Below are 144,179 nucleotides of genomic sequence, written 5' to 3'. Positions count from 1 at the left end.
TCCCCTCTGATATTCCTATTGTGATCATTTTCAATTGATTCTTTATGAGTCATTTCAGAGCTAATGACTTGTAAGCAGCATGTTGAAGAGAGGACCTTTGGGAGAAGGTACGCAGACTGACACGAGATAAGTCTCATCCATAGCGAGACCAAGGGGGCAAAGGCAGAACAAAGTGATCAACAATCTGCTGAAATTTGTGTATAAAAGACCGCAATCACACAGCTCTCGTCCGTGATTATATTCTAAAGTGCCAATTATGTCGCATCAGAAAACTACAGCGAGAGGTTGACACTCTACAATAAAGCAAATAATTTCCAGTTGAAGGAACAGAAAAAACGTTAATATGAGGGGTGGAAGATAGGGTGAGGAGGATCTCAGTTAAAGGAAGTAGCTAATAAGGTTTAATGGTGCGTGTCAGGAAGCCACAGTATGCAAGGGAAACACAGCTGGCTTCATTTTGTAAACTATTTGATATACACATCTATCCCGCTCACAATTATCAGCTGCTCTCAGGCCACTAGGGACAGTTTAGCAACTCCAATCAGGAACATTTTCTCACTGCTGTTCAACTGTAAAGAAAATCATCGCTGCACTAATATAAGGTGCATCGCTGCTGTACCAGTGGCCTGTTTGGGCTGCACTCAGTGGTCCTATAGATATAATGTCCAAAACCAGTAAGAAAATATAGTCAAAGATTACTAGATGAGCGAAATTATGGATGTGCAAAAAAAGGGGCCAACGTGAAAAACAGGATTATGGGAAGGACTGTTTTTAGGCAGATGAGGTTAGATGGAATTTCACAGTCCAGATGTTTGACATCACCACAAATGAAGTCGTACAACAAGCAGCTAATGCATTTTAATAACCATTAGAAAAACAAATCAGTGGCCTTTACGTGAGTACGAGTATTAACACTCTGTGGCAAATTAAAAATCCTGCAGTGAATACGTTACCTAATTAAAAGTATGAGGTTAATACAATGTTTGGCAGTCATATTCTAACATTTAAGAAGTTACAGTCGTGACGCTGTCAGTTACAAATAGTGCAGTGAAAAGTATAATATTTGACCACGAAATGTAAAGTGGCATGGAAATACAGTACAGCACTGATGTTAACATACGTAGTTACAGTCCACCACTGCCAATAAGTAACTGATTGTCAGTGCTCACTTTAGCCAGTCAGGCAGACAGACTCCTAACAAAATTTGTTTAACAACAGATAAATGCAGTCTAGGCTCCTTGACAAACAGAGAAAAGTATTGGTGTTTGCTGGCTGTACTGCTAGAATGAGCAGCAAAGCTCATCAAAGAGATTTCAAATGCAAGCCAAGCGTGACCACAAGAAATCCCCTCCCTGAGCTTCAAATCTTACACTGGGTTGGAAAAAAATGATTACAAAAAAACCAAAGTTACAAAGTAAAGTGCAACTTTAATAAACTCCTGTTTTTAACTTTCAGGGAAAAAAACATAAGCATTATTGTTGATATTCTTCAGAAGTATTTTCCATATACACACATTCTGTAAATAAACACAACGGAAATTAACCACTTAGCTTTAAATTCAACTAAATCGAACGTTAACGTCATTACAGCTAAATTACACAATTACAGCTAAATGGAAAATGTGAAGATGATAAAAAAATACATTTCATTATAGTTCAAAAGTAGAACGTGATACTCCTGTCATGCAAAATTACAAAATAGCAATGTGTGAACGCCTAAAACGTCTTTAAACACTTTTTTTGGTTGTTGCTTTTCTTTATGACTGTCTGGACATGTGCTTCAAACTCGTAACTGCTTTGTCTCCAAACTCCAGAATCTTTGAGGTTTTAGTTGTTGAGTGCTTAACTTCCTCACAAGGGTCAAAATAATTGTCAATGTCACTATCAGATTTAGTAACTGAATCACTGGAGGATAAACCACTAGAGGGGACACAGCTATATTCTCTGGCTGGGAGGATTTACACTGTACTGCAAGCAAGGATAAGCCCATCATTAAATCATTATGATTGCAACCCTTGACTGCTAGGGTTCGTTTCCCCCCCCCCCCCCCCCCCCTTTTTATGTAACCCACCACAGCATGTGAAAAGAGTATACTGAACTTTAAAAATTGGATGTTGTCTAACAAGCCTCTTTCATTTGATGGGTTTAATTTAAACTATTATCTTGTGGTTTCCTGATCCTATTATAAATATTTGAAGGGAAGTATTTATCATTGAGATACTGTATATCAGCACAAATGGATTTCCTGTGCAAGCAAAGGTCAGTGATTTAGATGCATAAACATGGAAATGGGAAACCTTCAGTGCCTTGACCTGTGAATCAAAGCAGTAATAACAAAGTGGTGATGTGGCAATATTAGTGGTAAACCCCCCCCCCCCCCCCCCCCCCCCCATCTTGTTAGATATACTTGCCCGTATGTTGTACAAATACGCTCTCAGCTGTACTCTTGACAGCAGCTGAGAGTATACAGGTATACACTCAGGTGCTGTTCTTGGAGATTTGTGAAAAGGCACATCATACTTCAGTCAAGCCCTTGCATGTTGCCTTGCCTTTTTTTCTTTCTTTCCTTTTCTGCCAGCTCTCTACCCCACCAGCTCTGGGGAGGCCTAAACAGGCGTTGTGGTCTGGAGCTGTTCAATGGTAACACCAAGTGTTTATCGCCCCGTGCAATGTGCAGGTGACAGTAATTATCAGCAGATGACAGTGGCAGTCCCCAATGTGGACCAGATGGTGATACAAGGGTCACGCAAGTATAGCCACAGGGGTGAGGGCGGGCAAGAAAAAAGGATAGAAAAGGCCAAGATAAAGGTGGAAGAATGCAAAAGCAAAGGCACATTAGGCAACATGCTCCCTGTGTGTCAGGATAATACCACGAAACGGAAGCCTGATTTTGAAGCAGCTTGAAAGCAAAAGAACCTACAGGTGACTTTTGGATCAGTGTGATGTACTGAGAGAGGTTACATTATAAAATAGCCAGCTTCCTGTTGAGGACATTTGCCCTGCATGCCACGTTAGCTTTCAAAGCCTGTGCATGCAGTGTGTAAACTTTATTCTTTGGGTAAACGCTGGCATATACAAACATATATCAAAGCCCAGTGCAGCCATAATCATAGACACTTAGGCAGATGTGTGATCAAAACTACACAAAGCAGCGGTTGCTGTTTGAAGTCGGTGAGGGGTGCATGTAAAATGGAAGGAACAACAACAACAGATGCTGATAATATACTACTGCAGGTAGCTGGATGCGGACTGACCCTGCTTTTTGTGTGGAGATTGTCTGTTTGCTCTTGGCTGCGGGTTGACACTTAATCTTCATAAATATAAACTTGAATGTTTGGTACATATTTGTTGGGTCGGTGAACAACACTGTATTTTACTAAGCTAAAAGGTGCTGAAGCATGTTAAAGAATATTTGCACCCATACAGAGAAATAAAAAAAATCATATTTCTTTTAGTGGAGATGCATCGATTGACTGGCCAGGGATTGGATTTTCCAGCATTCTTGACCCTGAGTGATGACCGGTGACTTATGTAGGTGAGTCTTATTGTCCTATTACATTAATTACATTACTATTACGGTTCTTTAATGTCCAGTTACAAGCCAGTTCACTTTATGCATGTACCCTAACATACAGGCAAACAGACACGCTACCTTGTTACTATCAATGGAATGCTTCACTATAAGTAAAAACAAAAAGTTTGTCAAAGTAAAACTATAGGCGGGACTACCACAAAGAAATGTGCATAACGACAAACCCAGTCAGACACTTGGGTCACACCTCCGTCCAGCTGGATGCTTTAAAGAAGCTAACAAATACAAAATGGCTAAAGCTAGCCATAGCCACAAGCTAGCCACCTAAATATGAGCAAAGGATCAAAGCAGATACGAAGAAAGTTACAGAGATTGCTGAAAAAGAGAAAATGTTTGATGTTAACTGTTTAATTTCTAACCATAATAGAAAATGATCTAAGCACTTCACATTTGCTTTGTTCTATAAATCTGCAAATGCTTGTGTTTGGTAAGCTAACATACATTAGGTAAAGGTTGGATTGCAGCAACTCATTTTCAGTTATATATTTGATTTCATTCCAGTAGTAGAGCACTTTATTTTAAGTTGTATCAATAAGGGAAAACGTACTGCACTTTGTGAGAAATTGTGACGTATCAGAATTCATTTTATTATGTAAAATTTTGCATTAAATACAATTATTACTCAACATGATTATTGTTAGAAAGAAAAATCAGAATTCAGTTTTATCATGATTCCAACACTCAAGATGAGTCATCTGATATAAGATGATGTAATATCAAATATCACAACACCAGTACTATAGTTGTGCTTGTTGGTGTCCTTCCCCACATAAGTTAGATAAACAACTAGCAACCATGTAAATTAGAGCACCTGTTGATAGAGTGGAAGTTGTCACGTGTCTTAAGTGAAAAATGGTTATTCAACCAAGGCAATCAGGGCATTTTCCAAGCCCTAACCGAATGCCTAAACCCAACCAAACAGTGAAGCAAAGAGAAAGCTGTTAGATTTGTATTGTTGATTGTCATTTATGCTTAGAAATATTTACTTATATATGCTTAGAGTTTTGTAATTAGTTGTAGATTGGTAGAGGTTTTGATCCTTGATAGTCTGCAAACTTTGTGTGTATTAGACAGCACTTTGGGAGCATGAGAGGTCATACCGTGTCTTATTGTTTTATGGTAGGATTAACGTAGTTGCGTCTGTTCTAGTCTAAGTGCTCTTTGTTTAGATGAACTGCAGGACTTCCTCACCGTGTTATCTAGGATGAACCATCTAGGGGGAGGGGGAGGCTACCCTCTTCCTGACCAAGGATGTTTGACCCTTTGATCAGCAGTCCACACACACACACACACACACACACACACACACACACACACACACACACACACACACACACACACACACAGAGGCAAGGTACTCTTTGTGTGTATGTAGACGTCATATGTTAATGAACTTATGCATATTCATGTAACCTCAATAAAAGAACAGTGGTACGGGAGAACGGACGAGAGCAACTGGGGTCAAGCGAAGGAACGGTGCCTGTCCGGTTCTCTCCCGTGCACGAGAAACATGAAGAAGCTTGCCTACTTGTGTCTTGCTTTGCAGTGTAATTATATTGCCTTCAACGTTCCAGCGGATGGGTTCAAGCTACAAACCTATCAAAAGCCTTGTATGATGACTTGATAAAATAATAAAAAAATAACAATTTTGTTAGAGGGCTTGTTCACATATCATGTTCTACTTTTCAAGAGTGTCAGTTTACCAAGGATAGGAGACAGAGCAACACTCTGACCAAGTCTCACTTTGAACTAACCACACTGCTCACACCTTAACTTTGTGTCACACAGTGAAACTGATCAGATGGTACAACCTAGGCACTAATGACCAAGATATAATCTAGTGCCCGTTCTATACCATGAGTCTAACCTAGGACACAATAGAGCTATTGTTATAACACTGAAGTGTTAATATTATTATACTGCCTAAAATTTTATCATTGCAAATGTCCAACACCTGCATGTCTGCCATCACTGTGCATGAGAACTGTACACCAAATAAAAAATGTGATACTGTCCCTGTTCTTTCCAAGAGATTAGGTGTCTCGTTAAATGCCACTCGAAAACCGCCATTAGTTCATTTCCCTCTTGGTTAATTAACATCTACTCCTGACCTTTCCAATGGATAGGTGCAACTTTATCTTGAAAGTCAAGGTTACAAAACTATATATCAAAGCAGATTGATTACTGATCACCAGTCTGAAGGGGAGAGACTTTGGCTAACTGCTCAGGCTCCAGTGACCCAGCCGGGGGTCAGATGTATATGACATAACTAATCAGGAAGATACAAGACGGAAATAACTATACTTGTTGCGTTGTATGTCCATTTGAAAATGCAGTTTTTAAAAACCAAAAGACAAAATATTCTAAATCAAACTGCTAAAAATGTCTGTGTTAGTCTCAATCTGAATTATATGCAGTTTTATTCACAGTATACAGAGGTATAATCATTAAAAACAAAATAGGCACATCATGAGGCAACACTGGTTGCACCCTAGGGTACTCTTGGTCCTGTAGAATGGACTTCTACTTTTGTGCCATTATACAACCATTACGATGTAGAAGGACACTCATCAGACTTAATGAACACCAGCACATTACATTACATATCCATTTCCATGCTGAACGCTGACCAACATTTGGTTGCTCAAAGACGCACTCTACTGATTTTAGACACAGAGATCAGATTACTTGTTATGACAAGTGCCAGTGACATAATGCCTTCTGTAGCACTCCAAGAGCCTTTTTTCTCAAGTCTGCGAGGTTACCTCGGATTAGACGTGAAGCTTCATAGTTTTCGATAAAATCAGTGACATAGATAGGTGTTCTAAGACAACATTAGTTATCCACGCCCCACATTAGTTTTGTGATCACAGATTTGGAGCAACTCCTTTAAATGTAAACAGTAAGGGAGGCCTCGCAGACATTTTATTAACATTCTGACAATATTTCAAGTAGTTCTTTTCACAAAGTGGAAAAAAGTCAGAGCATGGATGATGACTCTCATGCTTGTAATTATAGTGTCATTCATTTAACGGGAATATGGTCAGCTAAAACATCCAATCAAATTGGAATAATAGAAAGTGTAGCATGGGAGAGCCATGGCCCATTCTGGGGATTAAGTTACAATATCTTTGCTTTTACTGGACAAGTTTTTGTTTACTTATTTCCAGCCATCATTTCTAGGAATTTCTAGAGTAACCCATTATTGTTGTTTCAGAAACTTACTTACTTTAAAAAGGACTCACTTATGTTGATTTAAATCTATCTATCTATCTATCTATCTATCTATCTATCTATCTATCTATCTATCTATCTATCTATCTATCTATCTATCTATCTATCTATCTATCTATCTATCTATCTATCTATCTATATTATATATATCTACATCTATATTTTACCTCAGTAACAGGTTTTCTACCAGATGCCATGGTTCTCAGCAGTGTCGGAAATTTGCCCGTTCTATTTATTGTTTTGCCATGTTTCCCCCTTTAAAATTATGTTAATTATATTTCATTTCACTGCTATAACAGTCAGCAAAACAGCTTCCTACATCTTTCTCTGTCCTGGACTAGCCCTCCCCACCGCACCCTCGACATGAGAATAACCAGTGATGTATGAAGCATGCCGTGTCTCCATCATCTACACAAGTCGTCCTTAAACCAAGACTCTGATCCCTATTCATTACGTCAAAGTGTGGAAGAGACATTTCTATTACCACACCAGATGTCCAAATCAACCATGTTGTTTCAGCGCTTACTGTGCTCAGCCTCCCTCGTCCCACCGTTTATTTACGTAGGGGAGCTCTGGCCGCCGGGGGGGAGTCCTGGCTAATTGTGAGCAGCTGTAATATCACAGGGCCATCATTAAGAGGGCAACGGCTTTGCACATGCATTCATAATCCACACTGAAATGCAATAGCAGCAGCGTTCGCCGACCGCTACTGAATTACCAGATTGTTCATGTGGTCCAATTTTTACGCTGTGTTTACGAAGACTAAACCACTGGACATGATTAGCACCCACAACCGTGTGATATTTCTCTGGAGAGTCAGTCGTGGGCAGGTTAGAGGCCCGATCTGCAACATACGAGGGATGTGCGAGCCATTTGTGTGCGGAGTGGAGAAGGGTTTGCAGCACTCAAACTGTGTAGAGACTGAATGTAATCGCTCGGTAGTGTTGATGGAGGTTTCAACAGGTGGATCTAAAAACAAACTTAATTATTATTTAATCTTTTTCCAAAATCCTGAAATCATGCTTGCTCAATCCTAAAATGTCCATGTCGTAGAAAAGTAGAAATGTGATTCTGCTGCTGTTGGTGGTGTACTGTGCAGGATCAAGAAGAGACTAGAATAACCCGAAATCCCCCACCTAGACTCACTCCCTGGAATTCCAGCTGTTTATAGAGCAAACCTGAAAATAGAATGATGAAATATAGACAGAAAGTGTCACAATAACCTTCAATTAATTTACTAATGCTGTTTACACGAACATTGGCAGAGTGCTTTTGGGTGCCCTTTTTTGTCATATCTCCTTGTTGATGTTTGAATTTGTCAGTGCATGTCAATGTTTTCATAATCTGGTTTTATTATAAGCAACACTGGCCAATGTTGAAAAATGAAGTCAAAAAGACAACAACGCGGCCACCGTGGCCATCCGCTCGGCAGATCGGACCGAAGTGGACCACACACAGTGCTTCAGTAAAGCTTTGCATAAAAGAGTTATTAGAATGCAAGAAAACTGCAAACAAGTCCCGTCCCACCACTCTGTGCACTCTCTGTGCACGTTTTGATTTTTCTAAACAACGGCGTCATTGCAATAGCATGATTGCAAATGCTTCTTCTGAATTTTTTTTTTTTTTTTTTACTTTTTGGTATTGCATGTAGACAAAAACAAACTTTGGCTATTGGAACATCAGAAGATTCACATCCTGTATTTCAAAGTGTGTTTTGTGAGTGCTGTCTGTTTGCTGCGTCTATGTGTATGCATGAGACACAGAGGGAAAGAGACAGTGAAGCAGGGACATAAAGGGGTTCAAATTCATACGATAAATATTTACAGACAGCTATTTAAATTTGTTTGATACCTGGTAAATATTATATCAGTACAGTTAATTCACTCTGATATTTTACTTTTAAATACATGTGAAAATCTGGGATGTTTTTTTGTGTCCATATTTCGAGCAATGCCAAATCACCCCTGAGTCGGTGCGATACTGAAGAATCAACTCACCAGTGACATTTAAGATATCAGCCTGTTTTCTGTTCAAGCGACCAGACATACAGGGTTATTTCAAGTGGGCCCTTCTCTATTTTCACGAGAGAGCGTATGCAGATTATCGTCTCTATCAGCATCCTGATCTCAAATCAGCCCTTTCATTACCCGAGCTTAGCTAAGAAGAGACAGCATCAATATTAGATGTCAATGATGGGAAGAGGTGGCAGGCAACTCATAAGGTTATAGGCACGTTGTTCACGACAGGGCCAAGATCCCCGCAACATGAGAACGTATGAGTCATGGTGGATGACCTGTCATGGCAATACAGGGACCATAGATACTTCAATCACCAACAGTGTTTTATACTCCGGATGTGTGTTCATTTCCCTTAATAATACGTTCAACCATGTCTCCTAACAACATAATGAGGCAACATTTATATTGAAGGTATTTGATAATATTCACTGGCACACAAAACATTTATAATCAAGTTCTTGGCAAAATATCTCCAAGACAGTACACAGAACACAACAGTAACAGTTTGTTTGTATCTCATGTACCTATCATTCATTTAACTAAGTGTAAATCAAGTTATGTTCAGTTTACCTGTGTCTTTTAAAACTTTCTTCAGTAAGAAATCATCGAGGTTTTCCTCATATTTGCAATCATTTACCTTCTTTTATTTCCACTGAGCATCAGAGTGTTTTTTGTTCCTCCTATAGCCATCTACAGAATACATCATACAGGCATGTTTATGACTTTGACATCAATTTGTCCCCCTTCTTACTCTCATTTCATGAGAGTTGTTACGCTTCAGTCCGTGTGCTCGGAATGCAACTGCAAAGTGTTCCAGCTGGGCTCTCCAGAGGCAAAGCAAGGTCACGACAGGAGTTGCAGGGGCAGTGGGACAGGGCTATGTGTGTGTTTGTGTGTGCGCGAGTCGGGGCTGGGGGAGGTAGACGGTGAGAGGGATGCCTCAGGACCCTGACGGCTCCGGTTGCCTGAGCCATGACCGCCGGGGTGGGGGAGGCCAGCCGCAGATCGATTGTCGCGGAGCTGGATTCCTGCAATAGGGGGGCGATTGGATGCAGCGCGCTGGGACTGAATGACATAAACCCAGACGTCTAAGTGTCCCATTAGCAAGACAGCCGCCCATGTCATGGTCCCTCCCGCCCTCATGCTGCTGGCATCATATGGAAAACAGCTCAGGTGTTCCCCTCAATTGCTTGAGGACAACTGCAACACAGAGGACAGCGGTTGACACGGGTCTCTGCATGGGGCACTTCTGATCCTCCATATGTAACCATAGCAATTATATCTTTATGGCTTAAAACGAAAAAAAAAAAAAATCAGCAGAGGAAGCGGCAAACCACAGTGCATGTGTGTGTGTGTGTGTTTACATACATGTGTATCTTTGTATTTGTGTGTTTGCATATGTTCAAATCTAAATGGAGCAGGAGGAACCTGGGTCACAAGTGTACTTTCTCCACATTCAGCTCACAAGATAACACACTGTGGTCAGATTGTTGTGGACAATTCCTAAACACATAAGAAATGATGACAAAACAAGGAGGCCACACACAGAGATGCTGCTGCGACACACCGCCTGCCGGGCCCAAACACAGAGGCACAGCCAAGCTTAATGAGGCTCTGGTGAAGGAACAGCCCGCATGTTTTATTACTCTTTCACTCTCGACAAATGAGCATATTTAGATGTCCTCAAAATGAGCTTCAGCTCTGGGATCGCCTACCCACAGTGTCCATCAAACTCTTTGGCAGACACTGATTATAACATAGTCACCAATATTGCGTCAAGTAAGGGATTTGTAAGTAGTAATATTCTCTGTCATAAACATAAAAAGCTGTGTAGTTTCATGAAAATAGAAGGATTTTAGCTGAGGAGCCCATGAAAAAATAAGTTGCATGAAATGACCCTGGGCAGACCAAGTAGGTGCTAAAATATAATCCTTTCTTGTGTGTAAATTTTCACAGAATTGTTAGAAAATTATTTTGCTACTTTGATCACTTTTACAATTAATTTCATCTAGTTTTAAAACGCTTTACTTACAAGTACACATTATGAGTTCATCCCCCACACACAAACAGACACACACACACACCCTCAAATAGGAGACCACACATTCAAAGTGTGGTCTAAAGTTCAACTTGTGCTGAATATTGAAAAATACTTCCAAACACAGTGAGATTTATAAATGGGTGCTATCTGATTTCACTGTAAACTAAGATAAGCTAAATGACTCAAATCTACATTTTGACGCAGGGCTCTTTTACAAGACGGAGGCCCAGCGTGATTTAGGTGATACTGTTGTTATGGGTATGTGTCACTGCTGCTCTTTGTGTACTGGTTTACAGGTTCATGATGATGCAAAGGTCTGCCTTAAGTTTTTTTTTTTATCATATGAGGGTGAATGTGAGGTTTTATGTAGACCATTCACATGCTTCTGTTTCCTTTGACTACAATAATATTAACTTTGTTGGGAATAATTCCACAGACAAAAATGCTGACAAGCCAAACATTATGCTAGGGATACAGTGCATCTGGAAAGTATACACAGCGCGTCACTTGTTCCCCTTTTTGTCATGTTACTTCTTTGTTCTAAAATGGATTCAATTCATTTTCCACCACAATACCCCAAAAATGGCAAAGTTAAAAAAGGTTGTTTAAAATGTTTTGTAAATGCATGAAAAATTTAAATACAAGAACACAATATTGTATACTGCAGCTCATGTGGAGTTGAGTGTGGACCCAAATGCAAATGACACGGAAACACAGGAACGAGTTAACATAAAATGATTTAGGCTGAACATGAGAGTACAAAAAGAAATACCAAAATGCAACAGTTAACCTAAACTGGGAAACATGGAACTAGCGAGCCATAAGGACAGATGAGAAGAGACTCTGACAAAGGACAAGGAGAGACTGTGACAATATACACTAAGGGGTGATTAGGGAACTGGAAACGCATGGGAACACAGCAGGAACAGACATAATGAGACAAAAACTAAACACAATGCACACGAGACAAGGCCTAACAAAGTAAAACAGGAAGTAGCATGGACACAACATATAGAGGGAAAGAGACAAACGGGGGAACGTTAAGGAACAGAAGACTACAACTGTCATGGTCCTGGGCCATGTGGGCCCAGTATTCTTAGTTTTCATGTATTTTTGTATTTTGTTCTTTATTTAGGCCATGTTTTCTGAGTTGCCCTGTTGTGTTGTTCCCTAAGTGTTTTCCCTTCATGGCTTTTACCCCCTGTGTGCCCCTCTGTGTATCTGTGAGCCCTCGTCTCTCCTTATGTCTTATTCCATGTTTCCCCTGCCCATTATGTCTAAGTTCTCCCCGTGCTCTCTCTCCCCCCTGTGTGCCCTCTATGTATTTATGAGCCCTCGTCTCCCTTTGTGGTTGTTTCATGTTTCCCCAGCCCGTTATGTCTGTGTTTCCCCGTGCTCTCTCTCCTCCTGTCTGAACCTCTGTGCCTGTACATGTCATGTTCAGTTCACCCCGCCCTGTCTCGTTATGATTATCAGTGTCACCTGTGTTCCCCGTGTGTGCCCACTTTCCTCGTTTACCCTCTGTGTATTTCTGTCTGAGTCTCCCTCTGTTCGGCGTCGCGTTCTCCTTCATGCTGTGTGTGATTCCCCCGTGTTTCCTGGTGAGCTTTACGTTAGTTTTTCCCAGTTTAGTTTTGTATCTCCTATTATCTTTTGTCAGCAATAAAGCTGCTTTTTGAGTTCATCCCCGTGTGTGTGAGTTTTGCATTTTGGGTCCTCCTCCTGCCTGCCACACAGCCGAGCCATGACTACAACTGGTGGAACATGACAACGAGACTGACTTAGTAAGAAAGATAATAAAACAAAGAAAGGACTGAGGGACAAGAGAAAAACAGAAGAGTAAACTAAACAACCTGAAGTAATCAGAATTACCCAAGAGGCAAATAATAAGAGAAAATTCACAAACACAAGGAAATTATTATCCCAACAGTGATAAGTAAACAAGGATTCAAAAGTCCAAAAACAAAACACTGGGTGAAAGACAAAGAATGATGACAAACATGTACAAACACACAGTCTTTGCTCAATAGTTTGTTGAAGCACCTCTAGCAGCAATTACAGCCTCAAGTCTGTGCTCTGGCACAAGGATATTCACAGAGTGGTCCTGAAGCCACTCTCTTGGCTGTGTGCTTAGGATTGTTGGCTTGTTGGATGACGAACCTCCAGTTTGAAATCCAGAGCACTCAGGAGCAAGTTATCATCCAGAATGTCTCTGGGCATTCATCTTCATTCATTCATTCATTCATTCATCTTTCCCTCTACTCTGACTAGTCTTCCAGTTACTGCGCCCAAAAAACATCCCCAAAGCATGATGATGCCACCACCATTCTTTACTGTAGAGATAGTATTGGCCAGGTGATGAGCGCTTCCTGATTTCTGACCATGGAGTTGAAACTTTGTTCCATCAGATTTTATTTCTCATGCTCTGAAAGATCTTCACGTGACTTTTGGTAAACTCCAGGTGCCCTTTACTGAGGAGTGGCTTTCCTCTGGCCACTCTACCATACATACCTGATTAGTGGAGTGCTGGAGAAATGGTTGTCTTTCTGGAAGATTGTCATCTCTCTACAGAGCAACGCTGGAGCTCTGTCACATTGACCATCCAGTTCTCAGTGAGGTCACCTCCTTGACTGATGCCCTTCTACGCCAATCGCTTAGTGACTAGGTGGCCAGCTCTAGGAAGAGTCCTGGTGGTTCCAAAGTCTTCCATGTATGGGAGCTCACTGAGCTCATTGGGACATTCAGTGCTCTAGAATTTTTTGCTATACCCTTTCCCAGATCTGTACTTTAATACAATCCTGTCTTTGAGGTCTTTGACTTTATGCCTTGCCTTGAAATCTGACATGTATCATCAAATATGGAACCTTATATATATATACAGCTGTCTGCCTTTCTAAATCACATCCAATCAAATTAATTTACCACAAGTGGACTTTAATCAAGTCGTAGAAACAACTGCTTTATGATCAGTGGAAACAGGATATACCTGAGCTCAGTTGTGAGTCTCATTGCAAAAGCTGTGAATACCAATGTACATGTTATATATTAGTTTGTTTTTTATTTAATCAATTTGCAAGAATTTCAGACTTTTTTCACTTTATCATTGTGGAATATTGTGAGTATTTTGATGAGAAAAATTTATCTAGGTAATCCATTTTGGAATACAGCTGTAAAACGTTGAACAAGTGAACCACTCTGTGAATACTTTCCAGATGCACTGTATTTCAAATTTCTATCGATTGCTTGTTTTGAACAATTTCAAGGCACAGCTACTGAACGATAAATAGAGGAATGCGGTGAACTCTTTAAACTTCACTCGACTCCACTTTAAAACCCCTGGGAAAACCAGTGCGTTACCATGGCTACACATTGGTGTTGACTTTAAGCTCTCTAGTGATCGAATTCTCTCCCCCACAGAGGCAGTGTCAGCCTTCAGGTGGAAACAAATTGTAACAGGTTGACAATACCGTCTAATATCAGGATACTTGGGGACAGGACCAGGTTTACTTTTCAGAAAGTGTTCCGTGCTGCTTGGTACTCGTGATTAATACAGTAACTGGTGTGACTACATTAATGTGGGAACATGAGAATGCCAGTAAAAAATAATGGAAGCATGCAGCCACAGGCGTATTTGATTTCTTTTGTTAACAGAGATGTGACTTACACAAATGATGGAGTGGAGAATGAATCAGTACAGGAAATGCTCTCTTGCTAAGCCCTGCGTGTGGCCAAGAGAGACGACCATAAACAAAGTTCCTCTTTGTTTCTCCCCTCCACTCGCTCACTCTCTACTGCTCTATCTCTCTGTCTCTTTCAAACACACGGACACTTACATGCACATCTGACATCTGTCCGGTCTTAGAAGTTCCCCCACGTATCCTAACCATTTTACATCACTAAAATTTATAATAAATTGCATTAAAATAACTTGGGCAAAAAGTCCCCAAAAAGCCACTTATATCAAGCAGTCACATTGAAGGGAACCACGTGCCTGCATAGATATGTGGGACATTTGAGAAAGCAACGTGAAAATAAATACTGTCTGTATCTGAATTATGTAAATAATAAATACACCAAGGAGCATGAACTCCAAAATCTCTGAGCAACTGCAAACACCAAAATAGTCTGAGAGAGCTCTGATCTTGGGAGCAGATGTTCAGGAAGTTACTCTTTTAGCCTTTTGGAAATTACCTATTACTATACAGACAAATCGTTTTTGCAAAGCTGCATACAGTAGGCCCGACTGTATGAAGGCAGATGAGCATCAAATGCATTTTAAAGTAAAATAAGATTCTGAAAGTAAAGCTGCAATAATTTGCTTGAAGAAAAATAATTTTAATAAAAGTGAATGTAATCGTAAGATCACAACGAATAGTACTAAGTATATACTGAGGTTATGCTGTCATCCCATTATGAAACTGGGTTATAGGTAAAGTCATGTTTGAGCATCAGTTTAATTTCAGTCTTGTAAAGGTGGCTGTCAGATAAATGCATCAGAATATATATTAGTTAGTGAGGTGGTTATGATATACAGCTCTACAGTATTTTTAGAAAACTTTAATAGACTGATATTTTGCATATATATTTACTTATTTGAAATTAGGACGTCTTGTTTGGCCCTACCATTTGCTTTCTTTCTAGTTTAATTTTGCATCTCAAGGAACTGCAGTGATCTTATCATTTTTTCTGCCCTTAATTGACTGATAAAAGGCTATGGAGCGTTGAGTCAGTGCAGGTATTCCTAAAAATCAAGGGCACAAGGAGAGAAAAAACAGTAAGTTGAGAGCCAAATAGATAATATTGACTTGATCCTCTTCCTCTAACACTGGCATAATGCATTCTCCCCCTCACTCACTGTAATTGCAATACAATGATGTCAGCATGACAGGTGAGACTGAACGCGAGACAGCGTTGAATAAGCTGCCACCACAGTATCAAGAGCACAAAACGTATCTGAGACACTCTATGGGGTGTCAATTTAATCATGCTTAAACCAGGTATCACCTTCCTCCATGAATCTGCCATTGACAAAGAATCCAGCATACTGCGTTGCACTGAGCAGAACTAGGGCCTCAAGCTTGATAAGGTATCTGTGACTGACACTCCCACGTACACACAACACTTCCCAGCAAGCAATTGACAGATTGTGACATGGTGGATGCAGCCAAGCTCTATGTCAGCAAAATCATCCCATGAAAATACCAGAATAATTCTTCCCAAAAAGTTGATTCTGTTACGTCCAGGTCAAGAGTATCAAGTTTTTGGATTTTCCTTACTTAGATGGTTGAGCATGCATAATTACAAGAATAATTCATGTTAAAACCGCTCTAAATTGTTAATCAGATGCAACTAAACAAATGAATTAATTAATAAAAACAACCAATACAGCTTTTAAATAATTCAGTGATGAGTGTAAAGTCACCAATGTGACTCATAAAAGTAATCTTAGCTATGCTTTGCGCTCCGCTGGCTCTATAATACCTGTAAAGTCACCTGAGTCATAGTCATAGCACCACCAAGTTACCTTCGACCCATCCCTAGCCCCCATAGACAGTAGTCCAGGCAAACAAGAAATAATTCATACAGCTTCCCACACAAGAGTGGGTGTCCTGTATCTGCCTGTTCGCTCCACTGCCTGTCTGTTATCACCTGCAATTGAAGTAATCCACAGGACTATTATACTCCAGCTTATTGTACAGGGGAATATAGCTGCTGCACTACCTCCAGTGTCACCACCTCCCAAGTCACAGCTGAATCATACCTGTGGAAAGCTGACACCTACATGACCAATACACTGTTGGCATGCATTGGCTCCAGGCTATTGCACATGTATTGTGTGCTTTATGCATATACAGATATATTTATAAGTATTAAAGTACCCATCGCATAGCAGTGTGATTATTATTATTATTTCAGAGTCAGTCCTCTATTATTTCACATGTGCAAATAGGCACATGAAAAAGGAATATACTATTAATAATTATAATTGTGATTAATTATGACATAAATATTATATGTATTATTATTATTTATTATATTTACAATTATTATCAAACCTGGAAGTATTTTGGTATAAGGTGTCAAAAAACAACAACATACAGAACTTTTGTCCTCACAAAACTTTGGTGTTGTAGAGAGCCGTAAAAATGGTGAAAAATGACAAACTAAAGTCTTCCCATGAGTTATGCTTCGTGAACCACAGTTTTAACATTTGAGATTCAATACAGCACAAATTTACACCATTTTTATTGCACTAGTACTTTTGCCCATCCTACAGTATTATTTTGTCTGTGATTTTAGTCCATCCTTAGGTGGTTGCTAGGCAACACGATGTTAGATTATATTATGCATGACAAAAGTTTGGTGGATATAATTTACATGTTATTGCTGGGACGTTAAAATATTTTTTTATAACGTGTTACAGGTGAATAAACACAACAAATGGGTCATTTGCTAGGCAACATGATAACGTCACAATATCTGATATAGATAGGAAACTTCAGGTGATGTATCAGAGTAAAAACAAACAAACATTTATAAGATATTATATAGCCCATAAACTACAGACCTGACTGTAAAAAATATATTGTTTTCTTATGATCTCGATAAGTTTTGTAGCTTTATGTAAAGTGTTAAAAATCACAAGGTTTTCATTTGAAATATAACCAGTATAGACAACAAGGTCCTAGAATATGTAGCACAGCTACATGTGACTTTGATTGACTATTTAAAGTATGAAAATGTACAGATGTTTCAATTCTATGTGTAAACAGTAGTCTAGTTAGGATGCATTTCTCTGTTAGATGAACTAGAACTAGATAACTATTTTCCCAATAGTTTCCTATATCTTTAAAAATCCCTTTAGCCTGGACGCACAAAAAAATGACATGTTCTCACTCTCCAATAAAACAGCATTTAAGGGGTTTAATTATTCAACACACTAAGTTGCAAACTCACACATATCCATGCTCACACTGCCTCTCATGTTGCCACAGGGCCAGAAATGCATTGTACTGGGAATTGTCAACATTCCCATGATGAGCCTGTAGGCCCTGTGGTCCGGGGAGGTGTCGAGATGAGGTGGGGCCAGAATTGATTGTAAATGCTGAATTATTCAACCGAGCCCTTCGCCATTTGAGGGAGTTTCTTCGGTTACGTTCAGAAGAGCTTTCATAGCAAAACAGGAGAATATTATCTTCCCCAGGCCTCCGTGGAGGCCCTGAACGCCGCTCATTAATGAGACAAAGCATCTAGAGCCCAGACACTGACACAAATTTACAAACGCACACAGGGAGAAATTCTGACACACGCATGCTAACATGCATGCCGAAAGTGCTGCTGACACTGATATCTCACGGCTGTACTTCTATATTGGCCAACTTCCAAAGTATGCAAACCCACTGCATAGGATTATAAAGAAGAGGGGGAAATAAATGAGCGTGAAACTGCTAAATTATCCAATTTTTTGAGCTGTTTATGAGCATTACAAGTCTCTCTACACTAATCCCTTGAAATACATAAAAAGCTCATCAAAGTGTCGCTACTTTGATATGCTCCATTCATTCAAGTGTAACTGAGAAGCCTCTTGCTCACTTGAACAGCAGATAAATTTTCAAAGAACAAAAAAAAAAGAAGAAAAAAAAGGAAAAGCAGAGATGCCAGCTAATCCTTGGCCTTAAGCTGTTAAAATATCCTCAAAAGCATTGCTGTAATGTCTGTATTTACATATTTACAAGACTCCCGCCATCTCTTTTAATACAAAGACGTGAAACAGAGATATCACAAACCCAATCTGTCGGTTCAAGGACAGCTTTTGTGGTTTTTATTTGAATACCATTATAATCTGCACTCAGTGACAGGAGTGTTTTATTACAAGTAAAATGAAGAGGGGCTCAATAAAAGTAATTAAATGTAAATGTTTCTGCTTTACACTGTTGTAGGACCTGACTCCAGTTACAGAAAATCCCGATGACCTCATGGCCCATAATAAATCTATCTGATCACATTCAATAGTGAAACTTGCGAAGCATTCACGGGCGCTGTAATGTACTCGGCGAACAAAATGAGAGGGCTTTGGGTGCCAGAGATATGACTGCAGAACAGGAAACTCTAGCTTGGCTTTGCTTGCCTTTGGCCTGGGCTGTCATTAAACGACTCGCTGAAATTTTAATTCTCTGATCACATTAAGTGCTTGGGGAAGACAACAAACTCTGCGACACAGATCTTGGTGGTGTCATCTGTTCGCAAAGTGGAATATAAAGGTCCTTTGGTATAAGGGCAGTCATTCTGGGTTTTTTTCTTTTCTTTTTTTAGTGCTGGTGTACTATGAAGGTTTTGGTTACACCTTTGCATAAGATGACAGCTTATTTCACCACCCAGACATCCTCACTGTCCTTGCCATCTTTCAGCAGCATGAAATCAAACAGACGACAGGTTGCACACACACACACACACACACACACACACACACACACACACACACACACACACACACACACACACACACACACACACACCCTTTTAGACACACGTTATATATAATAAATGTAAGTAATCTGTAGACTAATTCAAAGACATCTTCATGTTTGCATTGTAATTATAGGCTCTATTGTGCCACGTCATAAAACTTTGATGCTAACTCAGCTCTCAAGATGCAGCAATTTGTGATTGTAATAAACATATAAGCACAAAAAATATGAAGATCTTTCCCAAATGTAAGATTTATGAAGCACTTCAGTGATTTCTTTTTTGTTTGTTTGTTTGTTTTTGCTTAGTGTTTTAGTTTTACAACCCTCAACCGTCTCACCTTTCCCATCAAATCAGCTTGCAGCTGCTTCAGGTACCAACAAGTGCTTTTAAACCCACTTCAGTGAACTAGAAAAAACTGGATCCACACTCACCAGGTGGCTAGAAACCAGAAGCTGTTAGTGAGCGGCAGTGTTGTTGTAACTGGCTTTTATTTGCTTACATATTTGGCATACAACTTTAGGAAATTATGTTAAGAGGTGTTGTTTTTTTTAATAGCTTGTCCGAGTGTCCCCAAAAAGTCAAACACATTAGTTCACATTGTTGTTATTCTTTGCGATACACTGAATTACTGGTCAGGCCACACTTTCCTTTTGCCATCTGCACTGACCTCATCAGTAATTACAGGTCAAGCATTATTGAAACTGGCTTTGTGTGTTTTAAAAAAGGTCAATTTATCTGTCCATATTTTCTACGTTTTATCATTCAAGGTCTTTCAGTAGCTCTCCATCCTCATTCCAGCAAACTAGTTTAATAAATAGGGAAGATAACTTGTCATTGTCCCCATATTCTCCTCACAACAAATGATGCTTGGCAACTGCTGCCAATTCAAACATAAACAAAGCAGAGACCTCTGCACCCTCTGGCAACCTGATGAAAGCGAGACCCACTGAGGTCTCAAGGTTTTTGGATACATCGCTTGTAGGGGGAGTTTTTTTTTCTTGACCTAATTGATACTAGTTTTATCCTGTTTCAACCCACTGGGAAGCCAAAGGTGATGTTTCCATAAGAAGATCATGTAAATAAAGCCTACACAAGGAGAGGACCCCTACCAGCAGAGCATCATGGGAAGGGGCTACAAGCAGAGCCCACACAAGATGCTGATCGTGCCACTAAAAGGTTAAATATGGACATTGTGTTTCTGCTTGACTTCCCCCTGACCATCTTACTATTTGTTAATTATGGAAAGCATGGTGCTCTAATCTCTTCTGACAAGCAATCAAATGAGTTTGATATTACAGTATAAATGTTCTATATGCAATATTTTTGAATTTTCTTTGGTTACTCTTGTATAGTGAGATAAAGATGATTACGTATCTTCAAAGCAGATGGAGAAAGGCAGTCAGATGCAGGAATGGCATCGAGAATCCAATCAGTTTCCAATAAAAGACCTATTTCTGAAATAATCCAATTGTGATCTGAAGCTGTGTAATGGACAAAACAAAACTGCATCAGAGACACATGTGCAGTATTCCTGGGGTTACACACAACAGTGATTTAGGCTATAGGTTGTGTTCACCAAATTGAGTTTGCCAGTAGGTAACGTATTACAAATTAATAGATAAATAAATAAAAACAGGCTGATGGGAGTGTGAAATCGGTGAAATACAAATGATATCCATTCATCCTTTCCAGCTGTCGTGATTCCTTAGAGAAGTCAACATCACGAGCAAACTAACTGAGAAAAACAGCCTTTCTGTCCAATCATCAATGCTTGTATTTAGAAGAAGAGATAATAATAAGAAAAAGCATCTTCCAAGATTATAACACTCTATAAATATGTGACTATGCGCAATTTAAAACAAACGTTCTATTTTCAAAGTTGGAAAAGAAAATTTCAAAGTACACTTATGACTCTTGTGGTTGTTTTTTTGTAAAAGGTGACAGAAATCTGAAGCTAAAGCTTGCAGTGCTTTTGACCTCTCAGTGGTATTATCTGATTACATTGCTGGCAGCCGAACAATACTACACCACAGAGGAGCCAGGACAGAAGCTAGACATACTGTACACACATTCACTAAGTTCAGCTGGCGAATGCCTCTCAGCTCAGTGGAAAACAGTATGGGTGGTAGAATACAAACTGGAAAACCCTGTGTGCAGAAACTGGTATAGAAGTACTGTATGAAGAAACAATATGTGCTCTTAATTTATAATTACTTTCAAGGAGTGCAGTACATGACACTCTAAATACATTTGCATGTTTACTTTGCTAGTTATTTCATCAGTTCTTGGCAAGTCTGGCAGGTCTCATTGATTTGGAATGCAATGGCCCTCAGCACCTGGCTTCTGTTGTTTGAACTGTGACAAAATAGATTTGTTCATATATGAGGACATAATTAGCTTTTTTTTTTTACAATTAATTTATTTCCTTCCAGGTCAAGTTTACTTTCAAGTTTATTCATTTATGTAGCACTTTTAAAAACAACAGTTGTTGACCAAAGTACTTTACAATAACACAGTCAAAGCAGAGGACATACCAATTCAAATAGAATATAGATTAAGAGAAAATAGAATCATGGAAAGAACAATCGAAACAGACTCATCTCGATTTAAAAGCTGAGTCAGAGCTGAGTCATCTTCAAATGGGACTCGGTTAATGAGCAACATAGAAAACTGAGCTTTAATCTCTTAGGCTGTAGTCGTTTGACTTCTACCACATTATTGCCTCCTGATGTAGACCGTGTTGGTCTTTCAAAGTGAAAGCATTACAATTTGTGTCCATATAACTAAGCAAAAATATAAAGTTTTGTAACCGTTTCATGACCTGCTGTCAGATGCTTACTGCTTCTTTTGTATGGCTGTACTAACCAATAGTACAAAAATGAATGTCCATGAACTGAGACATGGACATTCAACTACATAAAAGCGGTGGCTTTGGTTAACTTGACAAATATATAAACTACTATCAGATGTTTTCTGAAATAACAAATTTCTGATGACTAAACGATGCACTCATAAATTTGATATGTGGGATTTGCACACTGGACTGTACACACACGTAACTTTGTAGAAACAACTGAGTAATAGTTTTGAACTTTTTAACATGCAGTTACATTTGTGCAGTCACATGACTGATTCTCTTTTCAGTCATTAATAATTTAAATATACCTTATAGGACAAAAAAAAATGTATTTCCCTCCATGTATTTCACTTTTTTTCCCAAATCCCCCTTCATTCAAACATATAGTTTGGCTGGAATATTTGGTCACTTGAAAATAAGTAAATTTACATGCAAAACGCATATTCTTCTTCAGTCTTAACAACTCTGTATTACATTATTCTTAGAGATTTTAGCACAGTCCCTGAACTGTGCTTGTTCAGTATTACCAAAGCAACATATGATATTTAATGAACAATAAAAAACTGTTTTTGGAAATATAATTACTCATGTCTCCTAGATTATTTTTGATTTATAGTTGTTGTTGAGCGTCAACCTCAGTATGATATGTGCCTGCATCACCTGTCATAACTGTAATAATGACATGCCCCTGAAAAGAATACTGCTTTTGTCTCTCCTTTTCATCTTGCGAATAAGCTAATTATCTCTGTTGGCAGCTGAATAACATTGCTGAGTTCAATCGGACCACAGCGAGATGTTAGATTTGTCAGAACTCCGCTGGGTGGGGGATAGCCTTCTCTTGTGGCATTGGAGAACAAACATAAATCTTCTTCAACAATCTATTTTCCATCATACTTATTCACAGGGGACATCTCAAAGTGGTCTTTACCCTTTCTGTCAATTGCTGCCCTCATCCATCAATTTCATAGAGAATTATACCTCAGATCGATGTAGTTCATGACCGCTGAGCATTTGTCGAGGGGTAGTGGGGGCGGCTGGGGCGGGGGGTGGCCGTGTGCAGAGGGCCGGGCGTTTGCGCTGCAGCTTGCTCTCAGAGCTCTGATGGCTACTTCATGTCGGACGCACGCTCATGCCCAGATAATTCACACGGCGGAGTGCGAACAAAACAGTGTTTAAGCGCCTATTTTTCTCACAATTGAGAATTAGAAGTGATGCAAAGAGACTAAGCAAACGCAGAAACACTCTCAAATAAATGGAAATGACTGACTGAATGAATAGAGCCATTCTAGCAAAAATGTTTTAATTTTCGTCACAAGGAATTATGTGCAGGAGTTTATTTTTAATTAGATTAAAAACACTTTGGCTGCCATTATTCCATTATGTGCAAATTAAAACTCTATGTGAAATGGATGCATTCGCACTACAGCTCATACACCAGCAAACAGAAGCCACATCAAACAAGGCTTTTAGTTTGGCAAATGGCTTTTTTTTTCTTAATATGAAACAACAGATCAGAAAAAAATACAAATTCAAGCTTTAAAAAAAAACACCCCAGCTTTGGAGTGGAGACTAACCCCTGAAACTTTAGTCGTGTCCATGTTATCTGCTATTGTCACAAGCTATTATTCAAAAAAGCAGTTAAATTTAGGGAGAAGGACACACTAATAATAGGTGTGAGGGACAAGGCCCCGTCTAGCCATTATGGAATATTTAGCAATACCATTACACACCCTCTGACAAAGATATTGAGGCTGGATAATGGAGCTATGAAGAGCTGTAGCACAATGCATAATTGCTCCTTCTGAAACATTGATGAATGAAATTAGAGGGTGGGTGGGATCAAATTCATAAATCAAATTACAGTACCTTTGCTTCTGCATGCTTAAACAGTTGAGGACTCTTCAGAACTCACTTTCAAATTTCAGGGGGGGGGGGGCTAAAGTAAATCAAGTAGATGTAATTATGTCCATCTTCTCACTCCGGCATTGTCTTCAATTAATTTTTTACAAAGGCAACCATTAGCTACAAACTAATACCAGTTAAGCCTGAACAAAGCTGAATTATTAAATCTGTCAGCCTATATCCTGTTACGGCCTACTTATGAATAGTTGATTTAATTGACAAGGCTTATCGTACAGTGAGGCCTTCTGTGGCAGCTTGGGTTTTGAGATGCAGCGATATGTATAGTCCTGCGGTACAAAAGACCTGCTCACATCAGGTTCATTTAATGCGGGTCGCTGATTTGCTTAAATGAGGGATCTTATGACTGTCATAACTGCTTTATGGAACAGTAGAATATCAGCCATCATGGGGGCATACTCTGCTGCTGACCACGATTGAATGCCCAAAAGAAGAAATTAATCAAAATTCTTATGTGGAAAATATAAAATCAAAGAGAACACAAATGTAGCAGAGCTGGAATATCAAAAACATTTAACTTCAGTTGTTTATGCAGTTTTGGCAGATACAAACTACAAGCTTAGCTAAACGCAATAAAGTAAATAAGTTCACACAAATATGTAGCTCTATTTTAATTCCTTACATTCCTTTCCATTATGCAAATTCCTCTCTCTCTTACACACACACGCACACACACACGCACACACACACTTAAGACATTAAGTCCTCAACCTGGACCAGGCTTGTGAAGGATATTGGCATGTACACGAGATTGATGAAAATTACTTCCAGAGCATTTATTTCTTCTAATACCACTGAAAGAAGAGTGTGCACTCAGGAGATATTTGATCTGAATTAGGGAAACTGATGAAGCAATTGATTAATTGGAATTTAAGCCATCAGTCACTGGAGCCATCAGCAGCATCATTTACATTCCAAACAATCAGCTGATGGCCCAATAGGACACTAAGTATTAATACACAGCAGTCAATGTGATACTGCCACGCTGCCACCGGCCCTTATTGACAAGCACAATGACACTTTTAATCCCCACTTGATCAAGTTGCATACATTTTGGGATTTTCGCTCCAATTCAATATATTGTATAAATTTTTAATCTGGTAGGAGGAGAAGGGGTTTTAGGCAATCTTATCCATTCTCTGTGGCCAAAACCACTGAGACAGGGGAAGAGAGGAAGCATCTGTCTTCCTTTTACTTGATGTCAGATATTTTGCATCATTAACTGTTTTGACTTGCTTATGAAATGCAGCCAGGCCACATGAAGCACAAGTACAGCTTCAGACATTCTGACTTGAACTGAGCTGAAATGCACTAAAGTGACAATATTTAGTCAGTTTGTACATGGCAGTTAAATTCTTTTTCACTACAATACATACAATATATCTGTAATGGCAGAAACTGGACATTTGAACCACATACTGTGTCTTTAGCTACGTGAAATCACTACCATTTTCCATCACCTCTCTAACGGTTCACCTAAACAATTTTACTGTTTTGTGTGTTTCTATTTCAAATATTATCTGTTACTTTTGGTCACAACTCCAACTGGTTAGTATGGCTGGCTATTTATGCTATTGCTAATCTCAAGAGTTTCACTTCCTGGTTAAATAAATGCTGTACCCCTGAGAGGTCAAACGCACTGCAAAACACCAGCAAATAGGAAAATACTCCAAAAGCAGGTGAAACAATAAGGTGACGGAGCAGCTGCAAAAGTGACAAGCTAACAGTAAACAGCTATAACAAGCATGTATCTACAGTATTATGTGGACCATGTGATTTAAAGCGCACACCTGCATCTTTCTCTGCCTTATAACACTGATGAATCCTCCGCTTCCTTTAAGCGTGCAATCCTTTGCATGTTTTTGTTTCTGTCACTTCCGCAGCTGTTCTGTCAGATTAGCATCTCATTAAAATGCTTCCGTTGTGTTTTGTGATATTTGTGTTTTATTCAGTTTCCCTTGTGTTTTGCATTCCTTTGCAGCATTTTCCTATTTGCTGGCGTTTTCTTAAGTTGCATTGCAATTGACCTCTCAGGGCGACCATAAAGAAAGGATTAAAAGAAATAAATAAATCAATAAACACCTACAATCTACCAACAGCTGAAGCAGTTTTGTTGTTTATTTCCAAAATATGAACTTTTACCACAGAAAGAGTAAGATTAACACTTCTATTGTTAGATCAGCACTGACCTATCATTATTTCCAGGCAAGCCTACAGGTAGTGGTTATTTTTAATAGCCACCAGGACAGGCTCATAATGTTCCCAATATAATATATTACATTACTGTAAATACACATGAAGTGCTTCCCAGGGTGGGCCTGCAACAACATATTTGACAGTAAAACAACAAAGTCATGTAACAGGAAATTCTTTGCATAAAAATAGAGAGTCTGAAAGGAAGCCAAAAAAAATGAAACATTAGTACCACAATACATGGAGATCTGCCGTGAGTCATGCTATGAGCCACGATGCTGCGGCTCATAAAAGGACGTGCATAACCTTTAGCTTAGTTTCCTCAGACTACAAATAGTTTTTGTTCTCATGCTTTGGCACAAATTCACAGACGCAAACATGAATTACATGCCGGGCTATATGATTCACAGAAGGCACTGATTGTTCTTTCAAAGTGCCCATTACAGAGGCCTATCATTGCAACATCAAGCCCTCCTTCCCATTGACAGTGCTGACGTTTTCCCACTTGGCCTGAGCCCCCTACTGACAGCAACACCAGCAATGCTCCCTCCCTCCCTCCCTCACTTCTTTCTCCTTCCCTCTCTCCTTCCCTCTCTCTGCTGCTTCCACATCGTTAGATTTTGCTGAAGAAGTTAGTCATTAGTTGAAACAGCAGAGTGTTGTAATGAAATCTGCCGGCCACATCAATAGTGTTTACTGTTGCCAGTTTGCTTTGCTCCATGCTTTTTTTTTAAAATTAATGTATTTGTTTGCTGTGCAGCAGTACAGCATCACTGTAATGACATCTACCCCTGTGGACGTGTGGAGCTGAGCGCGCTGCAATATCTGGCTGCACGTGGATCACATGTAGGTAATATTTAATAAGGTACTTATCATCTACCCTTTTGGTTAATCATTTATCATCACTTCATCAGATCTCACTGATAGATTGTTTTCAATAAAAGCACCTCTCTGTGGTTGGTTAGCCACATGGCTGACTGACTAGCTGAAACACTCTTCTCTGACTGGATACTCTTTTTTTTTTCTCCCCCTAACCTAAAGCGCTAATTAAGTAGCCAGGGTGCTAAGTTACAGGGAAACAGCCAGCGGGAACCACAGTAGACAGACTGCACTGCTACAGCAGCGGCAGCAGCAGGCCCACTCACTGCAATCGTTTCCTCAGACGGGTGTCAAAACACCCCCAGTCTGCCTCCCGTCAAGTCCCCTGCGCAGAAATAGGAAGTGAGCTTCTGAAAGGAGAGATCAAAGTTTTCTGGAAGCACTGCTGGCAGCTGCACATGCCCTAAAGATAAACTTTATCCGACCACATGTGCAAAACTTTGCCGGAGCCATTTGTCATCTTCCAAAGTAATACATTTCCAAGTGGCTTGGATTTTAGACAAGAACATGAGACTGGCCACCGCAAAGTGGTCTGCTAGTGGTCCACTGTTTTGATGCGGAGGGGAGAAATCTAAATTCTACCACATGTTTTCAAGAAATGAAATTGCCCTTGTGCACCTTGTTATGCTTTTCTGATTTTTAAGCTTTCTATCCCATCATTTCATTTTTAAATCGTAAACACATCTTTTAATAAGAATCTTGTCAATAAGAGTGCTCCACGATGGATTTATGAAACACGTTTTCACTCAGTAAACACCACAGGCACATAAGTTGGTGTGTGTTATAGCAAGTAGCTATTTAATGTTTCTCAATGTAAAAAAAAAAAAGAGTAAAAAGACTTTAACTGCCATTTTGGTCAGTGTATGTAGTTGTATTAGTGAAACTGAAATAACTGCCTTAATAAATATTAAGGCAATGAAAATAATGACTGTAAGAGAGCATCAGTATTCAGCATGTCCATAACAACTTTAATGAAAATGTAAAAAAAATATACTGATGACATTTTTTTAATTTTTTTAAGTAAATAAAAAGTAAACTTTACATAACAATCTATCTAGAACTGATAGCTTGATTTGAGAACATAAATTGGGCCTGTTGTACCACTGCATAGCAGAGATCTATGGTTGTTCTCCGAAATGACAACTGCCATCTGAAAATGCTTAGGAGACAGAGAAATAAAAAACTCACAAAAGTTCACTAATTCACTAATGAAATGCAGACTTACAGTTTGAAGTTTGCAAAAGAAATAGCTTATTTTATTGAACTATAATAAAGTTTTATTTTCAAGTATTTTCTGTACACGAATGACAGATGCTGGTCCTGATTTTGGTTCCAGTAAATCTGCATTAGCAGAGAAATAAGCCTTGTTGATCCACCAGCTGTGGAAATCTGTCCAGTTTTAAAAGAGTGGCAGTGCCTACATTAGAGGCTGGATGGGTGACACTAGCATCACTCACAAGTTTTCAGCCAGGACATCGTGACAGTGTCCTCTTTAGAAGCTTTGTGTTTGTATATTCACTTGATTCTTTTTTTCATTTCAATTATTTTCCTTTTTCGCTCCCTTTTTATTTTTACTTGCCAGATGGGCTTGGGCACCAAAAACTACTTGGTTAAGAGAAAGAAAAATTGTGGCTTGGGATAAAATGTACTGCTGCAAACATTAAACCCGCATGTTAAAAAATGATGCCTACAGCACCCTACTGTGTTTACTTATACACCAAGAGGTCCTTAAGAAGTGCCCATATGTGTTGAGTTGGAGGTTTTACTAATTTCATAAACTGGTACTCTACAGCATTAATGCCAAAGGACAGTCTGTCAGATTTCTTGCGTCAAATACTGACAGCGTGGCAGCTTTTGACGCAAAAACAGGCCGGTTCAGACTGAAAACTAAATTCTAGCTCAGAAAAACTGATGTAGTCGCCAGAAACTAAGAATCTGTTTGTAGGTGTTGCTTAAAAAAAAATAATAAAATCTTCATCCGACCTACTCTTGTGAGGCCTTGTGTGTGTGGCTTTATATAAGTAAAATTTAAAGATATGTATCAAAATGAGCAAATGCAATGATTTGCTGTTTTCACCCACTAAACCTTCCCTGGCACACACACACAAATGAACGTACATATACACATCCTTCCAGTCTAAGCCCTTGTGCCAGCTAGCCATCTGGTCAGAACATGATCATCATATGCAATCTGCCCACCCAGGCTGGCACTGATTCACCAGACCAACACTCCAATTACCCTCATCATGCCAACAGTACAGCAGAAAACCAAACAGCACACACATGCCACAATGGGACCCACCTGTGCAGGGGTGGAGCGGTTGCCAGATAGACTTGTAAAGGAAGGTCAGTGTCAGAGAAATCGAAACGCTAAACTCTACAATTATATAGTGTAATATATTATATGGTACATGGCGCAATTAGCATTTGTATTGTGAAACTGAAAACTCAAATTATACTGTATGTCTTAAAGATGGATTCACCTTGCTTTAAATCATTTGTCTGTATCATCACAATGAATTAGGGCTGTAAGGTCATGACCTTTGAGCGATCAATAGCAAAACATAGCCTGTGCCCACCCATGATGCATATGTGGTTGCTGATGCAAACATAAATGAAGAGAAAGCTCATTCATGCATCCAAGCATAAGAAGCTGAGGAAGCTTTTAGTGCGAAATTGAGAGCAGAAGTTTCTAAACGATGGATTTTGCCTCATCGGTGAAGCCTGACCATTACCTCTGTGGCCGACATCAGCTGATAAGCCCAGTGGCTCAACAGTGATCCATCTCTCGGAGCGTCTCCCTTTTCTTAATTTTAATTTTCCCATTTCTAACCAATGCTAATTCACCCCCTCTGCTGTATGATCCATAGACCAGGGGCCTCAGCAGTGCAGAGTGCCAGGAAGGGTCACTGTCAATTATATCCATTTAATACCCACTTATGTCTCCAACGACGTCTTCTTCCCGAGGTCATGCAGACTTCGCCCTGCACTTTATCCAATAATCTCACAGAATATAGGCTTGGATATTCCAAAAGATCAATGTCATTAACAAGGAGCCACAGCACGCATTTGATTATGGATGTAATTAGTACAGGCTTGAGGGGGCTTGCTCCCATGCACAAAGAGGCAAAATCCATTTAGTATCAAAATTGCCTTAAAAATGGACACCACTCTGAGATCATTTTTGCAACTGATGACCACTATGATGCAATTAGTATCACTAATGACAGGGAATTAGGGCTCATATACATAATACTGAAATCTAACTTTGACAGATAGAAAAGAGTATTAAGAGTGGCTGGGCGCAAGTCGTGTTCCTAGTTGCAGTGAGAGGCTTCAGTTTACAATCACTAGTCTCTGCCGGTAATGCTGAATTGGGTGCTTGTTTATTCAGTGCCATTTTACATGTGGGGAAAAAAAGGGCAGTCCTGTTGTGCAAGTGTCTCAGACCTGTGAAAGGTGACACTGTGGATGCTGCATTAAGAGGATGAGCTTTTAATAATTCTGTCACAGGGCCGGGAAATATCAGACCTGGATCACTTTACAGCCCTGCTGAAGAGAACATGTAGCCTTTTCTCCATTGAGAGGCAGGCTTCATTAAAACTCTGTGCCCTGCTGACTTTATCTCTGCACATCAGATCACTCTCCACTCCTTTTCTTTTTTTCTTTCTTTTTTTTGGCTCCAGCACGATCTCAGTCAGCTTTTTGACATCACAGACACACCTAGAGGTGTTGCTGTCCATCGGTAATGCACTGGTGTCAAGCAACTAGGTCAGCTGCAAACAAACCATCACTTATTGGTACCATGTCATTTATAAAACATCCTTATTCTGTTTTTGAATTAACTGCAATACACGGGTTTCCCTTTAAAATACATGTCAAGTTTACTATTTGAGTTCCTTTCAGTAACAATAATGGCTGCAGCTTTCTGCTAATGTAGGTAAAGCAGCAACACATACCTCTTTACTGAGAGCAATCTTGGCCTTCGGTGGAAACCTGTTGCAAGGGATGTGAAAGGGAACAGACAAAATGACAGCACTGAGGAGAGTTACCGTGGCATGTATAGGATTGCATTGCCCTGAAACTCAAGCCTGTGTGGTAACAGGGTCAGCCACTTAAGATGGCAAGATAACCATGATGATGGACAGTTTAATTTTTTATATAATATCATCAACGGGTCATACTTCTCAGAGGCAGAGAGGGGAGCGAGAGGAGAGACAGAGTTTGCGCTCTTATGTGTCAAACAGTCTATAAAATGGAAAATAAATATACTCGCGGAACGATGTATTTTCTTTTTCTAGTTGAATTTAATGTCAGTCGCTAGGTAACTAACGATCTCTCCAGCACGCCGGGTATAAATGATGTAGTAACACACTGTAAAATGTTAATTATAGGCATTAACAACCGATAACATGTGTAAATGCCATGCACACGTGTGCTTTGTATGTTAACAAAACCTCCCATACTTCATCAAACATTTCATGATGCTCAATTATAGGTCTGTATATTTCTTTCTGGATTAGAGGACCTCTTCAAACAATGGTAAAAGCAGGAGGAAGACAGCTGTATAATGTCTAGCTGAATTTTCTTTATAGCCGACTACCGAACCACCGTAAACGCACACATGCTAAAACCCTTCTCTGTTTTCCATCAAGTTACTGTGTAGTGGTTATGTTAAATGTAGGTGGTAAGCTCATATATCTAATTATACAATAGCCAAACATTTTTTGTTAATGAAATGGAAGGAGTGTAATTGAAAACTTCAGCATAATTATTGCTTGGCAAGTGGCTGGCTTCGGAAAATTGCACGTGTAGGAAGAGGTCTCAGCAGGGGTACTTATGAATCAAGCCATTTCAAAAATCCTTACAGAGGGCCACATGCACACTCGCATGCACACAGCCTCACACTTTATTATCATTATTATAACTGTAAAAATTGCAGCCAAAAACAGCAACGTTACTTACAGAGTACAAGAAAGAAAGAGACTATACAAACATTCATGCTTTCTGTTCTTTATAATATGTTAGTTGCACCTTACTTCCTTAAAAAGACAAAGCAAATTCTCACAATTATATTTAAATGGTCCTTAAAACTGTAACTATTGCGGGTTAAAGAGTGTAAGGATGTGAGCAGCTCAGGACATCACCTCATAGGTCCAGAGGAGCCAAGACATATATAGCCAGGTCTGGATGGTTTGGCAGTCATGCTAACAATGTTTGTCACAACTGCCCTCTTTCCAGCTCAACCTCAAATGAGAGAAGTCAGAGAAATATGGGATTACCATGAGTTATTTATGATGCTGAAACCCAAGAGCCCTCTTTATGAAATCATCTCCGTTGATTGGGCTGCTCTGTCAGAGGGCAGCATCTGATATGATTTCAAATGGTTTAACATCAAAGTGGCTTGTGTAAAGTATGAGTAGTTTTGCACACGTTCAATCAAAATACAGATCTTTATCGGCATCACGCTGATTGACACGAGCGGACTGTTGTGAAACAGATACCGCGGCTGTCATAGTCATTATGGATTTTTCTGTCTAAAGATACAGTTAGTGGGGAAAAAAAGCATGCGGCCTCCAAACTAAAACGCTCGTCAGCCAGCCAACATGCGCTGGACTCAGAAACCTCAAACTTTTGTGAAGTCGTATCCTAGATCAAGGTCTAACTGCTGCAGTTTAATTTCAAGAAGGTATTTTAAATTTACATGTTATAGTAAAGTTAAAATTTGACATTATATATATATATATATATATATATATATATATATATATATATATATATATATGTGTGTGTGTGTGTGTGTGTGTGTGTGTGTGTGTGTGTGTGTGTGTGTGTGTGTGTGTGTGTGTGTGTGTGTGTTAGAAGTAACCCATATGGAAAAGAAATAGTAAAAACTTATATGTGATTACTCATGAAAGTGGCCACTTTCTCATTACTTTCATACATTGTTTTAGTAAGTATCCAAAACATACAAGTTTCATTATATAATTTTTCAAGGGATCTTATATCTGTTTTCACTCTTATATGCTTTTCATACAAGTTTCACACAAGACAGATACAAACTTTATAAGATTTATATTTATCTTTTCCATATGGGAACAGGCTATAGATGAGGAGAGTGGAAGTCTGTCCTTAAGTTGTGCCTACTCAATGAAGGGGATAGAAAACCAAGAAGAGAAACACACAATGATACAATCAATGGCAGTCCATAGTTAATGAACTTTGTGACCTTTAGGAAAATGTACACTGCTCAACCAGATTCTGAGTATTTAATAATTCAGTTAGAGAGTAAGAGAGCCAAACAGAGGAGCATCTCTCACCCCATATAGTCAAGAATATCACTTTGTCCTGAGACAAAGCTTGACGTTTTATTGCTCTGACCAAGAAAACAAAAAGAAAAAAAAATCATTATGGAGACATTTGTGGTGGTTTTAATAAAAAGGCAGAATGAATGGACTAATGGGATAATCTATGCTAAAAACTAAACCCCCAAATGAGAGTCTATGACATTTGAAGCCATTAGTGTGGAGATTGTGGTCAGCGGCATGAATTTACATGTATGGGCATTAAAGAAAGTATGTGCTAGAAGTGGAGAGTGAGGAGGAGGAGATACAAGAGTAGCTTGATCTGCCATTGAGATCTTCTGAATGGGAGATCATAGGTGCATTATTGATGAGTCTCAGTTTGAGTTTCAGCTCCAGAGGAAATGATAAGATGTAATGCAATGGTCTACTGTGATCATGGACGCCATTGTCCTGCAGACTCCATTGCAGGCTGCTAAGTTTCCAACCTGCTGCCAAAGCATATCTCGTTTTACTCAACACAGCCTAGCTTTATTTATATAGCTTTTATCATGCACATGCGCTGCTCAAAGTGCTCCACGGGGGAAAAAAAGAAGATATTCATGCATGTAATTTTGCAAAACATACCTCTTTTAAATTACTTTTAAAGTACTTGCTTAGGCCGCTATATCTTTTACTACCTGGGTCTCGGCTGTGTGGATCTTTCACAAAAAGAGAAGAGTTGTCTCTTCACTTAATTTGAGATACAGTAAACTAAAGGGGAACGTAAAGGATTAAAATTGCTATTTAGTCTACTAATCCTCTTCTCCAGGAGTTAAAAGTTTCTAAATAACTCTGGTCAATGGTTTACATTCAACACATAGGCTAACTTTTAGAATTAAATTGTCAGAACTACATGATTTTTGGAGACAATGAACTCATGTTAATTTGACATCAAATTTTCATTTAGTTTTAGTCACAGTCTTTTGACTAAAAAGTCATTTAGTTATCATTTAGGCATCTAAATTCTTTTATTTTAAGTTGACTAACTATCAAAAGGTTTTACTAGACTAAATCTATAGGTTGACTAAAATATAAAGTGTATAAGTTTGATGTGATTTTATTGATGAGAGTTGCTCCACATGGTTTACTAAGAGTCTTATTTTTGTTGACATCAAATGTGAAATGTGTCCATATGTCTGCTCCACTCTTCCTCCCAAGCGTTGACATTTTGTTGTGTTTTCATGAGTAACACGGAGCTAGTTGTACCGTTTCCTGGTGCAGATCAAAAGTGTGTGTCTAATGTTACAGCACAAGGAGATTACTTCTAATTGGATAATCTGTTGGAAAATCAAGTTTCATCATACTTTTTGTCCGTGGGTGTTAGTTTTTATTTAGTTATTGTCATGTTTTTGTCAGAAAAAAATGTTGTTGACAAAAACTATGATAAAAAAATTATTGGTCAACTAATTTAACACTGCATTGAACACCATCTGTAAACATGACCACGGTAACATATAAGTACTTATTTAAAATAATCTTGGATGCAAGCAAAAAGCTATGAAAATATTATAGCCTGAACCTGATTTATTGAAAACATGAAGGGCATCTATGTAACACAGATTTTTTTTAATGATAACACATGGTTAGCACTGTCACCTCACACCAAGTATGTCCTGAGTTCGTATCCACTGGCCACCTGGGGTCTTTCTGTGTGGTGTTTGCAAGTTTTCCCATGCATGCATGGAAAAACATGCAACCTATGCATGCAAGGGCTTTCACCAAGTGTTTCGGCTTCCTCCCACAATCCAAAGACAGGTATGCTGGCCACTTGCAGATTGCTACAGTTTGCATAGTAAACACTGACTTGCCTGCAAACACCCTCCAACTACTCTGGTTTTTCACTTACAAGTTTTGCATCTTCCATTAAAGAGTACAACCTGCTAGCAACCAAAATAATCTCACCAATGTTACCGAGCCACTGTCAGCAATCTCCTGGAATACTACCAATAATAATACCAACTGGTTGCCGCACACATTTTTTCCTTCAACACCTGTGGCTGTGTGACGGAGAACTAAAATAGTGTGAATGTGAGGGTGAATAGGTATCTGTTTCTATTCTTTAGCCCTTTGATAGACCTACAACCTGTGAGAGCTGAGATTGTGTTCAACCTCCCATTGACCTTGAAATGGATAAGTGTGAGAAAATAGATGGACGGATTGCTATAAAAATAGAAAATGAACTATGTTTTTGAGCAGAGCTTAGGTTTTTCTTATACTTCTTAGTGCACCATCGATTTCTTTTGCAACTGTCCTTACAATAACGCTAGATTACATTTTTTTCAAATTCCACTACAACTTACTGCTATGGTTTCATAAGGTTGGAAAGTTCTTCAAATTTAAAAGCATTCTGGATTCTAAAGTGGTACCAATTTGGTCAAGTGACTAACTAACTATGGAGTGTAAATGCAATGGAAATTTAAAACAAATACCAAAGACAAAAACAAGGGGAAGAAATCTGACCCCTCAGCTAACTTGATTATTATTGCAGTGCTTACAGTGTTTTCTGTGCCTGCACATATAATCAATACCACTAGGCAATTTTAAGCGTGATCAGTTTGGATGGATTATTGCTTGGCAGGAAGGCTTTAACATTGATCCTCTCATCATGTCAATCACCAACAGAGACAACTCTGAAATCTTCAAGTTCCATACATCAGCAAGAACTGTTCACGATCAGGACACATCAAAAACATTCTGAGTCATGACAGTTTTAAAGGATCTGCTGAGGCCGGGGTTTTTATTACCCATATTGTAAGGTTTTTTTAGGGACTTGTGCAGTTTCTATGCTCTGCATCTATTTGTTTTCAGTATAGATCCGCTATCACTCTTTTAGGAGACAATTTCCAGCAACGGTGTGAAAAGACAGACTATGCAGCAATGTACTACCAAGAGAAAATACAGTTAAATTGTAATAATAATAATAATAATAAATTTTATTTATGAGCGCCTTTCAAGTCACCCAAGGACACTTTACAATAGGATAAAACACTTAGTAAAACAATGGCAGAATAAGAACAATAAAATAAAGCACAAGATAAAATGAACAAACAGTGGATTCACAGTGAATATGCAGATTTGAACAGATGAGTTTTGAGTTGGGATTTAAACTGGGGGAGAGAACCAATATTTCTTATTTCAGGGGGCAGAAAGTTCCACAGCCTGGGAGCAGAGCAGCTGAAAGCTCTGCTTCCCATGGTGGTGAGGCGGAAGGAAGGTACAGTAAGCTGGACAGAAGAAGAAGAACGAAGTGAACGGGCAGAACAAGTGGTGGTTAACAGGTCAGAAAGGTAAGAAGGAGCCTTGAAGGTGAGCAGAAGAAGTTTGAAAATTATCCGGAATTTCACATATGTAAATGGTCGAGAAACCTGTAAAGAGAATGTTCTGTAATTCTGTGAAGTCAGAATTTGTTTATTGTATTCTTAAAGGGTTAGCAGTGTCATGAGCTGTTAAACTAACATGCATGTCCCCCTTTTGGTAGTGAGAGTAATTACACAAAGGATGTTGACTGGTACTTAGTATAGCCTTGCAATGAAAACAAGTGCTATCATTTATTTATTTTTATCTCTATTCTCAATATGTCCCAGAAACATGTTTTGGCTACATTGTTGTTGCTGTTGCTTCCTTAGTCTGAGCAGATTTAGCTTTCGGTTGCTCTCTTTAGCTCTAGCCAACCAATTGAGCCTGGTTGACCTAGAACACATCACTACAGGTGGGCCGGCCTGGAAATGTTGGAACAGACATCAGATTTATAACAGAGATTTACCCAGCGCTGATAGTTGTAAGGGCTAGAATGTGATTGTTGTTTGATTTCAGTTGGAATCAAACAAGTGCCCTCTCTGCTATATTTGTCCAACTGCTGGAGCTAGTTCCTTCATTCATTCCTGCTGCTACGGGGGCTGAAATCCCATCTAATGAACAGCAGATAGCAGAGACTGGCTCAAATCAGTGTTGGGAAACTGGGACTGGCTGGTGAAACGCAGAGTGAGTTGTAATATCCTACTTTTCTCCCAGCTGGAGCAGGCTTGAAGCATGTAACTGATCGTGTCCGCATGCATATTTTACACTACAGCTCAGGTGTAGTGTTTCAGCACTTGCAAAGAACTGAACAGATTTGATAAATATAGACTACAAGACCCATAAGAAAATAAACATATATGGACCAAGCTTGCTACTGTTTTTGCTTCATCATTTAAGGAAACAGTATGATCGCATTACACTGTACTTGCTAGTTATTCTTTCAATGGATCATACTTTTACCATTCATAACCCTAATGCTACATGTCCTGCAGGTATCACAGGTCGCCCTATAAAAGCCCTTATTTCCACAAATTTACTTTTTCTTACTTTATGTTTGATTCCCTTTTACATCTTTAGTGGGTTTTTTGCAGGTAAAACGCTGAAACACTCAGTACTACACTTTTGCAAGTGGGATTGTCAGCTGTGTATATACTGCATAACAGGCAATAAACATAAGATGTCAACTCTATATACACACTACATCAAAATCTTACCCAACATTTTCTGTCTTAAAAAGCAATAATTCATAAGTCAAACATTACATCAGAGTATGTGTATGCCTCATTTGGCTTCACAAAAGAATGAGAGATTAGGTCGGAGGAGTGGATCACGATGCACATACTAACAACACTACTGTGGCGGGGTGTGGCTTGTGGCTCAGCTGCGGGGGAGGTGAGAAGCAGTGGGTTCAGGATGTGGTGTCAGGGGAGGCTGACCCACTCAGCTGTTCTCCATCACCTGGTCATGCCTTCCCTGTTTCAGCAGGATGAGCGGGAGAGCGGTGTTCTGTAAGGGGACAAGGCAACTGGAAAGCTGCACAAGAAAAGAAAATATTGTAAATGGAAGCATCCACATGCCTACAGCGCTGTGGGTCCTTCATACCACAACTACAATTACTGGCAACTCTACAGGCCCCATACACCAATAACACAGTTAAACCAGCCGATTAAAACCGAAATAAGTCAATATTTATCATTGCATAACTCAATTGCAAAACTCCATTTTCTCATAATGGCCTCTGATAATGAGGAAGCTCTTCTTTGTCATGTGACTGAAATGGAGCCGAATCATTGGATTGTTACAGTAAGTCATGACAGTTTATTGGCATGGAATTCCATAATGGCACAAATCAATAGGAACCCTGGAGGCTTTCCCCTCAGCCGGATTTGACACATTTGAATAAGTGCCGCTGAGGGGGCGCAGGCTTGTATTGAGAGGATTCAATCGCTCAGCAAACAGTGTCATGTTAACCAGAGTGATCTTCATCTTCCAAGGAATAATCCCCAGATGAGGCAAACTGCGGCAGCAGGTACAAAAACAAAAACCATCAAAACTTTCCTGCTGGAGGACAAAGCTGGTCATCAAAAGCCATGAAAATCGTTTGAACAAATAATGCTTATGCGTTCTGAGAATAAAAGATACAATCAGGCCCGTGCCCTTCTCACCCCTCCTCCTCCTTTGAGATCTCTGTGTTGGGAATAATATAAGGCTTGAGGGAGCGGGTTGTGAGATAAAAGGCCACATCACGATGATGATCTCTATCGATCGGCAACCTTGGGCACACAGAGGAGGTCCGGCATTTGTCACGTCGAAGCTGAACCCAATAGCTGATCCACACCGCTCTCTGATGAATTGGCCCTGTTCACCAAGTTTGTTTAATTGATGACGTGTTCACTTTCAGGTGCACCACCACTATGTTCCACGCACTCATTGATTTTCCAAAAAACACCCCCACCGTTCCTCGTACTTCTTTTCCTTGTTTTCTGTAGGCACCTTACTGCACACTATAATCGCACCTTGGCTAGCCCTCAGTAGCATTACAAGGGGGATATCCTTTAGCCTGCATTTCACCGCTCACGTAGTTTTTAAGAAATGGATATGTAAAAGTGAAGGCAAGTTTGCCCACTCTGGAGGCGTTTTGCAAAATTACACCCACACAAAAATCCACAAAACCGTTTTTTTTTGTTTGTTTTTTTTTGTTTGTTTTTTTTTGTTAACACACTTGACCGTGAATGTCGAGCCTATTAGTGCAATAATTCCCATTAAAAGTCATTTTTTAAAACTGAAATTAATTGTGATGTTTCTCACTTTTCTGAAACTTTCTGTTGCACTCTGTGGTAGGTGGTGCTAAATGGAGGGTATAATAACCACTGACTACAGTCAGTAGAGTGCATTAAAAATAATTCTGATGTTAATTTAGGACTACAAGCATCTATGTTGGTGAAATAGCCAATTCTTCATTGCAGCAAACTGTTAATGCCCACCAGGCTAAAGTGTACCATGCTTCATCAGCTCTTAACAATCCATACAGGAAAGAATTTGAGGTAACCACACAGTCCTATTCCAGGGGATCTGGGCTGCGTAACTTTGTCATCTTGAGAGCCTGCATGAAAACTAACACTTGCTGGAGCAGCCAAGCAACCAGTCAAGCGCTAGGTAGGCAGCTTTTGGCCATCACAGGGAAATTCCAGCCTAATGGGGGTTTCTGAGTTTCCAGTGTGTCCCTCTGCCATCCACAGAAAACACTGATTACCTGAGGTGTGCTATCACACACACACACACTCACACAGGCGCGCACACACACACACACACAGCTTTCACACTCTCTTAACTTTGGAGTTTTTACTTCAGGTGGATGCACATGCTTTAGACGAGCAAAAACAGGAGAAGTGTGGGCGTGAATTTGACACTGAAATGAGCACAAAGCTAAATTTGTGGCATCATTATAGGACTTGGAATTTAAGCAAATATAAAGGATAGGAGATGAAGCACCTCAGCAGGCCACCGACCAACTCTCGAGCTGAGATATGGAAGTTTTAAAAAAACCCCCACAAAAGACACAGCATCAACACAGGCAGAGAAATTGTGCAAAAAGGCACACTTTTGGATTTAAAGCACCTATCTCAGATCCCAGAGCCTTGAGAATGGGATTGGATTACTGTCGGCTAGATTTACTCCTGTGGCTCTTCGCCACTACATCATCGTAGGGCCCCCTGCCTCTGGATCAATGGGGATATTTACTGCGCCTGTTTCAGGGAGACTTTCACAGTAGGCAGGGCATTAAACAAACAGCCGACAGCCCCGTCCCAATGATGGCCTGTCTGTTCACACTGTGCCATGCCCAAATGTCACACATTTTCACTTCAAACAGGTAGCACACAAACATGAGTCAAGTGTAGATGAAACAAAAGGGGGCAGGCAATTTGCTCTGTGTGCTGAACAAAGAGGGGAAAGTGCCACATTTCACAAAAAGAAAACAAACTAAAGAAACAGAAAGGCAAGTCATGTTTACTTAGATAATTAGCCTTGTAACCCGCTCTAAAATTATACTTGTTAAAAATCTCTTAAATGGACACACCTCAAATAATGCCTTGTCTGCATTCCCCTGGTTTCTCATAAATGTTCTCTTTTTAACAGTAAAATAAAATTGCACTTCACATGTTGAGCATTCCATTGTATTGTATTGCTTAATGGAAAAAAAAAGGACAGAACTGCAACAAAATATCTAATTCTCAGAGGGGGTGGGAAAGCAACCCTACAGTGTGGTAATTTATAACCTCATATAACCCTCTAACTGCCCTCCTTTACAGCGCATCACTGTGAGCAGCAGCAGCCTGTTGAGCTATACACTTGAGAAGAAGAATCCCCGTTCAGGGCCTGAAACAAGCGTCTTTACATGCATCTATTCTGGTTCTTTGCAAAACGCGAGCGCATGATTGCAGGCACGAGCGGAATGTCATTCGTTTTCCTTCAAATATGGGCGAAATGAGCGCGTTCACAGAGGGAAACAGTCAGTATGAAATTTCTTCATTACTCCACAATTCCACTGACTAAGCCTGTGCGATCAGCTGACAGTGAAATGTCAAACAATGGGCTCGCAAACGGCAGCACGCATTACTGAAACGGAGAGAGAGAGCCCCCGAGGTCAGCCTCGGCTCACGTCCGTCAACGTGAAAAGTAATATGCGTGTAAAAGTCAAGGAGGAAAAAATAACAGAAAAATAAACATCTATGGCTCAGCGGTGAAAGCTCACCAGATGAGTTGTCACTTAGATGCATTGGATAACGTGTTGGCTCCCTTACTGATTTCGCTAAAGAACCAAAATAATACATTTCTCCGCATATCTATTATTAAATATTAACTGTTTTGAGTTTCCAGGCATAATAATTATATCTATGAGATCTATGGTTGTAACTTAAATGTATTTGCTGCTCATTTGGTAGAAACTTTTCATGTAGCCTTTTAGTCTAAATGAATGTGTCCACACAGCAAATTGTAAAGTTACATCTTTAGATTTGCTGATTTTGAGTGACTTCATTTGTTTTTTGTTTTGTTTTTTTCCCTTAGAGAATGATTTATTGTCCAGCTCTCCAAACCGATATGAGAGTGCCTTTAAAGCTATGGTTATCTTACTTTATATAGGGAGGAATTCAAGATCAAGGTTATAGTCACATCTGCCAGCCAAGTTGCCAAAGATAAGCATTAAGAAAAAAGTCTTTTGTTCCAAGTGATTAAAGTTAGCCTTAACTTTCATCTTGCACCTGATGCGGCTTAATGTTGTTCACAGCAGGAATATTTTCTTTTCTCCCCCATCGCTAAGAATATTTGGTGTAATTCAGTCTTGTCTTTTTTATGTTGGAGAAAGTGAGAACACAGGTTTTTATGTGGGAGTGTGAAGCTGTGTGAAGCGTATGTGTGTGTGTGTTCGCACACATGTGGACCATGTGTCAAATGTCCTGCAGCAAGAAGGCTGCCATCATTTTACGGCTCTCACACAAACACACACGCACGCACACACACACATAATAAGTTCGCTGATTCCCTCTCAGATGCAGCGCTGTCTCCTGGCAGACTGCAGCAGGAAGAGAAGAGGCTTTTAGGTATAAAGTGAACATTGTTTTACACATTAACACGTGATTCTTTCATTTAAATTACACAACAGTTATGGTTTGTTTATTTCTGTTATGTTATTATGTTATGGTTCATCATGGGTTTTGCATGTGCTTAGCTAAAGTCTTGACCCGCAGTCACAAATTATTTGTAGTGTTCTGATATAACAATTCAAACTGAGATGATCTAAAATATACAAATACAAGGACATTTGCTTAACTGTGTGTGCGTGTGTGTGCGTGTGTGTGTGTGTGTGTGCGTGTGTGTGTGTGTGTGTGTGTGTGTGTGTACGTGTGCATGTTTACCTTCAAATGACAAAGGAAAACAAGGATTGCAGCTTTAACAACCTTCTCTTTGCATTACAGACAATGAGATCATTTTAAAATTGTGTGCATTATTACAAATTGCTGCATCTTTTTTCCTTTTTTTATTTATAAATAATTATAAATGTGCCTTTTTCTGCACGTGCAGAATAGTGGATCTCCAGCAGCCGCATGCGTGTGTGTGGACAGAAGAGCACACACATACACACACATAAGTAAAATAAGTAAAAATATGCAGACAATTCAGTAATATTTTTTCTTGTAAATTGAAAAGCTCATTGCTAAGTAAAAACATAAACAAAATATTAATGAATGAATTTTTTTCTTGAAGAGCCTCTTTGAAGAAAACGCTTCCCAGACCATTATAAAGCATCTGGAAATGATTCCTTGTTTCCACCCATTTTTTATGACCCAAAAGAGGAAACATATCTTTGCTGAAAATCATTTTAGGCTCATCCAAAAAGCACCAGTTTGTTTTGGCAGATAAGATAATAAGCAATTTCTTACTAACATATCTGCTATATGTGTGGTGGAATTTCAAAAGCAAAGTTGTTGTTTTTGCAGATGTTTAAATAGCAATGGATTTAAAAGCTGTTTTCCACACTCACATGGTGGCTCACACTGCAAGACCAAATTTCAATGGTAATAATTAGGATGACTAAAAAACAAAAAAAAAAAAACAAAGAGAAGGAGAAAGCGTATTAAAGATAAGGAGACCACTGCAACACACACACCTGTTTTCGTTTTATTTTATTTAAGAAGGTTGATTGAGTGATGAGTTTGTACTCTGACGAGTAGCACAGATGCAATGACAGAGAACTGACTCTACCAATTGTAGGAGTGGTATGCTGAAAACAATGAAAACAGCACGTGATAGATAGCTCAGTCAAAAGGTTAACGGTAACTCACAGACAAAACGTCTTGTTTTTAAAAAGTGCATTCACAAACATGACAAATACTCTCAACTCATGATGTCTATTTTTTTAAGTGATACAAAATATGCATACCTGTTTCAGATTTGTCTTTATTTCTATACATAGATATTTATTCAAAAGGGTCACTTTTTTTTCTTTTTTACAAAGGTTAAAAGCAGGGTTGTGGTCATAGCAGCTTCGGATATCTCTAGCTTCTTCACTGTGTAATGAGATAATCATAGTCTCAACCGATATCCAAATAAAACCTACTGTTTTTCTCTGTTGTTCAACTCAAATGACATATTGTCTTCATTGAAAGAGATTTTCATGAGTGAAGCCTGCAGTTTAGAAAAAAAGATCAATAAAATGCTTGGGCCATTAAATATATTTTTGTATACCCGCTTTTTTTTGTCAATATCATAAATACTAAAGACACACGACAATAATATAAGACAATGCTGGGAGACTAAATGTAAAGATTAAAATAGTTCAAACATTATTTTTTTCAAGTTTTCTAGATCATGAAAAAAAAAATCAGGCGAACACAGAACGTTATACTTCAGTCTTTTCTTCAGTCTATCCATGGCCCTTTATATTTAAAATAGCAACCATAAACGAGGTTGGCAGACATTGTTCAGACTGACTTTGAGCTAAAACTCTGTCCTTTTTGTGTTTTAGTCCTGTCCAGATAAGATGCTTGCTAATCATAACTGAGGCAGGATCCTGGTTTTCAAAGGAATTCATAAAAGCAGTCAAACGTACTGATAAAAACCAATAAGTACCATGCAAATCTTGCAAGACGACATATTCTCAAACAAGAGACAAAGTATTCTTCGTATAGGCGAAATATCAAGTGAGCAGGGAATGGGTGAAAGGCAAAAACCTCTAATCAATACTAAATACTATGTTTCCAAAAACAAACAAAAAATATTTAATCTGTACATAATATAGTACGCATGAGTTCAGACTGGATCAGCAGTTTCTTTCCTCATAAACAGCCTTGTAGTCTTTGCCTACCTGGAATTATACAGAAAAGTCTCTTTAATTGATCCCAATTTCTTTGTTCTCCTCCATAAATCTGGAGAAGGGACGGTTAGCTGTGACATCCAGACCAGTCTTTTCCATACCCGTCATGGGAGGGCTGCTGCCTGTGTGAACGCGGTCCATCCCTCCAGGCATTGCTCCCAATGAAGTGATTCCTGCGCCACCAAGGCTGACGGGCAGCTGGGGGATGCCTCCATTCTGGATCACAGAGATTTCATTGTTCTTCATGGCCAGGCCATTGGTGATGGCGGCTGCGTACTGGTTCCAAAAGCCCGGGTCAACGTTCATGGCCCGAGCAGCAAGATCTTTCTGAAACATCTCGCTGAACTTCATGGCGTCCCCACCCAGCAGGGCCATGGGATTCTCCACAGACAGTCGTCGACCCCTTCGGGCTGGGGCATTGTTCCACATGTGCGTTCCCATGTGAACCTAAAATTATCGACAAAATGACAAACAAATGAAAAAAATAATGACTCTGTAATTGTAAATGGAAAATACTTGAAATAGAAATTGTGTGGGATGTGCTGGAAAGGAAAACTAAATGTAAAAACATATAAGGCCACATTTTTGGAAGGCTCTCTGTTTTGTGCTTCTTTTTTCTTTTTTTTAATTGATACATAATTTTAAGCAAATAAAATGTATTAATGTAGTACTTTTCAAGAGCAAAAAACTGTTTGTTGGCAAAATCTGTAAATATTACAGAGCTTTGAACCTATGTAAAACTCAACTGATGCAATGTACTTTAAGCTGGGTCATACCTTGAGATTGCCCTTTGTGGTGAAAGCCCTTCCACAAATAGAGCAGGCGAAAGGTTTCTCCCCAGTGTGTGTACGCTCATGGATTTGCAGAGCACTGGCTGAGGAAAAATTTTTCCCACACGACTGGCAGTTGTGCTGCTTAGGAGTGCGTCGTGGAGGCGGGGGAGCCAACATGGGGTTGATGCTAGGGCTCATGGTGGTTGGGGGCGCTGCAGCTGGAACCTGAATGCCCACGGGCAGGTGAGGGTTGTCGCTCAGAGACATTGACTTCCCATGGCCGTTCATTTCCATTTTAATCATGTTTGATGCAGTGCTGGCCAAATTGGGAGTGCTCAGCCCTGAACAAACAAAAGTAAAAAAACAGAACAATTCGATTTATATTCTATTAGTAAAACACCAAAAGCTTTTGAACAGTCAGAATTTGACTTGAAAATCTAAAAAGTCCCTGCTGAAATCTTATAGTTATTTGGTCAAGGTCCTTATTATTCATAAACAACTCTTTTCTATTTTTTCATTCTCTTACTGTCAACAATTTTTCATCTTTAAATTATTATGCTATTGAGATGTTGTTATTAATTCATTATTATGAACTCCCAAATGTGCCCAGATAATGAATTCACTTTAGATTTGTGTTTTTGCACATACACACCTCGATCTCTGTTTAGAAACAGCACGTTGAAGTGGCTCTCCTCTTTGATAAAGTGCCTGCCTGGCTGAGTGGCAGTCAGGTCAAGGGCCCCAGTGCCTTCAGTTGCAGGAAGCGGAGATGGCGTCTCGGATTTTTCCGACTTTACTGTTGCCAGGCCAGCTGTATTGTTGTCTTGGACCTCCTCTGCTGTCATGGCACTGCTGATGTTATTATTGTTGAGTGCAGCAGGGGATTTGGATCGCTGGCTCTCAGAATGACTGTGGGCTGGGGACAAATGCTGGATAGAGCCAGAGGACTCAGACAAAGCGGGGCTCCCCAAGCTTTGACCCTCAGCATCCCCAACTGCAGACAGAGAATCAGTGGTAAAGCAGTCAGTCTCCCCTCCAAAGCTACTGCCATTCTGCAAAGGCTTCAGACCAAATGTACGAGTCATGTTGACGGTAGAGTCAATCATCTTCATCTGGTTCTCCATTGCAGCAATGCTGGAGATTACAGAAGTTGGTGGAGAGCTCCCAGGTGAAAAAGGTTTGGATGAGTCCATATCTCCCTCTTTTAAATCAGCTTCATCATCTATGGCCTGCTCCATTTCATCCAGAAGGTCATCATCATAATTGCTCATGGCATCTAAGCTCTTCTCATCAAAGGAGGGGTCAGTATCCATTTCTTGCAGGCTTTCGGGGATGGGTGTGTTGGGAATTTGCCCGCCCATGTGCATACGGATGTGCTGCTGTAGTACAACTGCATTGGTGAATTTCTTTTGACATATAGGACAAGAGTGCTGAACCCGAAGTGGAGGTTTGGACCTGTGGACACCAAAGTGTGTTTTCAGATTTCCCTTGGTTGTAAATGCCCGCCCACATATCTTACATTTAAAAGGCCTTTCACCAGTGTGGATGCGATAGTGCATCTTCAGAGCACTCTGGCAACTCAGAACACGGTGACAGATAACACACTGGTTGGGGTCAGTCATCTTCTTGTCAATATTCTCAACAAGCTGCTGCAACTTGGATGTCTCTGATGTTTGCATAGAGTCTAAGATGCCTCCAAAGGGAAACTTGGCCTTAAAATGGTCTGAGAGCATGGGAAGGACAGGATGGGAGACAGAATTAGAGGCCGAGTTGGGGCTACTGATGGGTTCAGAGACCTGTCCACTGCTGGACGATGATGTGGAGGTGACAGTAGTGGAAAGAAGCACTTGAGTTATGGTCGTTGTGCTAGTCGTGTTCTCTCCCGGTCTAGTAGAGCAGCTTGCGGGCAAAAGAATGCCTTCGGGTTTCAGTAAAGGAGGTGCCTCACACCCTAGGCTTGGTTTTGGGGATGGTGAAGTAGTGGTCATGCATGAGTCAGTGATGATATTTGGGGACAAAGATGCACAGTCACTTGAGGGTGGGGATGGCCTCTGAGGAGACCTGTTGAGCGGAGTGAGGCTTGGAGACTCACCAAATCCTCCCATCATACTCGGTAATGTTGGAGGCAGCTGGAGTCCGACAGAGGTGGGAACTGTGGGAAGAACTGGCTTACTGTCTAGCCATGTGGTAACAGGTTTTTCTGGGGGCAATGACATGCCATATGGGATGCCTGAGCTTGTGGGAACATTGTCCAGGTACTCTGGCACAGGGTAGGGGTTCATCTGTATATGTGGGTATTTCTCTTTGTGCCTCTGGAAGTGGACTTTCAGATTCCCCTTGGTGGAGAAGCGGTTGCCACATATGTTGCATTTGTAGGGCCTTTCTCCAGTGTGGGAACGCAGGTGGATCTGTAGGGCACTGTCACTGCCAAACACCTTGGCACAGAACCGACACTTATGCTTGAAGAAGGGGTCCTCAGAGCTGGGCTTAGTGTCAAATACAGACACATTTGGGGGCTTCCCCTTGCGGTGCTTCATTAGAGCAGAGAGAGGATCGAGTGCATTGGCTGTGGCTGCTATACTGGCCAGTGGATTAGGGAAGATAACACTGCTCGAAGAGCTGTGAGGTATCAGCGGTAGACTGGAAGAAGAGCTCAGGAGGGTGCTGTGAGTGAGGGAAGGAGGGGTGCTAGAGTTCCTGGAAAGAGTTGAGCTGCTGCTAATGCCACTGCCTCCTGTTATACTACTACTAGTGCTAATGCTGTTGTTTGTGACAGAGGATGAGCAGGGGGGAAGTAGAGATGACAATCCAGTACCACTTGGTGGAGGAAAAGCTGAGTTAGTTGAGGATGTGATCGGAGCTGAAGAGTTAGATTGCTGACTGCTGCTTTGTGGTGTTTGAGAGAGAGGCCCTTCTATTGTTGAGGTCAGAGGTGAAGGTCCTTGACCATTGAGAGTGGCCGGCAGTCTAACAGGCAGCTGATGGACTGGGGGAGTGATAAAATTATGTAGCTGAAGCTGACTTGCAACAGGAGGGACACAGGAGGAGACGGGCCCCTGGCTTCCAGTAGCGTTGCTGTGATGGTGGTTAAGAGCAGGCTGTGGGGCAGACTGTCTGTTCATGAGAGCCACTTGACTGCGAATTTGTTCTATTAGCTGCAGCTGATGAATTTGCTGCTGTTGGAGGGCCATCAGCTGGTCCAAGATCATGGGAATAGCCATGGTGGAAACCCCACTGCCCGCTGCTGCCCTTACACTCTGTGAAAACTGGGCAACTGCAACACGGGTGCCATGAAGAGTCTCTAAGGTAACATTGGTGCTTGGCATGGCGTAACTGGTAACAGCAGAGGGAACGACATCATTGAGCTGAGGTAGGGAGCCATCTGGCTCAGGGGATGTCACATCTCTTTCTTCAGGATCCACATTTTTTTCGGGAGAAAGCTCCAGCTCCATCTGCTCGTCCTCCTTTTCCAGGACACTGACCCCATTTAAGGTTGCTGTCTCTGGGATGTCATCCCCCTCACCAGCAGGGCTGTGGCTCCCCTCCCTGGGGTCCTCACTGTCAGCCTGCTCACTAGGGCAGCTGGGTACAGGGGAGGGCTCTGTAGGGTACTCCTGTGAGGGGTTAGGTGTGTCCTCATTGTCATTCACTATAAGCACCAGGGGGTTCTTAGTGCAGCTCTTTAAATGTTCACAGAAGTCTGACCATTTGAAGAACTCAGCACAACACTTCTCACATACATGGGTCTCCTCACTGCCACTGCGGCTCTCATTCCCGCTGTCGGCATCATCCAGCACATCACCTCGGGCTACAAAAAGCAATGGGAGGGGGGTCAGAGGAGTGAAAAGGGACAAAAAGAAACCAAAGGGAGGAGGGAGGGAAGAAAGAAGAATTAATGAATAAATAATCAATAAAGAATCCACACATATTTTCCAGTGCAGTGCTGCAAAGATTTAACCTTTGATTTTTTTTTCTCTCTTTTAACATAACCAAAATCAATATTCTTTTTTTTCACTCTGAACAAATTGCCCTAGTTCACCAATTCTCAAGACCCAGATTTGTGCATTCACACACTCTCCATAGGGCCAGGTAATAATTTTCTTTGTGCAATCCATCAAATTATGAGGGCCTATCAGTTGTGGATACTGCCACTTAATGAAATTCCATAGAACATATTGATTTCCAATATTTCATACAATTCACAGCTGCCTCATCTGTTGGGTACAAATCAGGACCTTTGATGGCCCTATTAGGATTCCCCTCTGCTATCAAGCTCAGTCATTTCCACTTGAATTTCAAATGCCTGGCTTTCCATTTAGCATCGCAAAGGTAATGCTAGAGCCCTGAATCTAAGCAAATAACTATACTGAACTTTTGCCACATTGTCACAAAAATGCATTATCATATGTAAGTAATGATATCTGTTGACTTTCAACTTTTTTTTGTACACTATCTACAAATAGAAAAAACCCATAAATCTTGACCTTTTAAAATGTGCGCTTTAAATCACTATAATTTAAAAGTTTTCACAATTTCATTCTTTTTCAAAATGTTCCCAATAGAAAACATTCCCTTTAAGTTAGGCAACACTCAGTGTGTTACTCCTCTCTCTCCACTGGCCATGCTCTCTGACATAAGACTCAACAAATTACATGCTAGTGCCATGGCAGCAAAGTCACTGATTAGTTACACATGTTTAATCACAGTTGTAGGAAGCCACTTCCTCTTTGACATGCAACCATCAAGAGTCAAACAGACCCGTGCGAGCTCCGAGCGTGGACCAAATTCACACCTGATATAAACCATGTAAAAATGGCCTCCTCTTATTAACCCCCCCCCCCCCCCCTTAGTTATAGCGTGCGGGTCTCTCTGTCGGCGATGTCTGCATAAATAAAAATGTCTGAGTAGGAAGCACACTCAGTCACCACAAGACATCTAGCACGTATTTTATTTCGTAGTCGTCTCCTGTTCAGTTTACATTTGACGACCAGCGAATACCTGGTAAACTATTTATCCACAAATTAAACCACTGTGTATACACATTTAAAATGTTAAGACAATTTCATGGGCAATTGCTGGAAATAGAAAAAGATTTACTTCATGCAAAGGCTGCTATAAAACAAGGTTATGTTCTTCAGTGATCCTATATTGTTTAAAAGTAGTTAATAACTAAGAAAAAAGTTAAATTCGGGTTAATTATTACTGTATGTGTATGACAAAAAAATCCCAAAGCATAAAAGTTGCATGTCTGAATTTAGCTGCTTTCACTTGTGTATATTTTCCTTTTTCCTCTAAGCAGCTCACCCAGTGGGCTAAACCAGCTTGTTCACTAAATTTTAAAAAAAGAAATCAGAATCAGAAAATTCCTTGGAACATATAGTGCACATTTCCTTATCATTAAAAGACCCGTTATGCTTTTCAAGTGAGCAATCGAGATTCATACATTGCTTGTGCTAACTTCAAAGGTTAAAGTGGAGTAAACCATAGCAAAGCAGAAATGAAGCATTTTTGCCAATTACAGTGACTCATTAGGAAAGAAATTCATCACTCCTCCTGTAATTTGTGGCCAAAGGGGCCATGCGCCATCGTGGTCTGGTGTCTGTGACTTAATTAATTATCAGCAGAACAGTTTTGGACAGACTCCGTGCTCTCATCCTCATTGGGGTTAGAGCTGACAAAGTAAGATATTATTTTACTAAATCGTGGGTGCTGCCAGTTAAAAAGAAAATCAATTAAGGAATTAAAGGAAAAGAAAATGTAAAATTCTTATGGTTTTATCCCAAGACATACATTGTACGTTGAGACCTCGGTATTAAAAAAAAATCCATTGAAAAACAAATTAGTCATTTAAGCTCAAATACAAAACAGAAATTGACAAGTGAAAAGGAGCAAGTGACTGGAAACGTCAGCGACACGTGACGGCAGGCTAAAAAGCTCCTTAGCCCAGCAGCGGACAGCAGAACTCATTTCCATAATTGAGGGTTGAAAGGTCAACACAAATGAGTAGGCATTGTGTTGAGCTGATTAGTTATTAGAATGGTATTACTGTCAATCTCTTTTATTCATTCATACAATTACAAGTGGGGGTCTTTGTATGCCTCTGACCTCTCGCTCTCGCGCACACACACAAACACACACACACACACACACACACTGACACGTTTCCTAAGACGGACAAAGAGAATTCACAGATTATGTGCATATGTACGAGGACAAACACCTAAAAAATTACGACACGTAGACCTGCAAAAGCATGCTTTTTTGCCGTTAGTAGAGTGTACCAGTCACCTCTACACATACACAGGCCTCTGCTCCTAAATTGACTTATTTTCAAAAAAACAAAAACAAAAAAGGAAAGAAAAGACTCTTATAAATTACATTTTGTCCATTTAAAAAAATCCTTCCTGTCTGATAACTTTAGTAACTTTAGAGCGCTAATTATTATTATAAAATAAAAAAAATCTTATGTCCGATGCTTTTTTTAAAATTCAAATCTGAACGCTGTGTAGTTGTATAAAATACACTGCCTCTTTAAAAATGTGCACGCCGCTAAAAAACAAGGAAAACACACGAAATTGCCGTTTTCAGGTTTACTTTGACTAATGCTACAGTTAGTCAGCATTAATCATAGAAACACAAATTACAGCTGCGTGCATTGCAGATTATTGTCATACTTCCCGAGGAAAAAACAAACAAACAAACAAACAAACGAGCATTAGGAAAGCTCATAATCTTAAAACAACTGTGTTGCTTTAACCTGTACAGTGCTTTTGTGCTGTGGAGCTAAGAGGCGACATTTTGTGGTTGCTTTGGGTTTGCAATGCAACACAGTGGAAAGGGATGCATGCATACGTGTGTGTGTTTCTATATGATTTTATATGTGTTTGTGTTGGGGAAGGGGCTAATATTGATTTTCCTATAGTATGAAAAAGAAGGGGACGGAAAAAAAATCCCATCCATTTTTCATTGCTTTAAGAGTCTTCATTTACGAATATTAAGTTGAAGGTAGTCAATAGGGGGATTGTAGACATTGAATCTGTGTGTCCGCTATCTTGCTCAGCAATCTCTGGCATGCCAACTGAAACTGCTAATCTGACATATTATATCAGATGAGGTATTCATGCTTACCACAGATTCTGTGAAAGTCACAGAGCCGGGCATTGAGAGAAGCACCGAAGCCTTGGCCAATTACAAATTTTCCCATTCTTAACAATTTCCAGATTCACATAATGAAAACAAACAGCAATGACAGTGGGAGCATTTACCCTACGTCGAGGTATTTCAATCTCAGTAAGTGCAGGGTATTGTAATTTAAATGCGCAATTAAAAAGTCTTCATCATACCCCGAGAACTTACATGTCATTTACACCAACAGCAGTCTGTGAGAGCAGTATATCGTGACCAGCCTCTGTGATTGCGCTCTTCCTAAAAAAAGGCCCCTCCTTCTGCCCCCTTAAAATGCATTCTTCTCAAGAATGTGAGGATAGCTTAGGACCCTTAAAGAGAGATGCATCCCTGTTGGTCCTGCTCAAGCTGGAAGTTGAGGGGGGAAAAAAAGAAAAAAAAGAGGCCTGCTGCGTCCAACAATGTTGGAATTTGTGGCCTGATTAAATTTTTCCATTACACTTTTTGACACACTTCCGCAACTCTAATCGTGAGTACAAAAAAATAAATAAATAAATAAAAAATAAAGACGTTTCAAGTTATTTTAAGTTGTTTGATGAGACATTTTAACTGAGACACAGCGTGCACTCTGCTTCGTTCTAACTGGGACATAATCTGCACCGGAAGAAGACAAATGTCACTTAAATTCTGAACATTTGTAGTTAGTTCATTTTTGTTTAAAAGAATGACTCTTTAGCATACTGGTTAAGCGTCCTAGCAAAGTTAAGATTAACTGCATGTTTGCATGATTTAAAAAATAATAATAATCAAGATTCAATAAAAAAAGGAAATCTAAATAATTATGCTGTCCTGCTGTACCCATGAAGCATATCCACGAATGACCCAGTGCATCCTCGGACTTGCAGAGGCTCAGTCGTCCTCAGCACAGCGCTGTGAGTGTGTGTCATCGGCCTGGTCAGCCCTACTGCAGAGTGGTACAGTCATATCTGCCCCAACAGAGAGGCCTTTGTCATGGCCTGCAGATGTGGAGCAGCCAAAACATTAACGATTTGTTTGTGTAAGCATTTGCAATACAGTATTCAATGACGACACTCTGTCCAGATGACACTCGCCAAGATGCCTCTCTGCCTCCGGATTTACAAAAAGAGTCCGAGACGAGGCGCTCTCGTTCTCTAACGTCAAAGGAGATTTTTTATTAATCTTTGCTTGGGGTTTGTTTAAATCAAATTGAACTCAAAGCTATATGTTTCCTGTTTTACACAGAAGGCAGAGCTGCACATCTTCGCTCACACGTTGCTCCTCCGCGTCCCCACTTTCTGGACAAACTGGTGTTTAAAATCCTCTGAATAAGCCAAAACCAAACCATCGAAACCAAACCATTTAAAGGAGAAATTTACCCCTTCTGCTGACTACATGTTAGCTTTTTACCTAAATCCTCCAAATCTGCTGTCTTGTCTGACATTAAATAGTTCTTCCCTTCCCTGTCTAGTCCTTCCTCTCAATCAGGATCTCACTTGTTCGTGTGCTGAGTGGTAATTAAGACACAGCCATATTTGAGTGCCTTCTTGAAGACATCTTTGGCACAACTATGTGGGTGGTCCACAGGCCTGCACCCAATGGTGAGAGTGGATTAAAACAAAAGGCAAACAAAGCCCCGCTGCAGGGGAAGTGGTAACAACCATGTTGTCACTACCAGCAGGGATTTTCTCACTTTATTACATTTTTTTGGATTCATAAACATACACGCCCGTGCCTCTGCTGCTATGACGAAAAGAAAGGAAAAGGGCTCAGCCCAGAATGAACTCTGAGAAGATTTTGACTTCAAACAATTGCGACTGTGACCTGAGCCTTGTTGTTACCTGTTCCTCAAGTGTCTCATGTTTTTCCAGAGTAATAATTTTAGAAAAAGAAATCTGCCTTTCTTGCTTGAACGATGCTGTGCATGTCCACTGACAACTGAGGAAATTTACCTTTGAAAATTCTTCTAAATCTTCGTGTGACAGCGCAGAGTTTGGCCACCATTGCTCCCCTGCACATTCACACCTTGAACGACACTGGATGCCGAGAAAGCGGTGGCGTGGTGAAAAGCCTGCTGCTGCTAACGCTTTCTAGGACACGAGGAAACTGCGCTGCCAAGGTCAACGGCACACATGTTCTAATTGTACAAGGAGCTTGACATCTACCGGCAGGATCTGGCTGCCCGGGGCTACACAAAGGTTAAGACAGCAAGCTTTATAAAAGCACTTCCAAGCAGACCACCCCCTCCTCTTCCCTTTCCCCATCCTAGCACACACACACACACAAACACACACACACTCACGCACACACACAAAAACCCTCCCATGCCCCCAGGAGGAAAGTGTCCGGAAAGCCTGAGGGGACATGATATGCCAGACAAGGGCTTGTTGGCACTTGATTTTAGTTTTTCATGTTTTCATGGATGCGGCACATTAAAGAGTACTCAGTAAGCTGCAGAGGGACAGCAGTCATAAATGCCACATACAAAGGAGACAAAATAATATTGGGAATATTTAGGGAAAATGAAGGTGTAAGCTGAAGCTTTGCAGGCACAGGGTTCGATTTGGCTGATTCTTTCCTTGTTTTCTTATTTGTAAGAAATGGTGAAGATCCCTGAGCACAATTTGAACACCACATTCTTCTTGACGTTCTCTTCAGCACTAAACTGAGCAAAAATGGATTTTAAGTCTCAGTCGAGCAGCGGCTGACGACTGGAACTTTTGAATCCCATCGACGTTAATACGCGGTGGTTATGTCAAGGCCAACAATCGATAGTGTTCGTCGCAAGCTGCACCACACAGCAACAGAGAGCGGAGAATCCGATCATGCTGCAACGACACACTGACAGGGTGACATTCGTAGCTCATCATGTAAGGTAGTGTTGGTTGAAGCATGGTATTATTAGGTTTATTTAAGTATGTATGGGCTCACTGTGCTCTGCCAAAGGCTTGAGATTGTTTCACTGCTACGTCTTTCCTGAAAACAAGCGAGCCAGTATAGTTGCTTCAGCAAGGAAAGAACATTCCACGGACACTTCCAGTCTCGAGCACAATGGCACTGACAGCATACAGTATGTTACCGATAACGCTGTCTGAGTCTGTGTGTATTTTAATTATGCCAGGAGATGTGTGTTAATCTGTGGAATAAAATTCAGAATAAGTGTGTAGAGATTTTTTTCTTTTTAAATTCCTCTCTTCTTTTTTCCCTCTCTCTGTGGATCTGACTGTTTTCTGTTTTATAAATTGCAATCAACATTTCAAATCAAATATTTGTAACCTAAACTCGAAATCATCCAAACGTGAGATTTGACAGGAGCAAAAACAAGTTTGATTTTCAATCCACAATCCTACAGGAGTGCAACCTGATGGATGATTATCTCTGTACAGAATCTGAGCAGGGTCATCTGAAACACCGAATCAGGAAAAGTGTCTGTGTTTGTCAATTAGTCAGAAATTATATTTAAAAAAAAGGAGAGATCCAAAGAGTAAACTGAACAAAAGAGTCGGGAATCATCAGTGTGATCCCCCACCCACCCACCCCTCACACCAGCATTTCCCCATGCAAAGAGAGCTTCTCCCCAGAGATTACATCACACATTTCTATTCTAAAGAAACCCTGGAAAATGTGTGTGTGCGTGTTCGCGTGTAAGTGTGTGTGTGCATGTGTGGGTGTCTGCGTCTGGGTGTGAGTGTTGACCAACATGGGCCAAGATAGAAAGGTATAAATAATAGCAGTGATTTGTTGAGAGCTCTGAGCTTCACTGATACCCAAAACACACACAAACATAAACACGCACACACACAGCTTTCTAAGTTTAAATAAGAGAAATGAAATTGACAAATTGTGATTTTTTTTTTAAGTTTTCAAGTAAATTACAGTATTGTTGTTAAGATATGCTGCAGTAAATTGACATATTTTGTCTTATCCTCATATTTCCAATACATAAAATGATTTTTTTAAATGTTAGATTTGCCACAATTTCAATAATAATCTGCCAAATAATGTGGGACTTGTGCTCTGTACGTTTTTTTGTTTTATAGAAATCCAGTCATATTATTCCTGCAGCACTTCATCTGCCTTCGGACCTGACTTTAGCCCTATAATGATAGTGTTGCTGCGCAAAAGCGCAGTATAAAGGACAAATAATCCTTTTTTCCCCCCACATGGCGAAGACGAGCTTTGTCAACCGATCTTGTCGATACTGTGCGCAAAAAGGAACAAATCAAGTGTGCTAAATTTATGTGGGGTGGGGAGGTGGGGGTAAACAAAAAGCATTTCCATAACAAAACAAGTCTTCGACCTGCAACAGATTCCGCAGGCGCTCAGGGACAAGAGACACACATGCAAAAAAAAAAAAAAAAACTAAAAAAAAAAAAAAAAAAACAAGATAAAAAATAAAAAATAGAAACGTATAAATTAAACGGCTTTTTAAATGAAGTGTTTTTTAAAAAAAAAAAACTATTACGACCCATTGCTTTCACATCTGCGGAATAAATAATTCTAAACCTCTGGGAGAAAAAAAAGCCAAATAATTTTCCAACTTCTTTCGTGTGTTTGTTACAGTTGTGCTTGCATTTCGGCGCGTGCGCGTGCACGTCCGAAACCAACTGCAAAAGTGTTGAAATACACTATTTTGCAGTGTACAGAGCTCCGAGATTTTTGTTTTTTAGACAGGCCTTTAAAATGGGCCTCCGGCACCTAATGTAGACGCTGTAACCAAAATGTAAACTCTTAACTATTATTAAAATTAACCTGCCTGACAAAAGACGATCATATGATGCAGGTTTAACAGTTTTTTGGGGGAGGGAGGGAGGGGGGACAAAACAGACACAAAACTTCTAAATCGTCAGACTTCTTCTTCGACTAAGGTGACACTTTTGACTTAATATTCGCATCGTTTTTTGATTTATTGCAAATGATTCCGCCTATGCCTATGAAATAAATCCAGTATCCCCACTACAAAAAAACAAAATAATAATAATAATGATGATAATAATCCAAATGAATGTGTTAAAACGTTTGTCAAACAAAGTAAAGAAACAAACGTAAATTGAAGAGCAGAGCTGCGAGGGGAAGCTCTGAAAGCAGATCAGGCTAAAGGAACTTCAGCTGATCAAATCCACTCACCGTGCTCGGAAATCACCCCGGCTAGTGCGGGATCCTCGTCCGACTTGAGGTGCTGCGGTTTGGCTTGCTTGCGTCGGGACATGCTGCTGGCTTTAGTGGTGGCGATGCTGCTGCGTTTGCGCTCCGAGATGTGTCTGCGTTTTGCAGATACATCAGCGAAGAGCGAATCAACACACAAAAAGTTCGCAAACAGTCTGGTGGCGGAGAGAGAGAGGAGGAGAGAAAAAATATAAATCTGAAATTAGCCGGTGTTGCTGCTGCCGCTGCTGTTGCTGTGCGTTGGATTGCGCATGTCGGTATAATAATTATGATAGTGAATAATGCCTCGCGATTAATGGCAGTGTGTGAAGGTGGGGAGGATTGGCTGGAGGCCAATGGACGCGCATTGGATATGGTAATGAGGGACGGACTAAGCAATTAGCCGCTTCACTCTCAGACTTTATCCGTCTCTTTTGTCTTTACTATCCAACCTCCACCTCCCCAACAACACAAAACAACACAACACACCAAAATCTCTTGTTATACCCAGTTCACATGGGGTCTCCAACGAGGGGAACGCCGGGCTCCTTTGCCCCCTACTCCTTTGAGTAAGCGCACTGACTCACAAGTGCTAAGGATTCACCAGCGCTTTCTTCTTTTTTCTTTCTTTTCTTTGACGAAGTGTCTCTCCCTGGCCTCAACGATCCATCGTTTACCGCAAAACTTCAGAAAACGTTTTCTCGTTAAGTCTGTCCCGAGATACTGGCTCAGTTCTCGCAGCGCCTCTCTCTCTAACTTCTTTTATTTATTTATTTTTCTTGTTCTGTGCGTGTGGCGAGGTGAACACGCAACTCCTTGAATCGGACTCAAAGGAAGCGACGTCTAAAGTCGAGATGTGTCAGATTTCTGTCGGTGGACATCTTCCCAGTGAAGCAGCCGCTGTTTGAGTTGCTACACGGGCACCGGCAGCAAGGAGAAGTGGACGGGACGAGTTAAGTTCTTTGCAATAGAGCGATAAACTGCCACCAGCTTTTGCTTTTCTAAAGGCGCAGCTCCGCTCTCCAAACTTTGACGCGCGTCTTCCGAGAGAGCGGCGCCAAGATTAGCAACAGTGCTCCTCTCAGTAACAACAAGAACGTCTGTGTGATCAAACACTCGTGTGTCCGACAAAGAGAAGTCGCTTCGGTGCGTGTCTGACCGCGACGAAGTTCCTCCCGTGTACCTCCTCTCGCCGTGTATGCGCCCTCGGCTCGGTGCGCTCTCCAAAAGCGTCTTTTCTGGATATTTGCTGATCAAAAAAGCCCTAAGCACCACTTGATTTCCGAAAAAATCCAAACCAAAACAAACAAACAAAAAGAAAAAAAACTAAAGCTTTACTCGATGTCTTTCCTTCGCTCGGCTCTCGGGCTCATATCGAAACCAACTTTGAAGTTATCTTCTGGCAGCCCTCTAGCAGCGTCGGTCGGTCTGTCGCTGTTGGGCATGGCTCTGTGTGTGGGGGACTGCGCTGTGTGTGAGAGTCAACCCCCAAGCAGGGGTTCAGCCCATTGCTTTCAGCCACCACTAGGATGTACCACCACGTTACTGTTCAATGGATCGTCCTCAGACTTCTGTGTGAACACCCAGATTTGACCTCCCATCATATAATATCTCACCCGTCACCGCCCGTATCCGCCAGAAGGCTGGGTCATCATATTAATGCGGCAGAGTATTTTTATTTCGTGACATCGGCGATTTTCTGATTACACGGTAGGCTTTCAATCACAACACCCCGGCTTTATTCTAACTTTGATTCTGGAATGTGGACATTTTACGCACGGTGGCGGTTTTTGAACATGTGGGCTGCTTTTTGATTTATGTACCGACACTAATATTGGGGAATTATTGCAAAACAACACAATAATAATAATAATAATATGAATAAGTAAAGTGTGTCAGAGTACACATCATACAGCATATAATTAAAACCTCTTTCCCTCAACACACAGTTAAAATAAATACAGAAATTAATTATAATTTTGCACTAAAATGTACGCATGCACGGTGGGGAGAAAGGAACCAAATAAGCTCGTGCTTGAGTGCCATGCGAACACTGCGTTTTATTTATTTAACAGAAGTAACGGTTTCATGTTTATTTCCGTATTGCTAACTTAAGGAAAATGCATTTTCATATTGCATCGTTAAAAGTGGATGTGGAAAATGGGCACATCATAATCGCGCTTGTTTCCGACTTCAGGCGCACAAATGCTGCCAATTCCTGACTAAATTAGAAACCTTTTTACTGTAATGATAGATCTTCAGCTTTTTTCAGTTCATGGGTGAGCTCAGTTAGAGCTTCCCCGCTCTCCCCCCTCCCTCGCCCTCCCTCTTGTCTGTTTGACTTGTCTATTCCCCCGCGTCCACCTCATATGAGAGACAAATCTGTTGACAACAAGGTCGTCCTGTGAGCAAACTTTCGGTGCCCCCCCCTTTTCTTCTTCCTCTCCATCTCTTTCCATCATCCCCTTTGAAGTTATGTCCAAAAGGCTGTTATTATCTGGTATTAATAGATGCAGCCCCAGGAAGACAAAATCAGCTATTGATAATTGCAAGGAGTATACGGCAGCTACTGTATCGATCGGCGTGTCCTCCACTCCCCTGGTACTGAGAGATAAGGAGACACACTCTTTAGAGCAATATAATTTCTTTTGACCTATCTGCTTGCTACAGACTTATGATGAATAGCCAGAGTGGCTGAAGTCCTTTATCACCAAAGTTACCCCCTTGATATAATATTGATTCTTTATAACTAGCTCGCCACACAAAAATCAAACTGTCCACTTGGCCATCATCATCATCAATATCATCACAAAGGCGGAGGAATGAAGATCCCCCGCGCGTCTAAAGGGGAGCCGTTACAATCTCCTCTGTAGGCCTAATCTTTATTTTGCTGATGATGAAAGGAGAGGGGAAACGAGGCAAGGTGCCATTTAAGACGCGGTGCCATTTAATCCGGTATAGACTACACATACACACACCGCACACACTTATAGAGAGAGAGGGAAAGAGAGGGGGTGTCCAGACCGGGCTGCCGAACAGCTTTGGAATTCACGTCGCTTGAAAAGTTTGATTTCCACTAAGCTTTACGTAACCCTAAGAGCCCCTGTGATTTTATTTAGTTTGATCTGACTTCAAAAATAAATAAATTACCAAGTCAAATATTACTGTTCTCCAATTTACTGCGTTGGACGAGCAAATAAATACATAAATACGTTTTTTTTTTTTTAAAAAAAAGCACTTTTTTGTTTCATGGCACTGCGGATGCCGGATGCGCCTCAGAGGTATCCTTTAACCTTAGAGGCTGCTTCGCTGCAGAGCTGGAGCCCCACCGAGGCTATTACAACGGGGGCCACTCTCTCTATTCTCCGAGAGAGGAGTGAGAGTGCTGCTGGTGCTGCTGGTGGAAGAGGAGGAGGGGGAGGAGGAGGGGGGCATGGTGGCGGAGGAGGGTGGGAGAGGAGGGAGAGCAGAAACGTGTAATCACCCAAACAACCGTTTTTACCCGTTTCACCCCCTCTGGATCTGTGTCGCAAGGTGAGAAAAGGGCTGCTTGGGCTTCCACGCTGGCCCTCGCTGCATCACAAAGTGCACAGGCAGACTTCGGTAACAACTCCTCTCCTCTATTCTTACACCCCGCAGTCCGCTGTGAGCCTGTCTGCCTTTCACTACGGATATCGTGGAGGGAGGCCGGAGCGTGAAGAAGACACCAGAGAGGTAAAAAAAAAAAAAAAAAAAAGACTCCCAGAGTTTGAATTTACTGCTTCGCTTTGGCCGCTGTGCATCACTGTATAATAATAGCTTTACAGTTATCCGTTACATATCTTTAAATAGAAGGATCTAAGAAATTGAATTTTTATATGTGTGGCTCAGGTTGTAAAGCATGTGATTAGACCGCTAAAGTGGCGCAGTATGAAAAAAAAAAAAATATGCGTGCGTTGCGTCGGTGTCCAATCAGACGTCTTTGCGCCGCCGCAACTGGTGCCAAGACGCATTTACACACACCGCAGGCTACTGTAGCAGCCTATAGCAGCCTATGGCATAATCCCAGGGCTTCATCTGCACCAATCAGAGATGAGATGGAACTTTTTCTGCCACTGAATGAGCCCAATTACAGCGTCTCTGAAGGCAAACCCAAACAATATTTATGTTGTTTCATTGTCTGCGTACGCTTTTGAAGCAATCTATACTTACATTCTGTCTGTTGCTAAACTTGTACTTTATTCCTTGTAATTAGTCCACGAATAATTTACAATTTAGCAATGATTTTTTTTCCCAGTCTTAGAGCTAATAAATACAATTATTACGTTTTGGCAAATGCATTATTAATAGTAGAATTTAGCGTATTTGAAGTATAATAATACTACACATATACAGAATCATTATGATGATTGTAATTATTGGAGCATGGTCACTATAGAGGTTTTAATAATCTTGTGTCCTAGAGCTAATTTCTGCATATATACTTGTAAATGTATAAAGTAAACACATTGTTATCCCCCACCAGCCTTTATCCTTATACTACTGTATGTCTTAATACTTCGAAATTTGCATTTAAAATTTAATTATTTTAAAATGAAAAAAATAGGAGCACAAGTTGTGTTCTAAAGTTTATTGCGGCATGCAGAACTGTTTGTATGTTCTTTTTTAATTAAGTTTTGTTGAGGGGGGGTTCAGAGAAAGTCACTTCATGTGCAGCTTTAGCAGACACTGCATAGTTTTTGCTATGTGCTACACATCTTTTAGTTGGATATCTAAACGCACACATACTTGCACACGATTTGATACATAATTGTGGACATCATGCATAAGTAATGGCTGTTGTAGCTGGGACTCTAACTAAGTGGTAACTGTCTGTGATCCTGCTCTGAAAATTGAGTGTTGTGCTCTCACACTGATCGCACAATCAGAGATCAGGCGGCACATGAGTCTGCTTGATAGAACCCAACCATATATTTCCAGTTATCATCAGGACCTGCTCATCGTGCTTCATTTGAGCCAAGCTGAGATAAAATGTGACAGGCAGCTTGTACCTGAGATGAGTAAAATTTGATTTGACTGGTCCCATCAGGTTTAATTGAAATGAATTGAATCAGCCCATTTCTTCTGCTACTGTAATTAAATTAGTAGCTGGGCCGCAATTGGACGTCGAGTTGGCACTTGAGAGGAGATGACAAAATGCTCATTGCTGCCGCCAAAGGACTATGTGTCAAATTTGATGTGAAAATGCTGTTTGACACACTGGCATAAGCTGTCGCTTTGCTCGAAGTGTGTACAAACAAACACGCTGGGATTATCTCCTGGACTGAGCCACTTCCTCATGTGAATGAAAAAGTGTGGAGATATGCATGCAAGTCATCAGAACAAATTAAGTGTGAAAGCACATTTGCTGCATATAGAGTGCAGCAACATTTCTGTTATTGCTTTATAGCCCCCAAAACACCTAAATGAATGCCAAAAACACTGACGCTGGCTTGCCACTGCAGCTCTTACAAGGTCTGAAATAAAAAGGAGTCACAGACTCAGAGTCTGTAACCTATGGATCTTTTGAAAATTCAAAATTAAGAATTAACATGAGAAAAAGTTGAATAAAATTCTGCAGCATGCAGAAATAATAACACTGTCGACGTGTGATAAAACTGCAGTGCTCGTAGATTGGTTTATATTGGTGTAAGCTTCCTCGATAAAGATACACGTGAGAACATTATTGCACTTTGATGTTTGAATTGGAGGCCTTGTGTCAAATATCTCCTGTATCAACCAGGCCCACCACTCAGGAAGGGAAGAGGTTTTACTGCTCCAAGGCCTTGGTCATCTGTGGCTCTAATGCCATTTCCAAGAACGATGAGCAGAAAAGGGCTAAAGCCGCACTGATGACACTTAATCTCATTGGAATTCCTTGTCAGGTTTGACCTTGGAAAGATATTAGCCACTCGACAAGTGACTGTGGGCGAGGGGAGGGGCTGTGTGTCTGTCTGCAGTTACTGTGCAATTGTAAGTTTCTATTTAAGTATACAAATATGCTTCCCTGTGCTTTATTGCATATCATAGTGGCAAAATGATTTTCACTGAACTTGAAAGCCATTTCAGGTTTACAAGTGCAGCGTGAGCTTTTCTACCGAGTGTGTCTGCGCAGCGGTGTAGCAGTCGTGATGCGACTGTGGGGTTGTTTAGAAAGAGATTATCCATATGCATGTGAGCAGCCAGAAACCAGACCATTGGGCTGCAGGGATCTGTGGTCCAGTGATGTGTGTGCCACATTGTCTGTTCAATACAGGCATCTAAATTTTTAAACAGCATCAGTTACTTCATACTGCCATTGTTTTGGCACCATTTGCCTTGCTTAATCCTGTCACATATCTGTGCTATCTTACAGTGCAGAGGTATGTGTCTGTGAGTGTGTGTGTGTCGGTGTGGGACGCTGAGAGATTTTGTGTCATTATGAGTAGTTTGCGATTAGAAGTTTGTGTGTGTGTGTGTCAATATCTTTACAAATTTGTGGAGAGAGATAAAACTTAAACGCACTCATTTTTACACTGTGCCTCTGATTTTCGACATTCTCACAAGTGTGTTTCTGTATTTTACTCCCAAAGTGACTGCCTTCATTCAGTCCACAGTGTTGCATCAGTTTGTTTCAGCTGTTCCCACTACAAAAATGCATACAAGGTGACATTGCTTGCAAACAGCCTGCAAGCATTAAAAGCAGCATTTAGAATCAAAACGATATCCATCCAAGTAAAGCTGAAGAGATCCCGTGTTGCCACTTTTTGCAAAAAAACCCAACAATTCCTGACTTTTTCCTTTTAAGTACTGGTATCTAAATAGATGCGCATTTGTGCACGAATGTGTTTCACAGACTGTTTTCAACTTAAGAAGTAGAATAAATTGGAAGTAAATATGACGCAGCGTTTGTCTCAGTGATATCAGACTTCAACACCCGCACGTCCCAGAGACATAAAAAAAAAGCAAAGTGCTGTTAGAACATTACTGCTGTAAAGGAGTTGCATCTTGTGGGGAAGATTCCTCAGTTTACCATTCTGGATGCACCGTTATGTCAACAAACCCTCAGTCTTTTTCTTTCTGTCTCCAGGGAGAAATATTTGCACAGGGAACCCTTCTCTGTATAGTTTCTATAGTATTCACTTATTTGTCCCCAACGCTGACTTATTTATGGCAACCCGCTAATGAGCTATACGGTCTTTTGTAGTGACAGACAGCATGTGTAAACATTTAGATTTTTTTTCTCCCTCTTCAAGTACAAGGCGAGATCCACCAAATTAAAAGGCACAAAGTGAAATGAAATCGCGCAGCAACCTAACACCTGATCAAATACAAGGTTACCCATGCAGTGTTTTGTGTTTTGCCGTGTTAATGCCCTATGTTGCTATCAGTCTGGCGTGTGTTTTGGAGGACTGCCAGCCAGAGGAGGAAGAGCACCTATTTTGTGGAGAGGTAATTGCTACACAGTAGCCTCTGATTGCCAGGAACTTTCACTGGGAACGGCCCCGGCTCCCTTTTCACTCGCACCGACAGCCTGATTACAAATCATCTTATTGATTTGATGAGTGCAAGATGTTTGCTAATAACTGTTCTCATACCATCTGTTAATCTTTGTTGTGATTAAAGAGGTAATCCCAATACCCATTATTCCCAATGACAAGAGCGGGGGGATCGTTCTCTTACACAAGCTTTAGTCTCTCGCAGGCCAGGCTGGGCTGAAAGGGAAGCTCGGGAGAGGGGGATGGGGGTGCAGTACCTAGGATATCAGCGATCTCCGAATGCAACTGAGAAGTCTGCGCCACCTTCCACATAACAAACGCGATACGAAAATAAAAGGGGGGGAGAATTACATCCTTGCTAAAAATCCATTACCTCGTGTAATCACGCAAAATGATTTTTCTTAAATATGATAATAAATCACAGGCTGGATCAATAGCCTGCGGACCAACTGCTATGCCCTGATAACGTATCAATCAATATTTAGTATTTAGTATTTAGATTTTAATTAATACCTTGGCGGGGCTCGGAGCCCGTTAGCACACGAAAGAAATATAATCTGTGATAAAAATAGACCAGAATAAATACATTTTTAAAAGCAAATGAGCTCCTGTTAGCATTTGCACAGTAGCCCCTCGTATCTGTCATTGATCAGTCAGTTTCTCGGTTGTGATTAAGGACCCTTCAAAATCAAGCTTTGTGTGTGTGGAGGTGTGCGTGTGTGCATGCATTGCATAGAGGAGGGATGGACGTGTGCGTCGGTTCACGTGGAAACATTTTCATCGATCATTCTCGGTAAGGCTGAGCTTCTGAAGCACCTGATCCAAACTGTTCATACACAGAAGATCAAGTGTGAAGGATGTGTTGTATTTCAAGTGAAAACATAAGCAAAAATATGAATATGAATATGCTACCAGAAGATTTCTGGTTTATCAGTAGTCTGAGATATATTATATATTGACAAATCATGTTTCTGTATGCTATGTTTACATTGTTTGGATTTGCTAACATGCATATCTCAAAGAGTTTGGTATTGCTTGATGATTCAAAAATATATATATTTGTTTGCTTTCTCCTCTTTTAAAAAAAAATCACAAAAAATGACTAGCAGACAGAGAAGTAGGTATACAGCTAATTGGTTAAGGCCAAATACTTGCGTTAAAAAAAAAGTTATCGTTGTTGGAAAAGACTCCAAAGATAATTGCCATTTCATTGGGAGCCTGAGCTGTTAAAACGTGTCTGTGTGGGAACGAAGTCTGCAAAGTTCCTCAAAAACTTCTGCTAGAAAAACAGCGGTTAGTATGTGTAACTCACAATCTATTAGTATGTGTGAAGTTCCCGTTAGAGTTCACGAGTGTTGTTGTGGGGTGCAGTGATGAACAAACTTTCGTTTGTGATGGCTATGGGTTTGCTTACCCATACCCTGGCTCTGTCCATTCCCAAACTGTGATCTTTTCCTGAACTCTACAAAGGAATTTTGTTGCATAAAGCTAACACAACAGCCAATGATTAGGAAAGAAGTTAACAATAAGAAAGAAACACTGATTTAAAACAAAGCAGCGCTAAGAGAGACAGAAAAAAACTCACATTTCCCACAGAACATGAGACACAAACTAATTTATTCTACTTCCACTCATCCGGCCTCCTTGTGTGGCCTTTGGCACTCTTTAGGGAGATCTTTGTTTCTCTTTTAGCAGAGTTTGCACTGGATGTTTAGTGTCGCCATGCTAGTGAATCACAGCACCTAAAGACACTTTGGTGTGTACAGCACTGACACACCAGCAGCTTCAGCAGAATGGCAGAATTTAAATAGGAATAAGAACAGGTGGAAATACCATGCAGACTATTTGTTTTCCCAGCACTAAAACTAGTAATCCTAATCTTAATACTCCTGCATGCTTACAGATATCCTGCATGCAGTAGCTTTAAACAATTTAAGTGATGCTTCCTTGAATTACTCTGGAGCATACAGTAAGGAAGTGCAATTAATCAAACGATGTCCTGTTCTTACAGAAACACTTAAGCAAATAGTTTCAAACTGATGCATTTAAGTCATTGCTTCTTGAATTTACACGCAGGGGCCCTTTTATAATCTTTCCTTAAGGTTTTAAGTGTTGAACACAGGACTGCCAACCGCTTTTCAATTGGATTGAGTCCTGTGGCATTTGTAATTGGAATCCTTTTGCTTTATAAAGAGATTAAAATAGTTAAATATAGAAGCAGAAGGGCAGAGTTTGACCATCAGGATGTGCATGGCTAACACAAGATTAATAAGACATAGTTAAACAGGATTCAGCGCTAATCCTCCTTCGAACTAGTGCATCTGACTTGACTGGTTTGACTTGTAATCTGATGACACGTGTCTTTCCTTACTATGTATTTTCTTAGTTAAAAATGCACGAATTATGATTCATGTATCAGGTATGTATTTACAACTAACTAACTATATGATGTCAAGTTGAGTTTATCAACACGACATTTTGTCTTATTCTGTTTGAAGATCAGCATTTAGTTGTACCTTACAGAGCATATGAAGAGGAGACTGAAGGGCTCTACAGATTTTTGGCTGGAGGCTGTGGTAGTTCTAAGGTTCCTGGAAAGTCAGTCGGTGAGCTAACAGGACATGTGCATGTTGCTCTGGGCTACGGCTGGATTTAAGTGTCTCACGGCTGTCTGATGTCTAACCCAGGTTAACAGGATATTAGGCCACAGCAAGTGGCTGGTCTCTCATTTAAGCTGATCCCTGACACACACGTCCAGTGTCACTTTGGCACATACTGTAGGACACGCGCATAAGTCAAGGTCACACCTTTGCCTGAATCTTTTTCATGTTTTAATATCTATTCAATGATCATTTCTTATCAAAGTGATGAACCCTCAGACACAGACAAGTTCCTCTGACGTGATAAGTCTGATTCAATATTTTCCCACATCCACAGCCATCAAACTGCAGTTATCACTGTTGAGCTTGAATATCAGATTAGCTCCGTGTTAAAGCTCACACACCATGAGACTGGACTGCATGGGCCAATCCCCATTAATCCCGTCTTACTGTTAGGTGGACAAGGTGCCAAGGAGGCCCTGTGTGGGCTGGCAGTGGGTGTATGTTAGCAGAGTGAGTCAGCTGCTGCCGGAATTACTGTAATTGAATTAGTGTATGTGTGGTAGTACACAGCAGTTAAAGTGATATCATGTAAAAACAATGTAAAATTCACAAGTTACACACTGTGTATCATCAAACTATATATTTAACACTTTCTCAGCATCACCAGCATGAGGATTTACACGGACCAATCATTAGTAATACTGTGAGAGTTTGTTGACTCATTATGACGACTGTAAGGATATAGTTTCCCTTCTTTACATGCAGCCTGATTAAAGATGAGGTTATTAATGTTTACTTAAAAATAAATGAAGAAGTATTAGTATAAATATTTTTACCCTTATACATAAAAAATCGTAGGTTTACCATAAACTCTGCATAGTGATATTATTTTTTTTTTCTTTTTGAATTTTAAGCTGGCTGTGACTTTACAGTTTACTGAAGGGTCACTGCTATCATCAGCCCCATTTTCAACCATTTAAACAAATAAATATATGCTTAATCACCCAGTAAAGTAAGTTAGAGTCTAGTCCTAAAAAATAAGATTTAGCTGTTCACGAACTTCATATCCGTGTTGTTGCAGACCAAAGAAAAATATACTGAATTTATACAAAGTGGAAAATAAAATGTGTCGTAACTTTTTGTTTGTGTGGAAACCTGTATATCATTAGGATGTATTTGTGCGAATGTAAATACACAGATTCACTGCTACACAAATGAAAGTTTAGAGTCCTGGTCTGCAGGATTTGTCTTGATCAGGTGCCTCTGGCATCACATTTCGGCACTGGATATGCTTATGGGTTTGCTTTTTCAGCATGCAGGATTAATGTTGGGAAAAAAAAATATTTCAACTCAAACCCAAAAGGAAAAGCGACTCCCAGAGTAGCTTTGTTTAAGTCTTGTGTATGGGAATCTAGGATAGCATTAGCACACGTTAGCAGATGCCTTCAGCTGATGGGAAAAAAAATTGTTTAAGGAGAGTTTTGCTTGAGCTTAGTACTTTTGCAAAGACATCATGGCAATAGAAAATATATACAGAAAATTGCGAGAACAGTATTTTGCTTCTGATTGTTGAGTCGGTGTTTTGTTCGAGAATAGCTCACAAGCCTAAGCAGAAAGGTCCTAGTTTAATTCAAACTCATTTCTCTCTTCCCCATTTGCTTTTTTTTTTTTTTTTTTACATATTTATTAGAAAACAAGAATAAAAAATTATGTTTCATTGATTCACATGTGGAATTTCTGAAAAAAAAAAAGGTCTACAGCTGAAAACTAAATTAAGAGAAAAGAAAAGCAGAGCAAACCAGAGAAACTGAAAAATTGAAATAATGCTGAAGCAGAGGATGAAGATGGTGGAGGGGGATGACGGACAGTTGTGGAGACAGGGTTGTTAGTTTATGTAGGCTGCGGGCTGACTCGACTGGAAAATTTTGATCACTTTAATTTACTATATCCAGGGTTGCCTCTCTCCCTGTCCAGCACTTTTATCAAGCCCTGTGAGCCCGTATTGATTTTTTTATTTTCTGCCCAGGATAAGAAGACAGAGAGTTAGGGAGCTCTGGTGAATGGAGAACTTTCCTCAGATTGCTGCTATTCTCCAGCTTATTGCATCCTGTCGTTTGTAGTTTCAGATGATGTCCAGTACGCCACGGCTGCTCCAGCCAATAAACAAGGTGACTAACAATGGAAGAGGGCCAGGAATGAAGAGAGGGAGACAAGCTAACCACCACACCACACACAGCTAGAATGCAAGGGCGGAAGAGGACATTTTATAGCTAGAATTTGCCTTTTTTTTCTTTGTTTTTACGGCTATGTTGAGAGGCTGTTTTTAAAACGTATCATTAGGACTATACTGCAGTATAGAAAGCTCATGTCATGTGTTTTATTTTTATTTCAGTCTTTTTAAAATCATTTTTTTTGGCATAAAATTTTGTCATCATATTAAGTGAAGCTCTGTGAGGCAGGGGCATGATTTCTTAGGGATTTCTTAGCTAGGACTACAGCTGTAAAACATTCAGCTTAAATGTAGTTTCTCTAAATCATGGTCATTTAGGATCTAAAATAGCAAACCTTTTTTTCCTTGGACAGCAGAGTATTATAATCCTCCCCGACCCCTGAAGACAAGATACAATTTAACATTTTTTAATATATTTGTATATATCTGTATTCTTGTTACTGTGTTTCTCCCAGAGCCAAATTAATTATCACCTTTGCCCCAAAGAAAAGGCAATTAAACAGGAGAGCTAATGGTTTTTCCTCTAAAAATGAAACGGGACAAAGGTTTTGTTCCCATTTTATTTTTTTAATAACGTGTGTATCAGACAAATTGTTGCATAAAATCTTCTGATTTTCTTTTACATTTTTTTGCTTCTTTCTTTCTAGTGGCTCTATTTTTGCATTTTCATATGTTAGCCTGTGTGTGTGTGTGTGTGTGTGTGTGTGTGTGTGTGTGTGTGTGTGTGTGTGTGTGTGTGTGTGTGTGTGTGTGTGTGTCTGAGAGAAGAGAAAGTGGGTGGGAGAGAGAGTAAGAGAGAGAGAGAGATTAGTGACAGTCTGATAAAAGATGTCTCCAAAACCCTAATTAAAATTGAATACCCCTGCGAATGCAAAGCAACATGCAATCTGCAGGTATTTCATTTAGAGCAACTATCTCAGCGTAAAGCTGCTTTTTTATGTCTTTCTTCATTGCACACAAATAGCTATACCCAGTTCATTTTATTTTTCACACTTCCACATCTGCCGCCGTCTTTGTCAGACCACACAAGCTTGCCCTTCTGTCCCTCTCTTGATGTAAGACAACACTGATAAAACAAAATCAAGCTGAGGAACCTGCAGTTTGTCCCCCCCCCCCCCCCCCCCCCCCCCCCCCCGAAAAGGCTTTCAAGGTTCAGCTCATTAAGATACTTAAAAAACAGAGAGCTCTCTAATGAAACTGTGAGCAGTGATATTTTGATAACGCAGGCAGCCCTTATAAAAAGGATCTTCCTTGCCTTTATTTCTTAACAAATAGCTATGCTGATAATACTTTGATAGCTATGGCGCATCTATTTGTCAGCAGCAGTTTTTAGAAACGGATTGGAAAGAAAGTCAAAGCAGTAACTCATTAAACTTTGATCCGACTCGTTTTGGAAATAAAAAATATGTAGACAGTTACAGTGAGTTTGATTGGTTGGTGGAGATGTGCACTTATGGTAACCGTGTGAAATAACGAGCGAGACTGATTTAATTTACAGATCATATCTGGTCATTTCTCCTGTTCTGTCTTCAATAAAAAGTGCGTGTTCACAGTTCCTAAATCTTCACATTGCCTGCTTGTTGCATCATTTAAACTGAGCCTCTTCCTCTGTCTTTTTTGTGTAAGTTTTGTGTGTAAAACGAGAAGACCTATTGCACTGTACAACTGAAAACCGTCTTTGAGATATGACCTGTGTTGTGGCTGCAGTAGCACTTTCACTTCCTACTGTCTGGACTCAGACTGCCGGCCATGTGATCTCAGTTTAGAGGAATCCACACACACTTGCCAGTGTCATCAGCAACTGGTGGCATATGGTTTACCCAGCGGTCAGACTCTTCAACTAGTTATTAGCTAGTTATTCATATTATTATTATTATTATCCGTTAGCTATTTCATTTGTTTGTTTTGGTTTTTTGACAGGACATTTTTTATTTTGGGGTTTATTTGTATGTTTTCTCCAGGTTCTTGGGAAACCACCTTCACATATGAAATAATTCTAATGTTATAGTAGCAAAAAAGAAAGAACTAATCAAAAAGAGAGTTCAGTCTCAATAACTAGAAGCAACGCAAATATAGGTTATAAAAAAGTAAATATTTGCCTGAAAATAGGGGAAAACGTTGAATGGGAAATGAAAAATGATCTTTAAAGAGTAAAGGAGAGGCTGACTGAATATTAACCAGGCCACATTTTGTATGTTTTGTCGTGAAAAAGCATGAGCTGCACAAACAAACTAGGCTGCAACAGCCTTAGTGCAAAAATATACCAGTATCCAGGACCTCTGGTTTTGAAAAACCAGGAGTGCTTAAACATTGCTCAAAGCTCGCACCTATAATCATTTTTACTTGGCCGTCTGCCCATAATGCAGAGGAAATTGCTCTGGCTTGAGCCGCCGTTTAGTCACAAGGATATGGTCAATTTGGTACTCTGCCAAAGCCATACCCCTGAGTCATTTTACTGTATGTATTTTTTGTTATCCATTCCCAGAACAGCAGTTGAATCATACAGCACATAAATAATCCCCAGCACAGAGCTGAAAGTGGTGAACAATAAATGTGTCTTCAACAAGTGCTTGTTTTCCCCTAACCCCACAGAGCAGGCTTTTTTAACCTCCTCATTTTCCATGTAGACAGTTATTAACTTCTCAGATGATATCTTGTCATTGTTAACTATCGATTCCCGTCATCATTAGAGCGTCTAATAACGAGGCTCTTGCCTTGACAATTTTTGTATATCTGCCAGGAGTGACAGTCCCGCGTGTTAAAGACATGTTTACTTCACTCCGGGATCAATAAATGCTGTGAGCCAGCATGAGACAGTATAGGCCCTTACCAGTGTTATCGATGCACAGTGTATCACATTATGAAATATATGTAGGTGGAAGCTGCCCACAAGATTAAGGAGTCCTCATAGATCAATGAAGAGTATGAGCATTAATATGTGCTGCTACTTCCATCCCCTGGACACCATAGGTTATTTTTGCTCTCAGGCTGAACACCGATGCACGTGCTTTTGCGTGAACTGGGAGAATTAGATTTGCTTACCGGTGTTACAATCCAATATCTATCATTGAAAGGATTCTTTTCACACACGGCCAAAGGTCTCTCATTTTAGGCCCGGGCAGCGGCGCTGCAACTGAGTTCTTATGTAAGATTTTAAACTTATTAAGATGGGAGAAAATCTACTTTTGCAATGTGTTTGCATGACCGTGTGTGCGTGTCTGTGTGCGTGTGAGACAGCAGTGCTGAACTTGAGAATGAGGGTGGGAAAGCTTCACGATGTCAGGAAATGCTCTTTCTTCAAGCGATTTCACGGTTTAATTCCATGCTGAAATTTCGTCACCTTATATTAACCCTTTCATGATCTCGCTTTATTTTTTTCCCTTTAATCTGTGAAAGAAACCTCTTTGTTATTTGCATGTACCCTGAAAATGACTATATTACCCAGCACCATAAATATGACGTTTTCCCCTAGTAATCATCTTGACCACAACCAGTTGTCCTCATATAGAAAATGAACTCATAAAACTCACTTCCTATGATGCACGTCAGCCCTAAGAGCTTCTCATCTGAATATATCCCCACTGTGGAGGACAACAGAGGCGTGTTGTCATCCAGCTGACCCTTGAAGTGGCTAGATGAAGGGCATTGAGGAGGAGGGGTGAAGGGTGGAAGGGAAACTTGGGCCAAGGTCAAGAAAGCTAATTTGTTTCCTGTGTCCCCCTGCCGTCCCTGAGAGGCAGACCACACACTGCCCATTCAAAGGGGGGGGCTTTAATGTGGTCAAGGGTGCATAACATGGGGTTGAGCTCATCAGCTGCTGGGTCCTGTATCATGTAAGAAAGAAATCATTTGTATTTTTTTTCTTATTAAGAAAACTATTGTATAAAAGATATAATATTAGTGCTGTACAAGACTATATTTTGGGGCATTGGATAGAATGACAACTTGTGCACAAAAAAGTACACAGACACGGTTAACATGGTTATTCTATGTTGGGGTTGAATGAGATTTCACTAAATGTGGCCAAATATTTTACTAATTATCTTCAAATGACACTAATTAGTGATTATATCACCTTTCTCTAACTGTGTCAGCTGGTCAGGGGAGCATAAGGAATGTGAAATAACAGAAACTACAATTGACAATCACTACAGTCATCAGCTGTGTCACCACGAAAATATATTTCACACACACACACACACACACACACACACACACACACACACACACACACACACACACACACACACACACACACACACACACACACACACACACATGATTATCATTAATTTATCATTATCTGCTTCTCAAGTAAAGTTTTGTGTTAGTTATTACTCTTTGTTAAAGAAAAAAAGTATCAAACAAAGAATTTACAAGTACTTTAGGAACTAGTGACTCCTCTGGCATCATTAATATGTTATTAACAGTAGAATCCTGAGTTGCCTTATAAGTAGCTGCTATTTGCACCACCTTAAAAACTGTGATATCCATCAGTAAGCACTGTAAACTGCAGTGGAACTACAGGTTAATAGCACTGCTCGTTATAGGAATTTGAAAACAAACTTTTCTTTTTAACTGATAAAGCTGCGGTGGGATTTGGTGAGTGTAGTCATGTATGAAGCTTCTCCTTTATAAACTGAAAGGTAGCTGTGGTGTGTGTAGACTCACAGAGAGCTTTGATGTAAAGCTGTAAATATTAATTATAATTTTTACGTTTGCTCTTGCTATTTTAGTTATAATAAAGCTGGCACCCTCCGAGTGGTCCGTTGAACACAAACGGGTTGTCTAAGCGGAGCAGCCCAGCGTTGTGTTATTTTAACAGACAAAGTCAAAGAGGAAGCGAATACATTTGCCACCTCGGGGGCACACATGGTACCTCTGTCGATCCTGTAAAGCAGTATTTAATCAGTGCCTGCATAAGGATGCAGCCTTCAGTAGGGGGAAAGCCGTCAGCCATACAGAGAAAAGGCTTCAATTACTCAGCTACCGCATTTGACAAAGGCCAGACCCTGTAATTCACGGCGCATAGGTGTGTATATGTTTGAGGAACAAACGCTGATTCATTTACTGTACAAATACTGGGATATAATAACAGTGAACATCTAATCGCAGATAAGTTGGCTAAGTTTTTAATGGATGAACATATAGATTGATGGACTCAAAGTTACCAAAGAGATCAGTATTTTTTTTCTTTTTAATTAGCACGTGTGAGCTGTTTCCCATTAACACTGTGCACATTAAAAATCCCTCTGCTTTTTCTAATTAAGTAAAGTGGAAACAGATTAGATGGCTTCTTTGAACAAAGGTCAGTGATTGCACTTTGTCTCGCCCCACTGTTTGTTTGTTTGGCCGGCACCAAGAGAGAGTCTGCCACTTCTTCGCAGAATGTCACTTCACAATCACTGTTTGTTTTAGGGAACAGCCTTTTCTTACCCTTTCTGTTCATCTCCTCGCAGTGTTTTTTTGTGTCTTCTTCAAAATGTGATCAATAGATAAAGACGTGCCTCTCGCTCCTTTTTTTTTTTTCCCTTGGTTCCATAGAGGCGAACGTATATTCTGCTCTACAGGTGGGAAAGAACGGCTGATGCGATATAGATTTTTTTGCTGATATGATTATGAAGCACGTGGAATGTCAGATTAAAGCCAAACTGATGAAAGATAGGCATCAATCGGGGACATCTCCGGAGAGGCTGCGAGGCATGACGTGCTTGTCAAGAAGGAGGAATATAGTGACTCATCCCTCCCTAATCTCCCCTTTCCTGGACAATTGATCTGCCTTTCATATCCATTAGCGTGGCTTTCATAGGCGCTGTAATGAATGGCCAGACAACAGACATACTTCAAGATCAAACTCGTCTCTTAGACGGAGAGGAAAAAAATAGCTGAAAAAACCCACAGATAGCAGCTGTGATTCACACAGGTATCTCAAACTTCTCCAAGTAGGACCTTCATCTTAGTGTTACTAAGAATAATGGTGTAACTTACAACCGTGGTGTTATTCAGTTGTTAGTACTTAGAGCTGTGTTTCCCATTCATAATGTACTTTTTCTGGTAAAAGATGGAAAGAAGAAACAAAGTATTAGTGTTGTACTGGTATAAAGTTATTCCATCTGTTATTTTAGGGATTTTTCTAATAAACTAGTGGTTAATGTCACATCAATAACTAGTACTTTTTAGGCTGGCAGCTGACAGCGGATGTCACTTTAATTTGCAAATGTTTAAAATGCACTGCAGTCAATGTCTGAATTCACTGCGATTATGATGACGCAATAAAAATGATTTAGGCTTTAAGCAATCTCTTGTAAACTATGAGCAGCTACTCACAACCACCCAGTGAGCACAGCCCCAATCAGACCACTGAAAAAGTGATTAGGTGGACATTTTCTCTCGCAATAAGCGGTCAGCACGCATTCCAGACGTTTTGATTCATCTCGGTGTGATTTTTTTAGGTGGTGCTATGATTACCACCATCACATTCTTTCAGTCTGAATGTCCTCAACAACACTTCTGCGAAAAGTAAAAAAAATAAATAAATAAAAGGAAAAAAAAAATCCGAGTTACGCATGAGAGGAAGCTGACAATGGGAGTCAGACAGGAAGGAGAGAATGACAGAATTTAATAAAGTTCAACAAGGCAGAAAGGATTGCAGAAGCTTTCTTTTTTTCCCCCACCTCCTTCTTTACAACTTCTGGCTACTTAAACACTTTTACACCCTGTCCTTTTATCTGTGTCTGCATTCGCTGACAGAGGAATAGCCGGACACAGAGGGAGACGCTCATTCCATTTTTATTTGAATGTTGACCGAGGATGGCCACCATCTGTGCAAACTGTCTGACTCTATGACTCTCCTGCATTTCCAGCCATAAATATCAGACGGGGCTTCGCTCCTCAGATAATCCGCACATGGCAATTTGTCCTCCCCGCTCTGATTTGCCACTATTTAGGCTTCGATCACTATTCTCTTAAGTTGACACAAACAGAAGCACTATATCATTTTCAGCAAACAGCAATTTCTGTCTAACATCATCTCACACCCTTTTGTCAAATTTACTGTGGCATCTGGTGCCTTTGTTTTTCTTATTCCTCATCATAAAGAAACCTCTTCAGTCTTCCCAGAAACCCAGCCTACACTTATGTCTTGCTGGGTGCGTTTTTTTTTTCTTTTCCCCCCAGTCACCGAGAAGCCTTCCACTAAGCTCAAACACACAAGGGGGAGTGGTGAAAATGGGGTAGATGACATTGTTTTCAGTGATATGGATGCACGGCTTAAAGACAAAAGTGTTGGTTGAATGTTGTCATGTCAATAAGCCATCAGTCGCGCCGCTAACAATAAGTTAATGATTCCCCAGCAGTAATACATTTATGAATAGAGAAGTGTCTTCTTCAGCCCAGCGGGTGTGCCCATTAAAACAGAGCATGAACAAAATAATTGTGATTTGCAGATAAAATCCACTTTAGAATGGGATTCCGACTGAGGAATTGTTGAAAGAGCTGTAATTTTCCACTAAAACGTGACACACACTCACAGGAGCCCTGCTAATCAACTGTGTGTGTTTGTGTGTGTACATGTATGTGTGTGCCTGTTTTGAAGTTTGCATCTTTGCACTATATTCAAATTAAATGACAAATGCATTTAGTGGGAAAAGGTTTCCTTATTTTTTCCCAATCTAAATGTTTTTTTGCACGTCCTTCGCTGTAACTCGTTTGATTTAGCTCATAGGTAGTAAAATATGTTTCCCTGCTGTAAGTACTGGTGGAAAAAAAGAAAAAGAATCTATTCTCAAAGTGTGAAATCCATGTAAATGGAAACACATTAGACTAAGAGTACTCTTAAATAACAAAGGAATAGAAAGTTATAAAGTAATGATACTTTTTGAATAACGAATTAAAATAATCTTGATCTATACAATTTCCTTTCACTTCAAAAGCAATTTGGAGATGGACTTTTTGAATTAATTGTGGTTTGCAAAATGAATCTAAGATCACAATTTAAGCACTGGGAAAAATGCAATTTATAAACCTGCTGTATGGAAATATGTTGAGGTTTTATCCCTTTTGCTCTCTGAAAACAAACATCTCTCTTTCTCTTTTTAGGGTTTAAAATTGCCGTTCTTTAACTGAATTGATTGCGAGTCATGTAAAATGTGTGGCAATTATTTTTACATTAATGAAAATTAGAAAAGAAGAAAAACAAAAGATTCATGCACATTTATTTTGCGTTTAAGAAATCTGAAAATGTTTCAAAAAGTGTTCCAATTCTTTTGGCTCTGGTGGAAAAAGTGAAATGTAAAATTTGACATTTAATAAAATAAAACAATAGATAGTAAATATTCCCGGGCGTGCTCAAGATTACGATTCACTCACAAGATTAAAGCTTGCAGCTGATGAAAATATCATAGGTGTGTGTGTGTTTATGGAGACTGTATGTTTCTGTTAAATATTCTGTTTCTGCCCCGTGCCCTCTTCTTCAGCAGCGCTTTAACGCCACCTGACTGGAGAATTACTTCCTCTATTTCCCATTTATTTCACGTTTTAATACTCGGATAAAAGTGGTAAAAACATGAGAAATAAACACCAGTTTGTTTGTTAATTAACAACAAATTCACAACTAAGGAACAGTTTTTGTCATAAAACTTAAAAAAATGCTAATAAATACTGTGTAGTGTATCTATAATCATTATTTTGAAGGTGAATACAACGTTGCAACTGATTTTTAAAGCACACAATAAGCAGGTTGGGTTGTGTGACAGTTGTGTGACTAACAGGAGTGTGAACTTGGAGCACGCAGGTTGTCTTGTGTTTAACAGTCACTGCTTAGTTTTGTCTTCATTTTTTTCAAAATATTTGGTTATGATTGGCCAGCAAACCTGCTTATTTAGATTTAAGCAAATGAGGTTTGGATTTAGATGCAGTGAGTTCGGAGTGAGATTGCTCTTATGATCGCAGCGCTTCAATGGGAGTCACATGGCTACAGCCAAAGGGCTTGTGGGGTACCTCTGAGACCCCAGCAGCTTTTACTAAACAGCGGTGCTTAAAGCCCTCAGTTTTAGGATGAATAATAATACTTAGCAAGTATATATGTGTGTGTGTGTGTGTGTGTGTGTGTGTGTGTGTGTGTGTGTGTGTGTGTGTGTGTGTGTGTGTGTGTGTGTAATTGAAATGTGCTGCAGCATTTTCCAAAATTTTGGCTAAACCCTGACCTGTGTCACTCTGATGTAAGCGACTGACTGTTTTTGACTGATTTAATATTTGCTTAGTGTAGTGTTAAATATTTTGGTGGCAGCCCCCTTTTTTCCGCCCTGCTTTTCTCTTTGATTTTTTGAGTTTGTGTAATGACACACTCAAAAAAGTGAGAAAGGTTGACTGAGAAATGTGACTGCTGTTGGTGTTGTTGGCTTTGTAGCAGACTCAAAGAATTGCCCTCAGCTTTAGCTCAGACAAGTTCACTGTGCAAAGTCACAAACTGAGCGATCGGAAGGTAAGTCCACAGGCCGGCTTGTTAGCTAATAATTAATGTACAGTAGCATTAATTATAGCATGCTGTTAACAAATACCTGTGATTATCAATAAACTAATAAACTGAACTTCACATCTTGAAGTGTCACTGAAAATGATGTGTTTACGTGAACTTTTTTGCTCATAAACATGCTTAGTTGAGTCTTGAAAATGAGAAGCTAGCTGTCCTTTGGTGCCCTGGTCAAGTAATAAAACGTCTAGACACCAACTAACATGAATTTCCCTTAAGAATTAGTGTCATCGGTGTGAGAGACCTGCCCTGCACTCTGGGGTGCAGTTTGAAATACTGTCTTTAAATCAATGCTCACCTCTCCACTCTCCCTTTAATTGAACTTTGTTGCCTCTTGTTAAGGTCTTTAGTCTAAGAAAACAGTCCTTAACTGTAATGAAAGCAAATCAAACTTTCTTCAAACAAGTGTTTGGCTACATGTTGCTATGTTACTACAAGAAAAACAAAGAAAGAAATACGGCTCGTCTATAGCTTCTCCACCAAAATTCACTAAGCAAGGAAACTTAGAAGATTAAACAGTTAAGTAGGTAAAGCGGAAACTAAACAGCGTTTACATCCACTGGTGACTAGGGGACATTAAAGAAGGGAAAAAAAAGGCAGTAGCTACAAAGAGCAAAGGCGTGTGCGAGGTGGTTTAGATAATGGCACTTTTCCTTTTTATTTTATACTGTCAACAATTGGCACTTTGGAGGGAAGTCCACGCAAACCGTCTCCATGTATCATGCTGCTCATGTTTCCAGAGCAGTGTTATTGACACAGTAAATTAGAGGAGGCACACATCAGGTAGCTGACAGATCCGAGGCATCAACAGCAAACTTATAATCGCAGCTCTATCACAGTGGGTGAGTTTCTCTCCCTTTCTCCTCTTCTTTAATGTTCACACTTCGCATTTGCCCGTGCCTCTATAAGTCCATTCAGCATTTTATTTTATGGACATCTAAAAAAGAATGCTCTGCTTTATTGCGAGCATATAAAAGCTCCTCTTACCTGAAAGCATGTTTTTTCTCCTATTTATTATTTTGTGCAGTTTGTACACAAGACAACAATGTAACTCTTCTTAATCTTTTTAAAATTAAATGTGTTTATTTATGCTTTTTATAGCGTGAAAATCAATTATAAGGTATTTTACACAATTGTTGTTCCTTTATAGTTACCAGAAAAATGACTGATCATGTTCGGGAATTTCCTTCAGCTGTTTTTTTAACACAAGCTTGTATGTATTTATTATTGAGTCCTGTGGTTGGAAAACAAACAAACAAAAAAAACAAAAACTGTCCTTCTTTATGACTAGTTGACTTTCCCAGGTCTTACAATAGCATTTTCCTACAGTGAAAAGCCTCTTTAGTCTTTCCACTTCTATAAATTCCCCTGAAAACCTCAGCTTGGGAACGCCACGTGAAGACATCTGTTTCGGTCGTGTCTGTTTCCGTACGTGATTATTAAGTGAAATTACTGCTGTTTAATCCAATATCCCTGTACTTCTCTTATGATTTACGTGTCGTGACTGTAGCATGACACGAGGGCCTTTCATCTCACATATTCTATATAACATTTTCAAAAGCATCTGAGGGAAGAGAGACAAGTAAAGTGGAATCACTGTAAGCATGTTTGCTGTTTATTGTGTTAGCATGTTATGTAACAACATTTAGCAGAAGCAGAATATTCTGTGAGGTTTTTTTTTCCAGTTTCAAAAATCTAGTATGTAAAGTGTTTGGCGATGAGGAGATACCAGTGAGAGACTTGGGGGAAAAAACACAACTTTTACTCTCTAAACGGCGTGGCATACTGCCCTGGTTACCATGGCTATGAGAAGGGTTTGAGAGCACATTAATCATGAGGATGTAGGTTTGGTTCTCTTATTCATAATAGAAGCACAGAAACTCCAGCCGTTCTTTCTGAAGCTAATTTATGATGTTTAGGACATTGGTTTGTAGATCATGTGGGATAACTCTGAGAAGTAGGAGAAGAAGGAGAGATTCCAGCAATTAGTCTATAGCAACAGACTTTTTTGTAAGGAAAAAGTGTTAAGATAAAGACACTTCTAAATGTTTTCCTATCAAGTTAACTTCTGACCAATTTTTTTTCATATTTAAAAGTTGTGTTGAGTTATTAGCGGATGTCAATGTGTTCCTGTGCTGGAGGTTTTATAGCTTAATGAAGATTAAACGTCTTGAAAAAGTTTGGCATGAGAAGACGTGTTCATTTGCCACAAAGGCACATTTGGCACTCAACCAGCCAGTTCTTAATTGCTCAATCTGGAAATAGTAGATGATGCCTCATGTCATTGCACCTATACATGTCTTGATTAAATGGAGCTCTTTGTGCCCACGCATTTTACCTAGGACGGAGAGGGAGCTGATAAAAATTAGATAATGCATAAAGAAGTATCGCTCACGCTGTTGTGCCACTTTTCTGAGCTGCTATTTTTTCCCGCTTTGTCTTTGGTCAGAGACAGCAGATTGATGACGGCGTGACAGAGTGACATTGCATTCTGGGAACTCAGGACTATGGCCATAAATCCATGGCGATTCAGCTTTACAATGGCCCACTGTCTAGCCATCAGAGGGGTAGGAGGTTGTTACTGCAACACCCTAGTGAGCTGCTAGGGGACGACTATTGTGCTTCCTCGAGGAGGAAAAAAGGGGTAAAATGAAGACACCAGGGGGAAATAGGCAGGATGGTAATGAATTATGAAAAACTAATAGAATTGAAAAAAGAGGAAGGGGAGACAGAAAAACCTCTATGGTGAGTGGAAATTTCCCACACTCTTTAGACACTGTGATTCTTTTCAAGTAGATCTTTCAAATCTGAACCTCTGCTGTATTAGAAAGCAAATAAAACACATGGACAAATAAACACTCCGAGTTCTTTATTGACCTTGGACAACCAGCTGTGTTGTGAGTGCAGCTCAACTTGGCTCTCTACACCCTCCCTCAATTGTGTGTGTGCGAGCAGAACACAACTCTTGAGTATGAGTGCGTGTTTTGTTCAAACTGCATAAATGTGGTACCGTGTTCATTGAACAGCTGCCATTTTACAGTTTGTTTGGTTTTTAAAAAGTTGGAATCCTACTAATTATACCTATTAAAAAATATTTCATGCATGCTATAGTTGCAGTAACACATTCTATTAATTGGCCTTGTAATATTGAGGACTTCACACAATTATATTTACACACAGTGGAGAGGATATGATTTAAATACTAAAGTTTACCTGTGGCAATCCTACGTAACAGTATTTTAAGGCTACAACCCATAAACAGCGTCCCAGCAAGAGTGACAAAAGACTGAAGCAGATCCAATAAAAGCTGGAAGGGAGTGTGTTGCATTATCCAAAGTAGGTGGGACACATCTGTGACTACAGCCAGAAAACATCTGAACTGCGTCTGTATCTGTCTGCTGCTGTGATCCGGGTTAACCCCCTCCCTCAAATAACACAACTGAAACTAACGCACTGTAAAGCAGTGAATTCCAAGCAAGCTGATAGCTAACCAACATCTTTTTTTCTCTTCCTGAATAAATGGGCACAATCACTGAGTGGAAAATATTTCACTCCTCTATTTGATCACCACAAAGACTCTTGGTGATTTTGGCTCAGTAATGGGAGCCATACCTCAGCTACTAGCATTCCTGGAGCGCTTTCCTTCTTCTTCAGCGGCTTTACTGTATGTCCTTCCTCCTTCTGCGTGATCGGGCCTGCACCACTTGTCATCTCCCTGGTGGCAGCTTAGATTCTCCAATTTTTAGGTTAATTAATCAAAAATGATTTCTTTTCTCATTAGCCATGCAGTTGGTTTGCAATCTGCAAAATCGATGTTTTACAGATGTTTCCCTGGGTTTTGTTTTTCGAGACGGTGCTGATTTTTATTGGGTATAGATTTAAGAGGGTGCTGAGGGATTGTGAGTTAACTGAGCTGCACACAATCACACACACACACGCAGCCACAGACTCACTAAATGCATATTATAAACAGTCACAAGCCCAAACAAACACCTGCATGAATACAGGACAAAAAAACAATCGCATTCAAACTCAGCTCGGCTCGCGCTTACTTCCTTTTAGTTGCCCCAAATCTTAAGAAAATACAGTGTTGAATGTAATCTGCTCATCTAACTGATAGAAAAACAGCAGCTCTCTCTTTCTCCATTTTGGTTCGCCTGTATTGAGTCGATTGTTGCCAAACCCAGGGGGTTGAGCCACACACACTCTCTCGCTGGGAAGCACTCTTTAATCACGTAACAGCTTCTGGTTCTAGTTCCTGTTGGTTGTAAACAAATGTAATGTTGCATTTCCTGCAGTCTAGACATAACAACAAACCTGGCAAAACCAGAGAGAGGACTGATGGCGGTTGCTAAGGAGTGGCTGGCACAAGTCGCCAATCCAGGGTCTGTGGTCTGATGGAAGGAACACAGGGGTGAAGACAGCTGAGGTGTTGGGCATCGTCTTTGGTGTTATTTTGAGCTGTGCATCTCTGAGGAATGTCACAAGTCTTGGGTGAAAGCTTGTTCAGCGTGCTATTTTAAAGACGTGTACAGTACTGTACTTTGTAAACATTTACCCTTTTTTTTTTTACCATGTTTCCACTTATATATTTCTGCGTATAGTAGTTATAGAAACTTTCTGAGTCTTCTGTGTGCCCATTGTGCCATCTGCTATGCAGTTGTTCTGCCGTGCCTGTGTGTGTGTGTTTGTGCCTACATTTGTACTTGTGTACACCAGTCCCCACCCACCGTTCCACTCAACTACACAGGAAAAAGAAGATGAAGCAGAGGAGCAAAGGAGCCCAAAGAGAAATTATTATTGATTTAATCACATAATCAGCCGCAAACACTTCAGGCCAAGATAGCAAATCCATAATAGCCTCCCCACATAACCACCTTTACAAATTTACCATCAAAGCCCTCCACGCACACACCGCAAACACAGGAACCAGGGGTCACCTTCAGTCGCTGGCAAAATATTGACTTTCCTAATGCTTCTATATGTTTTTGAGTTAAGCGTTATCAATCACCGATAAGGGCTTGATGTCTCTGAAACATAACTCCTGGTTGAGGGATTACAGCATCGCTTCTCTCATCATAATCTAAGCATATCTTTTCAGACAAAAGGCGAGGACGGTAAAATCAATTTCGTCAGAAGCAGACATTTCCCACTGTGCCTGGTCTGGCCTGTCTTTAGATAAAGTACACCAACTCTGCGGTAACCTTTGAGACATCATGAGTTGTTTTTGTAAAAGCTTTGCTGTTAGCGCCTCAAGGAAAAAGAGTTTTAATTAACACTGGGGGAAAAAAACACGTATTTTCTTTTATTTCTAATCTGATTTCCCGGTTTTACTGAAATTATCTTAAAACTCTAATGATGCATATCCTTTAAAGTACTGTAATAAATTATAAATTAGTTTTGTTGAATGAATGAATTTCACTCCTAAAGTCAAAAACAAAAGCACAAATACAAAAGCTGTTGTGTCTTTTTTGTTTCTATTAATTGTGCATAAGGCAAAAAAAAGTTCTTCTAAAAAAAGTTTTGTTTGAGTGAATAAAGACCCAACAAATGATAATTTGACGTCAATAGGCTGAGCTCTGTCTTCATGAAATAAACATAAAAACACTTCCAAATTCTCTCCCTGTTTTCAGTTTGTTGCCAAAAAGTAATTTAAAGCACCCAATGAGAGTGGGTTTTGTTACCTTGAGAGCAGCTGCAAGGCTGCTGTGAGGAGCTCGGGAAATCTCTCGCAGTCTTTCGACAGTCTGTGCTTATGGCGATATTTGTTTTCCAGAGTATGTTTTTCAGAGCATGTACAATAGATGGACAGCCTTGCATTGATATGGTCCAGGTCCAGGGCTGTTTATGAAACTACCTCTGAAGGTTTTGGTGCTTAATATTTCAATGAAATCTCACTGTCATTTGAAATCATGCTGCCTGCTTTAGGACACAATCGAGGTACAGGAGTCAAAAAGTAGATGTAAGATACAGTAGACAAGTATTTGCTCGGATTATCGACAGTTCTACATTTATAATAACTGCGGTCTGCCTTTTTATTATTAGTATTAGTATTATTATAGTAACCAAATAGCTGGATTTGAACTAAAAGCAGGAAGAAAAAGTTTAACTCCAACTGCTAATACTTTACTTCTGTATGACTTAGAAAGCTATTACAGTCTATACAATAGTTTAGACTGTTTGAAATCTATTGTTAATTTCACCCATAGCAGCTGCTCACTGTTCAGCAATCTAACTGTTTAATAATAAGACCCAAACGCTAAATTTTCCACAATTACACATATGAAGGGAGGGGAGAAAAATAATCTAAATCGCAATCTTAACGTGTATTATGTATATATGTGTTACTTCAGATGGAAATGAACATTTAAAACCCTGAAATATCTGCCCCACTCTGTTGTTCGGTACACTAAGGCACACAATTTGTCTGATTTTGTGTGGAAAGCTAACAATGAATCTGATTCAGATTTCAACACTCCATCAACATCCATCTCTCCAGTGATCTATCCATTCAGTCGCCTATCCCTGTCCATCTAGCCCAGGGCTATGGAAGCCTAATTGTTTACCAAAGGGTTGCGGCTCATTTGCTCCTGGAGATTGGGCCTAATTAACACTAACTTATCTGAACACCGAGGAGCGCTGTCCACTCCACTTTAATCTAATCTGTACTCTTTCAAAAAATAATGAGATCATTTACACCTCATTAACGAGCAATGTAATGTCTGGGCATTAATCATAATGATTGCTTATCATTTCACTTTGCAATATTATCTCCTCTAATGAAACTGTTCACACAACTGCCAAGAGGGCCTTAATTGGTCGTGTGAAATCACAGAGCACCCAGCAGCTTGCCGCACCGTGTGTGAAGTTCTAATTTGCATGGGTGGGTGGGGTGTGGGGATTTGAGGGGTGGGCACGAGGGGATGGCATCACTTAAGAACACACAGAGAAATGCACACACAGGCACGGACGTGATGGAGTAAATGGAAACGTGGTGGGATCGTTTAATAAAGTGTTATTATTGCGTGGTGCTGTATGCAGACAACAATGCAAGGAGATTTGCAAACAGTCCGATGAGGTCAAATAAAAACCTTAAACTTGATATTGTTTAGACTTTTTCCTATTTTTTAATGTTAGGTCTCAAAACTAAATATATGCTTCTGATGTTTGCTGTTCCTCTCTCTGGCATAAGATCCATGCCAGTGGTGGGTGTGATTATCCAGGCGACATGGCATCGTGACTGATCCCAGCTTTGTGCCACCACCATGAAGCCCAAACAAGAAAAACACCCATCCAATATCCCCGTTTTTGCATTGTAGCCTCTTACTGTATATCCACCCAGCTGGCCATCCCCGGCAGCCCGGCCTCCTGGAGGATATTTTAATACCAGTTAGAATATATCATCCCCTCCAGTGTGTGTGCGGACCACCTAAAGAGGCCACGCTTGACTGGAAGGAGGAGAGCACTGAGGCTCCTTGGTGCCCCGGCTCCCTAGGCTTAGGAGGGCTTAGGTGCGGATGTCATTAACTCTTTCTCCCTGGTCAGAATGGCTAGCTGCTAATTGTGGCCCCTGGTCTGTGAGCTGAGCTTGTGTAGCTAAGGAGAAAAGGCTTGCCGTAAATTGAAATCTGAGCAGCGTGTCTGAGAATTGGGGTGACTTCCATCCCGTGCAGTTTTAAGACACAGTCATAATTCCTTCTGGGCTAATTTTATCATCCATAGAAACATTATTTTTTCTGTTCACTGCACCAAAATCTGTCACCCTTTTCATATTTTATTACACCGGATCACAATTCCAAGTAGCCAGTGACCACAGTCATTGAGTTCAAGTCTGCCAGTCTTACTAAAAAGCCTAGACTTGAGTCAGGTTGGACATTTCTTATGTTAGATTTGGTAACTAAAACTTTTTTCTTACTTTAAAAAGCAGCTTTACTTTTTTTTAAAAAACCAGTAGGCATTTTTATTTTAACTTTGTTAGAACTGGTACTTGTTGATACATGCAGCATTCATGGTTTGCACTATCATGACAGGCTGACTCTCCTCAGTAAATCCAGCCACAATTTCTGATTGTTAGGATAGAACTGTGCACGCTGTGTGTCTGCTGTTCACTGAGCTTTACAGAAACTAGCTTAAATGACAACTTTACCACGAGCAAATTAACACAACAAAACACCTTTAAGCACAATTCACTGGGCTACACACTGAACTTAGAAGATAGTATCAAAGTATCGATCCTATTGTGATAGTATTTTGATAGTATTAGCATTTGTATCGGTACTATCAATATCTGGATCAATCCACCCACCTCTACTGGGCAGGTGAGAGTACTCTTTTTCAGATGCCAAGTGATGAATCCAGATGAAGCTTCAGTAGTTTGTTTAGTCATTTGCTCGTCTTTGATAAAAACACTAATGCTAATTCTGTCTTTTTAAATATATATAAATGGTACCTTTTGTTTCATTTCACTTATATTTTTTGTAATGAAATAAGGCCTCTGGTATCTTAGTCCCACCCAACATGTAATTGGTAATCATGCAGAACTTTAAGGTTCATTGTAAGATTAATTGTAATGCTGAGGACATAATGGACCCAGTTAACATGCAGCTGGCATGCAGATTCAAAAGTGTCCAGGATGAAGTCAGGTCCAAACACTCAGGAGGCCAGCACAAGTGTAAGGTGTCAGAAAAGTGGTCCAGAGATTAGTTTCATGTACCACAGTTCTGCCTCTCAGTGTACTTCCCTCCTACTATCAATCCTCCCTATCGTTGCCCCTCGTCTCCTCCGCTGTTCATCAGTCTGAAGCTAACTGTCAGCTCTTCTCCAGCTTATTAAAGGCTCTGGTTAACATCCGCTGTATGGCGGAGTCAAACGCCTGGGCTGGTATAACCACGTGCTGATATGATTTATTCTCTCCCCGAGGAGCCTTCTAATGAACAGAGATGTATGCTCAGCAGCCCCGTACATGTAACCTCCGTGTGCTCAGAGGACGGCTGCGCTGTAATATGATAAGTACCATGTCGATAGCCTGTATGATATGCTAATCATACTAAAACACGGTGCCTCGGGCTCTCCCCGTGTTTATTTATGAAGGCTTGACCTGAGGGAGAGCAATAATCGGCTTTTCTCTGAACTCTCTAACCCTGGGAGCCAAGGGAACCGCCAATCACACACATCTGAGTCCTATAATTCCCTCACCTCTCTCTCGCGCGCTCTCTCGCTTTCTCTCACTCTCTCCTGTCCTTCTGTTTCCCCCTCAGCTCGAGCTGAAACGGTAGATTTATGCAAACGGCACAGAGTGTGCATTTTCCTGCCCACATTTGTCGAGGGCCACATGTCAAGGGCTCAAATCATTAAACTAATTATTAATTGGGACTGACGTAAACATGCTGTCAGCAGCCTCACCGACTTGACCGTGTTCTCAGCTCAAATATAACCCATTGATTTGATGTGGCAAACATTTAGTCAAGACATCGCCACTCCTCTGATGCAGAATACATTGCAAGTATTGCACAAATATACAATTTCTTTTTGTAAACAACATTTGGTGAAAGTAGAAGAAATACAGCCAAACTGATATTTTACGATGACATGTGATATAAGTGTTTGCACGGCCTTATTACATTTGCTTTAGTAAAACCCAAACATGAATATTCACATCGAATCAGTGTCAAACTTTTCAACACTTCGGTACCCCTTCGCTTCAGCTTTCCGTGCCTTTGACTTTGACTGCCTGCGTCTCGCTATGGATTGTCTTCTCATGAGTACAGCTCTCCCGTCACTGCAAACATGAGGCTGTGCAAATATTTTGAGGGAGAAGACAGGCTGGTTTGAATGGCTAGTGGATACACAGCGTGGAGTGGATATTGCTAACAGTGTGATTTCCTCATGCATTACCATTTTATTTATTTATTTATTTATTTTTTGAGGGGTGACCACAAATGACGTTGAGTGTTCAATAAGCCTATTTTTCATAAAGTCTTAGTCACAACGTATTAAAAATAAGTAGAAATGTGTCTTGGGGTAGGGTGTAAATCAGAGCTCGGGCCTTGCATCTGTGAGCTAGGAAACAAAGGTTTGTTTGTGTGCCTCAATCACTCTTGCTCATGAAAGCAGACACTTACTTGAAAAAAAAAAATCCTTCTCCTTTTCTTTTTTTCAGGGAAACACTCTAAACCAACATCCTGGGTATAAATTTGCAAAACGCAATACAGGCCTGATTGTGTGTTGAGTGGATGTGGGGTGCATACGAATAGACCCTGTACCCCTGCCTCTCTCCTCCTCCAAACAGTCCCCCCACCACCACCACCACCTTCCCCCTCACCTCTTTCTGTTCTCATGCAGCCAAGTAATGTACAACATAAAAAGCACAGCTGAAAGTTTTTTTTAAATTTCCCCTTTGTTTTCTCGTAACAGTTTTGAATTCAGAGTTCTTGTTTGTGTTTTAACCAATCGGCATAAACCAGAAGCAGCAGGTGTTTGCAAAAGTAAAATAATAATGATGATTTTCAAAGGTTCATAAGCAAAAATGTAGTTAATATATAGTTGTACGACAGATCGCGGCACTGAAAACACTACTTCAGAAATAAAAGAAATTCTCAGCTGCTGCGTGGCAATATTGGATAATTCCACTTTAAGAGTTTCCAACTTTTTGAGCTCACACTGTTCACGCCTCCAACTTCAAATGTAGCAGCCGTCATCGCGCCATGTCTTTGGCATTTATAAGACAGGAGAATAACTTTAAATGTGCACTCTACAGTATCATAGCGATGACCGAGTCTGGGAGAATCTGAATGCAAACTCTGGGAACAAGTGAAGCTTTGGCACTGTCACCAGGTCAGCTCAAAACCCCCTCCAAGCCCAGCCCCTCAGCACCAGGTGTTCCCTTGCATTCAAATGATACTCTTATTCATAGACTGTCCCAACTGGAGTATTAAAAACTAAAAATTTGCAACTGAATGCTGATATAATCCTGGAAATATATGTCTCCATTAAAAAGTAGCCCATTTGAAGGAACAAGGCGGTCTTTGTGTGGGGCTTTATGTATATTTATCAAGGCGCTAAAAGGGAACCAGAGGTGGGGGTTAAGGAGAAGGGGATAAGGAGTAGCAGGGCAGACTTTCCAACTGTTTACATGTTAATTTCAAACTTAACAGCCCTTGTCCTGGAACTATTTATACACTGAATGCAAATTAATTTCGTCTCCCTCTGTTATCGTCCTTTTTCCCCCTTTTTTTTTTTTAGCAAACACTTGACTGTTGATGGAAAAATGCTAATTAATGGGTGCTTGGAAAGTTGGACTAACTGTGCCCCTGGATTTGAACGACAGGTTGCATTTTGTTAATATGAATGCGACTCAGTTCCATTTTCGGGTTTAGCTACATCAGGTGTCAATAATGACCTTCGTCCTGAAGGATTTTTGCATAGTGTTACGCTTTTATTGGTGGCACTTTTTTTGATTCAGGATGTTGACTCACCAAAATATGCAAATGTTGAGAAAGAAAGCTGCCTGCCTGGATGTTGTGTTAAAGCAAAGTTTAATAGAAAAGTGCTACCTACAAGATATTTTTTCAAACCACTTGTTTCATTTTCAGTATTATTTTTCACTGTAATGTAACATAAAGCTGTCTTTATTATTATTTTCTTATTATTAAATTGTGAATATTATGCTCCAAAATAAAGTTTCCATTTTGCTTTACCCCACAGGTGTGTGGCATGTGGAAAAGTGTGCAGACACGATCAACATGTGATTTATCCTATAAACGCTCTTGAACAATTGCCTTGCTAATCACATTATGGATACAGTAAGCTCAACAAATTGGTAAGTACACTTGCCTACATCTTTGGGGTGCTCTCAAGCAGATGAAGCTACAGCAGATTTGAAACTGCTGAATCAGTGTAGCACCATTGTCATAGCAGTTTACTGGTTCTGCTGTTCATTTTTGGTTGATTCTTTGAAAGTAGCTGCCGAATAACCGAGAGTGTCATCTCTCTGCCGATGACGCTTAACTATAGGTAACTAAAGGTTTTCACCTACCTGTAAGCAGAATGTCATAATATATCATTTTGGCTGTTTGCTGAATACTGGAGATATAAATATTCCCACAGATCTGCGAATCTTATTTGCATTTAAGCAGAACCACAAATATTTCAGGCGTTCATCTTGAATCAAAATGGCTTAGTCCCTAGAGTAGAAACCGACAAGCAACCTCCTGGCAAGCTCAGTTCACTGACTGGTTGGCAAATGGTGTCTGGACTTTGCTAGCCTTTACTGGACTTTGCTAGCTCTTACAAGGTGAAATTGGTCACAAAGAGCGTAGCTACCCCAAAAAACCTCCAAAAATCTATGATTTATTTGGTTGCAGATTGGCATGATCATTCGCAATTTGCATGTAAGACAGTGAATTTCCTCTAAACCTTAACCATCTAATCTCCAAGCTGTACAGAAATTTGAAGAAGGGTAATGCCAAGTGGAAGTGGAGAACATTCACTTTCAAAGTAAAAGTTGTGCCTTATTGATGCAATATTTTATCGCAACGGTAAGGTGCAACATTTATTTTTAAAGCAAATATTCTCCATTTCCTCTCTGCCTAGCACTTTTCACTACCCCTTGGCAAATCGTTTATTAGTGTTTGCAGACAAGTTGGCCTCCTCCATGCAAACTGGTGGCAACCACAGCAACCTGCTAGTGACCAAAACAATCCCAAGGAGGTTTTAATGCTGCACCATTTATCTCTTTGCAACCAATTTCAATTCACACTGGCAACTGCCAGCCACCTCCAGCAACCACTCATCAACTAGTTGTAAAACTCTTTTCCTTCAAGACCAGTAACCCATCTGGTAACTACAGGTCACCTGAATGGGGCTTTAGCAATTGATTTCATAGCGACTGCCAACAACCTCCAGCAGCCACCCACACCTGGTTGGGGAAGACATATTTTCCCCCCACAAACAGTGTTTGCCACATTTGCTGACTGGACTCTAGGCCTGTGTGACTGGCCCTTAACGACTTAACGAGTCAAACCTTATTGGCATTTTAATATTTATTGAATTGAAGTTTTTCTAGATGCTAGTTACAACCCGTTATGCCTCAAAAACAAAGTTTTAAAAGCTTTTTCGATTTCATGGAAGTTATATTTCTACCATTATCTTTGCTGTTGCAATGGAGTCTTGAGTGCCAAATCTATCTCTTATAATGTCTTGAATATACTGTTGTATTGAAGAGAGCAGTGTCATTAAAATCACTTGGTTTAAAACCGAAATAAAACAAAGAACAAAGGAAGAAAGACTTAGAGACCGAGAGAAAGAGAAGTTGATATGAAATGTGGTCAGCTGAACTGCCATGGCAACTGGTCAAGAGTCCACAGAGAAGGAATGTGTCTAATGAAATGTAACAATACCATCCCCCCCGCTCCCCCTCCTCGCTGCCCTCCCTCTCTCACTTTGAGTGAATGACTGAGTATGTTTTATGGTTGGAGTGCACAGGCTCGACTGCCGCTTTGTTTAGACGGGTTTCAGATGTTTGGCTCATTGTGTTTAGGTTGTGCTGATTGTTTTTTAGGCACATTTGAGTGAATAAACAAATGTCATCACTTCAGCGCCATCCTTCAAGAGCTTTTTATGTCAGTGTCAGTAAGTGATAAAACATCTTTTCACGAGCGCATATTTTCGTCCTTCGTCCTCACTTGATATATTTTTTTTGTTTGCTTGATACGAGGGAAATGGTCTCTTAGAGTGAATAGGATATCAATTAATTATACAGTCGTCAGAGTCACAAACCAAAGTGCAATACTTTAAGGGTATAGAAATTTGGATGAAGTGAAAAAGTTGTAAGAGCAGTTTGAGTGCTTCTTGTAATTACAATATAAACAGTAAAAAAAAGGCCTATTACTGAAAGCACCCAAGTTTGAAAATAAACCAATGAAAAGAGATCAGTTACTAAAGTACTATATGTTGAAATCACTCAGTTATAACATGAATGTCTAAACCTAAACATGTTGGAAAATTCATAGCAGATGCTGACTGGTTTAGCTGGTCTCTCCTCATAAACCATGCATAAATCAACCATCACTGCCGCCTCTTTCTTTCTGTCTGATTATGATGCTAATATCACCACTCTAAACAAAGAAACAAGCCCAGTGACAGAAATGAGAGACATAACGCTTTTGTTTACAAAAGAGGGAAAGTATAGAGGTATTATGCGGACTACAAGACTGTGGGGCAGAGGGTGATGTCTACAGAGAGGTTGGATCGGCCTGCTAACGTGATCACCTGAATTATGCACAAACCATTGTGTCCAAATATCATAAACCGAAGCACGAACATCCCACCCCTCCCTCAAACATGGGTCGAAATTATTATTTATGTGGCTTCAGAGCTGCAGAGAGACAATTAGTCATATTCGTATGCTGAAATTAATTGAGAGAGATGCGGGAGATAAAGACAGAGAACAAAGACAGCTTTTTGTCACTTCTTTCTATCTGACAGGGATAATTAGATATATGAAATTGAAATTCCTCACTGGGGGGTCCTATTGACAACACTGTTTTCTGTTTCGCTCTTATCCCCTGTTTCTTTTGTGCTCCTGTTTATGCTAATTTGGACCCAGTGTTTTTCCCTGACCGCTAAAAGCTGCATCCTCCCCAGCCTTCAGATTCAATTCATGTAGAGCAGAGAGTAGCCTGTCAGCTATTCACAGCCCTTTACCTGTAACACAAGGACTCGGGGAATCAGTTTCTAATCAGCAGAATTTAAATAGCTGATATATACATGTGTATGTGTCACACTGTGTGGAGCTGCAACAGTATTAATTAAATGAATTAAATATAAAAAAAAAGATTTTATTTTATTGGATATGTGTTATTATAATATTTCAATTCATCTTTTTTAAATTCAACTTTAATTTTATGTCTCATTTTATTTTATATTATTGTTTCCTTGGTTTGGAGATGTCACCACCCGATAAATTACAAGTCGCAGGCTTTGTGACACCAGAGATATTTAACTCCAAGTTCTATAACTTCCAGTTTTCTAGGGGGCGCCCATGAGATATAAGTGAATGGAGCTTGTTTTGTTGTAATTAGGGGTGGGGGTCTCAAAACTATATTACAAAGTTTCAATAAAATTTGCAATAATATTATTTCTGGTGAAACAGGAAAAAAAAAATACTGAATAAGGTTTTATTGATGCGTGTGGGCAGCAGCATTTTTAAGGGTGAGTAAATGCAGGGCATTTCCATCCTTCTTTTCCAATGAGCTGCTGTCAGTGATGACACACAACCTAATTCAAAGTGTGATTCTATTGCAACAAGGTGCCAACAGCAGAAGCAGCAGCATTATAATGCAATTGTAGTGACACAGCAATATATCCAGTGACACCGCTTAAGTCAGATGTAAGCACAAACGTAGCCTAGGTAATCTTTTTGGGGGGGTTTTTAAATAAAAGTAGATGATAACACTTTAAATTTGTAGTTTCACGGTATAAAGTAGCTTAACCTTGTGAGGAGCCTGCACAGCATGTTTTGTCTGGGATGTTGCATCTTGGGTCAAGCCCCTGCTTGTCTCTACCTTGTCTGATAACCAGCTGCTTCTTTTACACTGATGTAAGCTACTGCCCTGTTATAACAAGGCTTCTCATATTTTTTGTAGTTATCTTTTGATAATGGATGCCATTGAGGGAGGCTGTCCTTTCGTGTATACGTAAATGGATATTCAGTATAAAAGTGCTAGCACAATGTTAGCATTTATGAGACTAAATAGATTAAATCAGTTTTACTGTAAGATAACAGATAACACAATGATTTAAAAATGACACTAACACACTTACATTCACTCCTTTTGTAAAAAAATAGTGTAATATAAAATATTTTTGTTTAGAGGGAGCTAAACAAGTTACCTTTGACTGCTAGCTGTGTCAGTAGCTAGCCATTGTTAGCAGGCACCAGTGTGTGCTTTTGAACTTCAGCATTATCTTTTATTCTGTTAAACCATTTGCAAAAAAACCCCAGATAAATCTAATATAACAAATTAACTGCTGCCTTTACACAGTAAGTTAATAATTCACACTCACAAACTGTATTAGTTACACTGGCCAACCACTTAAAGATTGAGAAGTAGAGCGAACAAGCTTCTTGAATAACTTGCTTAAAATTTTATGATTTCATCTATATTATACTTTACCTGCTACGTTGCCTATTTTCTAATGCCCCACATAATGACTTGAACATAAGTACCTTTGTGCATTTTCTGAAGTTCAGTCCTTTGGTTAGCATCATGTGAACCACCCTCACAGTATCAGAGAGGAACATCTGATAAAAGAACATTGTGGTTTTAGTGGAATTATGGGTTATGTCACCTTTCACCGCAAAACTAGAAGGGGCCTCTCAATAGTTTTCCTCTCACATGAGAAACAACCACTGTCATGTTTCTCACAAGTGAAGGAAACTGCTAAATGCCACAAAAAAGACCCACATAAAAATGGATTAAGCTGACAGCGTGAATTAAAAGTGTTCTTGAAATGAAAGAAATTGTATGATGTACTGTATGTATGTATCTACCCTTTTTTAAAATTTGTTGTCTGGTTTTGTGCTTATTTACTTATTTATTCTTTTATTGAGAATGTTTTTTTTTGAGAAGGTTGGTACTTCAGCTACACTTCTGCTTTTATTATTGCACATGTCTGCCCTGGTTTCATTTTTAAGCATAAAGATCTCATTCCCAGAAAGGACCTAAGAAGCGCACAGACACTTAAGATTTTTCATGATAGATTCTCCATGTAATTCAAATATTTTGTAGTGTTTAAGCAATTAAAACTCAAAATTCAAGTGACGTTAGACTATTGCTTTTAATTTCCCCACTGCCCCACATGTCCCTTTCTTTTCAAAATGATTGTCTTAGAGATTTATATAAAAATTATATACTTACCTGACACTGATCACTTGCTGATCTCTTGCTGATCTTTTTTTCCTGCTCTAACATACATTAAAATACTGGCCTGCCATTATGGATTGTGTAAGACCGGAAAAAGAAAAAAAAAAAAAGAGGATGGTGCATGGTTGTTAGAAGGGAAAGGAAGGCAGGATGGAGATATGAATTGAACCGGAAAGAGCCTTGTGTCTAATGCTTGCCACATTCGCTCTCGAATGAAGGTCTAATTACCCATCGGTATTTGGTGCCAGCGTTCCCAGGTCCCAGCAGCCCCTGGCCCTATGCAGGCACTGAGTGTCCAAAGCCAGCTGCCTTCCAAACACTTGCAGGTAAACAGGCCGGGCTAATAGTCCTACCACAAGGGAGCCAGATGAAAGAGCAGGAAACTGCTGCCAGAAGCCCTGAAAGGATTTATGTAAAGACGTAAAGACAGGAGATGCAGGGATGTAGTAGCAGCTAACCCTATCTAAACTTACCTATCTGTTTGCTTAGATGATTCTTTATGACTCAAATCGCAGGCCTAGCGTAGAGGTAAAATTATTATAAAGATAACATAAACATTATAAAGGCGTGTTCAGACAAACATATGTAAATGCTTTGTGTATACAGTGTATCTATCATGCTGGCAGTTATTGCTTTGTGAAGGTCACAGTGTAGACTTGCTGTAGTGTGGAAAGAGAGTGCAATTTTGATGAGCTTTACTGAAAGAGGATTTTTGAAGGGGTGAAGGTAAAGAATTACTTGAGGATGTGGAATTATAGATCTGTAGAAGAAAGTAAAAGGCAAAAGCAGCAGAGACTTTTGCTGACTCTAAGTCTTGCTGGTTCACTTGCATGCAAAGCTACGACAGTCTGATGTGTCACATATGTTCACTCTGAATAACCGCATGTGCAGATGTGAATGTGTTTGTCAGGGATCATATCCATTTTCTTTTGTAGTGTAAACTCAGTAGCAATATCTCCTGCTGCCAGTTTAAAAGTGTAATATCTGTGAGCTGAGGAAAAGTGAGCAGTCTTCTGTGTTGGATACGGTTTTCATGAAAGGGCCAGCCAGGGTGGGTGGGACGGGAACATCGCCAATCATGACTACTCCAGATCCATCCTGAGGAACAGGAATTCCCACAAGCTGGATAAACATGCACTTTGGTCGAGAGAGCTGGGTGCTTGATAGTCGCTCTCTCATCTTTGAACACGGACATTCTCTAGATATTGATTTATTTTCAGAGCCAAAATAAAATACGGTGAGTTTTTCTGGGGTTTTTTTTGTTTTTTTTTTCAAGTGAGAGAGGAAAAGAGATGATTAATGGAGTCCAAAATTTTACAGCCTTTAGCATTACTTGAGGTTTTGTTTCCTAGATGGCATGTGCCACTATCTGATGGCTTGGGAAGGACAGAAGTAATATGGCTGCCACATGTGAGAGGACAACATGCTACTGCGGTTGTCCAGAGAATGTAAACTGTGTTTATCCTAATGGATTCCGACAGAAGCAATAATGGACACCGGGGCTAACTCGACTGACCACACATTTGAATTTTGTTTCCCTTCTGGGAATTTGTGTGTTTTTGTTCGACTTGAGGGTGTAATTTTTTGTGTCTGGCACAAATGGCGCTGACTATATTTCTCTCAGTATTTGAATATATAGTGTGTGTACTTTTGCGGTTGTCGCTTACATACACACACGGGCATTTGTGTTTTCATAAGTGATTACTGTGAATCAACTCTTTGTGCGTGGCTCAAGTCATAAAACAAGAGAGAAAGAACATCGTTATGGTAGTGGGGCACCTCACTAAAACGCTCCAGTGACAGAAAATGAAAAGCTGTAATTCCTCCTGTGAAGTGAAGTCTGACTTGTCAGAGTAAAGCACTTCCTATCCTTTTGTTCAGATCTCAAAGGGAATTATAGAGGAGAGCGTTAGATATGGCTGTTAATAAGACCAGCGAGCCCTGACCAGATGAATGTCTGAGTGATTTAGACCATGACAGTTGTATTAAACTAATGAAACTAGATTAGTTTAACCTGGAGACTCATATGTTCACAGAAAACATGAGAGAAAATAACATATATTGAACCTTTTATGGACAAGTCAATCAATTAAGCACTTACAGAGAGTAAGTACAATCACCAAAAAAAAACCTCACACAAATCTACATATTTGTTTCCGTCATCATCATGATGAAGGAAGCACTTTTTTTTTCCAGAAGTGATGCAATCAGCTCTCATATTGATAAGTAAAGAAGAAGCAGAGGGTTGGGGCTGGGTTAGGTGGGGAGGAGGTGCTTGGAGATCAATGGGCTAATAAAACAAATCGATGGAATGAAACCACAGAAAAAAGTGAAGTCATTAATTTGCAGAGACAGGATGATCCCACCAACCACATGCATTGATTAGAAATGAGGTCTGTGGAGAACCTTCAGGGGGTATCATATTAGGGAAGGGAAACAATGGCCCAGGTGGAGTGGTGGTGGTGGAGGTGGTGGCAAGGGGGGGGGGATGCTTTCCTCCTAGGTTTTGCTGCTGAACTACTGCAGGAGAATAGGTTAACTGGCAGATCAATGGCGTCTTCAGGGTAACTCCAAGAAAACAGTGGTTCTGTATATGCTCTCCAATGTACTGTCAACACATTATCGTGACACCTCCTTTTTTAAAAGCAAAGTGTACTCAAGCATGATTTTGAAATTCAATACATCATATAGTACAAAGAGGTCCGCAAATAAGGTCAGAGGTGAGAGCTAATGTACCATTTTTATCAATATTGTTATTGTTAATCATGATTTGTCATCAATAATATTGGACTGAGTTATATACACTGCAGCCTCTTCCACGGCACTGTGAGAGCAGTGGAGCTTGCATGATCTGCAGTGTAGAAAAGGACTGCTTCAATACTGGGAGTGGTACTCTCTCCATATTGTGACTGTGTGAGTGCGTAGGTTGCAACAAATGTTACAGTCAGCCCAGTCTCTTTGCGAACTATTAAGTTTGTCCAAATTTTGGCCTCACCACCAGTCCTTTTTTGGGTTGTTTTTTTTGTTGTTGTTTTTTTTGAAATTCAAAGAAACCCTTGACGCTTTCCGTTGGTCAGGGTTCATGCAGACACAGCATAGCTTTTCTGAAGCCGTTTGGCTGAACGAGAGAAAAGAAAAGCAGGTGATGTGAGATTGACGACTTAAATACTTAATCAATCAATGCTGCAGCCAATGTGTTGTTTGGTGATTGGTGGAGAATTCAGGCAATCCATCTTTCCTACCAGCAACTGACATTCAAGATTCTCCTCAGGTTCTCCATGTATTGCCTTTATTTCTTTATTTCCAGGGTTAACCTAGGCTGCAGAATATGTGTGTTTGTGCGTGTTGAGGTGGAGGGGGTCCACGCTCTCCTTTCATCTGTTATTAGAGTCTGTTAGACATGTATGCTGCAGCAAAATCTGGCACCCACACACACGCAGGAGTACAACACTCAAGTCAGCTCATGAGCAGCCCTCCCATGCTAACGAGATCGTTTCACAGAAATTTGAAGGCATTAGTGTAATTACTGTAATTATATTTAAATGAGATTATACGCAAGACGACGGGCAACATCATCTTTGAAAATGTGTTTTAAATCGCGTGTCGTCTGGTCGATTTTTTCTTGCAGGAAATTAGCTGAATCGCTTCATATTTGAGTTTTGAACAGTTCACAAAATTCAGAGCGCAAATGCTAATCTGGCGCAAAAAACGGCACCGGAATGTTCACGTGTGGAAAAGAAAGAGAAGATATACTGTCTCACAAAAATTGCAGGTTTATATTTTTTTATAAACCATTTTCTAAAACGAGTGTTTTAGACTCAAAACGTGTCAAATCAAAGCTGATAATGTAAGAATTCCTCCTGCCACCCACCCCCTGGATTTCTGCACCTTTAAACCTTGCAGTTTATTTCCTGACACATTATTCTTTCTTTTTTTCATCTCACTGTCTTCCCCCAGTGTGGCCAGAGTAATACTGAAGCCCCTGGGTTTTGCTTAATTAAAATACATCCTTTTTCTTTTCCCCTCGGAGTCCAGGGATAGAATAACTATGCAACAGGGTTAGCTGTATTTAGCTCCTTGAGGAGTTACCCAGTGTTGTGTCAGGCAGCCACTCACAGCTAAATCAACAACAGAGAGCAAGGGAAAGAGAGAGAGAGGGTATAGTATAGGAGGAAAAAACAGGGGGGTACTGGAGGGCTCCCACATCGTGTAAACGCCTAGCTTTTCACACTGAGCGGAATTTTCATGCTAAGCTCCCAGCTTGAACTGAAATCCTCTCACTTATCCTCAAATCCGAGATGAAATACTGTCAGATGTACTGTGATCCAGGGAATTTAGTAGGAGACTGACAGGCCGGGTGGAGAGACATATGAGTGACTGATACCGAGAGGCACAAGTGCGCTTGTCCGTGTGGAGGAGGAGCAGGGAGAGAGGGGCGACGACTGTGAGGGGAGGAGATTTTTATCCGATGATTTGTCAGAGGCACAAAGAGTGACTCGTCTCAGTTAGGTGATGAGTAACAAAAAAAGTAGCACATTGTCACATGATCCAATCATTTTGTGCTGCATACTTTGTTAATGTATAATGTATTATTTTATACTGAAATTTAAATGATTTCTTTTCTTTTTTTTCTCCCAAAAAATGTCTGTATTTGATTTGTGAAAGTGTGCTGTACACGGAAACACTTTCCTCACGCTAGTATTGCTCTCATTCGTCAGTCGGATGCTTTATGTGGGGTACTGGGGCTGATATTTGGAGGGTGTGTACATCCCTCATCTCTGAATAGCTCTAAGGCACAAGCAGGAAATGGAGTCCTGGCATTTTGTTTTGCATCAGTGCTCCTCTTTATTAGAGAGGAACAGAATCGACATAGAATTATAATTGGAAAATTGTAAGCTTGCTTTCATTACAATTAGCCAGATCACAGGATGCAATAAACCAATTATTTTACTTAAAAGCAAGTTTCCTCATCACTCTGCAGTGCGTCGCAGGATGTGTAACCTCATCCCACATGGACGTGCCAGTGAAACAGCAAACTCTCTGTCTCCTACTCTGTCGCTCCCCGCTTACATGTAAACACCAGCATGCTTGAGTGTGTTCAGACAGCTGAACATACACTGACATATGAACGCCATTTAGCGGCACCACACGGGCGCGCAAACACACACACACACCTCAACAACATACAAATAATTGAGTAAGATTTGCTGGTACATTAAGTTTAATGTGTTTGACATTTGGCGGGAGGAAATGGTGGGCCCAAAGTGGAGTAGCCGGGTCTTTCTTCAATCAGGGCACTGCAGGGCTTCATTTTACAACCCCGACGCAAACCCAGACCCGTCAAAGCTAATTAGCGCCGTTGCAAATGGATACAGGTCATGGCTCTCAGCGGATTGGTCCACAGAAGGGTCGCCAAAGGTCAAACCTCCAGTATGGAATGATATAAACAATCATCTATAGACCACAAACCAATCAATTCCTTTTAACACTATCCACTTCCTGGTCGGCTGCTCTCAGATGTCAGAGGTCAGTGTACAAAAAGACAACTGAGCCAGTGGGTTTGGGAGTGGGAAGCATATCCAACTTATTATCTATTTATTTGTATTTTACCAGCAAAATATCAAATGCATTTAAATCTGTTCTCTGATAGCTTCTGTTATGTTTGTATATGTACATGCCCATTCATTTATTATTTTCCAGAGGTGTGGACTCGAGTCACATGACTTGGACTCGAGTCAGACTCGAGTCATTAATTTTATGACTTTAGACTTGACTTGAAAAAATGTTCTAAGACTTGTGACTTGACTTGGACTTTTACACCAATGACTTGGGACTTGAATTGGACTTGAACCGGTTTACTTGAAAAGACTTGATATTTTACCCCAAATATAAAATTTAACATGCATATTATATAGAGATTGAAAATGTGACGTCATTCACGGGTAGAACCGCAAAGGATTCTGGGAACTTGTGGCAAGCGGTACTAGCGCACGCAGGCTTTCAATTAAAATCAGTTACACAGCGATAAAAAGAAACACAAAAATGTCAAGAAGCTGTTGTATTATTAACTGCAATAGCCGGTCGCATGACAGCCACGGGAAGCCGACGGGTAAAGAGATCGGTTGTTATTGGATTACGTCGTTGAAGAGAAATTGTTCAGCCATGTTTCCGAAGTAACAAAGAGGCGACGGATGGTCTGGATTGCAGCCATTCAAAGACCAAATATAACGTCCCAGAACACTCCAGCTCACAGGTTAGTCTGCTCCAAGCATTTACACGAAGGTCAGTGTTTTTTGGTAGTTAATACGTCATTTTCATAACATAATTAGTGATATAGGTTACAAGCAAGTCTGGCGCTGAACAGAAATTGTCGCGCTATGCTCCTTTATTTATTGTGCATAAATAGTGAATTGTCCTGACACAATATTGCGTTTCGCTTCTGTTATTATGGTACACTGACAAAAACATATACTTTTATTCACAGGATAAAACAGGTTTTCTGTATCACTAATTGCCCAGTACGATTACAGCATACAATATTATTGTCACTGCTACATTTCTGTGATTGGACTTTTACACCAATGACTTTTACACCAGAAATTATTTCCACTACTAATTAATTACCGTTGAGCTCAAAGGTCCTATTAATAAACGGTTAACGATTGTGTATTTATGACGACAATTTGTGAGACTGGTAAACTTATGATACGTACGATGGTCTTTCGTTCTACACGGTGCATTTCAAGGTCCTGCACCCATCCGTCGGTAAACTGTACCTGGGCTTGTTGCAGTGACCGGAAGTTACTAAACTTCATGAGTGTATGCACTCACTCCAAGAACCGTATGATTATAAATATGCATATAAATATGCTACAATGAGATAGCTGACTTCATCTAACTAGCAAATGTTGTCCAGGCTACGTTGGTGATGCAGTTTTTTTTAAATGTGTATGATATTTTTGTCATGCGATTTTAAAGCCGGTCCTACAACCGCATCCAAGAATAACATGCAGCTTATCTCAGAAATGTCGGTGAAAATTATTCTTGGAGCTAGGTTTAATTGAGCTGCATTTTAAAGAGGTGCAATTTCACAATTTGTGTATATTTTCTAAGTTCACTATTTTGTCATGTGTTGAGAAAAACACAGATTTAAAATTACATGGTCTAATATTTACATTTAGCATATAACTGCAACATTATTTTTTCGTTGTTTTTTTTTTAAAGACTCGAAAGGACTTGAAATTCAAAGTTTCAGACTTGTGACTTGACTCGGACTTTTACACCAGTGACTTGAGACTCGACTCTGACTTGCCTGACATTACTTGAGACTTGACTTGAGACTTGAGGATAAAGACTTGAGACTTACTTGAGACTTGCAAAACAATGACTTGGTCCCACCTCTGTTATTTTCCACTGTTTGCATGACAAAGCTTTAGATCTTGGAGAGGCAAATCCTGTATATTTAGTTAGTCTTTCATGAACTCTATACTACATAAAAATCAATAAGAGTGGAGTGAATAAAAAAATGATCTAAAACCATCTTCTTTCTTTGCAGCTAAAGCACACTGTGTGCGTGTTTTCATGCACACTGAATAAAGCCACTTCAACATCAACATGAAGTTCCGCAATTAGCCGGGCAGAGAAAAAAAGGACAGAAAGACAGCGAGAAAGGAAGAGAGGAGGGGTGGGGGAGGAAAAAGGATGGAAACCAACGCTTGAGGAATTGAATTACCAGAGCCTTTTCTCATTATCATTTAGCCGTCTTTTATGGCCCACCAGTAAGAGATGATGTTCCCATGACCCCGCACAATACACAGACATATTATTCAATCCTGCCTCGATGAAATTCCTGCAAATAAAACCTTTGTGCCGGGCAACAGCTAATTATTTGACAGATTGGCCCCCTTCTGGCTCAGGTTACAGTGTGGAGTGGCCATGTTTTAGCCCCCCACTCCCCACCTCCCACCCAAGCAAGAACACCACCAGCACTCCCTCCCCGCTCTCTTCCAATCCTGGTGCAGAGAGGGGCCACTTTGACAAAATCCCAGAGGGCCTCATTCTTTTCAGGAGATTATATATTTCTGCCCCCCCCCCCCCCTCCCTTCCCAACCATCTATCCATCCAAAATCAGGGGAGCGTGATGTGTGTGTGTGTGTACAGATGGGGGTTCTGTGTGTCAGTGACAGCAGTCATTTCATAGTTTAAAGGGTTTTCTCAAGCAGAAATATTTAATCTTCCCATGAAAACAAAGTTTGGTGGTGAACGACCATGATGGAAAGACAGAAAGAGAGATGTAAAAAAAAACGAAGAAAAAAAACACCAAACCATGTCAAATATGTGTTTTGTTACACTCTATTTATACTTACTTTGAAGAAATGCTGTACCTATGAATTGAGCATAATTTTTTGTAATACCAAATTAGAGAGTGGGGAACATTAAGGGATTAAAGTTTTGGGTGGGCATGCCTTTGGCTTTGATTCAGTCCACTAATAACAAGAGTTTGTCATTAGTGTTCGGACATGGACCACCAAGATAAATGCCAACACATGTTTAAATTATCTGGAGAGTAATGGCATTTTCCTTCAGCCCTTTCCCTTCCCATAAAGGTCCCTTGTTGACTCAACTATGCCGACATTTTGAGTTATCAGCTCAGGTTTAATCTGTTGCTTACTTTGCACCCATGCAGATGGAATAATTCAAGAGGTTGTACGTGTTAAAGAGGTTAAAACGAAGCAATGCGTAGAAATGATGTAAGGGAAGGCCACTGGGGAACAATGACATTTAATTACTGTGGATTTTAAGCATACATGAAATGTATAAACATGTTATATATAGAAGGATGACAAACTGTGATAAACACTTTTTCAGTTACACATATAATAATAAATAAATATATATATTGTTCTGACATTTGTTATTAAAATCAATTGAACTAGATACAGTCATTTAAAAACTGCCATTTAATTGTAATAGTGAAAATGCCGCGACTGAAAGAAAAAGTCACAGATTATTTTTAGAATCTTGACGCAGTGCTTGTAAAACCACAACACTTTTGCCTGTCACCCAAGAGAACTAAAACAGGGAACTACTGCTACTGTGTGAGGCATTTCTGCCACAGTGTTTCTGGAAATTGCCAGAGCTGAATATTTCTAAACGGGGAATTGATATCAAATAATGAAACAACCTGAAAAATGGAAGTTGGAGTTGGACTTAGAGGAAATCAAAAGGATTGTTGAAATGCCAAATTCTGAGGCCATGCCAAGCAAATGCTGCACTATGACCAGTTTGTCTGCAGTTTCCGTGCTAAGATTGGTGTTGTGACATATCAGGACAGGATGTCCTCTGAATTTGGTAAAGTCTTAACAATCCAACCCTTTATATATGAACTAACTATATGCAAACATCTTTAAAAAGACAAAACAATTTAGCCTTTTTTTAATGTACATCACCCCGTAAACACCACTTTGAGCTTCTGCTCCTAACAGTTCCCAACAGTTACACCCTTTTGTTTTTCCACCTCTTGTACGGTGAAATTCTTGCTGGGATCCAGTTGCATGTCTGGGATGCTCGACTACTGTGTTCACCTGGCATGAACCCAAGTGAGCAGAGCCTAGAGTATTCATTGCTCAACCTGGATGAAGGTCATACAGTCCAGCTCTTCCCCACTTCGCTCCCCAGTGAGCAAACATATGGCCATGGAGCACCTTGAACATGTTTGGGTGACCAGAGCTACTTGGCCTGGGTTGCCACGGCAAAGAGAAAAAGTGGCACTAAGGGAGGTTTAGGCCTAACTTGCTAAAGCAGATCAAGGATAAGGAGGGAATCGGAGGCTGCCAACAACTGAGATCATCAATAACTAGTTGCTTGCAAACACCATGTAAAGTCACCCAGCCGTGCATGCACATGGAAATCTACAGAGTTTCTCGCCTGTCTTGTTTCTCCTCCCCTGTTTCTGTTGATATAAATGCTTGTAATCATAAGGTACAATATCATCACCCCATTGTTCAAACAGCCAAGCCTCATCTAATCGCTTCCACGTTTCCTCAGTGTTAAGCTCATTAGTGGGTGACCTAAAGGCATGTAGGGAAAAAAAAGAAAAGACAAGCAAGAGAGACAAAAAAAAAATCTTTGGATAATGGATGCTTGCTGTTTTGAGACAGTAAAAATAAACAGGTCTGCAGCCTTGATAATGAATATGCTGCAAATGCTGGCCTACAGTGTGAGTTTATCACAAAAGTCCAACTAATAAGCCTGACTAGTGCGTATGTGCATGCATTTTTTAATATATAGTTGGAGCAGTGTGTATGACCATGCCAAAATTGAGTCCTTCATTCTATGTGTTGCTGCATGTGCGTGTATTTACCTTCCGGCTGGCTGAGGGTTGGGGGTAGGGGTGGAGAGGGTGTCGGAGATGACGATTCACCGCTAGACTTTGTGAATGGGGATGTGAAACTGTCTCTAGTGTCTGAACGTCCGGCCCAGGTGGCGACTGGAAGGCTGACTTCATTAGCCTTAAAGAGGAAACAAAGGAAGATGCATCGTAAAAAAGTGCCATCCCTCATCTGCAAGGCCACCGCCTGACACATTAGGAATCTGTATGCTCAATTAACCACTGGCAGGCTCATTTTTCCTCTCTCTCTCTCGCTCTCTATACCACTTTCTCTCTTCCCCCTGCTCTTGATCAAACAGCGAGCGAGAGCAATCACACTAGATAGAAGCGAAACTCAGTACGTAGCGTGTTTGTGAAGTTTGATGTATTTTACTTGCACGCTAACTGCAGTAGGTTAAAGGGAAAAAAAATACTTTTTTGTCAAAGTTTTAAAAAAAGAGTCAATTTTTTGTAAGCTTAATGATTGCAGTTGAACACATTCAAAACCCCTCCCTATGAATTCTACAGCTGTGTAATTTTATTCTTATTATCATTTATTTATGTATTTTTTGTTACAGGAGAAGAAATGTGATCCCTCGGAATAGAAGAAATCAGCTTTAAGTGGTATGTAGTTTATTTGGGACTTTTTTTTACTTGAAAAGTGCACAAAAATATGATCCCCACTTATATATTCTTATATGTTCTATCAGAACTCATAAGCATAATTATACGCACAGGTGACAAATGAAAGGGAAAGACGACATCAAGTGTCGAACATGCTGTTGAACAATGGGTTGTAATGAAGTTGTAATGAAGGGTTTTCTAAATCGATATATTAACGTCACACAAGAATGTAAAAGAGCTATGTCCATCAATATTGAAATAATGTTTTTATTAAGCCTTTTCAACTTCTTAACTTTTTTGTTCAAACCCATGTTACTTGGTGTTCTTCATGTGTTCTGCATATCATATAACCTTGAGCCGCCAGCCTTAAGAGATGAGAAATGGGCCACAGAGTTTTCAGTTTGTTCTAACTATGCACCTCCTAGATTTTCTGATCCATGCACACTTGCAGCCCCAACCAGTGCTCACACAAGTGAGGAAATTTATCAGACTTTGTACAGCTCCCTCTGGAGGGAGTAGTATATGTAGTAATAAACAGAGTTTAATGTGTCCAATCATATAAGATAAACACAGGGGCGGCAAAGGTTCCTCCTCATGTTTTGTTGATGGAAACGCATACATGATCACGCAAACACACACACACACACACACACACACACACACACACACACACATAAATCAGACTTAAATCATATCAACAGTTCTCTTGAGCTGGGTGTCAACCTGAGGATCTTTATCTCACTGAGTTTGAAAAATGACACCTGGCTAAGGTGGGGCTTTGCTGTGTGTGTGTGTGTGGAGGAGGTCACCCTGATACGCATCAACCTTTGATTAACGCTCTTTAAAAAGCACAGGCATCATAGCTCAGGAGGCCTCCATCAAACCCTTCGCTGCACTTCACAAGCCCAACTTCTTTTTATGATCTGACCCGCCCATTTTCTTTCTCCCGCTCTCATGCCACCTCACTCCCACCCACGTCCCCTTCGCTATCACCTTTCTTTTGAGGCCTATCCAGAGAGATGAATAATAGCAAGCAGCTGGCCGAGCACTTCCTTCCCCGTGTCAGGGTCAACAGTTCAGCATGCTGATAGAGACCCTTACACCTTTTTTTTTTTAATAAGAGCTCCCCTACACTCACACAGGTCACTTTGCTGCATCGCTGGACAGCCGTACTCCTGCCATCGTCTGCGCTCCCTTTCATTATATTTCTTTTTTCATCGCTTTGTGAGTCGCTGATTGATTGATAGCTGCTGCTTTTAGGTTAGTAAAACACCCCAAATGTACTTCGATTGATACAAAATAAATATTTACATATTAATAATTAATGCAAGCTATCTATTGACTGGGGTTTGGGTATAAAGAACAGCCTCAGCCTGTCAGAATTTGGCTTCTCTGTGTGAGTAATATTTACATTGATATATCATGAGGCTAAGCTAATAAACTTTTTGATGCTTGCTGCAGTTCCAATGTAGCTCCGTGTGGATTGACAGCAGAGGCCACCCTGGTCAGATTTTGAGTGGGCTCAGAAAGAAGTGCTAATCATAATGCTGAGCTAGCCTTGTTGAGCAGCTAATTACCTCCATTATGAAGATGCAGAGGCCTGATCAGAGGCGCCTCTGTGTGTACATGTGTGTGTTTTATATATGTGTATGTGCGTACTTTCCTGTGCCGATTAAAAAGGAGGATTAGCCGTCCGTCCAAGACAGAGGAAGCCGGGGTGGGGTGGGGGGGGGGGGGGGGGGCTGGTGGTGATGGTGGTGGGAGGAGGGTGTCCCCCCCTCCTGGAGACGAGCCCTGACCTTCTCATTTCATCCTCATTAGTATCTCATGTCAACAGAGCAGCCACTCCTTAATCATCTGCTATCATCCCAGGCCTACACACACACACACACACACACACACACACACACACACACACACACACACACACAAATAAAGACACAGAAAAACACAAATGGGCAAACAGGGCTACTGTTACAGACAGGGACCAGCACATCCTGAATACCCATTTATACTGAATATGAATGTATAAAGATCATTTTACAAGAAGAGTATGTATTGCATGTATGTATGTATGTAATGCATAATTTGTTACTTCAGTTTTCTGTGAAAAGTATTCAAACTTCTGGGAACTCTGATTACAGTAACACTGCATTCTCAGGGTAGAGTGTTAAATATTATTTGTGATCATGTAAAATGCCCTCTCAGCCACAATTAGGGAAGTAGCACCAAATGTCAAACTGTTTTTACTTTTTTCCCCTTATTCATCTGCTTCTATTTTCTTTTTTTCAACAAATCCAAATTGTATTTGTTGGATTCGGTGTATGGGATGTGTTGTTGGACAGCAGCATAGCTGTGTGGTACAGGGTGGGCTCGTCTATCTGTGTCGGCCTCGGTGCCACGGAGGCCCCAGCAGGGTCGAGGGGAGCTGGGGCTCAGGGTGCCAGCACAAATGAGCTCCATTCATTTCCCCACTTCGGCATATGGTGGCCCATTGTCCTCGGCCACAGAGGCAGAAGTGATGCAATTTGTTGGCATGTCCTGTCATTTTCACAAACTGTCCATCCCACTGAGGCCCCGACCAGCAGAAGACAAGCAAGGGCAGCTTGTTGTTTTACCAGATAACATGTGTAGTTGTGCGTATGTGTTTACTGTATTCAATCCAGAGCTGATGGCGACACTCCAAAACAGAATAGAGACATATGTTGTCATCTGAGCAAATATTTTGATGAAGCACAAGGCAGAAACAACAGGATCAATCAGAGGAAATTACTCAGATTAAATCTCCCTGAAGATTATGATATGCAGTATGTATGTCAATCCCTGTATTGTTGTTTTCCAATACTGTTGTCTTACAATACTTTATCCTTATTTAGAGAATAAGATCTAATCTGATCTGGGCTTTAAGACATGAAGCTTCCTTATTTGCTTAATGGTAGATTTAAAAAAAAAAACCCAGCAGCATTAAAAGGAAATCAAAACCAACGTAAAAAGAATACACACTGAAACCTCAGATTCATGAGTGAGAGTGAACTGAGCAGCTCACCCTTGCCTGTTCCTGGTTTCACTATGCCAACCATGAAGTTGCTGTCTGCGAGGAGAGGGGAAGGAGTCTTGTTTAACTTCCTGAAAAAGCAAACTTTTGACATGAGGTGCACAATATTAGCAATGCAGCAGCAGAAAGAAAGAAGTGTCTAGACATAACTACATTTAGGTCAGACAGAGGAAAACATATGATCGCACAGTCATGCACAAAACGATGGGAGTACATGGTGTTGACAGGCAATTGAATGACCAGGGTCAAATGTCACTGAACCCATTCCATGCTAACATTTGTGAGTGTGCATGTGTGTGCACCACATCCCTGCTTCATGCTGTGGTGTCACTCGCCCTTGGCTGCGATTTGGTCAGAGGTTTTCTTGGGTGCAACCGCACCCGACTCTCCCACGCATGCACACTCTCACATGTAATGGGAACGTGGGCTTTCCACTGAGCTCACGTGAAGAAATCAGCGGGAGCACCTTCAGACAGAAGTTGACTTCACTTTAGCCTCTTTGAAGATTGATGACATTGGTGCTTGTTTCACTGGATGTAAGGAACAAGTGGCCCCTCAGAGACTCATTACACCTCAGCAAGATTTGGAGAATAGAGTGACACTGCTCCCGATTACCAAATTCATCATTTGTATTGGACTGAGTTCCTGCTTCACAAATGCTGGATGGCGAACTAAACCAAAACTACTGACGTGGTTTTATGCCCTTTGCTGCAAAAGAGCTAAAGAAAGAAAAAATAGTGGCAAATGTGATGTGAGCTGCGTTTGTTTATTTTCCCTCACATGAGACATGCATAAACAGTCAGATAATCCATCTTTGTCCCCCCACGCAAACATTTAACCAGGCTCATCTTATACCCCAATCATACATCCCTGACCTCAATCCTGGCCACACTTCTCTCCATTTGCTCCCCCCTTCAACCCCGCCCTCGTTCTTCCAGCCATCATGCTTTGGTAGCACGGATCCTTCTCCGGCCCTATCCTTAACCCCATTTTCACCCTCCACCCCCACCTATCCTCCAAACCTGTCAGGGACTGGCTTCACATGTCCATCAGCGAGTGATGGATGAGGTGGAAGGTCGTCACCCCACTCTCCAGAGTTCACTGATCCTATCAGCCATGCAGACACCTCCAAATCAAAGCGGGAGAGACGTTACTGAAATCATGCAATTAGGGTAACAAACTTGGCTTTGCAGAATTTGCTTTTAGACGGATGTGCAATTGGCCATGAGTCATAACTCGTATATTCAGTGTCATTTTTGATGCTTTGTGAAAAGAAAACTGCAACAAGGAAAATTAAAAGTATCAGTTCAACCGTGTTTTATGTGTTTACTTTTAAAGCGCGCTCAATCTGTTGCATTGCATCTTGCTTCCACGGGGGAAGATTGAGTGGAAGAAGAGAGTATATATAGTGTTATTTCAACAGGCTACACAAGAAAAAGATTGCTTGTTGTGTTAGGCAAAGTGCGAAGATTTATTGGATTTTCTTACAATAACAAGACTGCTTCTCATTAAATAGATATCCAACATTCCCTTGAAAAATAGGAATTATTTGCCCAAAGTGATTTCCCATAAAATGCAACGAAATTTGATTGCACCCTGGTATAAACTAGAGAAGAGTATCACCCCTGACTGACCTTAAATTGCCTCTTGATGCCTATGGCGCTGTAGGAAAAACAGTAGCCCTATTGGTTCATTTCACATATGTCGTGGTAAACAAAGCTACAGGATATGATTGGTGATTCAATTGCTGAGGAAATCAAAGAAGGCAACCTCAGAACCTGGATAAGTCTGCCCCCAGTTTTCCAGCAGCAGAGAACAAGGCGGCCAAAGGATGCAGGATATTCTCTCACTGATATCATTCTGTCGGAGGGAGATTGATAAACTATAAACACACGGGAAGAATAGACAATGCACAATGGTGTCAAGCGTCTTTGCTGACAGGAGCGTAGATCAATGTTATTTCCCGCTTTTGCAAAAATACCTAATTCCCCTTATTTAATCAAGCGTCTCCTTTCTCTGGCCCTCCTGGCTGATTTATTACACCCACTGCCTTTATGAGTACCTGTTTCATTTTCTTGTCTCTGCTCTGACATCTAAAGTGATAGGAATTTTATGCTTTTGATAACAATATGAGTTTCACTTTGCCCCAGAATTCATAGGCTTGTCAGCAGCCAATAAATAACAACTGCGTGGCACAAAAAAAAATCGCTTCCACGACAAAACATCCACCTAATGGGATTTACCTTGGGATGAAGAGGATGAAGCTTTGAATAGAAGAAACAGAGAGAAACAGAGGGCTGCACAGGGGGGATGTTGATGGGAAAAACGCACGATCTCGGTAAAAAGGTCATGTCAGCAAGAGCGCGAGTGCAAGATGTTTTCCGGTGTCTTCTCGTCGGGATTCATAATTGGTGGGCTGTCATATGAGCATTTTGATAATGTCACATGAACATAAATGCCACGTTGTGACACACTGTTCTTCAGTTTGTACAGCAGGGGAGCTCGAACAGTGTCACGACATGGATCTTCAATAAAAGACATTAGAGGTCACAGACATCTGTCTGACTTTATCCCAAAGCCCAAGAAGTGTGAAGATGTTGACAGTTATGCTTCTTATGTCACAACTTGTTTCAAGATATAATCTTCACCATTATTGTCAAAAGTGTGTATGTGTATAACATAAAATTAATGCACTCTGTTACTTAAAGACTCCCTAGAGAATTAAATTTGTCGCACTACCGCTATTCATTACAGTACTTTTGTGTTACTGTGTCACATGGCCTGAGAGCCACTCTTATATATAAACTTTAGGCTACAGTTTCACACACTGACACAAATCCTAACCCTTATGAGGACACAGGATCTTTCTTTTAGTGTTTAAGTATAAACACAAAGCTGACAGCAACATTGAAAACCAGCCAAGCACTACAGACCAATCGCCGCAGAAAGAAACGGGTACAGGTAGAACTGGAGGTTGTACTGACTTCTCTTCTCAGTTTTTGTTACCTGTTGAAGATCAGATTCTATCTTCTTGGCTGGTGTCAGGAAGCAACCGGCTTTAACATGGCTCTGGGTTCTTTGCTGCTAGTTTAGTGTTTGCACGGTGCCCTTATTGTCCTTTTGTTTGTCCTTGCATGCAATGAAAATAAAATTTAATTCCAAATATCCACATCTCAAAAGGTCTATACCACTCCATCATTTTCTCCTCCCCGCACATGAATTGAAGGCAGCTGATGGTACTCGAGGGGCACAAGACAAAAAAAAAGAAAAAGAAAAATAAAGACATGTTAGTTGAGCTATTGTAGAGATAACTGAGGGTGCCGTATAACACAATGTCAGTATTGAATTTAATAGTAACACTATGAGTAACAGTACTGCGTAACAGAGAAATGCAATTTGATTACAGTAACACGCAATGCTAAAAATGAGACAAGCATGACTCAAATCCTTCATCAACAGTAATATATTTGACAAGAGCAGTGTCAGCACTGTTTAGCGGGAACAAAGTCTGCAAAGGGAGGAGGTTGGGGTGCATGGATAGGTCAACAAAACACGAACTAATATATATATATATATATATATATATATATGTATGTATATGAACCTGAAACATACGTAATATTGCTGAATTAGCTCTAAATAATGACTAGCAGTCAATCATAGCTGCATTAAGTTACTGCCTGTCTGATTTTCTTTGACTGTGTTAGTACATTTCACCACAGTCCACATTAAAAGTTCACTAAAGTTCAGTTGATGTTTAACAGTGAAAGTCAGAATTATTTTCTGAAAGGTCTAATCAGCACCCTACACTCTACTGTAAATATGTATGCTGTGAATGAAGAACTGCGGTCGCCATTAAAAAAGCTCTCTGCCCTCACTTCTTTATTCTTCTCCCCCTCTGTTGGACCAATCACTTCCATCTGCGGTCAGCTGTAAAAAAGAAAGAAAGAAGTGTGTAATACAAAAAATATTCTCATATGCATATGAAAAATCATGTCCTGGATGTAGCCCTGAGAGATTAAATAGATTTATATTGACACTTCCTCACATTCCACTGACAAATTGGCCGTTTCTGCGTCGTTGCCAAAAACCTGCTGGTTACCTAGGCAATGACATTAAACGGCTCTTTACGTGTGATAAAGTCAAACAAAGATGACGCACTGTATCCAGCAACTATAGCTAAGGAATAGGAAGTAAAATGTCAAGCATTTCAAAAGGAAGCTGCTGTAAACTGTGGTTATGGAGACTATAACAAATCATTGCCCAGACCTAAAAGTCTCTTTGTTCCAGCCAGTCCTGCTCCTCGCTAAGTGAATATTATGGCTCTGAGTGAAGGAGGGAGGAGAGTTCGATGTTTTTTGTATATCCCTACTTGAGCCTTGTGTGTGCTTGGCACAGGGGCCTCGAAAGAGCGCAAAGAATAGAAGAGGCAGGGTCACAACAAGTATTCGGCGCTATAAGGGCTTGAACTGGCACAGGCTCTTGGCATGTGCACAATGCATGTTGGGATGGCAGTGTCCAAGAGCCTCCTGACAGAGACACAAGCAGCTTGGGGTGGAACCAGCATCTCAGTGGGGACACAGAAAACGAAGGGAGGGAGACAAGATCAGAAGCAGAGGGGAAAATTGAGACAGATTTTCTTGCAGGTGTTGAGATAATAGACGAACAAATGATCTAATTGTCGGAGCACGAATCAAGGATTGGAGTCCCTCAGATGGTTCGGGGGGGGGGGGGGTTCAGAGATCACAGAGAAAGCAGGATTTGAATTACAAAGACAGTCTAGATGACATATGCTAACCTAAAAACCATGACTCAGATGTTCTTTCATATTCACAACTGTGAAATAGTTTAAAGCGCACATATTTCACATCAACAGGCCAAAGTTTTCATTTATCCAGCTTTTTTCTGCATTTATGGTTTATGGACAACCGGTCCCACTCACTTCATCAGGTTGACATTTATTCTCTGAATAAATTACTGTAATGTCAGCAAAGAAATGTATGCACTTATCAATTAATTTCCTTAGTAGGATACAGTTAGTAGTACTGTAACTTGCCATCATTTGTCCAAAATTTGTTATTTTCCCAGCTTTTTGATTTTTTGTGAGCATGTTAGCCCAGTGACGTCAAAGCATCATTGCGCTCTTTTTATGTGGTCAGGCTGGGAATATTAGGGGAACTATCTGAGGGACTTTTATGGTTAGATGACTGAGCGCCACAGCTGGCCTTCTTGAGTGTTCAGTGCTTATTACCTACCCAAACTGGTCCAGGGAAGGAGAACCAATAAAGCAGGATCCAAGAGGCTCAATGATGCACATGCAAAACCAAGTCTGCGCAATGTGGTGTTACACCACAGAAGAGCTACTGTAGCACAATGCTTGATATAGGAAAGGTATCAGGATACATTTCATTGTTGCTTGGTGTGCACAGGGCAGTGCTGACCTGTGTCCACAATGCAACAATCAAAAAGGGTCCACTACCTCGTTTAGTCATGATCTTTTTTAAATTCACATGCACACTTGAACTTTTGATGATGCCAAGGTTTGCAGTCCTGTTTTTCTACTGTAATTCTTTCTTTATTGTGTTTTATTAATTTCTCATCCTGTCAGATGGTTTCTCTGTCCCCTCCTGGAGGTTGAGCCGTACCACTACATCACTGACTATTTACAAAATGCTTGTTCGGTGCAGCATATTAGCACGTACGGTTTTACATTAAAGTTACAGTCCCAAAACATAGAAACACATTTATGCACAATCTAATCAACAAGCTCCTGCTTTAAATTATTCAGAAACACCCCTCACCTCTATCCATATTCTCCGGTGAGAGAAGCAACGATATATTTGGAACATCACACTTTTAAGAGCGTGAGCTTCAACTCCCCTGGGTCATTTTCTGCTCTGGTCTTAATTGAGAGTGTTCTGGAAAAATCATTACTATATTAATGATTTAACACAAAGTAACTACCTGCTTTTTTCCAGGAGGAAAGGGAGATTTGCTTCGAATCAATACCCATGCACGCTCATTATAAGGGGGGTAAAGTTATAGTAATTAGGCAGACACCAATAACTTTTTAATGATCTTTGTTTTTAATTGCATATTATCGGGTTGCACAGTCTGTGTGTTTATACCCAAATATAAGATAATGGTGAAAGGAGAAGTAGATTAAAGAGAGGAGGCACCTGCAATTTTTTTTCTTTTTTTTTCTTTTTACTTCAGCAGCAAGAACAGATAGTCTGCAGAAAAAAAAGGAGGATAAATGTGACCATCCCTTTGTGTCTTTTCTTTTGTGCATCAGTTAACAAGTAATGTGCCCATACTGGCAGTCTGGGGTTTTGAAATATTTGTGAAATAACACTTCCCTTTCTGCTGTCTATTAGGCTGAGGAAGTGAAAGGACTGTAGATAAAAAAAAAAAAAAAGGGGCACAAGGACCTTTAAGAGAAATCATTAATATTGCACTTATATCATAGAGTGTTTCAATTAAACACTTACTGGTTAAGTAAAAAAATATTAATACAGTAACTGTTTATTCAGTCTGTTTTCAGCTGACTGCAGGCAGTCGTGTGTCCCGCCGTTGATTAAAGGTATCATTTCGCCACTACAAAATAAAAGGCAATGAAAATATAAATTAAAATGAGGATAAAATGCAACTGCAATGGGCAGCCATCTGTTAGCTCTTAAAGGGGAAGTGGTATACTCGAAGCAGCGGAGGGCTGTGTGTCTCAGGAAGAATAAGAGAGGGAGTGGGATAAATGTGGTGATAGAAAGAGCCCAGGAATGCCAGGCCGGCAATCCAGGACTGCTCTGAATAAGCGAGCAAGCCAAGAGACGTTTTTCTTCTTCTTCTTTTTCTGCCTTTTGCCCCACTCTGCCTCCCTTCTCCCTCCCTTCCTTGGCCTGTTCGCTCTGGCCGGTTCCCCCGAAACACCGCAGCAGATTGTCGATCCAACGACTCCCTTGTCAAGTGATTATCTAGGAGCTTTAATGTAATCTTCCGCTCTCACGTACCATATTTCAATTACGAGTGCCATTGCGAAACAAGCTGCATATTCACTTCACCAATCGCCCCGCTGCTGCCTCAACAATGTCAACTGTAAAAGAACGCCAGCTGAAGGCAATTACGCATGTTTTCAGAGCCAATTATGATCGCTCTCACGGCGGCGGTTATGCCACAAGCAAGGGAGTGTTAGGAAATTTTTAATTTAATGACAATATGCTCATGGTAGGATTCAGCATGCGGCCCCCACTCCCAGGCCTGCCATTTCAGAATCCACAGAGGGAACCATTAGGCAGATAGGAAAAGATTATGGCCTCTCTCAAGGGCCACGCTGGGAGCACAGGGATGGCCTCAGTAGTGCCGGGTAGATGGCATCCACTCATCCTCTCTGCAAGATCACAGCTGGCAGGGCCGAGTCCAAAGCGGAGAGGCAGGCTGGTTAGCTCGTCATCCAGTTTGGACTATGCCTGCAGAGGGAGCATAAACTCACACATTCTCACAGCAGATCGGAGGCTGAGAGATGCTGCGGAGAGAGATCAAAGTCTGCTCTGCGGGGCTTCCTTCTTCGACATTGCTGAGACACGGGCTTGACACCATTGAGTCTGAAAGCTTCTGGTAAATGGTCTTGAATTTGACATGCGAGGTTTTGGGGTTGTTTTTTTTTTCCAAAATTGTGGAAACAAGTTTTCAGCTTTGTTCCAGAAAAAGAGCTTGGAGGAGGAAAAAGTTGTAAAATGACACATGTCACAGTAAAATATATATTTTTTAAAATTAATCTGTCAGTTACTGGTTATGAAGTAAATGACAATGTCATAATACATGTTTTAAAAGATCTATATTTTACGAAAGCTGTTTTACGTGCATGATCGCATGACCACTACAAGCAAGAGGTTACAGAACAGTCAGGTTTGTATTCACCGTCACAGCAGCAAAATAGGTTTTACAGAAAGAAAGCATATTGTTCGTAAATTTGGGTTTTAACGGTTTTAAAGGCTCAATTGTTCAAAAAACAAAATGCAGGTTAGAGCTGAGCCTCCCCTCCCTCTCCCAGTGGGATGTTTGTATAAAACCCAGTCAGTTCTCGGGGGTAGGGGTTGACAGGAGAAGACATCGCCCCAGTCCCTGGGAGATTGGTGAACACAACACATATATTAATGCATTAAATGTGTTGACTGTGTTCAGCCCAGAGATGCAGGAGTGAGAGAGAGCGAGAGAAAGGTTTGGGGGAAGAGGAGAAAAAAAAGCTGTTGTTATGTATGGTGTTGTCTTGTATACCGCACCTGGCAGTGTGTGTAAGTGTGTGTGTGTGAGGTGGGGGTGTTGGAGAAGTGTTGGCCAGATTATAAGGCCTGTGTTGAGAGATGAGGGATGGCCAACTTGTAAACAAGTGACAAGCGTCCTGGATGACAATTCCTAATCCATCATAGTGCTGTCAGCGGTGACCGGCGAGGTGACGGACAGCACCCAGGAGAGGGGGCAGCTGGTGCACGTCAGTCCACATCATAATTCGATTTTGCACATGAGCCGAAACAGAAGAAGAGTCAGAAAGAAGAAAGAACTTTCTGTCAGTTGCCTTCTTCTCAGTCAGTCGTCTCCATTTTCTCACCTCTGTCTCATTCTTCATCGTTTTAAGGCTCTGAAATGATGTAATGTTCAATTATGGGGAGGAAAAAAGGGATGCCATCAATTTTGTAAAAGTTCCTTGTGAGTTCAGTTGAAAATGTAATCTTCTTACATATTTGTCAGCATTTACTAAGTGGCAAAAAACATTACTAAACTGACAATAAAGAATACATAAGTTTATATAAGAATATAATATGCGTGAGGTTTTTTTTTAAGTCAATAGAGACTGAAATGTTATCCTACTTAGTGACATTATCTTGCAATGCAACTCCAGTGAACTGTTTTGTTTGTTTGTTTTTCAGTGATAACAGGAATCTGTATAAAGAGGTTGGCTTTACTCCCAACTCATGACATGATAACACAGAGCCAGCCTAGCAAGTGGACTAGGCATCTGCCCCTACCCTCCACACACACACGCACGCACACACACACACACACACACACACACACACACACACACACACACACACACACACGCACGCACGCACGCACGCACGCACGCACGCACGCACGCACGCACACAAACCAGCAGGGGGACCCAAGAGTGTTCAAACATCTCAAAATAAAGACTGATTAAAAAAAAATCTGCAGTAATCACACATAACAAAATCAAAACATCTTGATGAATCTGTTCAGCGTGCATCAGAGCTGGTGTCATGTAACTACTTACAAGTAGATTACAACAAATATGTCCCCATAAAGTGTTTATTCATCTGAGGTTGCAAAGTGAAAGATATGATGAAGCTATGTTTCCACAACTAATTACAGCATTACATTAAGTGTCAAATGAGCCCTGAGTTCAGTCAAGGTTTGGTGAACTAATGTCAGCTGGCAGGTAGTTAGCGTTAATTTAATGTTAGCTAGCATTAATATGAAAATAGCTACATTTCGCCCCTTTAAGATAGACAACTCTATTAGTTTTACAGAGCTACACAGATTTAAGTTTTTAACAATATACAAACTTTCCTGCATGTTAGCTAGATTATGTTGTATGTAAACCATAGCAACCAAGTACAATGGCAAAGTATAGCAGCAAAATTTTATTTATGTCATTTTCTCTTGTCAACTACTTTATTGGTAAATATGGTAAATGGCCTGTATTTATATAGCGCTTTACTAGTCCCTAAGGACCCCAAAGCGCTTTACATATCCAGTCATCCACCCATTCACACACTGGTGATGGCAAGCTACATTGTAGCCACAGCCACCCTGGGGCGCACTGACAGAGGCGAGGCTGCCGGACACTGGCGCCACCGGGCCCCTTATTCAGAACAAAAACAATATTAGGAATCTATGTGTAATAAAATTACCAACCAACTTATAAAAAGAGGCACATGGTAAGATCTTAAATAGACTGTAAGTGTTAAAAAATAAATCTGCACATCATACTCATTTTAAAATAATCCATAAATGAATTTATAGCTGAACATAGGACAGTATGTTCCCCAATTTTTTTTTTGGAATTCTCATGTCTTTTAAGAGAAAATTAGAGTTTTATTTTTTACATTTTGAAAACTTGTAAAGATCAGGTGTAAACCAAACCTAGACTAAATATGAGAGATATTTGGGCACAGGTGTAAAGAGGCCTATGAGTATTAATCTTTCTTTTTGGCTGCTGGTGCATTGATTTAGTTGCCCATGTTATGTCAAGGCCGTCATTCTTTTCTTAAAGACCTTGCTTCCCTGCCAAACCAGGATTTCCGATTGAGGAGTCTCAATAACAACTTTGATGTGGACGGCGTTCTGGAGGGTGAAGTGAAAGGCGCTAGGGAGGGGGGCCACACAATGGCCTGACCTTCCTACTGCATCTGCACAGATCGCACTCTAAATGGTCACATTGATGCTGCTTCTTAGGCCTTTTCTGGGAGCCCTGATGGAGCCAACACTGGTGGACTGGGACACAGCAAAGCCTGGGCACCTGCCAAAAGACAGGGACAAATTGATTGAGACCAAGCTAGCTCCTCCTGCATTTAACCCCTGCTCCAGCACCAGTTGGTCCTTCTAAATCACCACATAAGAAAACAGAAAAAAATAAAGCCTAAATGGAGCTGTTGCTGCTAAAACATATCTCTCTATTTACTTTTCATTATTTTCCATTTCATTTTTTCTTTGTTATTATTGTTGCCTGCTGATTGTATTCACTTCTGTTTTTACTCTATTTGTTAATTTCTATTTGGTTACATTTTCACTCAATTACTGAAAAAGTTGGCCTTCAGTCTTTTTGGCTCAGTTTGCAGGGGCACTTGTGAATAAATACAAAGTTGGAAGAGACTGCTTGCATTGTGCCAGAGGCATTGTCACTCGTAATGATGAAGGTGAAATTAAAAATCCCTATAAACCATGCTGTCTTTTACTTGAAAAACCAATTAAAACAACTGAGTTGATTTGCCATCCACTAAAACTACAAAAGCCTCCATCCTGTTAGTGTAGTGGGGTAATGCAACAAAGTCTGCTGCATGCTTTACCGCTATTTTCAGTAATGCTACACTGGAGAACAAAAGGGGGCGGTTATGTGTTTAAATTCTTAAATGCAAGCAAAGTTCTAGTTATATCCTTTTGTTTTATATCAGTATCAATAAATGCACTGCTTTCTTTCCACAGAGGGACACAGTTTTCCACCCTCAGATGTCTTGCGAGTACACATAAGGTCACCACAGAACAAGAGTGGGAAGAATCTGGGAGCAAAAGGCAAAATGGTTTGTGTCAATTTAAGCAAGAGGGTAATAGGAGGAGTGGGAAAAAAATCAATAACAACATAAAATTGATTTAGTGCGTGTCATAAAACATAAGTAAGTGCTCTGAGATGGAGAAAACTGGAGTCTCAATTTAATCTGTGCAAAAGCTGCACTGTACAGATGAAGCGATGTCAAGAGGGAGAAAGATAGGAAGCGGCTAAAGGAGAGTGGGTGGGAAGAAAGAAGAAAAGCAGGAGGGAGGACAGAGTAGCTCACAAGACAGAGAGAGGAAGATACAATAAAATCTAAAAGACAGACACTTAATTGTCATATTAAAGACTCTTTCCAGTGCTCGGCAGAGTGGAAGGTTAGCTCCCATTCATCATCTCGCTAACAGCCGCCTGAATGAAATCACAATTAAAATCTGCTCAGTATTGTCCCTGGGACGTTTCGCGAGCATTAATTTTTTCCCATTGATTCTCTACCCCCCATAAATCAGAAATGTTGCAGCGCATGCAATGGTTTATGGAGAAGGGATTATGGTGTTATGAAGCTAATGTAGCAGAACCGTCTCATTTACACACAGCCTCCCTGGCCAGCTTACAGGGGACGGAGTTATTACACTATTACACAGCCTATCACAAACACAACACACTGACACTGTTTAAACGATACGTTTAATTGGACAGTACTGTAGATTTATGATCATAACAGCATTGTGTTTTGACGATTCTGTTCATTTGCAGCACAAAAGTGCAGTAGGAGAAGATTACAGCATTTGTCGCAGAAACCAGTGATTCTCTAAACATCTCAGAAGGATTATCCAAAGCCCTGATCAGTTCCTATATATAATTTTCCAGTATATGGTTCTAAGGTGTAGACTTTTACATCCTTAAAAGACAAATCCAAGCACTGAAGTTTAGTTTAGTCTGAAAAAGTTTTGCTCTGCCATTCCTAAGTTGCTATTAAAAAAATAATAAAGTAAAGGAGAATATTAAATGCCGTAATATAAAATAAAAGGTAGAAGAGGACACAATAAAATAAACAGATAGTTTTAAAGTAAGTAAATAATAATAATTAAGAGCCAGTGAGGCTGCTAGCTAGCTAGCTGCCCGCTAGGCGTTATCTCAGCTTCTTTTAAACATTCAGCATGACCTCGCTACCTTGTTTGCAGTGGGTTTTTGTTTTAAACTTCAATAATGTGATTTGTAATTAAACTGTCTCCATTCTTGGTTAGTGGTACTCTGGTATTGTTTTTATGAACATGTTAGACAGTGCTTTTGCACTCCCTGCTAACCATGCTTGCTGGTTAGCTAATAACATAGCACACCGCCTTCTGTGTAAATGCAATCAATTCAGCCTAAATGCTAAAATAAAGGCTTCAACACAAGGTGACAAGATGACTGGTGAAAGCACAGTGGCTACATCCATCTTTTAGATATAGTTTAAGACAGAGCGCAGTCGTTAGTGGGAATAATGCACAGCATTATTATTATTTGCAAGCATCTGGTCTTTGTCTGAAATCATTTTCTTGTCCAGTCATTTGCTGCCTTACCTATTTTGCATAATAATTTAATCTGCTGTGAGCAGCAAACTGTCATTATGAAGGTGTATGTGATTTTTTTGTCATTACTGACAGGTGTCATGTCATGCAAAGCTAATTTGGTTCTACAAATTACACAGCATTGTATCGTAGAACTTTTAGTTTGTGTTAATTGCATGCATAAATTTCCCACTCATTTTGGACACTCAATAAATACTATACCATCTTTATTGTTTACAGCTGTGTCTTCCTAAGTAATATGAGCCTTGTAAAAGAACATGGGTAAATGCAACAGATTTGTCACTGTGTTCTCATAGCACATTGTTATATTGTTGTTTTTTTAATGGCTTGAGCCCATCAGCAATCCAAAATCCATAACTATCATAGTTCATTCTGAGGGAGTTAGATCAGAATGAACTACCCAAACATCACATCATCGTCACATAAACTGGTCCTGACACCAGCTAAAAAGGGAGATGGATCATGTGCTGTAGCTTTTTGATGCTGGAAAAGTTTTTATTTTGATGAAGCCCTTAACTCATAGCTAGAACACCATCACCACCAGACATCTCTATACAATGAACACACATATACACACACACGCACACATAGAAACACACGCACTGCTTTTCCAACAGTGATAATTGTATCTTCAGCGTCAACGGCTTAACAGGACCAAATCATAGAAAGTACCTCTTGGCTAAAGCAAACCACTTCTACTAGATGAAGTGCATATGTCTGCCTTTGTGCAAAGATGGCCTAACTGCAGTTTAACTTTATCCTATAACAATAGAAATGATATATACAAGCAGAAGTACAATGACCTTTGGAATTTCAATATGAAGATGAAAAGCAGCAAGTCTCTTTGACAGGTTGCCTCACAGCCAGTGTCTACATGTAAAAATGATGTATGTAAAGAGAAATATCCATAAGTGCCATGGCCTGCAGTCTTTCCCATACATGGCTTTTACTGAGCCTGGCGACATGATGAAGGCACTGTATGCAACAACATGAATGACAGCTTTACAGTGTGCATAAAACTTCTCTGTAGACAGAGGCACACGGTTATACTGCCTGGTGTCTCCAGCTCTTAAGAAAACAGCATCAGGAAGCTTCTGGTATTAATGTGCAGACTGGAGTTGGACACTTAAACAGGGAATCAGTGCCATCTCTGCACAGCTCACGCATTCGTTCATTTACAAATTAGTGCTTTTACCGAGGTTTTTAATGACTGAAATGATGTTTATTTTACTTGTTTTTTCACTTATTAATGTAAACAGCCCTTAGTATAACACGATTTCCTCAGTATTTATGTAATCACAAGAACGATAGATCTTCATCCGGAATTTAGCACTCTTAAACTTGTGCAGAGTTAGTTGAACCGGCCAGAAAGTCCAGCAGGTGGGGAACTAGTTCCTGCACCAACATGGTAAGTTCTGCAAGGCTGTAGAGAAGAACGGGGACTACTGTTGCATTTAGGCTACAGTTCTTGGACTCACTGGAGAAGCAACTGTAAGACGAGGTCTGCCACAGGATATGATAACACAAATTCAACAAAAGAATAGAGCACAAAATTCCAAACCATACAAAAATTATTTATAAGATGGCACAAAACACAATATGTGTAGTCGTAGTGCTTCTTTCATCACTGCAATTAAGTTAAAGGACTTTTTCTACACAGAATGAATGTTGTTTAGATTGAAACATCAGCTCTAACAATATCTAATGTAATGATGTAAATGATTAAAAAAATCTTGCTTGGTAAATGTAAAAGGGCAATGGTAAGTGGAATATAATTAAAGCCCTCAAATTAACTCAATCACATATGGTGACTTTTAAGTCTGTCGGATTTATAAAAAGATGATTGAATTGCCTTCTAAAGAGGGGAAATAAAGATGTCACACTTTGAAAGACACTACGTGCGTAATTACTAATCAAAGCTGTCGATCAAAGGAACAGAGAATTCGATTGCCTCGAACTTTAACGGAATCAAACTGGTTCAAAATCATAAGCCTATAATTCTTCACATCTAACAAGGTATTCATTTCATAAATGGCACTGAAAAGTAACATGTTGTGCCCGAATAGACCCGTCAAACATCCACATTTTCACTTTGTACTGACTGATCCCAGGACTACAGAATAATGAGGAGCCTAGAGAAATCTCAGGAGTAATGTAGAACTTGTACAGCAGATAAACAAATCATTTGCTCTAATGCGTACGTTATCTAAGTAATGATACAGCCGTGAATAATGTTATTTGACAACAATAAATGGCTACTTGATAAGAGGAAGGGGGATTTACAGTGTCTGTGGGGACAAACATGATAGCAGTGAAATAAATGCATTCTAAAGCGCAACGCTGTAATTCAATCTTTAGTGAAGATCTTTACGGTGCAGCCGGGGCTTCCACCGTCAGCTGCAGTCTGCCATAGAGCATCACATCTCCTAGATAAATTCTCAAGACAGTCTGTGAAATGCTCCCATAACCAGTGACACGAGATGATTTCCCGCCTCTGACAAGCCCCAGTATTGAGTATGATAACACTTACTTTGTCTTCATCCTTGGCTGGAGTATAATATCAATCCGTTTGATGATCCAGCAAACCGAGTCGAGCACTTGTGTATCAATCTTCATACATCGCTGCCTAGTGTCTAACAAAGAGGCCAGAATGGGATCATTCAATCACTCCTGGGTTGCGCTCTGTTTGGTACACTTGGCCTTCTTTACAGCTCAAGTTTTTCACTCTCTGTGAGCATCTGTCCTATTTTTCTATTTCAGTTTCCCTCAATTTCCCTTTCCTTGTCGGGGATAAAGACACTTATATGTCTGCACACTTGTCATAACTAAGCACACTGTTCTTCCTATCGTCCAGTTGTTGCCATGCCTTCCAATAAACTGTTTGTCTTACCTTTGATTTCAACAACCGTAAAGCATCACTCCATAATCTTAACCACTTACCCCTACAGCAGGTTGAATCCATCCTCATTACCCTTCTCTTTCGATATCAAAAGGAATCCGTGTACGATGTTTTTTTTAGATTTTGACTTTACTTTTGTATTTGACTTTTTATTTTTAGTTGCTCTTTATGCACCAACACGACTTGGTTAGGTTTAACATACACCCGTCCAGGTTTTCCACATTAAGAGAAACATTGATGAGTCCTGCAATAGTCTAAAACCCATTTTTCCTGTCTTACTGAGTCTCTTTTAGACATTGTTGGAGTTTGACAGAAGTCTGTCAAACCATTCATCCACTGATCCATCCATACATCTATATATTCGCTTGACCAAAACAAAACTGGGTTCAATTCAGGATTGCAGAGACGCTGAAGCCTATCGAAGCTGTCAAAGGGCGAAAGACGGGGTACATCGTGTCTCAACACGTGCAGGGGCCTTTGAGGGACAGCAATTTTGGGTCCAAAGACAAATTTTCATGGAATCTTAAAGGTTTACTTCTGACAATTGTGGATGCCATACGATGCCAACAATTCTCTGTATCCCCCCAAAAAAGAAATAAAAAATGTTATAGCTGCAAATAATATTTAACAGCTACAGCATACTGACTATTTCCTATTCTCTGGTCAATAAAGGGGGTTTTGCAGCCAATGTTTGGTAGCAGGATTTGGTTCATTGTGAAGACAACCACGAGGCTTCCACTGAAATATAGCTCAATCAATAGACACGCAGCAATCAACTTTTACTTGTCAGTTTTGATATATCCAGTCATAGCTTAGGGTTGTTTTGCGATGTCTAATGTTCTGTGAAGATGGGCTTTTCATATTCTTTATCGTTTCTCACTCCTTTTTTCGCCCCATCAACAAAAAAATGTGTTCACACTTTTGTGAAATAAAACCTCTAAGGGAGAGAAGGAGGGGAGAAATGAGGAGAAGAGAGGGGGGGGGGGGGGGGGGAGACAATGAAATTTAACCCGTTTAAAACTGTATCATTTTCCGACCGTACCTCAGGGCTCTGGGTGTTTATCGGTGGGACTGGAGAAGCAGAGATCACCGGACTGGTAATTGTTTCCTCTAAATCTGCTGAGCTCTGAGGAACACCAAGTGCAGTTTTTCATCAGACAGAGAATGAGAGGGTAAAAGGACAATACTAGGAAAAGCAAAAATGCTTTAGTCCATCATGTTGGTTTTTATCACTTCATCTAGCAAGTTAGGAAGGCCACTAGCCTTCCACACAAAATAATTATGAACACAGCTTTTGCCACTGACGGGGAGTTGGCGTTGCTTTCTGCAGTCAGTAGAGCACATACAGTGTTTTCTTAGAATAAAGTTATTAAAAAGAAATAAATTACTTCTGTTTTAATTGATAAAAAAAAGAGAATATTTTCAAATATTACTTAATGCTAACTCAATTTGACATTTTGCTACAGAGTCAAAGCTCAGCAATAGGCCTGATATCTCATTTAGCTGTAAAGTGATGTGCTCTGCACGCAGCCACAAAAAGACATCAGAAAAGCAAAGTACTGCCACACTCCACTCGGACCAATTTGTCTCCATCACTCCATTTATATAAACACTGAATGATTTAGCTAAAATTGTGCCGAGAATCTTATGGGGATTTTTTTTTTCCCTTCTGCTTTATTTTCATTATACTTTGAGTATGTTAGAGGTTTCGATTCTGCGTGTGCATTTGGCTTTGAAAGTCTCAGATTTAGAGCGGTGGTATTGGCTCATTTTTCATATCCATTGTTGGCTTGTCAGGGTGTCATAGCTGTTCCACAGAGCTGTTAGATCAGTCCAAATGTATAAATCATCCAGGATCTGACACACTCATTTAATTTGGGGGGCCCTGGTGCAACAGCGGGACTATTAATGAAAAATCCCTGCCCTGTTTGCTGAGTGGGAACATTCAGTCTATTTTATTTTATTTTTTACATGGATATTCCGCATTATTTCGCCGAGTAGGCTGTTGGCGACCAACCTGGCACTTTGTCATTTATCATCATATGCTGTGTTTGTCAATCTGCTGAATTCTTTTGGTCGGCAGTCCCATGCAAAGATCACTCTGCATATTAAGAAAACGGGGACACCTCCGAGGGCGCTAGGTGAGCCAAACCTCTCACATTCCACAGTGGTTCCAACCCTAGAGCCTGTGTTATTGTTTTCCATCTGTGAAATAAAGTAACAGGTACTTAATGTACCAAAAACAATTTGTACAGCAGTTCTTTTTCCCCATTGAAGGCGTGCATGGCTCGCTGAGGGCTCCCCTTATCTCAGCGAGGCTAATCCATTTTCACACTGCGCTCCGGCGCTCTCATTTTACAGCTGAGGAGCTCTCCGGCTCCACGCTGGGCCTGAAATGGGACCCCAGTCACTGTGGCCCCTTGGAGTTTGCGTAGGTAAGTGTGCAGAACAAATGCTGAAAAGTCTTTAGAAAGTTAAAGGGACTAGTTTGGCTTTTCTCTCTCCCTCGCTCTCTCCCTCCCTGGGCTCCAGCACCTGCATTTTTTTGTGCATTTCACAGTGTGAGCTGCCATGCTTGAGCGCTGTCGAAGGAGAGTTTTTAATTGGAGAAGCATTAAAAAAAGTGAGAAATGGTGTATTCTGCGCTGGCGTGTACCTGTTCAAACTGTTTTATTTTGTTTTATTTTGTTTATGCTATTCTATCTGATGAAAATGCTTTTGACAGGTGAGTATGAGCCATCAAACATTTATGTCACAGCATAAAACTAATGGAGCAGGTCATTGTCAAGGTGCCTCACTGGTGTAGACTCACACAAAGGCCCTGTTTACAAAGCATGTATTGATACCACATGTGCAAGCTGCAGTACGAGCTGAATAGTAGCAAGTGGGACTGATTGTGGTTTAAAATGATTACCGCAAAACTTGATGGATCACTGTTACACATCAAAAAAGCCATGATTAGGATGTTAGGGATCAGGAAAATAAATTACTCCTAAAATTGCTTAAGCTGGTTGGTTTAGTGTGTGTGTTTTTTCTTTTTCATCTTTTATACACTGCAACCATATTTAATGTTAGTGGGATATTTCACTGTTTTTGAACTTATAGAAATGAAAAACACGTTTATCTTTTCCTCAAAGTGGAAGTATGTGCATTAAAGCAGGCTGTGGCACAGGAAAAAGCTGGCAGCTCTGTTACTTGATAATGATATTTGGGTCCCACAGCTTCCACATGAATTACTATCTAATGGCGGCCCTTCTGTCGGTCTCGTGTCACGAGTGTTTTAAGTGCAGGTTGGAAGGAAAGGGTTGTCTTTGTTTGGGACAGTCAGCCAAGATTAACTGGGATCATCCTGGTTCACAGATACAAGGTAAGAAAGTCCCCCAGAATAAAATAACAACAATCCAAATGCTTAAATTAAAGGAGGAAACAAAGCAAAGTTACAAATGTAACAAAAGTCAATACGTGTGACTTTGACAAATTGTCTGTGTTTATATGATTGTTTCTTTTTTTCTATTGTTTTTCTAGATCCTGACAACGTTCAGACTTTCGCTCACATATCACTGAAAAACTGTTTTGTTTCACTTGCAAGTCGTGCTCCTAACCCTTCGCCATCCCATCATGCCAAGTCATTTAAGGCATCTGTGGCCTCTCTGGCCCAGCCTCTGCAGCCCCATCAACCCCCTGCCGCGGCTCATAACAGCGCATGCCCACTTGGCTGGGCCAGCCGGGAGGGCAGCCGGGCCAGGACTCCCAGGACTCCCAAGCATCCAGAGCAGCTGGAAGCCCCATCTTCCCATCCTGCTTCTCAGCAAAACAATCAAAACAGAAAATCTATAATAAATCAGTCTCAGGCTCTATATGGGAAAAGGAAAAAAAAGAGGAGGAATTCAGTCAAGGAAATCGCTGTTTGAAAACTGAAAGCAATGAATTTTCTTCAGCTATCTAAAAAAAAAAAGTTGCCAGGTCCAACCTGGAGTGTGTGAATGTAATAGAGTGCCGCGACTCCATTAGCAGGAGCTGTCATGTTTCCCTTTTCGACCAATAAGATATAATGATGACAATTATTTAAAAGAAGAAGAAAAAAAACACACAAAAACAAAAGGTGTAAGGAATCTTCTAATGTGACTAACTCTGGGTTGTGCGTTAGCAGTTACACTATATACATATAAGTGTATGTACAAGCCTGATGATTTCAAACTAACTTAGACTCATTGAGTTAATACCTCTAACCTAAACAACTGTAATGGAGAGCATGAAAAATCTTCCCTCCCCCTTACTTCTCACACCCTCCAAGAGGACACAAATACACGCACACAGAGTCTGACCACCCCAAAGCTAATGCAGTTGACTCAGAGGGTCATCTGTAGTTCACCACAGGGCGATTAAAAAAAAACAAATCAAACATATCCCCTTTTAGGTTGTATCTTCATGGGATGATATGAGGGAAAATAAAAGTAGGAGAGGAAAAATAAGGTGTTGTCATTTTACACATATATATATATATATATATATACATATATATATATACATATATATATACATATATATATATATATATATATATATATACACATATATATATATATATATATATATATATATATATATATATATATATATATATATATATATGTGTGTGTGTGTGTGTGTGTGTATACAATTAATATTTAAAAAAAATTGATGCTTTAATTTATGTTGTATGGGCATCTACAGGTAAAATCAGATGACAAGATTTTTCCAATGAAAAAAGAAACAGTGGCTTCTATCTTGGTGGGCTCGCCACTCGGCCCGATTGTTTACATTAAGATGAGCTGGATTCTTTTCTCTCTCCCTCGAGTGGAGTGATTTGAAGTTTGCTCTCTCATCCATGTAACTAATGCTGAGCGAGGCTAAGCTAGAATGCATCTGAATGGGCCTCCAAGCTGCAGGAGGAAGAGATTCATAATCACAGGCGAGATGACAGGTGGATCAAATTTCTAAACTTTTTTTGTGCGCGCGGTGACAGGCTATCAGTCAGCAGGCAAAGACGATGTTTTCTTAACCTTAGAGTTGCATTAAGTTGACATCCTGCTGTAGCGGAACTAGGTGACATATTGATGTGGAGGAAATATAACAGGCGGGAAGCTTTAAGGCTTTAGGACAGAGAGGAGGGAAAAATTACAAGCAAGAGAGGTTTGGGGAGGGGGTTTATGGGTAACAGTCAAACAAAGTGACCATCTTTATGACCTGTCTGTGAATATGCCTGCTTCAGCTCTGCAGAAGCAATGATTTTAAAAAAAAAAAGAGGTTTAATACACTAGAGTAAAAGAGCAACACAATAACAGAAGGATTAGTTAAAAAAAAAAAAGATCAGCAACAGCCGTTTAGTTATACGGGTTTTAAAATAAATACATAACTAAATAAACATCACTTTTATTGATTAATACACAGCAAACAGCAAAATGGACACCCTACAGCAATTTTTCAATTTAGGACTCGAATGGCGATGCCCCCTTCGCCATTACCCGAGAGAGCGTATTGGTGAGGCGGACTAAAGCCCGTCCATCAAATCAAAAGTGCAGAGTGTTACCATAAGCATGAAGACAAACTGCTCTCACGTTTCTAAGTACAGAAGTCTATGTTCAGTTACTTTGTCACAAATCACTGCAAGGCTTCCCTCCCAATCCGTCATTTCGGGATTACCGGGAGTTCGCGTAGGCGCTGCCATCGTCACACAAGCCTGTCACCTGCTCAGTGGGGGTAATAATTGGTATGAAATAGCGTTATGGACAGCTGAAAAGTAAGTGCTCTGATTGACTGGGAAGCCACTCTGAGGATTCCTGTTTTACACTTTGTTAAGGTTCTCAGTTCTCCTTAACTCTTTGCTCTTTTTATTCCTTCTCTTTCCCTCTCCTTTCATTTTAGCCTCATGGATTTGTTATCACAGAGGTTTAACAATTTTGCTGGCACCTCTGTCAGAAAATAATTTTTTTTAATTTAATGACATTTTTTTCAACCAGATCTTGACTGACTCCATTTGTGGGGGTGTAACTCTATCAGAAAGCGCCTACCTGCTCTTTCGGTCATCCTTTTTCTGACTAGTCGAGCGGAGAAACAGAGGGACTAGACAGAGATGGGAAAGGCGAGATGGGAAAAACGACAAGGCTCACAGGTGGATGTGGTTTTAGCCTCCATATTCATTTTTATAACTTTCTGACAAGTACCCTTTTTGTAATTTATGCCAAGAATTATCTGCGGTGACAAGTGGACAGTCATGTCAGAGGCAGAGATTGAGCAGCGGTGCAGCGCAGAGACTTGCTGCACGCCTGTACAGAACAAACAGCCGTGGAAATCTGTACAAGGTAGTTGGGGGGGGGGGGGGGGGTGTATAGCAAATCACACATTACACGACATACACTTGACAGTGAACAAGAAGAATTTGTTTCGCTCTAACACTTGAGACAAGGTGGGAAAGAAATGGGAGGAGATCAAAAGACTGTCACTTACAACAAATAAAACACATCTAAAAGAAAAATGACTCTGCCTTTACTGTGAGATGTCTATGCAGGTTGACTTGGAAATGAGTAAAGTAATAAAAGAATTAATGCTCTTTTAGAAACCTTCTAGTGAGAATGTATGGGCAGAGCTCCAAAAGCCACCATTTGAATTTGTCAAACTGTGAGAGGCAAAAACGAAGGAAAAAAAACCATCACAACCCTTCTTCAGATCACCCAGTTGTTATTTGTGCCTTAATTCAGCTGCTGGTATTAGTCTCTGAAAAGGCAGAAGCGGCTGCTGTGATGCTCCAAGCCTCACATATTCTTTTCTATGGCTTATCAGTCGGAAAGCCAGAGGAGCTGTCCGGTCTCATTCTCTCATTGGAGAGCACATGTCAGGACCTATTTGCCACTGGTTACTTTGAGAGTGACATCAGTGATGACCCCTTGACCCGCGCTGACGGAGAAATGCTTCTGCAATAGTTTTCCATTACAGAGGCGAGAGAGCGCGGACACCAGACAGATATGTTGAAATGGGAAAATAGGAAAACTGGAAAAGGCATTTAGACCTGTATTTGACCTATCATGTTTCAGTTTTCTGCAGGAGCCTTTTATGAAATGACTATTTGACCCGTGAACAAAGCCCTTGTCATCACCCGCTTGTTTTCTATGCACTAACTGGCCACCAAAGAATATTACAGCTGAGGAAACGGGGTCTTTACACCAACACACGAGCTTCTTTTCTTTTCCTTTCAGTTTTTCCTCATTCTTTTCGTGTTGCTCTGTGTCTCCTTGTCAGTCTCATTATGTGTGAATCAACCTGGAATGTATCTGTAGATTTCTGAAATAGAGTACAAATTGCTATCACGGAGCTTTTGACATGCTTCTCAACAGGTTGGAAGCCAGTGTTTCATAAAGATTTGAGCCGTGCTTTGTTCACCCGAAAGCACTCTGGTTGAGACTGCGCTTGGATTTCTTCCAACACGATAAAAAAGAAGAACAATTAAAAACAATTGCTTTAATGTTGGTTATTATAATGCACAAGTTAAATTTCATTGAAAGGAAATTTGAATTGACATTTTAACTAAGAAAGCGTAAAAAAAACCTAATATTAATATGTAATACATATGTTTTTTTTATATTTAGTTACATCAGATGTCAAATGAACAGTGTTGTTTTTCTTCAAATGTGACGAGACATGTTGAGTTTCACCTGCTAAATTTAGTGTGAAATTTTGGAATATGCATATATTTGTTCTCTTTACAAAACTTTGATGTGAAGATTTAAATGCTCTAGCTACACTGAGCACCTACTGGCAGACTTTTCCTTCAACTGTGAAAGGATCAACAGCTGGCTTGGCTCAGTCCACGGAAGAAGAAAAAAGTACAAAGAGTAGAACCTCTAAAGCACACTACTTTAATTACTTCATTGTAGTACATGTTGCCATATACTGCAATTGCCAGGCAGCCAGCTGAGACTTCAGAAAGTTACTGAGCTTAATTGAGATAACCATAGAAGCAAAGCAAAACAACGGAAAGTATTCATTAGTGTATTTGAGTACAGTAATGGACTTATGTATGTTTTCTAGGCATCTAATATTAAGTGGTTATTTCTATTTTATTCCATTTGACTTTTTCCACATCAATAAATTTCAAAGGCAAATGTCAAGATTTGTCTGAAAAATTTGGTTAAATTAAATTTAAGGAAATATACTTCTGACAAGTTTGTTAAATACTTGGAAAAGTTTGAGTGAGCCTTTCACATTTATTTTGTTGACTTAAAAAAAACAAAAAATCAATGAGGAGTTTAAACTAGGGATGCGTACGACTAAATGATACTTGGTGCTTATATAATGTTTTTCTACTCATAAACAAGTATACCATAAGCCTCATTTACTCACATAGCACTTTTTTGTTATTTACAGACCAATAGATGCTTGAAACTTAAGAGCAACTACCTTGTCCAAAGGCATTTTGATATGTTGACTGGAGGAGCCAAGGACTGATTCACTGACTTTCTGATTGGTAGACAACCTGCTCTTCCACCTGTGCCACAGCCACCCCAGTCAACTAGCTTTGTAAAAGTTGCTGGTCTTGCTAGTCGACCCCAGAAATACTAGCTGGTTAAACTTATATTAATTTTTTTAAAGTACCAGTTTAAAGATGACAAAGAGCTGCATTTCCCAGGGGGGTGAACAGACGACAGTCATGCTAATAGGTGTGTTTCTGTATCATCCCGATGTAAAATATATATAAATAAATAATGGCTGGCTGTTTGCTGGCTCTTTTACAACAAACTTGAATATGATCACGTAAATGAAACCAGGGTGAGCACCTTCTGCAGCAGAAGTTAACACTAGCATGACAGAAAACAATGGTCGTGTCCAAATTCATGGGCTGCATCCTCCTGAGGTCGCATTTGTCACAGCGACGCGCCGAAGGCTGTCCAAATTCGTAGACTCCTCCGAATGCAGCCGACAAATGCGTCCTCCTTTTCCCCGAATTTGAAGGATGGGTCGGGTGTGTCCTTCGTGGCCCACCATATCCCAGAATTCATATGGCCCAGCCAAACTCCAGTTTCTAATAATGGCGGCCGCTACTAAGTTTTAAAATTACTCTTACTAATCTTTCTGGGTCACAAAATAAACTTTTAACATATTTTCAGGCGAGAAAGTAGCTGTGTAAACATCAAATATCTGCTCGGTTTATCAAGATATTGCATATTTGCAAAAGTGCTTCGACGTTTTCGGAGCATCTGCTACCCACCAGCTCGATAGCAAGCCGGGAGCTCGAGGGTCACTGAAACCGCCGAGAACGGCACAACTCCCGGCACATCATTTTCAGATCACCGCGGAGTTTCGCTACTCAGGTTAAACGTAATATATAAGTCACTTAGACAACCTAAAAATGTTATATGTTCGTGAGTAAATCAGTTTGGCTGAGATTAAAGTTATTAGATTAGATTAGATAAAATAAAACTTTATTAATCCCCCAAGTGGGTTCCTCCGGGATTTTCACACAGCTGAATAAACGTCAAACAGAAAACTGATTAAACAGAAGTGTGAGACGGTCGAGAATTTACGCCAGTGTCCTGTTATATTTTAGATAGCAAGGAGCAGACGGCCGAGTTTATTAAACTCCACCGAGACAGCGGTGACGCTAATCAGAAGGCTAGACCGTCCAATTTCCCCAACCGTTTACTTCCGGCCTACCCGACCTTCTGAGGACCCGGCCCACATAGACCGCAAAGGCCGGGTCCTCAGGAGGATGCAGCCCATGAATTTGGACACGACCAATGTTACTGAAGCTAGCGCTGTTAAGGCTAGCTAAACCAGCAAGCTAATCTGACACATTTGTTTGCAAGGTCAACGATTTTAAAACATGACTTGATTAAAAAGAAATGCAACTTATGGTTTCATATATCTTCTAAAATATGCAGAAACTCTGGCTAACTTTTAACTACATCCATTCGATTATGCTATATATATATTCGATTAGATTACAATTACGTTTTAAATGGTTTTAGTGTTTAGTGTTCTGTTATCTATACTCTACTGGTCTAATTTTTTTTCAGTAGTTCAGTATTTAAGAGTTCAGTATTTAAAATACTGCTTAAATAACAAGAATGACAATATCAAAATATCACAAATCCATATTAGCAGAACAAATACTTTTGGTGGTGTTTCATATGACCAGATCCTTTAACAAAATCTGTTGCTCATTCAAACACTTTAACCTCAGTTACATTTTATATAACAAACCAACTCATCCATCAGAGTCCCATTTGTGACACTACAATATGGTCTTTGACTCTTGTAAATCTGTTATGTGAATATCATTAACAGAGATGGGCAGTAACGCTTTACTTGTAATGCGTTACTGTAATCTGATTACTTTTTCAAGTAAGGGATTACTATTGCAAAAACGGTAATTAGATTACCGTTACTTTCCCGTAGGAACGCTGCGTTACTGCGTTACTAAAACCGTGATTTTTTTGCGAGAATGTCTCACGACAGTGACGTAAGCGAGTGCACCGTTAGTGACAACAGCTGTGTGCAGATCAACAATGGATCACATATCTATTGTGGGAGAGAGTATGAGCGTGCAGCATTTAAAGCGTGGAAGTACTGACCTTACTTTGAGTTTGATTCCATAAAAAGTGACAAAAACATTAGCGTCCATCGTGCGTGGGAAGAAAACTTCTTTTTACAGCGAAAAAAACCCCTAAACTTCCGAGCAAGCACCGAGTGTGCAACGACGTAATGGGAAACTCACAGAGAAACTCGCGGATTCTTCAACTGACCGCGCCACACCTGCACCAGGGTAAACCTCCGCCTACCCCACTCCTGCTTTACAGGTGAAAATAGAGCAACAGGACTGCTGAGTCTTTGACTTAATTTATTTTCTGCTGCGTTTTACTTGCATCTATTTGAAAGAGTGAGTGTAAACACAAAAAGTATTTTATTTTATGTGCTGGAATGTGTAGAAAATAGGTTTAAATGTTAAACTAATTTATTCAAGTCAGAGAATGTTGCATATAATTAAAATTTTGCTTGATGCATAAAGTTAAAAGATTAAAACTGATAAAACAAGTTAAAAAAAAGAGACTTTTCCATTTGATTACATTTTGTATGATGGATTATGTAGAAAAAGTAGAATTGGGCTGAAAGATCTATCGCTTTATCACCTCTTCAGGTTGTAAATCGTGTTTTTAAAAAGTAACTAAGTAATTAATTACTTTTGAAAATAAGTAATCAGTAAAGTAACGGGATTACTTTTTTGGGGAAGTAATCAGTAATTAGTTACTGATTACTTTTTTCAAGTAACTTGACCAACACTGATCATTAATAGCAACTGTGATCTTCCATCAAAGTATGATTGACAAATTACCCACAGTAAACCATGAGGAGGAAGGCAAACTGTATAGGAAGATGTCCACTTAGAGCACTGATTTATGTAATATGACAGGGATGCTTTTCTACTTTATCACCCATTACCCTTCCCTACAGCTCATAAAGACATATGTCACCACATGAAAGCTTGGCAGGTCATTCTGTAGAGACAGCGAGTGCGCTAGCTAGTCAGCTATCACTGCTGGCCTTCGCCTTCCTGATGAATTACATTTATGAAAGCTGCAATTACCTGATTGCCTCGTCGCTTTGGCTCCCACTCACGAGCAGGATTCATCACAGCCCTATAATTTCTTTCAAATTAGCCATGAACCTTAGTCCACAGTGTCAACAGTAAATGCCATGGTGACCCTACTGAGTGTAAGTAATGTCCTCTTTGGTCAGCACAATAGTAAATGAAATAAGCGGCTCCTAGAAATGAACATCAGAAGATATGAAGTAGCAAGAAGGTGACATCACAATCACTACAGACCCAGTGGAAGATATGAAAGGTGCTGGTTAGATGCTAGTCTATCCTGAGATCGGCATGCAGTAGCTGACAACATGGCATAGCCCCCGGGATCATCACCATAAGCCCCACAGGAAGCTAGTAGCAGATTGTTATTTTCTATACCTCCCTTTCCCCAAGCAAACTGACCTTCTCAGACCTCCCAACACAGAAGCTTCTCTATCCTCAGACCAGCTACACCCTGAGGATTCACAAAACAAACTAACTGCTGGGCTGGTATGGGCCCTCCCACAGACCACCATCTCTCTCTCGGCATGGAGGCAACACTTCTGATTCTGTTTTTCACACACAGAATCAAACAGAGCTATGAAATTTATATAGCGCTAAACTCTCACTCGCACAATGAAGGTGATCAAGTTTGAGTGCAGGAGCAAAGTTTTTTGTTGTTTTTTTATCTCCAGGAGGTGCCACGCAACGTGAAAGTTGGAACAAGCATTTCCTCACACATTCATAAATTCATTAGTCTAAACTTTTCAGTGTATCAGTTACATTAAGCCTCATTAACTTCTTTTTTCCTGCTTTATATCAGCTAATTAGCTCAGGGGTGGCCACAAATTAATTACCATCTTCTACACCCTCATGCAATTGCATTGTGTTTATTTAGTCTCTCCTATTAACTTTTAATCTTTTCCTTCTCGTAAAAACAGGCAATTAACATTTTTTGATAAACAAAAATGATGCTAGCTCAGGGATAATCAGCAGCTCTGCATGTCGCCCTTGCAAAATTATCCTGTCAGCTAATTTGACCCTCAAACCACCCTTAGTCCAGGGCTCTTTGGTCTGTTAGACTGGCTCGGTGTGTAGCAGAAGAAAAGTGTGTGACAGCAGCGTGACCCTTGTTGCTTTTTCATTTGTTGTCGGGGGTTTTTTTGCCTGCACCTAAGGCAGTAAGTTTGTGTGACTCTACAACTGACTATGTTTTTTTTAATATCCTTTTTCTTTTCTTTGCTGTAGCCGAGTTTGGCAATCAGGCAATATGACAGCAAAGCTTTGAGCATTAAGCAAAGAGATGCTGGAGAAGTCTTCAATTTTCCAGTGTATTTCAATAAGCCAACACAATGGCTGCTTCATTAGCTCATTGATTCATTAATGTAGCCATCATTCTTCCTCATATTCACCGAGCACAAACACCGATGATACAAAACGTAACAGTAATGATAACTCCGGCTCCGGTCGAATTCCTGTTAAGGCACCAGGCAGCAATCCGCTTTGATAAAGAGGCCCATTTATTCGCTGTCTCCCAGCACAGGGTCATCCTTCTCCATATTCGGTGTATTGACCCAGGTTGTTCCTTTTATTACAAGCAGGTTTTTTATTGAAGGATGATTACATTGAATGATGTCAAGTGAGGGGCGAAAGAATCGACCAGAATAATGACGTTCCGGTGAGGGAGAAAGTGATGGGAAGAGGGTTGGAGGGGGTCGATGGCTGCACTTGCCCTGTCTTTCTGCGCAGCCTCACAAATTGAGACGCATCCGTGCTCATCCATTATTTAAGGCCGATCGGAATCTCTTGGCAACTATGGATTTGATCATCATTGCCGTGTCCATATTAAATATGTGACATAAATATCACAATAGGGGCTTGCCAATAAGAGAGCAGCTTGGGACATGAAAGAGAAAAAAATATATGGATACGAGGCAGAGCCACGATTAGAAACTCGTGCAGACGTCTCGCTGCTTCTCTGACTAGGAGCTGTTAAAGATATTAGAATGGACCTTGAATAAACAAGGAGTGGACTGCACCGTTCCTTAAGTTTTCACATGGATATATTGCTACAGCACGTCAGCAGCTTCGCTTGTGACATGTCTTAGGTTTATAACCAAGCACACAGATCGATTTTTACAGTGAGTTGACCGTTTTAAAAACAGGACATTTTCTAGCAGACCTTTTTCTATAATTTTACACATTTATCTCATAGTTTCACTGGTCCTACCCACAAGATCAAAGTGGGCTGTATGTGTGCCCACGATGTAAAATGACTTTAGCATCCCTGATCTAAAAGAATGCCAGTATCCAAGGCTCCCCAGCGGATCATGTCACCTGTCAGTGGTTTTAATGTTGTTACTGATTGGTGTAACTGTGTGTTTACTTCAAATTAAGCTAGACCTGGATAGCAATGGCAGACTTTATCCATTTAAATCATCAGCATGTAAACATTTACAGTGTGAGCATGTTAGTGTGCTGATGTTAACATTTCACTCAGTGTGAGTGTTACTGAAGCTGTATGCTTTCCTTTCGTTTTCTATAAAAATTGCTTGTTATCTTCCCTCGCTGAAAGTGCGGCTAAGCCCCTTAGCTTAACTCTTCCAAAATACCTGTTTAAATTTTCTCAAATAACCTTAACAGAGGCGGGATTGTATCTTGTCTTTATTTTTAGCAACAAGCCCACATGCTTTCTCATTTTGCAACAGGTCTTTAGTACTACCGTTGCTTATTATAGGGATTTTGCTCCTCTATTTAAGGATGACCAAAATTGCCTGAAAGTCTCAGTCCAAGGTTGTTTATGTTAAAGCGCCAGAATGTGTTATATCTTTGGTAAACGAAACCAGCAACAAAAAACAGGCATTCATTCCTATGAAAATGTGTCTGTGTGGGCAAAGTAGCAGTGCGCAAAAGGAAAAAAGAGGGTGTCGAGTTGTAAGTCACCACATAAATAAGGTGGAAAGAGAGTTGATAACAAGAACCAGCATCTGCCAGGCAGGCAGGCAGGCAGTATGTCTCCTCTCTCCACGGTGGACTCTTCGTCTCCTGTGATTTTCTCCAGCTGCTGGCCATGAATACTGGCCTATGCACTCTAGATTAAAGCAGAACACATGTTTCTCTGCAGGCTAGACTATATATCATCCCCTGATAGCCAACGACACACGCTTCTACAAATTGTCTCAGAGAAAAGACAGAGCATGGAAAAATACGGATATGAGATATGTGTTACTCAGCGGTTTGACTGTTGTTCCATGTATGTTTGTATTAATCTAAATGTGATTTTTCACCAAATATTGAAATCATTAGCAGCAGCATAACTCTATTCAGTTTTCCCTGAGCTTCTGCTCTTCAATGGAAATATCCATATCATCGTTCACCCAGCAATGGTAAACAAGCTTTTATAGACTCTGAAGTCTGCTTACAACGACTCTTGCTCTTGGTGTCTTGGTTGAGCCACGTAAACAGTGGTTTATGTCTCTGGGCACTGAACATGTTGCTTTGCCCATGCACAACCCGACTGCGTTTGCTGATCGAGTTGTGCTTTTAACTGTGAGCACCACAGGTGGGTTTCAAAAGCATCCACTAGATATAATCTCAGTAAAGCTGAGCAATTGAATTGGACCTCTTAATTAGCTTGTGATGTTGGTGCCTTTTGGATTACCACATTTTTTTCTTCAAATAATTCATGTGGTGACTAGTAATTGTAGCCCATACCAGTATTTTTACAGTGATGTTTATATGTTTTTTCTAGTTAGCGGGTATCTCTGACTGTGTGATGTATCTATACAGACTATAGATGTGCATTGCTACCTAAGGCAGCTAGTCACACAGGCCTAGAGAACAAATGGCAACCATCTGGCAGCCACTTATTACTAAGTAAAGACTGGTATGTTTTGACTGGCTAACGAGTGATTGCTGGAGGTTTCTAGTCATTCTGAAACTAATAGCTAAAGCCTCATTCAATCAGGCCTAAAGTCCAGTCAGTGTCCCCCTGGCAACCACCAACCAATGGGAAAAAGCATTTTGCAACCAGCTGGTGAGCGTTGCAGGATGTTTCTAGTGCAAAATTGTAAGCAAAGAGTTATAGAGTGCTGCACTGATTTGCAGATTATCGCTTTCTTGATCGCTTGATTGCATGTAGTGTTTGTGGAAAATGCTGAATTATCTGTAAATATTTGCAAGCTAGTCATAGAGCAGCAGTGCAACTGTAAAAAGTGTGATGCAAACTGGAAATGCATCCAACATATTTCAACATGTTCTCTGTTTCCGGTTTGTGTTGCTTTTTTCCCATTTTTACTGCAGCTCAGTGAATAAATGGCGACTTGTTACAGACAAGTCAGTGTCGTCCATGCAAACCACAGGCACGAAACAGCAATCTGCTAGTGACCAAGGAAATGGGGTCCATCCTTTTTATACAGTTAATGCATATTACTGAGCTGTGCCAACTTTACCATTACTGGGGGAGGTGGAGGGTTATTTCACAGCTATATTTTAAAGATATTATGATTATAATAAATTAATTAAAAATCATACTATCAAAAATATTACAATGATATTCACACACACATAAGTTTCAAAATCCTGCAATTTTCACTGATTGGTTACAGGAATTTTCGCATGTGAGATAAAAGTGTATTCAGATGAAATTTTCTTTTCTCGCAAAACAAAACAGTTGTTCCACTTAAACAGTCAATGCATGTGATGCCTTGTGTTTTATCTGTTTTTCATTAAATCATAACAGCAGACGTTTATTTCTCTTTGATTAAGATTTATGCCATGTCTCTTTTGTAGACAGAACTGAAAGAAAGTATGCCCCTAAACCTTAAAGCAATTATGCTATAATACATGTCTTAGCGTCTAATTTGAAGATTATGTATTTGATTGGAGTAAATTGTTTTGATTTTCACTCGTTCATTATATCCCGCTTGGTTATCCTGCTTGTTAATTTACAAGCACTTAAAATAAAAATAGATGTTGTGTTATTCATACAATGACTAATTTGACTGTTTCACTTTGAAGAATTTCCATGAACAATATTAAGATTTTTCATTGTGTAAATGACGTGATAATTTATAAAGAATTTGACGCTAGCCACAACAGAAAACGACATTTAACAGACACTGATAGCAGAAAAAATATTCCTTCCTTCCTGACAAGCTTCTTTCCTTGCTTTAATAAAAGTACCCACTGTCACTATTGCATCAGCGTAGAGGTAAGTATCAGTGGAGCAGGGAAAACAAATTCAGTAATAATTAACTTGGGTCATCTACTCATCTGCTATGGCTCATAAACCTTAGAGAAAATTTCTCCCAGAACTTTTCCAAAGCTTTTAAGTCTCCCACATGAGAGATGTTTTACACAAACCAAATCCGCTCTTGCTTCAGTTCATCACCCACGTTGGCAAAGCCAGATCTCTGTCCCTTTCCCTGATACGTGACTTCTTATGTGCTGTAGTGAAGATCCTGGAAAAAACATTACAAATCATCTGCTGTCAGTACTTTTTTATGAGCTATTACACTTTCTGTTCTCTCATTTTATAACAGATAAAACCAACCGTTCTATGACGGTTAAAAAGGAAGCAAAAGGTGACATGAAGCCATGAAGTCTATATTTACATGGACAATAAGAGTGTGAAAAGAGACATCAAGAGATAGAAATTTAACAATTATGCCTGTTATGGAGTTTTGACCTGGTCTCAAACTGCTGTGCATTATTTTGAATAGACATTCAGTGTTTTCCCTCGTTTTCAAATATGAAAGTTGGAAGAAACTTAGAAGCACATTTCAGTATAATCAAGTCCAATATAAAAACATCTCTTTTCTAGACTTAACTCATTAAAGCGCTCAGATTACTGTTGAGGTTTTGTTTTTTTTAATAGGTAAAATGAGTGTCGGTTTTGCAATATAATTAATCTTTATTCTTTTCAGTGTAGGTTTTTTTTGTTGCTACAAACTTAAAATAAAAAAGTAAATTAAAGAGTATTTTCTGCTGTTTCTGTTTCACTCCAGCAGAGCTACCTTCTATGTAAAAGTAGTCCATAGTTTTGTGCATTGTTAAGCTTAACTGGAGAGCTAGTAGACAGGACAGCCTTTAAGTCTTCAAGATTTTTAGTGTTATTTTGTCCCAGGTTGATACGTGTCAGTTTCAAAAAGTTTTCATTCAAATTCTGAAAAGGCACCTGCGAATTTGCATTACAATGCACCAACTACGTGCAG

The 144,179-nt window shown here is 40.1% G+C and overlaps 1 protein-coding gene and 1 long non-coding RNA gene across 4 annotated transcripts; one reads left to right on the top strand and one right to left on the bottom strand.

The window, feature by feature from the left end:
- Positions 1-43,513: 43,513 nt before the first annotated feature.
- Positions 43,514-59,231, bottom strand: sall3a (spalt-like transcription factor 3a). Of its 2 annotated transcripts, XM_085422482.1 has the most exons (5): positions 58,285-59,231; positions 57,760-57,953; positions 46,142-49,297; positions 45,493-45,830; positions 43,514-45,163 (listed from the first exon to the last, which is right to left on the bottom strand). In XM_085422482.1, the coding sequence occupies exons 2-5, from the start codon at positions 57,839-57,841 to the stop codon at positions 44,732-44,734; spliced, it is 4,008 nt and encodes a 1,335-aa protein (XP_085278608.1). In that variant the 5' UTR covers positions 57,842-57,953; positions 58,285-59,231; the 3' UTR covers positions 43,514-44,731. The 2 variants fall into 2 exon arrangements, with proteins under 2 accessions (XP_085278608.1, XP_085278607.1); XM_085422481.1 differs by having other exon boundaries at positions 57,760-59,231.
- A 120-nt stretch (positions 59,232-59,351) lies between these two features.
- LOC146658754 (uncharacterized) lies at positions 59,352-123,854 on the top strand. Of its 2 annotated transcripts, none has more exons than XR_014913753.1 (5): positions 59,352-59,487; positions 61,417-61,491; positions 91,339-91,453; positions 107,508-107,553; positions 121,829-123,854. It is a non-coding gene; the product is annotated as an uncharacterized LOC146658754 (long non-coding RNA). The 2 variants fall into 2 exon arrangements; XR_014913752.1 differs by lacking the exon at positions 59,352-59,487 and adding an exon at positions 61,225-61,311.
- Positions 123,855-144,179: the final 20,325 nt, after the last annotated feature.

The sequence above is a fragment of the Rhamphochromis longiceps genome, linkage group LG11, assembly GCF_057381845.1.
Source record: "Rhamphochromis longiceps isolate RC_006_pf linkage group LG11, R_longiceps_female_GT1.1, whole genome shotgun sequence".
NCBI lineage: Eukaryota > Metazoa > Chordata > Actinopteri > Cichliformes > Cichlidae > Rhamphochromis > Rhamphochromis longiceps.
This window is presented reverse-complemented; position numbering and strand designations above follow the sequence as displayed.

What these genes read in the sequence shown, in the direction of transcription:
- sall3a (XM_085422481.1), bottom strand. Translation starts at nt 57,841, where the DNA reads ATGTCCCGACGCAAGCAAGCCAAACCGCAGCACCTCAAGTCGGACGAG. An exon ending in GTTTCTAAACAGAGATCGAG is followed by an intron (nt 45,831 to 46,141) that starts GTGTGTATGTGC and finishes TTGTTTGTTCAG; the next exon opens with GGCTGAGCACTCCCAATTTG. An exon ending in CCACAAAGGGCAATCTCAAG is followed by an intron (nt 45,164 to 45,492) that starts GTATGACCCAGC and finishes CGATAATTTTAG; the next exon opens with GTTCACATGGGAACGCACAT.